Source organism: the organism of the source record quoted next, unplaced genomic scaffold (assembly GCF_019419815.1).
Source record: "Pyrus x bretschneideri cultivar Hongxiangsu unplaced genomic scaffold, Pyrus_bretschneideri_v1 Contig13, whole genome shotgun sequence".
In the NCBI taxonomy this organism is placed as follows: Eukaryota; Viridiplantae; Streptophyta; class Magnoliopsida; order Rosales; family Rosaceae; genus Pyrus; species Pyrus x bretschneideri.
This window is the reverse complement of record NW_025999424.1, coordinates 1,925,001-2,044,670: the sequence shown is the minus strand read 5'-3', so window position 1 is coordinate 2,044,670 and position 119,670 is coordinate 1,925,001. Positions and strand designations below refer to the sequence as shown.

The following is a 119,670-nucleotide window of genomic DNA, read 5'->3' as shown; positions in this document are numbered from 1 at the left end:
GTAGTACTCGAGGTGCCTGATGGGCGGGGCGGCACGAGTACCGCACATGTACGACCCATTTAAATAGGTAAATATGGTTTAAGTTCACTTAAATAGAGCACAATACGACACGATTCATGAGAAGTGGACAGGTTGAGCTTAAGATTTAGACCCAGTGGGCCTACCGTCCCACAACCTGTTGGGCCCATCATTGGTCGAGCACGGCCTGCGGCCCTGGCCCATTATGAATAAGCTCATTTATTCATTATTTTTCAATTATATATGTACATTTTAGGGAACTTCAACGAAAAGCTCCCGGTACTGTTTACTTTACCGAAAAACCACATTTTTACACTAAAACGTCAATCCTGATACTATTCACATTACCCTTTATTTTGTCCTTATCGTTAAAACTCAAAGTTTTCAAACCCTTTTCATTAGTTTTCCTTACATTTTAAGGTTAGTAAAACTTAGAATTAGTGATATTATAACTAAAGCTTGTTTTGCCATAGTCATCCAGTTTACTAGTTCAACCTAGCACAGCCCATGTCTTAATGGGCAAGGGTCATGGGTTGAGCTTAATGTTTTATTAAGTGGGTTGATTCAAGCACGATTCATTTATTAAGTGAGCCGGTACAAACACAACCCAAGCTCACATAGCCTAATTTTAAATAGGTCGGACCGAGCTGGGCCGAGCTGGACCGTTTGACACCTCTATGTAGTACTTATTTACAGAAGGTATAAACTACAGCACGCGTTAATGGCCTATCCTATATAAGATGAAATTTTCGAGTATGCTTCAAGATTTCCTATACAATCAAGTTTTTGGCTGTTAGAACACCCGTCAAGGATCCATATCAGAATTTTCCATACGAGATATATCATATATGATATATCAGCCAGCGGCAACATTCTTTGATACCGACATATACAGTAAATTAACATGTGCTGCAGATGTAACAAGCTAAACATATACAAAAGAGTATTAATACGAGTGTGCCCTGACCAAAAGACAACCATGGCCACACAAATTGATCAAGCAACTTCACCAGCTTCAGCATAATACGGGAAGACAAACACTCACAAGTGTGTCGATGGACGTGGAAATTATGGAAGGGTTACCACGGCAAACCCTAGAAGAATGTGAGTGTGTCCAGCTGTTTGGTCACTTTGGTGATATGTTCATATACATATTCACAAATCAATCATTATGAATATAATATATAGATGAATACGGTTCTACAAATAAACTTTTAATCCAACAGTCATATAATTTTATATATGAGTCATTTTTCGTATTTATTTAATCCACTTACTATCAATAAACCATGTGTTAGGTTCTCGTTTTGGGAGATCTTGGAACGTGCCCTGGTGTGAAATTGAATGCGGATACACTCTCATCATCTGATTCCCGAAATGCAAAACTGAAGAACGCACTGTTTGGGAGTAGGCATGACTCCTCTTCTTTCTTCAGACTATCGTTTTTAGACATGATCTTTAAGGGAATACTTAAAAGATAAATGGTTTGAATCCTTGAAGTACATTACAAAGTAGGCTCCACAAAAACGCGTATAAAAAATTGTGTAAGAAAAATAGTGTCACAATCCGCCCCGTGTATGTGTGTTATATGTATTAGATGTCCATATAACTGGCCTGTAGTGATTGATGAGCGGGAATCCTGGATCATGATCATAGTCAGATTTTGAAGTCGATTTTGTGAAATCTATTAGCAATCTCAGATTCTCATCATGATCAATAATTTAGGTTGAGGAACTAATTATAAGATGGACTTCAATAATAGAACCCTACTGATCATCAATCCTAAGGTTCTTTGCATATCTTCTGAGATTTCCAATTTTTAGGTTATGCTTGGCAACTTGACACTTCCATACAATTTTTTAACCAAAATCTCCCTAGGTCTTCTTTTTGTACTACATATTTAAGCATTATTGGTGTATGATATGATATGGCAAGTAATGCATACAACGAACATCTAACGAGAGAAACTCAGTCCCAGTTCTTTGGCCTCCGCATTTGATTCTCGCCATGGATTACACCGACAAGCGGAACAAGTGCCTGGTAAAGAAGGACAATCACTAGTTGAGGAGAATCAGCCTCGAGTTGATGTAGCCATGAAGAAAAAGCATGCGCTCTCAATGGAATCACTGCAAGCTTGTCACGCAACTTCTGCCTCATAAGCTCCACCGTGTCCGCCTGATTTTTCTACATGGTTGCATCAACACGAGGGTGATTCTCTCTCAACGTGATTGTCCCTCTTCAGGCACTTGCTCTGCTTGCCGGTGTAATCCACGACGAGAATTGAATGCGAAGGCTAAGGAACTAGGACTGGGAGAACGGAAGCTATAATAAAGGGACTTCTCCGCCAGGTAGCCAACATGTCGTTCATTCTCACCTCGGTCTCCACTGCATCGGTTGATGTCCAGCTCACGACCGGTTCTTGAACCACCTACTTCTTGGTAGTGTTGATTGAGTGTTGCCATCACTTGCACCACTTGATGGCTTGACGCATCTTTCTGCCTTCAGTGTTGGGCACGTCTCCTTCCTCAATTTCCTTGGCAACCTCCTCATGTTAGACATTGTTGAAAGAACTTTTTTTTTTAAGGGACATTTTGGATGCGGTTCCTAACTATCAATATTCTTTGATTGAAACCTTGTCTGTTTTTAGTTTTTTATCAAAGTTTCTGACATTAATGTAATAAGGTAAGTTACTATAGTTTTTAAATTAAAAATTACAAATTGAAATTTGTATTTGTTTATATTAATGAGATCTTAAATAAAACCCATAATTTGTGGGATTAAAAATAATAAAATATAAAGTATACTCTCTATTATATTGTGTGTGTATATATATATATACATATATATAGGTACATTCATCAAAATTAACAAAAAAATTATTGTACCAAAACAAAGCATGGGGACATTCTTCAAAACCACATGAAAAAAAAGAAAGATATTAGGCTTAATAACATTAGTAAATTTCTTCAATTAAACTTGACATGGATATATTCTCAAAATCTACGAAAAGTAATGTACCCATATAATTTTAAAAATGGATTAAAAAAAATTTGAATGGATTTTATATTGAAAAATTGGGTTCATTTTATATTAAAAAATGGTACATTTTACATATAACAAATTGGTACATTTAAGAATGGATACATTTAAAATTAAAAAAAAAAATTAAAAATTATATGAATGGGTACATTTAAGATTAAAAAATTGAGAATCTTTTTATAAAAAACTAATGGGTACAAACTTATTCTAATATATTTTTTTATTTTGGAAATGTTTGAATTGAAAATTAATTAGGAGTTTAATAGAGGTGTGAGTATTAAAACCCTAAATCAATTACTAATTTTTTTTAAATTATGTAATAAACATGTAAATTCATTATTACATTAATGTTAGAGACTTCAATCAAAATTTGAAAACTAATAAGGTCTCAGTCAATGAGCAATTGTAATTAGGGACCGGATACTAATTTTTCCTTTTTTAAATCTATGAATTAAGATGAGTATGGAGGATGGAGGTTGTTGGTGTAAGTAGATGTAGTTGATTGAAGGGTTTTTATGAAGAAATACAAGGAAAAAAATAGTAATAATGACACGTGTTTGTAACACGACATAAATAGTAAAAAAATTATCAAAATTTTGAGCAAACATTTTTAATGAATAATAATACATGACACGATGAGATTTGTTGAAAATCTCATCGAAAAACTAAAGTAACAATAACACATAGAAGATCAGACCAACAAAGCATGAGAAAAAATATAAAAAATAGGTGCCACCAATCTGTTATTTTTAAACCCCATTTCTCCTTCTTAATAAATTTCACACACACACATGGCCCTTTTTTCAGCAAAACAAGAAGAATGTACATGAAAATTTGTGCAAACATGAACCGGTGACCAAAATAAAGAAGACTTGGCCTTCCAAGAGGCCCATGATTCCAACCCTTTGCAAAAGATCTATCAATGATTTAAGCCCGCTTGAGATTTGCTTCTCATAAAACACTTTGTATCATAAGCAATTCTAGAAAAAGCGTCTAGCAGGTTCATCTCTGAAAACGCTTTTATGATCCCACTTTTATGTTTTCATGTCAAGAGCTTTTGCCATTACAAAAGCACTTCTAAACAAAGCTCTTACCATCTCATTAACAACAAACAAAAATAAAAAATATTTAGCTCCATATATGTAAAAAGTCGTTTAATTTTACAAGTAATTCATAGTTTAACAAGTGCATATAAATTTTCTTTTTCATTACTTTTTATGTATCACATGTCAGCCCCGGCCTTGAGGGTAGCCGAAGTAGGCAGGCTGCCTAAGGCCCCGAGTCTGAAAAGGCCCCTAATTTTATTTTATTTTAAAAACTACATATTAGTATTACAAATTTATGTTTGTTCAGATAAGAAGTTTACAAACTTTGAGTCTTTGTTTAAATATAATAGCCCATTGCACTGAACAGCTAAGTTCAACATTTGTAACATTTAATTGTGTATATAATTAATTGAATAAAAAACAACAAACATGTTTTGTATGTGAAAGGTGAAATGTCAAGCGACTCAAAGATTTACAGGTTTAATATTGAGTTGAATGTTGATTGTTAATGATATTTGATGTAAAAATAAATTTTTTATATAAAAAGATTAGGGGTCAAAGGACTCTAGGATCTTATTTCGAAGGTTCGCATAGGGCTCCCAAATTCTCAGAACCGAGCTCGTTAACGAAGAATGACTATGTAAGGAGTTGAACAACATTCTTTCTTAAGCAAATAAGCAAAGAAAGTAGTCATTGATCATGAAATATGAATCGTGATACTTGATCGTGAAGTATGAAACATCAAGCACAAAACCACAAAAGCAATGTCGTGCCTACCAAATTCAACAAATAGATGCCACCCAATCTACAAGGGATAAACTCTCTCTAAAAAGTCTCCCATTCTCTCTTTAAAATTCTCTCTGTGAAAGACTCCCTGCATCTTCACTGCCGGCCCTAGCCTTTGGCTTGGGTGCCAGAGGCATCCTCCCTTCTTCCCTTCCTCCTTTGCTTCATTTTTTTCTTATTTTCCTCCATCTTCTTTCTCGGGTTCTATTTCCTTTGCACTTTCTCTCATTTCCTTCCCCTCATCTCCTCTACTTCTTCCTCCTTCCTGTTTCCCTCCTCCTATTCCCTCATCTTTTTCAGTTTTCTCCATTCCTTTTTGATTCTCGATTCTCTCTTGAGTTTAATATCAGTTTTCCTTGAGTTGAGTCTCAACTATTTGGGGCTTGTACCCCTTATCCGGCTTTTTTTCGCCCTCTTTTACCGCTTTCTGTCTTTTATTTCCCTTCCTCCCTCCTCTCTATTTGTGATACTTCATCCCAATCCCACCATGTGCTTGGATCGGCGGGCTCTGATCAGAAATTGGATATCAGATCCACTTCTCTCCTTCACTTCCCCTCCTCCAACTAGCATGTCAGATCTCCCTCGAGGCCAAGTGTTGGGTATTTTACATAACCTCTTAGCCCCACCTTCTTCCCGTATGTTACTTTGTTTGTATATATTTTGCAGGGGTTCATGAAGGGGACTTAGATCTGGTGTTTACTTTCTCGATTCGAAGTTTGGCTTCCTCCGAAGATATGACGGCAATGTGGTATTTACTGTTGGAGATTAGGATTTTTTATTGTCTATTTTCTGTTGCCTTCAGGCCTATGCTTATGTGGGCCTCCCGTTGTATATTAGGTTGTTGCTCTCATTTTGTTTGGGCCTTTTACTTTTCCTGTAGTTGTTTACCCGGTCCTTTTTGGATCTTGTACTAATTTTTATTGTAATAAAAGTTGTCTCCATGATAAATAAAATATAAAATAAAAATGGCACCCAATCTGTCATTTTCGAACCCAATTTCTCCTCAATAAATTTCAAACACACTTCCCCCCTTTTTTGAACAACATAAGAAGAACAAAGTCATTCTTTCTTGTGCAAACATGAAACGTGTTGTGAAACTTGTCATTTGTGATGTGATTTGACCACGATATGCGTGTATTAGTAGGCCCTCTAATTAACATTAACAATGACATGTATGTTAATATATTCTGCGTTATGATTAGGGCCATGGTGTTACTTCTTAAGGAAAGTTAAATAATTACCATATTAAAGTTTCAACTTAATTATTTATGTCTCTCCATCGGTTGGTGAATGATTATGTATCGTTTTTTTTTTCTACCAGCATGATAGAAAGATGTGAGAAGAGAAAGAGACGTAAAGATAGAAAAGTGTGGATAGAAAGATAAAGAGAAATAAGTATATCATAATTGATTAAGTAAGTTTCTCTAATGCAACTTCGCATATCAGTATAGATTAGATTTTGTTTTGTCATTAATTCACCACACGATAAGTCTTTTTATTGAACATGTGGTTCCTATTTTGATTGCATACCAAATATTTATTGGCAAAATGACGCCACTGAAACATTAGGTAACCTAAAAGCAACTATTGGACCACATTCTAATACAAACTTTGTTTTTATCATGTCAATACCCATTCGAATGATGATTGACCGTTGAAGGAAGAGCAGCAAGTCCTGTTAAAATAAAAAAAGTATTCAATTAAAAATGGATACGTGACCAAACACTTAAGGAATTGAAAACTTAAACTAACATCACTCCAAACAAATGCACACGTGTTCATTTTTAATTGAATTTTCAGCAAAACTCTTCTTTCAACGGTCAAACATTATTCTATACGTTTTGCATGAATTTTGATTATTTACATTTGAAGCATTGAAAAATTACGATGACCTTGCTGCCAAGTGCCAACTATGAATCAAATCTTACTGGACCACAAATTCCTGAAAGAAATAAAACATTTCAAAGCCGGCCTCCAAAAATTAGAACATTTAAACATTTCGGCCTTGTCCTGTATATTTATGGGTTAGGACTTAGTTGTATGTAAGATGAACATCAACAGATTAAGAAAGTTAGGTATAAAGTAAAGTCTTAACACTAGGTTTGTAGGCCAACGACATTGTCAAGCCGGAAACAAATATCTGTATTTAGTATTTAAACTAGACGGCCTTAGGGTTACTCTAAAACCTCTAAAACATGCATGCAGCAGAGTGTTAGAGAAATGGGCAGATGAGATGAATCACCTCGATTGATTATGTTTCTCACAAGTCACAAGAATTGTAACAATTAAGTATGTAGCTGGTCAAATACTCTCACAAGATGTCTGACCTCGTGCACATGAGGTCGGACTATAATTCATAGGCGACCTACTCTTGTGTGAGAGTGGCCTTAGTAGTCACGAAATTAGATTGCTAATAAGATAGCTTAATCGCGCATCTAGTTATGCACATTCACAAAAAGTGACACCGTGTGCATAAGTGATTATACCTACATGGGGTGGATTGGCCGGATTGTACCAAAATACATGAAGACCTACTCTTTTGTGAGAGTAATTTTACTGATCACGTGATTAGACTATCATAACGAACAAGATGATATAAATGTGGCCAAATCCGTCTACATTTAACACACTTGATTGTTTCCTGAACTTAGTTGATTTGGGAGATTTGTGATTTAGATGGGTGGCAATCGCATTCAAAAACAGATAGGCCACATGTGGCCTAATCGGTCCCCAAGACCAAATGCTTGTTGTCCATTTCCAAAAATTATCCTTCTAACTTGAATCAAATTAATCAATCAACTACCATTCCAAAAACATATTTATTTCTTTTTCCCCACTTTGCAAAAGTTTGTTGAACTTTCAGCAAAATACAATCATTTTTCCCAGTCAAAATCAAATCAAATGTAATGTTTGGTTTGTTTTCCGAAACGTTGCTTTCAAAGATCCTTTTTTAAAACCCTTTTTGAAAAAATAAATCCGAGAAATACCAGAAAACAAATTAGTCGTTTTCTTTCACCATCAGAGCCAGAAGACGACTAATATATAGAGTATTATTGTTTACACACTTATTTTTACTTTTTAGATGTTTTTTGTTAATTTATGTCATTTGATCTTCTTCAATTCATCTAATTAGAAAGTCAGAAATTGTGATAAATAAAAAAGAGTGTGGTGTTAGCAAACCCCAAAATATATGGGAATTTTTTTAATTGGTTTGGAATTAGGGATTTGGATCCCATCCTGATCCAAATTGTAGGGATCATCACATCTTAGTCATTCATCGTGCATCGTGCGGTCATAAATTATTTGATTTTTTAATATTTAAAATCAAACACAAATAATACCTGACAAAAACTAACCGCACGATATACGATAAACGATTAGGATATCAAAATCTCTAGAATCCTCACAAAATAAATCCGGAGAGTATCATCTTCCTGGAATTTGGGTTTATGAAAACAGCTTAAGTACATGCAACAAGCAAACTCTAATCCGCATCACTGGATGGGGTTGAAAACGACAAGCCGTGTGGGGGGTGAACTCTGGTATGGTGTTATTCTTTGTAAAGTTTGGTTGAGGGTGACCCAACCAATCAAGGATAAGAAGTCTCAAAAGTAAGAGAGCTTTTATTGGATCTACGGCTTGGATTGCATGATGATCATGATTTGTGATGTCAATCACCATCTGCTGGGCTGTACAGGAACAAGTTGCATGTTTTGTCTTCCGCTTAACTTCTTGTGGGCATGTCACTCCTAGGGTTGGAAGATGGTGAATCATATTGTCAGACTCCATAAAAACTTCAATGCAAAAAGAACGTTACAATATCAAGTATTTTAAGTCGATCACACGTTGTTTATAAAGAGCGTCATGTTTTAGTAAATACATGTGTGAGACTTTAAAAGGCTCCATATTACTTTTTAACGTTATTTTTTTCTGAGTTGAAATGATAAGTAATGTCTGACCGATAATTAGTCAACATCTCTTTTTGCTCAAATGAAGCTTGGTCACTGTGTTAAATAATTATGTGTATATTCATAATTTAAATGAAATCTTGATGAACTTAGCATGGTCTAAAAGGCATGTATATAATTTCTCAAAAATTAATTAAGGACGTTGAATGACATCCTTCTTTCTTCCACTTCTCATTTCTCAATATAATCGATATTAAGAGGAAGATAACAGAATTTGGGACTTCAAGTGAACTTAATCAACTGAACTACAAACTCTTTATTTTCTCCCGTCCATTTTGTAAAGCAGAACCACAACTCTAGTTCCAAGTGCATAAGAAACTCAATATTCATTAATAGCATTAGTTAGAATGCCTCCCATTTGCCGACTATTTTACAATTGAGGGAAATATATTTAGTGTGCAGAAAACATGACCTGATACACAAAGTGTAATAATATATTTTTTGAAAACTTGAGATAAAAAAACTCAACTAATTGTATTATAACACTCAATGTACCTGATCAAAACATTGTTCAATTAAAAAAACAAACCTCGTAAAAGTGCACTTAAATCAAGGGATGTGCTATCCACACACATTTTTTTATTTCTCACACACCTCTTGTTAATTTATGTCCGTTGATCTTCTTCATTTCATCTGATCCGACGGCCAAAAATTAGAAGAGTATGTGAGAAGTAAAAAAAGGTGTGTAGATATCATACCCCTAAATTAAAGTAACTTGGTGTTCTTTTACGACACAATAAACTTAAGTTTTGTTACATTCCTTACATAATATTTTGTGCTTGTTGCTCTTTTTTCGGTCCCTAGTTTTATGTACTTACCTAGTATTTCACAAGGCATTGTGACAAGCTTATAATTATTTTTAGTAAAAATTAACTATTATTTTTTTATCTCATTTTACAAAATAACACGGGTTGAATAAAAAATTATTTTTTCTTTAACAAACGATATTATCTACACTAAGACCATCTCCAATGGTTGGGCTAAAAGTCAAATTTTTTAGCCCAAAAACAGCTTTTCTACTCCAACCGTTCTACCCTAAGATTTTAGTCCGGGATTATTAAAGAATGAACTTAGGCTATTTTTTTTTTGTTAAATTAAATTTTTAAAAAAAAATAAATATGTAGACTATCGTAAATTAATTTTATGAACATTTTAATCTAAAAAAATTTAAATTTCGATAAATATTGGGTAGAGTCCACCCCGATTTCTGGGCTAAATTTCGGGGGGAATTTGGCATTGGTTTAGCATTTAGCATTTAGCTCAAAATTTTCCCTTGGGTTGGAGTGGGTTTGGGGGGAAATTTTGGGGGGTAATTTGGCTTTTAGCCCACCATTGGAGTTGGTCTAAGGGGGAAGGGTTGGCTTAGCCTCACATTTGGCTAGTAATATGTGGTTCAAATTTGCCTTTGACGAGAATCGAACCTAAGACCTATCACTTATAAATAAAGAGGAATACCACTAAACCAAAAATAAATGGAGTGTGATTGTTTCATAGGGGGCTCTGGGTTGTGGGTGTAAAGATAACCACTAATCTTTGGGTATAAATATTGGTTGTAAAGCCACTTTGTTCTTCTGTCCAGTAATATTTCTCTTCACTTGTACATAAGAGGTTTTAAGTTTGATTCTCACTAAAGACGAATTTGAACTACATTATTATTAGTCCATTGTGATACTAAGTCCATCCCATTTAACGTAGAAAATATCGTTTATCAAAAAAAATATTGGTGGCAAACACAAATGTTGGTTTTCTGTTTTCATTTATATAAGGGTAATTTTGGAAGTTTGGTGAACAAATTGTGTTAGTTGGGTGATACATCATATGGGTTCAACAGAAGGCTCTGAATATAAAATGTTACTAATTCATATTTATGTACTTGATCAATACAATAAACTACTATTTATGAACTTCATTAATATAATAAAATAGTGCTAGAAACATTAAAAAGACATTATTCGAATTATCACATACCACAACAAGTGGCCTAGTGGTAAAAACGTGAATTCTGGCTTCCAAAATACACAAAACAGGGAGGTCTCGGGTTTGAGATTCTAACTTGATGAGTCTGCATGACTGTGGCTAGAGGAAGACTAAAATACCTTTGTGAGTCTTTCCAGCTCTCAAAATGAACGGTTAACCGTGGCTTGCCATCCATTATCATTTTTTAATAAAATTCCGGAAAAAAAAAAAAAACTTGTGCAAATCCCACAAACGACGTCGTCGTTCCTGTCTCCATCAAGCATTACCTTGGCAACACTGGCAATTTCTTAGCCCCAAACCATTTCCCCTTCTTTTCTCCTCACACCTGCTTCCTCCGTTTCGTCTTGCGCACCAACGTCCAAATCTCTCCCTCTCTCTCTCTCTCTCTCTCTCTCTCTCTCTCTCATCGCGAGCTCCTCGCCCGAAATCTCTCTCTGTATTTCGCCAATTGAATTACCTTCCTTCCTTCTCGATCCCAAATCCCCCAAATCTCTCTGACCCGACCCATGGTTGAATCCCCACCACCGAAGCCCTAGACTTCCCGAATCGTTTTGACCCTCATCCAATCGAAGATCCAGGGCTTGATCTAGGGTTTTGTCCCCCCGTTCGATTTTCGCGAATCTAGGGTTCCTGCTGTTGAATTCGACTCCGGATTGATGTTTCATCTCAAGGCGGACGATTGTGGGATCGATTGCTCGCGAATTGAAAACCGAGATGGAGGGCTATACATGGGTCGCCAGCTGAGAAGTCGAAACGGCGTCGGCACATGTGGCCTGTCCCTTATTCCAACGCCACGACTGTAGCTTCCGACCTCTCTACCGCATCCGATTCCTTCTGCAAAGTATATTTTTTTCACTTTCCCCGAGCGATTTTGTTTCGTTTTTGGTATTTTTTTGGTCAATTTCTGCTGGTTTTCGATTACCATGAGATTTTTATTGTGCTTTTGTTGCGGTGATTATGTAATTATCGTCGTTTTGGATTTTGTTATACCGTTCCTTTGGTGAAATTCCTCTTTCGGTTTCTTGAATTTTCGTGGGTGTTGATTTTACTGGGTTAATTTGCCCTCCAATTGGGTATTGGGTATTCATTTTCTTTTTGGTTTTCCATCTTTCGATTATCTGGTTCTTTTTTGATAGGAAGAAACAAACTTTTTTATACGGTTAAATTATACCATTTATATGTGTAGATGGTGAATTTCACGTATTCCTCTATCACAGGGACTTCATATGTCTGTCCTGTTCATCTCATAGTTGAATTTGTTGGGTTTGAATTTTGTTTACTACTTCCTGTCCGATTCCGTGTTCGTTTGTGCTTGCGTAGATTGAAATCTTGTTCTTGAACATGATACGCTTAATTGACAAAGAAAGCGTGATTTTTCTTTGTGGCTCTGTTTTTCTCTCTCTTTGATTCTCAAAGAATGTAATTGATTGTGAGCAAGTCTCTTGAGTATTTTGATTTGGAATTATATTTTCTCATGTAAGTTTCCTGTTAGTTTCAGATTGTCTGTTCTTTAGAATTAGCTTGGTTTCAGTTTGGTAAAAAAGCTTTATGGAAACTTAGTTATATTTTACCCGATTGGGAGTAATGATTTAAGCACCTTCCCTGTGTGGTGAAATTTATCGTTTGTTTGAGAGTCATCTATGTTTTTTGTTTGGAGACCTTCATTTCTATTAGTCCTGATGCTTCCATATTGCTGAATACATGTTTTCTAGTGCTATCTGCTGAATACATGTTCACCCTCTCTTGCCTATCCATAGTTCTGTACGATTTCTATTGTATCTAAATACAGTCAAACTTTACTTCATATTTCAACACCTTCCCTTTGTGTTAAAATTTATCATTGTTTGAGAGTTAGTTATATTTTTTGTTTGGAATTGACCTTCATTTCTATTAGTCCTGATGCTTCCATATTGCTGAATATATGTTTTCTAGTGCTGTTTGCTGAATACATGTTCACGCTCTCTTGCCTGTCCATAGTTCTGTATGATTTCTATTATATCTAAATACAGTCAAACTTTACTTCATATTTCTTAAGCTTGATGAAATCTTTCCCTTGTTGTATAGGATGGTCGCAAAATTTGTGTCGGTGACTGTGCACTTTTCAAGCCACCCCAGGATTCCCTACCTTTTATTGGAGTAATTCGTAGGCTAATATTAGACAAGGAGGAACGTCTATGTTTAGGTGTAAGTTGGCTTTATCGACCTGCTGATGTAAAGCTTTCCAAAGGGGTCTCGCTAGAAGCTGCCCCGAACGAGGTCTTTTACTCCTTTCACAAGGATGAGATACCTGCTGCATCGTTACTCCATCCATGTAAAGTTGCATTCCTTCGTAAAGGTGTTGAACTTCCTCCAGGGATATCCTCATTTGTGTGCAGACGAGTGTATGATACTGAGAACAATTGTTTATGGTGGTTAACTGACAAAGACTATATTAATGTGAGTTTTGACTATTTAAATTTATTCATTGTCTCACATTTGTATGCTCATGATTATTAGATTTGTAGTGATTATTCATTTTACCACAGGAACGACAGGAAGAAGTAGATCAGCTATTAGACAAGACAAAACTAGAAATGCATGGGGCAGTGCAGTCGGGAGGTCGTTCTCCGAAACCCTTGAATACTTCGTCATCAACACCACAGATAAAATCTGGTTCAGATAGTTTACAGAATAGCACATCCCCCTTTTCTTCACAGGTTAAAGGAAAAAAGAGGGAACGAGGAGATCAGGGCTCCGAACCTGCCAAACGAGAACGTTTAGTTAAAATAGAGGATGGAGAGTCTGGTCAGTCCAGACCTGAAAATATGCTAAAGTCTGAGCTTGAAAAAATAACGGACAAAGGAGGTCTACTAGACATAGACGGCGTTGAGAAGTTTGTCCAACTTATGGAAGCTGAAAGTGCTGACAAGAAAATAGATTTGGCTGGCCGAACAATGCTTGTTGATGTGATCGCAGTTACTGATAGGTTGGATTGCCTTGGGCAATTTATACAATGCAAGGGTTTGTGTGTATTGGATGAATGGCTCCAAGAAGTTCACAAGGGAAAACTTGGTGATGGTAGTAGCCCAAAAGAAAGTGATAAATCTGTTGATGAATTTCTTTTTGCTTTGCTTCGTGCACTGGAGAAGGTTCCTGTGAATCTTCATGCGCTGCAGTCTTGTTATGTCGGCAAGTCTGTGAATAATTTACGTAGTTACAGAAACTCTGAAATCCAGAAGAAAGCTAAGAGTTTAGTTGATATGTGGAAGAAACGTGTTGAAGCTGAGATGAATTTGAATGAGACAAAGACTGGATCTAGTCGTGGTGGTGTTTCGTGGCCTACGAAGCATGCATCTTCAGAAGTTTCTCAAGCTGGGAGCAGAAAGACTGGAAGTTCCTCTGAGGTTGGCTCAAAAAGCTCTACTATGCAACCTTCTGTGTCGAAAACTCCTCAGATTAAACTTGGCTCTGGAGAAACAGTTTCAAAATCTTCTGGTTCACCTGGGTCAACGAAATTGTTGAGTATATCATCTGGAAATCTCTCAAAGGATCAGAATTTTAGAACGTTAGGTGCTGGAACTTCAGATCTTCCATTGACACCAATTAAGGAGGAAAGGAGCAGCAGTTCTAGCCAGTCTCAGAACAACAGCCAGTCAAGTGATCATGCGAGGAATGTGGGTTCTTTATATAGGGAAGATGCAAGGAGCTCATCTGCCGGTTCAGTTAGTGCGAGCAAAATTTCTGCCAGTGGTTCTCGCCATCGGAAATCAAGCAATGGCGTTCATGGGTCTCCTGCCTCAGGAGTTAAGAAGGAAACAGGGCCAGGAAAAGCGTGTACCCTTAGTAGAAGTTTGACTTCTGAAAAGGCTTCAACAGTTGGAGTATCCTATGAGAAGCATCCTGAAGCGCCCATGATTGACCATGGAAATAACCGACTGATTGTCAGATTGCCAAACACTGGTCGCAGTCCTGCTCGAGGTGCCTCAGGATGTTCTTTTGAAGATCCTGTTAACACAGCGTCTCCTCCTGCAGAAAAGCATGACAACCATGACCAAAAATATAAGCACAGAAGCGATGCCTTGCATGGTAATAGAATATCAGATGTGAACTCAGATGCATTTCACAGCAAAGAGGGATTGTCGGGTTCTGAAGATGGCAATGTGCTACCTTTAGGCAGCGAACAAAATAGGGCTGGTGAAGATGGTGAAAAACGAACAGAAGCATCAAAGGCAACTGGTTCCTCGTCAAAACTCATTTCAAGGACAGGAAAATCGTATGAAGCATCGTTAAGCTCCATGAATGCTTTAATTGAAAGCTGTGTGAAGTTTTCTGAGGGTAGCGGTACTGCTTCACCTAGTGATGATGTTGGGATGAATTTGCTAGCTAGTGTGGCTGCTGGAGAAATGTCCAAATCTGAGAATGTGTCACCATCAGGTTCTCCTGGGAGGAATTCTCCTGTGCACGAGGAATCATTCTCAGAAAATGATGCTAAGTTGAAACCACTGGGCAAAGAAACTGCTGACATCCAATGTCAACCTAATGGAGGGGTCAATAGTGGTGCAACCAAGCTGGACAGTGCTCTTGACTCATTGCGATGTAAGAGTGAAGCAAGACACTCTCTTACCCACCTGCCAACTAATGGTTTTGATGTTATAGTTGCTTCATATGGGGGCAGGGATAAACCAGCAGAGTGTAATGCAAATTTGAATTGTTCCTCAAATAAGCAACAAAGTAGCGATGGTCAGTTCTTGAGGGCTGATGTCAATCCTGGTGAGTCATGTGATGCTTCAGCATCGGAGCCACCTTCATGTGCTAGAAAAGAGGGTCATTTGGAGGCTGAAGGATCTAACCAGTCTCATGAACAAGGAAAATTGAGGACTCCAAATGGTAACAGGCGCAACCTTTCTGACTCTAAAATAAAATTGTTGTCTTCCTTTTCTGACGAAGATTTGTCTGTTCTTTGTGCAGATGAAAGAACTGTCGGGAGCAGTACACCAGTTGTATCTGAAGCAGCCTCTGGGAGTGTAAAAGTTGAACAGGACATTGGAATATCTACTTGCTCATCCTCTCAAGTGGCTGGTGAGAACCATGATGTCAAAAAGGATTCAAATAGTGCTCTACTGACAGAGCAGAAACCATCCGTTGTAGCAGGAAATCACTCAGAGTCCAAAGAGGGGAAGAGTGAGGAAGCTGTTCTTTGTTCGGGCTCTGGAAACACTTTACATGTGGAGTCTAAGGGTGAACAGACAGATGACATTAAGGCTGCCGGTCACACTACACAAACAGGGAAAGAGACACGGGATATTTATGTGCCAGATCCGGAGGACAGCAGAGATTTTGCTCGGGATGCTACAGAAGGAAATGAGGCTTTTGTTGACTGTTCCGATCTACAGGTTTCCAAGGCAGAGTCACCGTCAATGCCTGTTAAAGAAAATGAGCAGCATGACAAGTCTAGTAAGTGTAAGCCAGAAGTTATTGAATCAGGGAAGACAGAGGAACGGCAAGTTTCATGTGTGAATTCCTTGGGGTCAGATACTGCTGTAAAGTTGGACTTTGATTTGAATGAGGGCTTTCCTGTTGATGATGGGAGCCAACCAGAGTTTGTTAAAGCAGGAGATCCTGGAACTTCGTCCTCTGTTCATTTTCCTTGCCCTTTACCTTTTCAAATGTCTTCTGTGTCAGGGAGCTTCCCTGCATCAATTACTGTAGTTGCGCCTGCCAAAGGTTCATTTGTACCTCCTGAAAACCTGATGCGGAGTACGGGTGAACTTGGATGGAAAGGATCTTCAACTACCAGCGCATTCCGACCTGCAGAACCCCGAAGGAATGTGGAAGCATCAGTCAATGCAACGGATGCACCTATTGTTGATACTGCTTCCAGCAAACAAGTCCGCCCTCCATTGGACTTTGACTTGAATGTGCCTGATCAGAGAGTTTATGAGGAAGTTGTCCAAAACTCTGCTCATGTAATGGGTTTCAAGTCAGATACTCATGATCGGGGCTCGGGAGGGCTAGATCTTGATTTGAATAGAGTGGATGAGAGTCCTGATGTTGGGCTGCTTGTAAGCAACAGTTGCAGGTTGGATATACCTCCCTTGCCAAGTAGGTCATCAGTATCTGGTGGACTATCTAATGGTGGGGTCAACGACTCTACAGACTTTGATTTAAACAATGGGCCAGGCCTTGATGAAGTGGGCACTGACACAGCTCCGTGCGCCCAGCATTTAAAAACTAGCATGCTGCTTAGTACTCCTGCTTCTAATTTAAGAATAAACAGTCCTGATTTTGGGAACTTATCGGCATGGTTTCCTCAAGGAAACTCATATTCTGCCATCACAGTCCCTCCCATGTTTCCTGGCAGAGGTGAGCAGAGTTATGGTGCTCCTGCTGGGTCTCAGAGAATTGTGTGTCCTCCCACTGGTAATGCCTCAACTGCAGTGCCATTTCCTCCTGCTACTACATTTCAATATCCAGGGTTTCCTTTTGAAACCAGTTTTTCTCTGTCATCGAGCTCCTTTTCTGGTTCTACTGCATATATAGATTCATCATCTGGCGGAGCACTTTGCTTCCCCAGCATGCCCTCCCAGATGGTGGGACCGGGTGGCGTAGTTTCATCCTCTTACCCTCGACCCTATATGATGAGCCTTCCTGGTGGTAGCAGTAATGTTGGCCTTGATGGTAGGAAATGGGGTAGTCATGGTCTTGACCTTAATGCTGGGCCTGGAGCTACAGAAACAGAACGGAGAGCTGAAAGGTTGCCTTCAGGAATGAGACAGCTTTCTGTTCCCAGTTCACAAGCCCCGGTAGAGGAACAGTTAAAGTTGTTTCAGGTGGGAGGTGCATTGAAGAGAAAGGAACCTGATAGTGGGTTGGATGCTGTTGAACGAATTGGCTATAAGCAGCCTTCATGGCAGTAGAATTATGGCACAATGCGGCAAACCTGTCAAGGTGTGGTGAGCTTTTGTAGCCTTTACAAATTATTGTATTCAGATTCTTTATTGCCTTAGACAAGTATGGAAACCCTTGGATTGCGTCACTGGTCACTACTGCAGTCATGAAATTGGATTGATGATATTCATCTCTAAGGATATCTTTCTCCATTTACCTATGATTACAATCAGTTAAATTAATGATTTGTTCTCAATTTCGAAGCTTTGGAGAATTGGAGTTGATCCTGCAAAAGTTTCTTTTAATATTTATTTTTCATGAATTGTTTCACTTTTTCGGTAAAACCCTTAATTTGTTTATTCGGAATTTCTCTATATGAAAAACTATAGTCTAATCCTGAATGACTAGCGGGGCATATGACCTTGTCTTCACCGCAACTTGTAATTTGCAAGCTGAGTTGCCATCATAATAAAAGGAAAATTGAAATTGAGTTTCCACCCGCTTTTGTTTGGGTTTTTGGTTTGTAATATGATTTCAAACAAAACTCTTCTGTGAAATTTCCTTGAACATTCTCTTCTTGATGAAGCTTTCTTGTTTCTTTCTTGCAGCACATGGGGGTGTTTTGCATTGGAAACTTACAGGAGTTGACAAGTTGTTCGCTTGAACAGTAAAAAATGCTAAAGGGCGGGTGCAGGCGTTCATCGCACGGAACACCAGTCCGTACCATCTCTAACTTTGGAAACCCCTGGGGTCCTGGAAGCAGTTCTTTTAACTGAATCTGCTCTGATGGCCACTGCAGACAAGTTTTTCTGTGTAGATATCTAACTCTTGAAAAGCATCCTCTATACGCTGCCTAAAGCTGTGACATTGGTGCTCAATGTTTGGACTTGTGCTCGTTCAGGTACACACTGCAATCCCGATCCTTACTCAGATTGTATTCTTTGGGGAGATTGGTTGTATGAACCTCCCAGGCCAGGCCAGGGTCGGCTTGTGTTCTGTCATTAATTTTTTTTCCTTCTCCAGTTGTTACATATATAGTTATTACCTAGTCAGGACTGCCGAATTTTGTTATATTGTCACATTCTGGTTATTGAAATTTGCACAGGTTGTCACCGTGTTGTGTTTTTTTTTTCTTTTTCCCGCGTTGTATTATAAGTTATAACCAGAGTCGTCGGGATCTTTTTGGCAAACCTAGAGATTGTTGGACAGAAACTTCACTTTTGCCGCATTTGATTCATTTATATTATGCCTTTTGACTTGGTTGTTAAATTTCGATGATGCCGCTGACAGGGTTTTCGTTTACTTGTTTTATCGTCTTTTACCTATACTGTGAATTGTAATCCTGGCAACTGTCGTACGACTTCAGTAGCTCTGGTTTCAGCTCTGGTTTCAGCGGAATCGTAAAGATTATGGGTAGACGGTGGAGGTGCAGTTGGCTCATTTTTTTATCTTGCACTGCATCGTTGGACATTCTAGTGATTATTTCCACCTACATTTTTGTAACAATGTTGGCCTTTTGTTTCTGAGTTGAACAATTCAATTCCGTTATGAGTATGCAGCGCTGAGCGCACCACATTTTCTGATATAATCGTAATTTTTCATCGTTTCTTTTTCTGTTCGCCGGAGAATCACTTGTTTGGAATTGGATCGTTTTGCTACTTGTACAAGTCATTATGCAGTCACGCCGTTTGCAGCCTCGCAGGGCTGTACAAGTCATTCAGATTCGTGATGAAATGTATCGACTTATTGCCTCTTCGGCACTTGTATGCCGGAAAATGTTTTCAAAGTTATTACATTGAGCACTGCTCTAAAAATCCTCACTTAGCACTGCCTAGGCTCTAGGCAGCTGATCAGCGTCTCGATTAATGCCTACGCATTTGAAAATTAAGAAAGGTTGTTCATACCTTCTGAGGCCCCGCCTAGACCGCCTAGGCATCTGCTCAGATCCGCCTAGGTTGCAACTCACTTAGATATAAAATAGATAACCTTTATTTTGAATTTTTTTTTTCAATAAATTGTAAAAGACTTGTTGAATACTTAAATGAACATATATTATAGGCTTCTTCCACATGTTTTTATTAGGTTTCAATACTTAATAATATATATATCATTCTATTTTATAGTTTATGATGAAATTATATATATTTTAAATATAAACAGACACTTATTTACATAAAATATATAGATTTACTTAAATTCGTCAAGATATTAAATTCCAGCCCGTCGTCCGAATAAAACTTTGATATTGTGCCATTCATTCATGCGTTGGATGGAGTCTCGGAGTACAGTAGAATTTTCGTCGTAAAAACACCCGAGGACATCAGAATTTTCGTAAAAAGTAAGGGAACCTTCAGTATCAGACGCATTTGTCGTAAAGTAGCTTTTAAGAACAAGTCTCTGAAGAACCAAGGAAGGTTTCATATGACAATGTCCGGGAGTGGGGTTACAAATTTAACAAAACACATGTCGCTTTTATTTAGTTGCACAAAAGAGCCACCTCTGTCTCGTCGTATGAACGGTTAAGGTTTCGGATGGACCACCACATGCGATTGAATCCAAGTGCCCAAAACAAGAGATTAGTAAAGTGGGCCAGGAGGGACTGTCAAGGGATAAATTTGTCTTTGCATGTAGCCTAGGGAAAAGGATCTATGAATCCTAGGAATTCCGTGATCTTACCCGTTCATTATATATCGTGTGATCAGAAATCATTTTAAAATTTAAAATTTAAAATTAAATATGTATAATACTTAATGAAAACTGATCGCACCATATATAATGAACGGATAAAATTATGAAATCCCTATAAAAATGACCAGACGATAATTATTTTCCGCCTTTCTAGGAGGGAGGAGGGACAATGCCAACTTTGGGATTCACTTGTAGAATGTCGGTGATATCATAGCCCAAAAATCCTAGGGTCAGACCGTTGACCAATTAGCTAATGTGCCAAATATTAAATGGTGGAATGAACCAGCTAATTATTCGGCATGATTTCAGGGCTCAACCTACGACTAAAACTTGTTTTCTTGCTTTATAGTTAGTCATTTATTAGGCCTTACATAATAATTTGTTTGTTACACTGGCATGTTTGTATTGCTTTCGTGTCAAATTTGTTGTTTTAATGAGTTTTAAATTTCAATCTCAAACTCACCAGTACTGTTTACTTAATTACGAACAATACAACTACAATTATTTTATTAAGCACTACAATTACATGATACATAAATTGAGAGAGAGATCGAGAAAGCTAGGACTTTAGTTTAACGGATTGAAACTTGCAACGGGTTATCTGCGTGTAAACTTGAATTAACTTATCATTTAACGGGTGCTTAAAGGGTTGACCGAATAAAATATCTGACTCGTTGAGTCTCCATCCAAAATCTACTTTCCATTTTACTTCATGTCGAATTAAAGTTTCATGTCATTTCCTTTTGGGTTATCGTGGATTGGCATCAAGGGTGTTTGCTACTATTTATAAAAAAAAAAAAAAAAATACAACGTCTTTATTTGTTGTCAACTTTGATGTTCACGTAAGAAGGATACTTCGTTGGAGCTTCTTACATGTCTTCAGATTGTGTTACATACCAATCCATCATGAATTTGAATATTCGGTTGGAGATGCTCTACAAATGCATATGGTGGATGCTCTGGAGGATAACACCTTCTCCAACTCTGCGAGTCTCAAGTTTAAACTCTTCAAATCGTCTTAATCGATCTAGATTAGAATAATGACATTGTTCATAAACAAAAAGTTAGGAATAAAAAATGATTCCGTTGATTAGATGTTACCTCATTGTATTCCATGCAATGCAACAACACCGGATGGATATAGACCCAGTCTTGAACCACAGCAATTTTCAAAACTTCCGACCGGCTGTTATGGAGGAGGATTATACGGAGGAGGGTCATATGGGACTCAGAAAGCTCAACTGGGTTTTTGCCACGTAGGGAACACTGATTCATCATTTTTCCGTCCGAAGAATCCGAGCCAGTCGATTAAATTCCGCCGAGTATACTGGTCAATTAGTAAATTCACATGCATGCATGCTCTCTCTCTCTCTCTCTCTCTCTCTCTCTCTCTCTCTCGTCATTTCAGTTACTCATTTGCATGGCTTGCCGCGTGTTTCAATGTCACATCTGCCATCTCTGATTTCTTAAATGCCCCTAATTACAAAGCACACCCTTATTATTTTTCGTTGGCTTTTTAGCGAGAATGGTTCTGAAATTGGTATAACTTTTTAGTTTGGTTATTGGTATGTGAAATCGATAGAAATAGTTACTGAGTTTGTCTATCATCAATCATTTTGATCATTCCGTAAAAAATTTTGTTAAATATGGACCAAAATAACAAAAATACTCTCAATTTAATAAACAACTGGTCAAGATGAATTAAGGGTAATTTTGTTATTTGGGTCCGTATTTAATTGAGACTTTTCACGGAATAACCAAAATGATTGATGGTAGACAAACTCAGAGATTATTTCTATCGATTTCAAATTTCAAGCAAAATGAAGAGTTATGTTAATCTTAGTGCACATTTTGGATAAAATTGTTTTGTACAAGTGACAACCTTTCAATTTCTTGATGTTACTACTTGAAGTGTTAACGTTAACAATTCAAGTAATTCTTTTATCTTATAGTCTAAGTGCTCATAAACTGGATACGTCGTACGTATGGAGCTCCCTCGTAAAATACAATCGGACTATATCGTGGACCAGTTATTTTCTTGCCTGGTTTTGGCTTAACACAAGAATAACTTGAATTGTGAAACTTTTAATACTTTAGGGCGCAATGTGTAAAAAACTGACGAAACAAACATTAAAACGTTGAGTGATTTTTGACATTGACCTAAACTTGAGGGTGTATTATATAACTAGCTCAAAAGAAAGGAAAGGAACGGAAAGTAGAGGCTCTCTCACGCAAGGCACCATCCCTTTACTCCCAATTATGGAGTTGCAGAATCTGCACTCTCTACCCCTTATAATTTCTTCTTTGTAGTCTCTCTCTCCCTCTCTCTCTCCCTCTCTCTCTCCCTCTCTCTCTCTCTCTCTCACTCACTCTCTCTCTCTCTCTCTCTCTCTCTACTTTATCTCTCTTCTGTCTGTTTGAGGCAGTCATGAGTCTTTGTACTTTTTTCCCAGAAAAATTCCACAACTATCCCAAAAGGGTGAGAGGCCATGATGGTCTGAGCAGATTGGCTCCTTTCTTTGTCACATTTCTAGCCACATGCACCATTTTCAGCTTCTTACTAGTCTATTCTCCAAACCCTTTTTTAATTTCTCCCAAACAGGCCCTTAACAATCTCAATTCTCTTCCAAACCAGGCATCCATTCATGCAGCACAAAAAGACCATCAAGCCCCTGATCACACTACCATCAAGCTCCTCCCCCCACCAAGTAACTCTTTCTTGTTACAAACAAAACAAACCCAATTCTTCTTCTTTCTTTTTTTTTCTTATAAATAATTTCTGGATCATTTTCTGAAAAGTTTGGTTTTTGTTTTTTGGATTTTGTAGAGAAGGGGGAGTGTGATTTGTTTAAGGGGCAGTGGATTTCGGATTCTAGAGGAGCAATGTACACGAATACGAGCTGCGCCACGATTCCGGAATCGAAAAATTGTTTCAGAAACGGGAGGAGGGACAGGGATTTTCTGAACTGGAGATGGAAACCGGACAAGTGCGAGCTTCCGCGGTTTGATCCGAAAACGTTTTTGGAAATCGTTCGGGGAAAGAGAATGGCGTTCGTCGGCGACTCGGTCGCGAGGAACCATGTAGAGTCTCTTCTCTGCCTCTTGTCACAGGTCAGTTCATTTTTTGATATTGGATTTGATATATGTTTTTTTACGTTGACTACTCTAATTTATACTTACGGGTCAAAACTTCTAACTCGGTGTATTGTCTTGGCCAGGCGGCCTAATCGACATCTTCGATTTCTGTATGATCCTTGTGTTTTATTTTTCAGTGTGCCAGTTTTGTGTGTCCTTGAAATCTTAAAACTTATGCAAGAAGAATTCGATAGAAATTTCACAACAAATTACTTTTACTAATTTTGTTTGCTTAGTTGTTATCGCTTGTAATGGTAATAAATTTGGCATTTAATTAGCGTAACATTTGATTTTATATCAATTTAATTAGCCTAATTGGCATAGGAGAATAATGCTAATTAAGGGCTTGATTGGATTCAATGTAACAGGAAAACAAAAGGTATGTAGCAGCAATTCAAATTTCCACTGATTATTGTTTTCCTGTGCAATTTTTTCTATAGTACGTAACATTGAATGGGTCTTAAAAATTAACGGTTTAGGTTTTGCATCAATGGCGAAGCCAGTAAGGGACCAGAATGGTTCCTGGCCCATTCTGCCTTTTTTTTTTTCTTGCTATTCTAACAGATGCTAATACTACTTATCAATTTAATACTCTTAAAATTCAAGTGTGTTCTCAATCCGAACTCTTTCCGTTCTAGGCTAGGCCTTTCTCTCAACCTCTCTCATTGCCATGCAGTCTTCACTTCCCCTCCTTATTCTATCAGCTTTCCATTGGTTTTAACTTGTATTTTAAGTCATTCAATACTATGATCTGGTGATATTTCTCTTCACTTGGAAGTGAGAGGTCTTAGGTTTGAATCTCATGGATGACGAATTCGATACCAAATTAGACTCCTCATTATGTGGCTTAGCCGAACTCCTCATCCCCTTAGTGTAAAAATATCAATGTACTAAAAAAAAAAACTTGTATTTTAAAAACTTTCTTACTTACTCTTTTACCTTATATTTGGATTTTTGGAATTGTGCAACGTTTTTAGTTCTCTCTATTGAATTTATGTTGTTTCAATTTTTATGCAAATTACTTTAGTCTCTCATGTTCTAAGTTCAAACTATTTATGTATGTGAAAAACTCTCTCACACGTGGAATCTTGACTCCGCCACTATTTTGCATATAAGGATTTAATGAATGTTGCATTGGTTCCTGCATAAAACTCGTACACTGAGTGACTTAGCATTGTAACCCTATTTATTTATTGTTTATAAATTATAAGTGGTTGGTGGTGACAATCTGACTGTTCTATGAGTAAAGTCAACCTGAAAAACGAGTAGAACACGCAGGGCGGTACACATGCACCAAAGTTTGTTTGGCTGATGAAAAATACCAGTGGAGAAACATTAAACAATATAAATTTGCAATGATGTTGTACACGTAAACCATTCATGACATAATAAATGACATGGATCGCGACACAAATTATTTTGCTCATTAAGTTATTCTTGAAGTCAAACCTTAAAATTTTCAATTATTGGATTCAGATTTGTAGATATAAAATGAGGGTATTATGTGACTTCCCAATTATTGGATTCAGATTTGTAGATATAAAATGAGGGTATTATGTGACTTCCCTGACATATTGTTTGTTTGGAATTGCTTTAAAATGATTGAAGACGTTTTGAGAGAAAATGTTTTTGGATTCTAAAAACATTTAACGTGTTTCATGCAAGCAATGGTTTTTTTCACTTACATTTTTACTAAGAATTGTTTCGAAATGTGTTTTCACCAAAAACGTTTTCAGCTATTTGAAAAGTATTTCCAAACAAGCTCATAATAGAAATAATAGTTTGCAGATGTGAATGAGGTCAGTTGATTAGAACAGTGTATTTGTTTCCCTTGTACTTGATTTTGAATTCCATCCCGCAAATTAAAGTGTTTAGGAACATTGTGACAACTTTACTAAGCTTGGTGCTTTATGCTTTAAAGCAATGTCACAGTACCACAGATGCCATATATGCATCTCATTACCTTTCGTGCTCGTCTCATTTTTGGAGTGATGACAAGCAATCGTAGTGGTTTAGAGTTTAGAGGGGATACTATCTTTGCAACAATGTCCGCTAATTCTTACGTTGGTAGTTTATAAGGTACTTAATTAGGTGTGCTTAACCGTCAAGAAACTAGGGATGATAACGAGGTGGGACAGAGCCATATAACCCATCAACGTTTCTGTAATGCCATGTAAATAGGACCCTTGCTATACAGTTCGAGTCATAGAAACGACTTCTTTACAAAACAAGGGTAAGACTGCATATGATAGACATTTCCTCTCCTCTTCCCGCCGACCCTCACAACATAGGTAGCCTTCTTGGCTTGGGGTTGGTTTTTTTAGTAGTGCCTTGCTATATTGACATGCCATATATGCAACAGTTCTTTATTCAAATACATAAATTACGCTTCAGGAGCATGTACAAGGATCTTCCAAACCCTAATATTAATCCTATTAATCTTGCAGGAGGAAAACCCCAAAGACATCTACAAGGATTCCGAAGACCGGTTCAGGACATGGTACTTTCCTCGGTACAACTTCACCCTCATGAAATTATGGTCCAAATATCTCATAGCTGCAGAAGAGAAGATGGTTAATGGTTCAGGATCCGGCGTTTTTGATTTGCAACTAGACAAGGTCGACGACGTATGGGCAGACCACCTCCCGGATTTAGACTACGCTATAATCTCAGGCGGACATTGGTTTTTTCGTCTAATGTACCTACACGAAGGTGACAAACTCACCGGATGTGTCTATTGTAACAAACCTAATGTCACCGAATACAACAACAGCCACGCCCTGCGCATGGCATTTCGAGCTACATTCAAGTACATACAGGAATGCAAAAACTGCAAGGGAGGCCTCTTGACCTTGTTGAGGACATTTGCGCCGGCACATTTTGAGGGCGGGGCTTGGAACACCGGGGGATACTGCAACAGAACGAGTCCTTTGAGCGAGGGGGAAGTTGATTTAAAACGTTTCGATTGGGAGCTGAGGAGCATTCAGGTTGAGGAGTTTGAAAGAGCAAGAAAAGAAGGGGAGATGGAGGGGAGGAAGTTTAGGGTTTTGGATATAACCCGAGCCATGCTTATGCGACCGGACGGGCATCCCGGAGATCACTGGGGAAACAAGTGGATGAAGGGTTACAACGACTGTGTGCACTGGTGCATGCCAGGCCCTGTTGATTATTGGAACCATTTTTTGATGGAGATTATCCGAAACGAGAGAGGATAGTTTCTTAGTTGAGTGTTTAGGGTTTAGTTAGAACAAAATCCATACAAATTCGTATCTTAATAGTTAATAATGCCCTAAGTTTTCTACTTTGTTTTTATTACAAGGGCGTATATTAATTTTAGTTCAGAGATATAGCTTGGGCTCGGATTTATGGTTGTGGTGGGTCGGATCCATATCCCACCGCTCGTTTTCCACGGTAGTTGTGCGCTACTCCGCTGACTATGACTAAGCCGTCTTACTTGACTTGATCTATGGCCGTTCCTCCTCCCATGGCTGCTATAGATCCTTCTAAAAGTGGTTTTGTCCTCACCACGAAGACTTGCTGATTGATGGTTCCATTCTCAGATTAGGTAGTTTTTCATTTTAGCTTAGCAGGTTGTGTTGTATTGCTTCGACAAGTCGTTTGTGGCCTTGTTCTTGCGATGACTTTTGTAGCCTCGTTCTTGCCATAGCTTTTGTGGCCTCAGTGCAAGGTCTGTTACTTCTGCCATCATTGTGGCAGATCTTTACCAATGGCTTATGGTTCGTGTTGTTGTGATGTGGTTGCCTAGTAGGGGTTTTCCTTATTTGTCAATTTGGATGGATTTATCTCCATATCAAAATATTTGGTCACTAGAGAAATGTACCCATCTAGCACCTCTTAGTTGTATGTATTTGTTCTGATAAATGAAATTCTTTACGTTTTATGTATGTATGTATGTATGTATGTACATAGCAAGTCGAGTCAAGTAAGTTGCAAAGTATCCAGAATCTGAGGTTTTTCACTACCAATTTACCAATGTAGACCTTTTATTTTAGCAAAAGTGTTTTCCGTGCTGGTTGTCATACAAATGTTAATAGAACTATCAGACCTTAGTGAATCTCCCTCTCCGAAGTTTATATTCAAATATCGCCTGAATAAAAATAAAAATTCTAGATGTTCTTGTTCAAAGTAATTTAAGAGCATCTTTAACCGATATGTCAAATTAATTTTCGTATAAAGCATGTACATGTGCTCGGAGTTTGGAAACAATTCATACTCTGTTAAGATGTAAGTAGGTTGCTGGTTGGTTATGTCCGAAATTCGGGTCTTGTGCTAATCTCTGTGTGTAGATTGAGTGAGGTTTTAACTCTCTCTCTCTCTCTCTTTCTCTCTCTCTCAGAGTCATTAGCTGGTTGGCTCCTTTTCTCACCTGTCTAGCCATAGCCACCATTTTCATCTTCTTCTAACTCCATTCTCCAAACCCTTTTCTAATTCTTCCCAAACAAGGCCTTGATCATGTTATTAAGCTCTAACCACCAACAAGTAAACATACAAAAAGAAAATAAAACCCAATTGTTCTTTTTTATTTTCATATTTGAATTATTTTAGAGTCTGTTTGGTAACCATTTGATTTTCAGTTTTCGTTTGTTGTGCTAGAGATGAAGCGAAAATATATGAGAAGAGTGAAGGGAGAAGAATGAAGGGAGGTGGTGGGAGAAAGGGAGGAGGAGGAGAAATGCAGGAGTTTATATGAACACAAAAACTTGAAAGTAAAATTTTTTGGATTTTATTTTCGTAATGTGTTTTATTCCTTTTCCATTTCTTCCACCATCCTTTCTTCACCCTTCTCCGTTCCTCCTTTTATAATATACATTTTCTTTAGCTAAAGAATGAAAAATAAAAACTAAAAACAAATTCGTTATCAAACGACTTGTTAGTTTCTTTGGGTAAGAGATTGCAATTTTTGGTTTTTGTAGAAGAAGAGAAGTGTGACCTTTTAAAGGGCCTCTGGATTCCAGATCTGAGAGGGCCAATCTACACCAATACAAGCTGTGTCACTCACTGTTCCTGAATCAAGGAATTGCTTCAAATATGGTAGGATGGACAAGGGTTTTCTGAACTGGAAATGGAAGCCGGACAACTGCAAGCTTCCGTGGTTCGATCCAAATACATTTTGGGAAATCATTTGAGGTAAGAAAATGGCCGTTATCAGATGTAAGGAAACAGACATATTACTCTGACCAATTGACCTAATTAACCCAGTTATGTATACTTTTATGTGCGGGTTCTTCAATGAACTATGATATTAACACTAATAACTTGCAGGAGGAATTCCCTATACAAGGATTCCGAAGACCACTTCAGGACATGGTACTTTGCTGACTTCACCCTTATGAATTTATGGTCCAAATTTCTTATAGCTGCATAAGAGAAGGGGAGATGGAGAAAAGGAAGTTTAGGGTTTTAGATGTAACCATGCCATGCTTATGAGACCGGACGTGTACCCTGAAGTTCACTGGAACAAGTGGATGGACGGTTATAACGATTGTGTGCGTTGGCGTAGTTTCTTAGGGCCAATTTGATATGTGATACTGTTGTAGCTTTTTAAAGACATACTTATGATGTGCTGTGAAAATAATCAGTTCTACGAATATAATCTCTCCCCCAGTACTCTATCCTATATACCATACTTACGTTCTATAACAACCTAGAGCTATTCCTCATAGTACTGTCACTGTAACTTCCCAGGTCCAATCAACAAGTAAGCCGGAGTCTTAGTGTTTTCCGACAAGTAACAAGTGACATGGACACCAAACTCCGGGAAGGTCAATCCTTGATGGAAGCATACATAACCCAGGACATAAATTTCAAATCCTTACATTCTATCTTTCATAATTAACATATGTTAAATCGAGTACCTCCAACATGTTTATAAACTTTCCCAAATATTCAGCAGATTTTGGGAAGCCAGGGTATCCTTTCACATCAGACATAAAACATGCACCTGAAATTTGGTAAATATGCGAAAAGAGATCCTACATAACAACGGAGATTCAGAGATGCTTTACACACACAGTCATGCACACAAACGGAAGGCCAATTTCAGCCAACAGTACAGCAAAGCCATAGAAGAACTCTTGGCTCAATCACACAGAGGGAAGAGTCTGAGAAGTACGATTACCACAAACCATAGCTAGATTGTTGAAGCAGATAGGTTTCAGAATTATCTGAAACAAAAATTGCAAACCGATACCAAGGATCGACAGTTAATTGATACAGGACCAGCCTTGTTTCATAACAGAGTGCACAATCAGAAATCGGAATTTTAAAACTATGCAATGAGTTTCAAATTATAAGAGTAGAAGCATTACAAATATGAGAGTAGTCTAACAAATATCTGCAGTGCACACATAGCGCGCGCACGCCTTCAGCAGATGAAAGCGATATTTTAAAGAGCTCAAAAAACCAAGGCTCTAGATAACTAGTAAAGCAAGGTCGATAACTAACCGGCTTGGGGCATAGGGTCCAAGTTATTCAAATATACATGATCTAATCAGTCTATGGAAGATATCCTTCAAAAGGCTGCATCAGTGAAAAAAACTTTAACGGCTGACACGTACGCCAGTAGAAATTGATAACCTAAACCTCTGGGAACCGGCACACTATTGATCAAATTTAGCATCTTTGATATGGTCTAAAGATTAAAGCCAACATAATAAGATGTTCACTAGTCGAATCACTACTCAAATGCAACGCAAGCTCGGATAATTTTAGAACAGTTTTAAGTATGTCAATCAACATGAACAAAACAAAGCATCAATCTGAAGGGAAGATAAAATGAAACTATCCAATTCGAAAAACATCAAATTCAAAATCTGTAACTGTAACTACACTAAGTAGCACAATAGGCAGTAATCTACACTAACATCAATAAGGTAACACATAGTCATTAGACAACAACTAAAACTTTAGATTAACACATAAGCATTGCTCTGAAATCTCATGCTTCCACTGTGTTACCTAGCACAAACGAGAACAGCTCGCGAACCGGCGAAAACTCCACCAATCCAATATCCATGGCATACCCTGCAACCGGCAACTTCAAGTCCCGCAACACGCAGAATGCCTCCGCCATTCGAGTCTTCGGCGCTTCCTGAGCGACAGCACAGTAAGGAACCCAGCAGTCAGTGCGATACTCCTCCCCAATTTCCACACCTTCTTTCTTCATTGCCTCACACAATTGGGACTGAAACTGCAGCAACGAAACCGACGGAGTTGGCGACAGAAACAGGACGTTGTTGTCATTTGGGAGGCTCCCGATCGAAGAGAAAGACAAGGCCAGAGGCTCTTGCTTGGAAGCGAAGGTTCTGATCACGTTTTCGAGCTTGGCGGGTTCAATAAAGGGACTTGAGAAGAGGGTGATGTGAGGTCGTGATTCGATTTCGATAAGCTGGGTACTAATCTGACGGCGGGCGAGCACGTTCCAAGCCTTCAAGACCTGGTTTTCGAGGGCTGGATCGAAGTAAAGCTCGATTGCATAGCCCTCTGACATTGCCTTGGGATTGAAATTCGAAAGAAAACAATCAAATTGGATCGAAATCACCACAACCCAGTTTCAGAAATTGAGATCTCAGATTGCCCAGAAACGAAAAGTGAAAGATAAGCTGAAATCGAAGTGACCCAGAATTGCAATAACCAAAATTTCCAAGAAAAAATTACAGATTCAAGAAAATATCAGAAAACAAGAACTACCCAAGAGAGACTGGGATCGGAAAAAGCCTGAGAATTGAAATAAAAAATGGGGAACAAAAAGTGAAAGAGATGAGATTTTTAAAACATGTGAAATGGTGGATTAAAGTTTCAATCAGAGAGAGACAGAGGGAATAAAGGCGCAATAAAAATTCGGAGGGAAAGCTCGAAAGGGGTTTCCGAAGAGGCTCCGTAGCAGCGAAGATACGATTTTTCTTTGTTCGCAGATTACAGTGATGGATAAGATAAAGTGGGAGAGAGAAGGGAGGAGGAGCCTTGCACCATCTGTTGAAGGAGGAGGAGGGAGTGTGCAAGGTCACCTGTTTTTGGGTGGTCAGCTTCTTCAAGTTTTTCAACACTTACAATTCTTTCAAAATTGGAGTCCCAAGGTCTCAAAGTAGAGAGATACATTGGTAAAATTGCTTAATTAGTACAAAGAAAAAGATTGATTGATTGTACACAACGAAAAAGACTTAATAAAGAATAGATACATGCATGAGCAGTGATAAATGACGTTAAAGTGTTAAAAGTAATCTCACGTTTTTAAGTGAGAGATGATTAGAATTTACGACAAGAGAGCATATGATACGTAGAAAAAAAGGTAGATGTAATATTGGCTGAAAAGCCCTTGATACTTGAGTTAGCAAATTGTCATAAAACTTTGGCTAAGTATGTTGCGATCATGAGAATAATCCCCTTCTAGAAAGGTGAAAATAGTGGAGCTTCCCTCATTTTCAACGTGAAGTAATTTGATACTGAGTACAGTAATGACACGTGTTCGTGAGCGTATGAGGTCTAAGTGGAGACAATAAAAAATTTGTATTAACTAATCACTTGCTACCATGTGTAGAGGTTCCTCAAAGAAATTATCAAGTTGTTAATTAGTTAGTATTGGTAAGTTAGTTATCTAATGACCAATATTCAGCAAGTGATTTGTCACATGATATCGGTTTATTCAGCAGTTGACACTTGTCCTACCACATGGTGTGGTGAGGCAACCTTATTTTCCTGAAGTGTTCTTGTCGACCGACAGGTTGATGGGATTCTCTGTCGGTCATCTTCTGGTCTGTCTGTACCGCTCTAATGATATTTTTTTCTCAAGTTTTACATCAAGCCCAACTTAAGTTAACCCACATCCACCAAGCCCACTTGAGCCCTAATTTAAGTAGTGGGCTTCAAATAAGCCTGAGGCCCAACTCTCACTTCTCCTTCCTCCTCCGTCATCTGCTACAGTATCTGGTTCAAAAAAGGAAGTCGTTGGTTCTGGAACCTCCGCCTGTGTATAAAAAAACCCTAATCGCAAAAGCTTCACCGCCCTCAGACCGCCGATCCCAACAAAACCCATTTCTCAATTTTCTTCAAAAAATTAAAAAAATGGGCGAAAATAAAAAAGGAAAAAGAGGTCGAAAAGCCAAAACCCCAGAAGCCGATGACACCAACATCACCACCATGGACATCCAATACACCAACCCCACCGCCGCGGATGACGCCGTCTCAGTTCCGGCGAGCGAATCCACCTCGGACCCCGGCAGCTCCCAGCCCGCCCGCCGCGGTAGAGGGCGTCCCAGAAAGACCGAGAACGCCAACATGGCGGGTTCGCCGGAACGGCGGAGCTCGAGACACATGGATCAGAACGGCGATGGTGGGCACGCCTTGGCGGTCGTTTCGGAGCCGCCGATGATGGTGCCGAGCCGGGAGAGCGTGGAGAAGGTGGTCCCCGCCATGGACGCCGTCGTGAAGGTGTTCTGTGTCCACACGGAGCCGAATTTCTCGCTGCCGTGGCAGCGGAAGCGCCAGTACAGTTCGAGCAGTAGTGGGTTTGTGATTAGGGGAAGGAGGGTGCTGACCAATGCGCATTCTGTGGAGCACTATACGCAGGTGAAGCTCAAGAAACGCGGCTCTGAGACGAAGTACTTGGCCACTGTGTTAGCCATAGGCACCGAGTGTGATATCGGTATGCGAAAATTCGGATTCTTTTATTTGATTCTACACTAATTTGTTGTCGAAATAGGTATACATGTTTGCTTTTTTGAGAAATGTGATCGTATTAAGAGTTACTGGATTGATATGGCAGCAGAAAGCAGTTAGTTTGTCATGACTCTGTTTTGTTAAGATGTTTGTGTGATCAATTAGAATTTAGCTAAGAAGCAGCTTCAAATTGCACATTACTTATTTCGTTTGACATCGAATATGATTAGGATCCAACTTATCGATTTTACGTTAATTTCTATGGCCTTGCTGTATCTGTGTTCTAGTTTTTGGAAATTTGCCTTGTCTCTGTTTATCATGTGTCCCGTGTCCGTATCTGTGCAACATAGCAATTATGCATCGTGTTTTTCATTTTTGTTTTCCAATCATTTGATGAATGCAAGATCAATTTTTTTCTTTTGTAAAGTTCGGTTTGATTTGGCATGCTTTGGAAAAGTTGATGAGAAAGTGATATCAGTGCATTAAATTCATGGGTTATTCTATTGAATAGTTCTTTTTCCATGATGCCTTTAGCGATGCTTACTGTGAGCGATGATGAGTTCTGGAAAGGAGTTTCACCTCTGGAGTTTGGAGAGTTACCTGCACTCCAAGATGCCGTGACAGTTGTCGGCTACCCTATTGGGGGTGACACGATCTCTGTGACAAGTGGTGTTGTGTCACGTATGGAGATACTGTCTTATGTTCATGGATCGACTGAGCTTCTAGGACTGCAGGTTATGTCTTTTGAGATTTTTCTTGTAAGACTATTCCTATGTACCATAACTACCTGATTATTGACCTGCTGTGGCTTCCCGATTTCCTTTCTACTTGTGATCCTTTTGCAGATAGACGCTGCAATAAACTCTGGCAACTCTGGTGGGCCTGCCTTTAATGATAAGGGAGAATGCGTGGGTATCGCGTTTCAGTCTCTTAAACATGAAGATGCGGAAAATATAGGCTATGTCATACCGACACCAGTTATTAAGCACTTCATCCAAGATTATGAGAAGAATGGGGCATATACAGGTTTGTTATGATTTGTACTTCTGACACTACCTTCCGGCAAATATCCCTGGCAGTCCAATGGGGACACATGAGCATTGGGTTATTAATAATCGTTTGCGTGATTGAAATTCTTCTAACAGGGTTCCCAGTTCTTGGAATCGAATGGCAGAAGATGGAAAATCCTGATCTGCGGATCTCAATGGGGATGAGACCTGATCAAAAGGGTGTGCGTGTTAGAAGAGTTGAACCTACAGCTCCACATTCTCATGTTCTGCAGCCATCTGATGTTATTCTTAGCTTCGATGGGGTTAATATTGCAAATGACGGCACAGGTATCTGTTATCTTGATAAAAGAAGTTGAACTTTAATGTGCATGAGCTTCTGAATACACGAGATTAAGTTATTAACATTCCTTTTGGTGTCATTTCTCTAGTTCCATTCAGGCATGGAGAGCGCATAGGTTTCAATTACCTTGTCTCTCAAAAATATACTGGCGATAGTGCTCTAGTAAAAGTTCTTCGTAACTCAGAGATACTTGAGTACAACATAAAACTTGGAACTCACAAGCGACTCATCCCAGCACACATTAAGGGTAAACCTCCTTCATATTACATCGTTGGTGGTTTTGTTTTTGCAGCTGTATCTGTTCCATATCTGCGTTCTGAGGTGCGACCTTCATTTCATACTCCCAATGCTCTCTCTCTCTCTCTCTCTCTCTCTCTCTCTCTCTCTCTCTCTCTCTCTCTCTCTCTCTCTCTCTTCTCTCTCTCCTCTCTCTCTCTCTCTCTCTCTCTCTCACTCTCATTAGTATGTTACCAACTCCTTAACCTCTGGGTTTTCATTTATTTCTAGTATGGAAAGGATTACGAATTTGATGCTCCAGTCAAGCTGCTGGACAAACATTTACATGCAATGGCGGAGTCTATCGATGAACAGCTAGTTGTTGTTTCTCAGGTTCCCCTCTCTCATCTATTTCTCATGCTTTTCAGTTTTAGACGAAGTATTTTTTGCTCTGCTTTCATGGCTATGATGCCTTGCATCTTTTTCAAAATTGTGGTAGGTGCTTGTTGCTGACATTAACATTGGATACGAGGACATTGTGAACACTCAGGTTAGAGATATGTTACACTACAATGATGTGATAAAATTTTTTAACTTCCACTTTAACATACTCATTCAAAGCATTTGGTTTCCGTGTAGGTTCTTGCTTTCAATGGTAGGCCTGTGAAAAATCTGAAGAGTCTGGTTAGCATGGTGGAGAATTGTGACGACAAGTACCTAAAGTTTGACCTAGAATACAATCAGGTTCGCTCTCTCTCTCTCTCTATCTCTCTCTCTCTCTCTCTGCGCACAGGCTTTGTACTTTTCGTTTGGTGGCTGAATTGCGTAGTTCTCTGTGCAGATGGTTGTACTAGAGACAAAAACCGCCATGGCGTCAACTCTAGATATCCTCCTTACACATTGCATACCTTCAGCTATGTCTGATGACCTTAAGTCTTAAGCCCTGAAAGGAGACCTATTCCCATAGATGAAGTTTAGAATGCTTGTAGAAGGAAGGGAAATATTTCATTCTCCTACGGAGAACAGAAGCCGGGAATTAATCCGCCATTTCTGTCATAACCAGCTTCTTGAAGTATCTGCAGACGTTCGACCGCGTTATAACGATGTCTTCCCTATGTTATTGTATTTATATTAGCCAGTTCTTGTTACAGAGCAGAAGAAAGCAGCGAGGAATTGAAGTTCGGTTTTTCCTAGGATTAGTTAGCATCATACGTTCTGAGTTTTGTCAATTTCAGTACCAGCTAAAAACATGTGAGATGTTCATCATGTAACATTTTAACCGGCTGATTTATTTGAGAATAATACAAGTTGGATGGATTGTACTATAAAATTCAGGGTTGTGTTGACGGAAAATTCTACCATACAACAATGTACGTTATATACGACTTCTTATTGTTTACTTAGGAAATGATTCCGATTTCCGACTTATCGGCTAGGGAGGTGCCAATCCCTATTAAAATTCGTCAAATTCTTGACTTCTCATGTGTTTACTCGGAAATTGATTCTGATTTCCGACCTGTTATGCTTTTACTAATACATTTGTGAGTTTTATGTACCAATTCGTATGGAATGCAAATGTTCCAATTCACAGCTTCTTGCGTCCCAAGTAAACATACTTCGAATGCGTTTTTCATTTCAACTAATCCACCCAAACTCAAAATCAACCCATTTTTCTTTAAGACATTATTTTACATTAATCTTGACATAAGTGAATTTTAACTCAAATGCATAGGAAGCACGTCCGCTCTGGGCAATGCGAAATCAACCCATCTTGGCTAGACTAATAATCAAGAAATGTTAATGGGACTTTATCAAAAATGGGCTCTTTATAAACTCTTTGTTACCTCATGTTTTAACGCCAATTCGCATGCCAACATGTAAAACATTATGCTAAAGGAGGCGGCAGATAGTCTATGAAGAGTCCCTTTAGCATTCCTCCTAATAATATTAGGAAAGTGCTATTCACACTCATTTTACCTCCAACACACTCTTGTTTATATTGAATTAATCATTCAATTTTCTTGATCCGACGATCAAAATTTAACATAAGTGTGAGAAAAGTAAAATGGGTGTGTGGATACAACTACTTAATATTTGGTTCGTTTGAAAGTACTTTTAAAATGACTAAAAATACTTTTAGTGAAATTGATTTTAAAAGAAACACCAGACATACGATTATTTCAACAAGCAGTTAAATACTTTTCAAGAATCCACTTGAATTTTATTGAGCATTGATTTCAAAAAATAAAATTTCAGTAAAAACGCTTTGATTGACTTTTAAAAGTAGTTTCAAACAAGTGCGGGTTGGAAGGTTTAGACCCAACTCACAACACGTCATAAGAATGCTTTCCACCATGTGAACGCGGGACACGTAAGTTAAATATCCCTCATCCTTCGTATTCATGTCTCCGCTACTGAATGTCGTCTACTCTGTTTACTTACCGCGAAGCTTCAACGAAGGCCGCCAATCCATTGACTCCCACCGGTGTCTCCTGTCGGCCCGAAGAAAACCCATTTTTTATGACGACCCACCGGCCCTTAACCACCCCCTTTCCACGCCTTATCCATTATATATTCAAAACTAAAAATCCCAAAACACAAAACCCACCATTTCTGCCACCACTATGTATATCCAACACATCAGTCCCACCAGTGCCACCACCGTCAACGACGCCCTTTCCCTCCCTCCCGTAACCCATCCCCTCAGCCCCGAGCTCATCAATATATCGGCTTCCGGATTGGCCGACCAAAACGGCGGTTGTGGGAACGATTCGTCGGTCGTTTCGGAGCCGCCGATGACAGTGCCGAGGCGGGGGAGGGTGGGGAGAGTTGTCCCGTCCATGGACGCGGTGGTGAAGGTGTTCTGCGTCCACACTGCGCCGAACTTCTCGCTGCCGTGGCAGAGGAAGAAGCAGCACAGCTCCAGCAGTAGCGGGTTTGTGATTGGGGGCAGGAGGATTTTGACCAATGCGCATTCGGTGGATCATCATACCCAGGTCAAGCTCAAGAAACGGGGCTCCGATACCAAGTACTTGGCCACTGTGTTGGCCATTGGAGCCGAATGCGATATCGGTATGCTACAATTTTACATTTGCCTTTTGCAATTGCATAGTAATTCTTGAGGTGAATGCAGTTTAAAGTTTGCGTCTTTTTGTCGATTTTAATTTCGGGTTTGATTTACTTGGCGATGATGTTTTGTGTGCAACAATTTTACATTTGCATGGTAATTCTTTGAGTTTGGTGCAATTTAAAGTTTGTTAGTTTTTATACTTTTGTGTTGCGATTTAAAGTTTGATGCTAAACTTTCAGCGATGCTTACGGTGAGTGATGATGAGTTCTGGGAAGGGATTTCACCTGTGGAGTTTGGAGATTTGCCTGCACTGCAAGATGCCGTGACAGTGGTTGGGTACCCGATTGGGGGTGACACAATCTCCGTGACGAGCGGAGTTGTGTCAAGGATGGAGATCCTGCCTTATGTTCATGGCTCCACCGAGCTTCTGGGAATGCAGGTGGGTACATTATATATAGTTTCTTAACATGAAAATGAAATTATGTACACCTAATTTCAGAGACTTGACGCGTGTTTTCGGGGTACTTCGGGTGCCTTTTTGCAGATAGATGCTGCAATCAACTCTGGAAACTCTGGTGGCCCTGCCTTTAATGATAAGGGAGAATGCGTGGGAATTGCATTTCAGTCCCTCAAACATGAAGCTGCGGAAAATATAGGCTATGTTATACCAGTACCAGTTATTATGCATTTCATTCGAGATTATGAGAAGAATGGCGCATATACAGGGTTCCCAATTCTCGGAATTGAGTGGCAAAAGATGGAGAATCCTGATCTTCGCATGTCAATGGGGATGAGACCTGATCAAAAGGGTATCCGTATTAGAAGGCTGGAACCTACAGCTCCAGAATCTCAACTGCTAAAGCCATCTGATGTTATTCTTAGTTTTGATGGGGTTAACATTGCTAATGATGGCACAGGTAAACTCTCTCTCTCTGTGAATTTCAAAGACTGCTGTTCTCTTTTCAAGTCGCTTTTGTGTTCCTGCGTGTGTTGGTAATTATTTTTTAGAAGAGTGGTATTTGAACATTCCCAGATGAAGTGTTCCATAAGCTTCTTGATATTCAGCAGTAACACTAATTTTTGTAATTTTTTTTAGTTCCATTCAAGCATGGAGAGCGCATAGGTTTCAGTTACCTTGTCTCTCAAAAATACTTAGGTGACAATGCTCTAATAAAAGTTCTTCGGAACTTTGAGACACTTGAGTTCAACATTAAACTTGCAAAACACAAGGAACTCATCCCATCACACATCGAGGGAAAACCTCCTTCCTTTTATATCATTGCTGGATTCATTTTCACAGCTGTATCCGTTCCATATCTGCGTTCTGAGGTGTGCCCTTGCTTTCAACATTAAACTATGCCTTTATTAATTTCTACAAAATGCATCCAGGTTTAATTGTTAAATGAACATTACAATGTTGCTAAATCTTGACCATGGTTTTTTTCTTATATCTAGTTTGGAAACATATTTGACGTTCCAATCAAACTGTTGGACAAGCATTTACATGCAATGGCACGTTCTATTGACGAACAGCTCATTGTTGTTTCTCAGGTTTATATCTCGCATTCTATCTTTCTCATGCTTTTGGATATTAGTATAGTTTCTTGTTACCCCTGGTTTTGTGGTTGACATTGTTCAAAATTGTTCTAGGTACTTGTTGCTGACATTAATATTGGATATGAGGACATCGTTAACAATCAGGTCAGTGACTAGGCTTTTCCATTTTTCCTTTCTTTATCTGATGCCCCAAATGATGGTCTAAGGAATCGGCGAAATAACATCTGATAGACTTGTGTAAATTATTCTGCTTTATGTGCAGGTTCTTACTTTCAATGGTACGCCTGTGAAGAATCTGAAGAACTTGGTCAGCATGGTCGAGAATTGTGATGACGAGTACCTTAAGTTCGGCCTCGAATGCAATCAGGTTCTTTTTATGTTTCTTAGTCTCAGGCACACACAAATACATGGATATATGCATGCATGCTATGCATTTTTCTTTGGTTGGCTGAATTGTGAATTGCATACTTCACGCGCAGATGGTTGTTCTGCAAACAAAAACTGCCAAGGCAGCGACGCTGGATATCCTCACGACACATTGCATATCATCGTCCATGTCTGATGATCTTAAGACTAAAGAGAATACTTTAGAGGAAGTACATTCTATGGCCGATGACCTTGATACGACCCTAGAGAAGGTAGAGGCTGTCTACTTGCCTTAAGACTCGATTCAAAAGTCAGGAGCAAACACAGAAGATCACTTCGCCTCTAGCTTTTAACACAGATGATTTTTAGGATCTTCTTATAGGAACCATGTATAAAACTTATCCCGAACAAATTTCCAAGAAGTGAGATTATGGGATGAGTTCTTTACTTTTAAGTCGGAAAATATGCGATACTAAGGGTAAAAGGAAACAATGTCACTTTTACAATAGCATATTTTGGATTGTAAAAAAAATCTTGTTCTTATGGAATAAAGATTACATTAGAAAGCTTTATACAACTTAAAGTATCCTCCCTCAAAGCATGTTATCCTTCCCAAGCTCTTCCTCAAGTCTCAAGTCTAGGATGACCTTGTAGAGTTTGACTTGGAGCTAGTTGTTACGTCCAATCCATCGAGATGAGGCGACTTCCAAGAATGAAAATCGCCGTTGAGTTCCATCCATAAACACATGTCGATTATTTAACTTAAGGGTCTCATTCCCCATCACTAATGTTGCATCATGCTTCTTACTTATAAGGAGCCAAGCAGTGTTCGATAAGGTGGGCTTTCCCTCATTGCATCTGTAACGTATGCTAATTCTCCAGCCACAAACAGTCATATGGAAGATTTCTAGTAGGCAAATAGACGTTCGATGATCGACTGGACGTCTTGTTTTTGACTTTCATACATATATACATCTGCAAATCTTTGATTTACTTTTCGTTTTTATAGTTTTGCAATAAAGGGGCCTTGTGGGTGGTAGATGGGGATTCCAGGCTAGTAGCTACAGGTTCTTCACCGACCTCTTCCTTTGTTTTCCCCCACAGTACAGCATAAAACCCAAAAGATATAATTGTTGCTCCAACTAGGCTGAAAAGAGGAAAAAATGGAGACATTTTACGCTGCACTCTCGCTAGCGGAAAAAGATAAAGGAGAGAGGAGTGCAAGATGACTATTTTAGAGTGTTAGTAACAACTCGTTGAAAGAAAAAAAAAAAGAAAAAAAAAAGAGGGATTAGTTATGCTAAACAAACCTTCCGAGATGAAGAGTGTCATGAAGGAACACAACGCCCAAGACCACAGCAATGGCCATGGACAAAGGCTTGAACATTGTCACATAGACAGGTCCCTTCAAGCGCAGCACCCATGTGTGAACAGCATTGTTCAAAAACGACCCAAATAGCCCCTAGATATACAGAAAAATTGATACGATTAAGATGTAAGTCACACTATATAGGCAATGTTTTTTTTGACCATACAATTAGTTACTTACTGAGCAGAGAATGGAAAGCAATGCAATATCAGGTCTCAACTTCCAAGCGCTTGAATTTGGTTCTGTAATCAAAGCAACAGCCGCAGAAACGGCGACCACGCAGACATTGTAGAAGAAGATGACGGTTAACTCATTCGGGTAATCTTTCATGATTTGTGCCTGCAAAAGTATTACTACTTTAGAATTAAGGCGGAACATGAAGGATTCATGGTTTAGGGTTTAGGGTTTAGGGTCGGAAACAGAAGAATTCCAAACTTTTAGTTTTGGTTTAACTTAATTACCTGAACAATGTACCAAAGTGGTACCAATATGTACTCAGCTGTTAGCAGAAGGCCACCAATTATCCAATTTGAGTTTGTTGGTGGTGGGGAGTTTAGGAGAGGTTGGTGAAGTGAAATAGATTGTGATTGATTAGCAAACACAATAGGAGGGCCCTTGTAGAGAGTCACCACAAATGCACCTGCAAGTGAAACTATTGTACCCAAGATTTTTGCTTGACTGCTTCTGCTTCTCAAAGCTGTACTTTCCAGCCTTTTGGTGGGTATAAAGGGGAGAGAGAGAGAGAGAGGGAAAGAGGTAGAAGTTAGTTGTTAATCATGCTCATGGTAAAAATTACAAGAATTCTTTAGTAGATCAATGTATTGCATACGTTGTTGAATTTATGGTTGTATGCGTGATAAATATTCTTAGGGATTTTAACGAGCGCAACTGAGCTACTTAAAATGCAATGTATATGTTGATATATACACAAATAGAACTCTAGCATCGTGGTGCCTTTTGTTAATATAACAATTTTAAGCATCGACTTACGCATGATGTTATATTATTTGTCTAGTTTCGAGCAGTACATGTAAGTTTTTCTCTAATAATAAATGACAAGTGACCGTCATATGTGTCCAAAGGAGAAATTTTTCAGCATGCGAGGAAACATAGTCTGGTACACCAAGTGTCATAATACAAGTGGTTGAAAAAGAAATTTCAAATATCCAACCCTTAATATTATAATATTTAGTATATTCTATACCAATGTTCTAAAAAAGGGCCTAGGCGCAGGGCAGTGGTGACCTGAGGCGTTTTCTTGCAAATCGGTTGGGCTCTAGGCGGCGCCTAGGCGGGCTAGGTGCTAGGCGGCCAAGAGATTTTTTTTTTTTTTTGAAATTAAAAAAAAAAAAAAAATCTTATCTACATTACCATATTTCCTTATTTTCCTCCTATTCTGCATTTTATGTGGTTTTAAATTGTGAACTTATTGTACATGTGTCATCCTAAAATACTCCTCACTATGGTTCTATGACATATATGCTTAATGTGTCCTTAAATTTTGGACTTATTAGATACTCTTTTTGCATTTTATTATTCTTTTATTTCCTTATCCATAGATTTCATACAAGTTTAATTTTTTGTAAGTATCAATGTGCATTTATTTACAAGATATACAAGAAATTTACCTAAATCCGCCTAGGCAGCCTAAACCCCGCCTAGCCATCTAGGCCCTTAGGCACCAACCCGCCACCTGACTAGCGTCTATTCTGTTTTTAGAACCTCGTTTTATACCGAATTGTGTTTATAGCACACTAAAAAAATCTCTCGTACCCATAGTTTTCCTATTTTACCCGAACAAGCTAGAAGTTCAAGTTCCAATTAACAATTATTTCTCTATGTTGGGTCTGCCCGCTTGGAGCAAGAAAACAAAGTGGGGAAAGAGGGATTTGGATCTCATTTAGATTCAAATTGCGAGAATCCTAGTGATTTTTATATTTTAATCATTTATCGTCCATCATGCGATCATAAATTATCTAATATTTTTTATTTAAAATTAAATATAAATAATACTGATGAAAATTGATCGTACAATATATGACGAACGATTAAGATAATCTTTGCAAAGTGTGCTGGACCCACGTTCCTCTGTTATCGTAATTTGAAAAAGCACCTTTTTCTGGTCTCTTCAACTATTTATAGAAAGCAACGGGACAAACTAAGGCCATTGGATTTTGGCTTTTTTGTTTATATACCCGTGCTTTAAAGAGTATTTCATTCCCCCCACCCATCAAAAATCTTGTGATCGTGTGACTTTGTCTCCTCTACCTTCATTCCCTGTCCCGTTCCGTCAAGTTAGTCAGGAAACGTGTTATCTTGTTTATTGCGGAACTGAAGCCTAAACGAAGAAAATACCGAGTTCCAAGCAAAACTTCAATTCCACATCAACCAAGTTAACGATTTTCTTAACCATTACGGAACACGAAACTAAAGCACATAAAGCAAAGCCACACAATCGACAGTCCGGGAAACAAGTGGAAATTTCGATATATTCGAAGGGCACACAAATAAATAAGCCTAGATATTTGTCAACGGAGGGTGTTGTGGTAACTGTGTGTGGGGAGAAAGAGGAGGTACCTGACAATGATGGCAAGGATAAAAGTGAAAGCTGGCACAAGGTTGCTGATGGCTGAAGCAAGTGTTGGAGAGCTGTAGTTGATTCCTGTGTACCCCATGATCTGTGATGAACTCCTGCTCATCCCAATAACACTAATTAGCATTAAATAGTTAAATACTTGGTCCTCAAAATTTTAGCGAGGCGATCATTTTTCTCTTTCTGCATGTCCTTATATATATATTTATTCGTTTGATTTATTCAATCCGAACTTCGGTGGCAGTAATAAACAAGGTGTGCATGTGAGAAAAAAAAGTGCGCTGAAATTGCTTCGCAAAATTTATGCGTTGATAGGATTGTACCCTATGAGTCCAAGAAGAAGAATTTTGGACATGATGGAGAAGTTGAGAGGAGGAAGCACCCTTGATCTGCAATTTAAGAAATTATAGATGCATGTTAGATAAAATGATGAAGAGTTTGTTAATTTTGATCAATTAAATTGTTTATAATAAGACGGTATTCTAAACTGTTCTAATTTATAGGACGAGAAAGAAGATTCGAACCTGCGGGAGACGAAAGGAGCTGGGATGAGAACAAAGGCAGCAACTGAGTAAGAGTAGACAACAAAGACATGGTAGCTCATTCCATTTAGAGTGGCAGCTTTGAAGAGAGTGTTTAGGCCGACGTTCATGCACTCCATCGTCACCATCGCCGTGAACGGCAGCACATCTCTGTAACAAGACCTCCCTGCTGCTGCCATGGATGCTCCTCTCTCTCTCTCTCTCTCTCTCTCTCTAAAACTCAGAAGGAAACAGAGGGGATGAGATGGTAAAGTCAAATGAGTAATGGGTGTGGTCTGAGATCACAAAGATCCTCCTCCTCCTTATGGGTGAAATATGGAAGATGATTGGCACATTAAGGTTCTTTCTTTGGTCACATGATGTGTGCAAATAATGGATATATAAAAATATGGAAAAGTTAGGTTCTAATTTCTGATGATGACATTTTCTTTGACATTTCCTTGACGAAATCTTGTGTATTTTAAACTTTTGATAAGTCTTTTGATTTATTTTCACATAAGCATTTTGTATTATTTTACCATGAATAAGAATTTAATTTAGAGTTTAACCTCTCTATTTCTGGCAATTAATTATCATCCTAAACTAAATCTTTTTTTACATAACTAATTTTTTTTAATTTTTTTAATCTACCCATACATAAGTGGGCACAATATTCTTTTGTGATGATGCTAGTCACAAATTCATTTTTATCTCTCATAAGCTCATTTTAATTTTCGGTCGTCAAATTAGATGAATTAAAAAAAAAATTAACAAAGGTGTGTAAGTGGTTAAAAAGAGTGTATAAATAACACCACCAATTTTCTATTCATATTCCGTACCGATGTTAATAAGTGGGTATAATATTCTATATTTGTATTATGTATCCATATTAGTTACACACACACACACAAACACACACATATATATATTAGTAATAGAATGTACTCATGTTTATAATATATAAGATTCAGATTGTTAAAATATATTACAGAATAAGTTCTAGAATAACGTGATCAAAAGTATGTAAAAAAGGTGATGACACAAATCTGCCCCTTATTTTGACATTTTATCAATATGCATGCTGAGTATTATTTTAAAACTATATTGTTGCATTGCTTTTTTGTTCATTTAATCAATCAAAAGTTTGGAAAAAAAATGATTCGTTTATTATAGCTCATTACATGAGGAATATAAATACCTCAAGCTTAATTGTTGACATAGAAATACATTAATTACCAAATATAGAGGTGTACAAAGTTAAAGCATCTTGATGAAAAATAAAAAAACTAAAAAGCTTTCAGTTAAAGAATACTAGTAGTTAAGGATCATATTTAAAGTCTCCCTAAATATTATTGAATGCCACATGGATTGACATTCTCCACTTTGTTGCCAAATTTAAAGTGAATGTCAAATTTTCTTGGTTTTATTTTAAAGAAAACTAATGAAAATGACTTGAAAACTTTGAGTTTTAACGATAAAGATAAAATAAAGGGTAAAGTGAATAGTATTAAGATTGATTTTTTAGTATAAAAATGTGATTTTTCGTTAAAATGAACAGTACCAGAAACTTTTCGTTAAAGTTTCATTTATTTTGATGTTGGGCCAACATATTTCTTTACTTTTATTCACTTATTGATTATTTTATTAATTATTAATTCTGGACCAACTTGATTTTATATATTAATAAAATGCATTTTAATTAGATATCTCCAATAGGAGACCCTATTGTAGGTTCTCCGCCTCCACCACCACCACTCTTTAGGAAATATTGGGGATCAATTATAGAATATTGTCTCTAATGAAGATAAGATACCGCCGGTTACCCAATCCCAATGATTAAAAAAATGTCAAAGTGCTGTGTGGGCCCGCTACTCAGCAAATGCTAGCAAGTAACGAAAGGCAATTCCATTCCTAAAAAATCCTGGGCAATAGGCAATTTAATCCTCTAAAGTGAATAGTAATTGTCTTAAGTGAACATTAACTGTCCAAGTAGATCTCCATTTTTAAACTGTTAAGATATTTCGTATTAAAATATTATTATTATTTTTTTTATAAAATAATAAAAGATAATTTTATTTTTAATTTCGGATGATAATAAAAGATTGGTTGAAAGTATTTGAAAATATTGAAATGTGATGTAAGGTGGAAGAACATGGTTAGGTATTTATAGAACTTTTTTTTTTTGTATTTTTAATTAATTTTTATGATTTTTTTAATAATTTTTAATTGTAGCTGACGTCAGCCTTCCATCACATGCCCTAAGGCTAGGCTAGTCAATTTTAGCCTGGGTCAGCAACTAAGCTCCCCTATAATAGAAACTAGAGCTGCGCTCCATTAGAAGCCACCAAGTCCTTAAACTTAACATATGGTGGGAGGAACAATTTTCAGAGCACCACTGAAGATGCTATATGTTGTTAAGTTTTAGAGAAGCAGGCAATTGCTCCATCACTAATTAATATCAATATTTTTCACAACTTAACTACACGGCATGTCGTTATATGTGAGATTTTATCAAAAGGATCTTGATGCCATTAATAATATAATCATTTACAATAACTTAGTGGCCGTTTATAATTATTTTGTTTTTAGTTTCATCTTTATGAAATCTTGTTTGGTAACTACTTTCATGAAAACTAAAATTTTTTTTTTGAGCAAAATTCAGCCTTGAGTTTTCACTTTCAGGTTTTCAGTTTTTATATTTTTGGAATCCAAAAATTGAAAACCAAATATTTATCAAACGACTCCTTAGTTAAATAAGACCTACACCTAACGTAAGAAGGGTTTTGATGACTAGTGTGGAAGGCATCTATTGTATGATTATTGTAGGATCTCAATTTTAAAACTAAACTATATAATATGGTAATGGTCCAATAATGTACGTTGTAAGATGCACTATTTTTCAATTGCATGCGATAATCGAAGTGGGACAATTGGCTTAGTTTTGTGCTGTTTTGAACTTTTAAGATACTTTAATTTTTTGGCTTGATAAAGTGAAGCTTACCAAGGCTTATGAGTCAACATCTTTGGCGTGCAACTGCCTAACTGGGGTCAATCTTAATATCTAGGCTGGTTGAATTGAAGTTCGGTTGTACTATTCACACACTTATTTATACTTCTTACACATTTTTAGTTTTCAACCATGAACGAGTAGAAGATTAATGACAAAAAATTAACAAAGGTGTGTGGGGATAAAAAAAAAGTGTGACAACACATTTTCTTATGTTTAGACCTAATTGACAAGTAAGTTTATCTTTTGTTAAGTCTTAAAAGTATTTAAGCTCGAAATGAATTTTATGATTGTATTTGGAAGATATTCGCAAAATTGATTAGGAACTGTGAATAATAATTCAGAGTTTTTATGAAAAATGTAATTGTTAACTTTTGAATAAGTCTGTTGGAAGTTGTTTTATCATTTATTGAGTTTCATACTTAAGGAACATATCGAAAATATAAGGAACAAATAGTGTTCGTCCAAGTATCAACAAGTCTCTTATAATATATTAAAAAAATTAATAAAATGAAAAATAAAAGTTGTGTATTTTTTTTTATCTAAGTGAGAGTTGCTACCTAGACGGATGCTTAAGCGGACGTTTAAGCAAGTCTATGCCCCCTTTCTTATTTTTAAATGCCTAATATTCAATCATGGTGGTGGTCAACCACCTAACGTTTAGGCTCGGCCTAAATAACCTTGGACAAGAACTTTCAGAACACTGGTTTTGTTTTGTTTTTGTTTTATGAAACAATAGTTGTGTGAAGGCAATTTGGAAATAAAAGTTCCATTGGTTTTGGATGTTGAGAGACAAATTTTGAGTACGACTAAAAACTCACTAAATTTGAGTGTGAAAGTCACTACCCTAATTATTATGTACATAAAATGTAAATTAATTTTGTTTTTTTAGAACAAACGATATTATTTACACTACGAGAAAGAGGTGGACTTAGCCTCATTATGAGCTAACAATAATGTGATTCAGATTTGCTTTGGGCAAGAATCGAACCTAAGATCTCTCACTTACAAGTGAAGAGGGAATACAACTAAACCATAGTATTAAGTGACAACATGTAAATTAATTTTGATAAATGTTAGAATACAAGTCCGAACTTGACATGCCTCACATTCATGCCAACACAATCTTGGCATTACCTATTACACATTCTTGTAACTTTCACTTTGGCCACTCCAATTTCCGGCCATTAGCCTCTTCATACTTCATTGCTGATACTGCTTGGCAACTGAGGAGTCATTTGGATTTGGGAAGACGGTTTTGATAGTTGGACACCCACATCATCCGCCGGTTTTGAAAGTTGAACTCCCTCATCATCCGCCGGTTTTGATAGTTGAACTCCCTCATCATCCGCCATCGCTTTCTCCTTCATTTTTGCGTATATCACGGTATAAAATCCCACCGAGATCACAATGCATCCAATCAAGCTGCACAAGAAATAAATCCATTGACAAACATGATAAAGAGCATGTGAATGCAAAAATTTGTTTGTGTGCCTGAGCATACCTGCCGAGATAAAAGGTGTCGCCAAGGAAAACAACCACCAGGACTGCCGCAATGGCGATTCCTAAGGGTGAAAACATGGCTACATAAACAGGCCCCTTCTTGTGCAAGCACCAGACATGAACACTGATGCGAAACACACTCACACAGATTGCCTATAAACGTAACGACATCATATTAGTTCCTTATTAAGCACTATGTTTAACAAATAGAAAGGTTTTCGTTCTTCTCACCGCGTACACAATGGCGATTATCTCAATGGGTAGCTCCAGTTTCCATGAATTCAGATTATTCCTTTCCACAATTAGAGAGATAACTGTGCATTGAATTGTAAGAAACATGGTGTAGAAGAAGACTATGGTCATTTCTTCCGGGTAATCCTTCACAGTGGCTGCCTGAAAGTGTAATTTCACGCCATTTTCGATACCATTAATCAGCACACACCTTAAATTTTCAAAGGGTCTTTTAACTTTAATCATTTAATAAGAAGATTAAAATTTAAAATAAACCTGGTATTAGATTACATATTGATTATAATTCCTTGATGTGTTCTTAATTCGAAATAACTAATGTGCATTTTATTTAATGTCTCCCATTAAATATTTAAATGTATTAATATACAAATTTTAATTTATTTTTTGACCAAAAAAGAGTTTTTTTTAACTTATTAATTTTATTTAACATTATTCAAACATGAAATACTCAATTAATGTACCTAAATGTATGTACCGAAATGTATTATATTGAACTAATGTATTTAAATGTTAGTACCGAAATATATGCACCGAAATGTATTATATTAAATTTATGTACCTAAATGTGTGCACCAAAATATATGTAACAAAAAGTATTATATTGAATTATTGTACCTAAATGTTTGTACCATTATTGTATATTAATGAATTTAATGTACTAAATGAAAAAAACAAAGTACATCGAAATATATTGTATAAAAAAAATTAACTTATCTAAATGTTTACAAAAATATATATTACGATAAATGAAATGAAAATGAAAATGAAAATTATAATGAAATAAAATTAATACATTAAAATTTAGGAAGAAAAAGAGAAATAATTAAAAAATCAAAATATAATGAATAAATAAGGTTATTAATGTATCAAGGGACTAAAATTATATTTTGATCTTACTCATGGTTTTAATCTAAAAGTCATCTTTATCAAGGATTAAAATGAAATTTTCTAATTTTCAAATTACATGGATTTAGAGCTATTTTAGCATCAATGCTTTTTCAGCACAAAATTATTAGAGATAAGTGCTAGGGAAAGCCTCCAAATTACATTACAAAAACCATGCCATTTCATTCCCATTTTCCAAGCCACCAAAGTATGAGGTGAGTTGTGGGAAGATATATTACCTGAGCGATGTTCCATCCCGAAGCTACGAGGCATTGGATTGCGAGTAGCAGACCTCCAAACATCCAGGTTGATGACTGTGAGACGGAAGATCTATGAGTCGAGTGACTCGAGCCGGAAGACGAGGAAGAGTTCAATAGGGCAGGGCCGTTGTAAAGGGTCACTACCAATGCCCCTCCCACTGATATAATGGCGCCCAAGGATTTGGCATAACTCGTTGCTTTTCTCAAGTCTAGCTTTTCCATCCTAAAGTTAAAGTCCTTATTAGCCAAATACATATAAACCGTCACAGAAATACACAATTTATGCAAAGTTATTCGTACCTGAAAATTAAGGCTAGCAAGAAAGTGAAAATTGGGGTGAGATTTCCCATTGCTGACGCAAGGAGAGCCGAACTGTTTTTGACACCGGCGAAAAACAGTATTTTCCCTGCGCTCCTGCAATTACAGTTTTCTTCATCATTTCTATGTCTATATCAATTATTTCAACAAGTATTTGATCAAGTGAAAGCAACTAGAATTACCCAATTAGGCCGAGGAGAAAGAATTGGCAGATGAGCCTGAAAGTCAAAGGAGCTCGCCTGTTTCTGCATGAAATATGACATTAATTATTGACCTAAACCAATCTCGATACCTTCGAAAGAAGCGGTCACGGTCACATCGGAGGATAATCACACCTTTGGAAGATGAAGATGGGGAGGAGCAAGAGGGTACCAATAGCATTGTAGTAGACAATGAAGACAAATTTGCTCATCCCCTTTGACATGGCTACTTTGCTCAACGTCGACACGCCAACTTCTGCACACTCAACGATTACCATGGCAGTGAAGGGCACGGCGCCCCATATGCGACTTTGCCAAACCATCTCTTACTCTCTTTCCGCTGTTACAGAGATCGAATGCTCCTTGTTCTTCTTGTTGTGAAGAAAAAGTTGCAGGGACAACAGCATGTGTTTAGATTGATCGTATAACGCCGCCACCACTCTCGGACAAATTAAGCTAATTTTGTAGTAGTTACATCTGTATACTGAAGATAATAAACACACTACAATCCAATGCAAGGAATCCGGATATTTGCCGGATCCTCTTTGTGAGGATCTCAGAAATCCGTGAATTATATCCAATTGTATATCGTACAGTCTGAAATTATTTTAAATATTTTTATTTAAAATTAAACACAAACAGTACTTGATAAAAACTGATCGCATAATGTACAATAAACAGACACAATTCACGGTTACTCACCAAAAGGATCCGAAGAGGATCCTGCTGGCAATGCAAGTTCATTATTTCACATGCCCACAATAGTCATCACCTGAGAATTTTTTTGAAATGTCTTATGAAATTATATCTTTTTCAATTAGCCATTTGGACTAAAATTTTAAACGATTTGACATACTAATTTTCTAAAATAATTATTTTATCATCTCATTCTAACTTCGTTAAGTTTTTTATTCAAAATAAATCATGTGCTTTGCACATGACTTGTGTTCAAAGTTATATCAGGCATTTTTAGATACAAATGATGGTTAGTCTATACTAAATCAATCTTATTCATGAGAAATAGACTTAACTATGAGTATTAAGAGATGCACATTACTCTAGTCAACTTGAAATCTGACCAAATAAGTGAATATTAACATGGACATTTCATACCCCAACTTGCCCTCATTTACCTTGAAGTTGCCTCTACTCAAAAAGATGCTTCAGGCCTTTTATATTTTAAATTTCTCAACTGGGGAAATGTCAGAGTGGCATGTTGAAACTGGCAGAAGAGCATTCGGTCAGGATTTCTTTCTTAGATTCTGGATTGAGTGATCTGAACTGTTAAAATTTGATCTAACAATTATAAATAGGAAGTCTCTTTAAAAGTTATAATAATTGTAAATGTTAAATCAAATTTCAACAATTCAAATCACTTAATTCTAAACCTTTGATGGAGAGATCCAAACCGAATCCTCTTCCGAAGTTGCAAGCCTACAGTATTTTCTACTGTGGCAACGCAACCAATTAACAAGAAGCCAAATTATTATTGTTGAGTCGGTGATGCAGCTTTTCCATTATCTATGAATGGTTTGCATCACCTAAGGACCTTAGCCAAATATATATCCTATCCTCCCCATTAATTACATTTCAAAAGAATTTTCCGAAACTCCTTTGACAGAATCTATGCAGACAATATTACATATCTCTTGGGGACTTTTTGAGGGGCTTCGATGGAATATTCAGGCAAATAATCGAATATTGTCTTCAATAAGAGGTTTTTATAGTATAATCATTAAATCTAGGACTAAAATATTAAAACATGATTGTTAATTTCATTATAGTACTGTGGCCGTTGATAGAAACAAGAGAAAAACCAAGAAGCTGTCCCTACCGTTGGTTTCCGAACGATTAAAAAAAAGGAAAACAAAAGAACCCAAATGCTAGATTGGGTAATGAGGAGGCAAAGGCGCTGAAGAGGGGAAAAGGGCACGGGCATAAATCTTAGATAGAGTTGAAGATAAACAGAGCATTTGTTATTAATTGAAACCTTGAAGTCTGTTGCAATAGAGGGAGAGAGAGAAAGATGTAGATTGCTAAGCAAAGACAAAGAGAGATTGACTGCAAGCCTCACATGTAGCTCAACGGCATAACTGCCACCGAGGTGTGGCTGGACTTGGGATGGCGGGTGAGTGGCAGATGGTGCATTGGGCTGGGGCAATATGGCTGGTATCATTTTTGCTTTTTTAAACTTTTAAAAAAAAATTTTTTGCCACGTTAGCGAATTTTGCCACATTAGCGAATTAACAGAAAATTTGACGGATTTAGACGGCAGGGATTACATTGATGTGTGATGGTCAAATTCAGGGACGAAATTGATTGATTTTGAAATTGAGGGACTACAGTGATAAGTTAAATCAATTTCAAGGACTATTTGCGATAAAAAAAACCCAACTGAAAATTATTTTTTTGTGTTTTCAAAATTTTAGCGGTTAGTTTTCAATTTTTATTTTTTATAGAATATGAAAATTGAAGACAAAATGATTATCAAACGACTTCTTAATTAGATAAAGCCTACCCCAAATGTAAGAAAGGTTTGATGACTAGTGTGAAAGGCATTTATTGTATGATTATTGTAGGATCTCAATTTTAAAACTAAGCTATATAATATGGTAATGGTCCAATAACGTATGTTGTAAGATGCACCATTTTTCAATTGCATGCGACAATCGGAGTCGGACAAGAGGCCTAGTTTCGTGCTGTTTTGAACTTTTAAAGGTACTTTATTTTGGCTTCTTGTTAAAGGAAGAGGATCCTGTCTGAATTTTACTTTATGAGGATTTTAGGAAACTTGACATCTCAGTCGTTCATCGTACATCATACTGTAAGTTTTTATTAAATACTATTTATGTTTAATTTTAAATAAAAAAATCAAATCATTTTTGACCGTACGATAATGGCTAAAATGTGGAGATCTCTAAGATCCCCACAAAGTGGATACGGATGAGATCCAATTCCCTTGTTAAAACCTAGTAAGGCCTCCGAGTCAACATCTTTGGCAACTTGTAACTGCCTAACTGGGTCTATCTTAATATCCAGGCTGGTTGAATTGATGTTCGGTAGTGCTATCCACACACTTATTTTTACTTCTCACATACTCTCTCAATTTTTTGCTGTCAGATTGAACGAACAGAAGAAGATCAATAACAAAAAATAAATAAGGGTGTGTAGGAGATAAAAATAAGAAAAAAGTGTATGAATAGCACTTTCCTTGATGTGTAAACCTAATTGACAAAGTAAGTTTATCTTTTGTTGAGTCTTAAAGGTATTGAAGCTCGAAATAGATTTTATGATTGTATTCTGCAGATATTTGCAAAATTGGTTAGGAACTGTGGTGGCCACCAGCCTAACATTTTGGGTCGGCCTTAACACCCCCAGGCGGGGACTTTAGAACACCGGTTTTGTTTTTGTTTTATGGATCGATTGTTGTTCTTTATTATATTTCATATGAAAGTAATTTGGAAATAAAAGTTCCATTGGCTTTGGACGTCGAGAGACAAAATTTGAGTATGACTAGAAACTCTCATTAAATTTGAGTGCGAAAATTACTACCCTAAATGTATACCTAACATGTAAATCAATTTTGAATAAATGTTACAATACAAGTCCGAGCTTGACATGCCTCACATTCATGCCAAAAAAATATTGGTATTACCTATTACACATTCTTGTTACTTTCACTATGGCCCCTCCAATTTCCGGGCATTAGCCTCTTCACAATTCGTTACTGATACTGCTTGGCAAGAGAGGAGCCATTTGGATTTGATCAGACGGTTTTAATGGTTGAACTGCCTCATTATCCGCCATCGCTTTCTCCTTCATTTTTGCGTATATCACGGTATAAAATCCCACCGAGATCACAATAGAACCAATCAAACTGCGCAAGAAAATGAATCCATCGATGAACACGATAAATAGCATTTGAATGCAAAAATTGGTTTGCGTGCCTGAGCATACCTGCCGAGATAAAAGGTTTCGCCAAGGAAAACAACCACCAGGACTGCCGCAATGGCGATTCCTAAGGGCTTAAACATGGCTACGTAAACAGGGCCCTTCTTGTGCAAGCACCAGACATGAACACTGATGCGAAACACACTCACACAGATTGCCTATAAACGTAACGACATCATATTAGTTCCTTGTTAAACACTATGTTTAACAAATAAAAAGTTTTTCATTCTTCTCACCGCGTACACAATGGCGATTATCTCAATGGGAAGCTCCAGTTTCCATGCACTCATACTATTCCTCTCCGCAATTAGAGAGATAACTGTGCATTGAATTGTCAGAAACATGGTGTAGAAGAAGACTATGGTCATTTCTTCAGGGTAATCCTTCACAGTGGCTGCCTGAAAGTGTAGTTTCACGCCATTTTCGATACCATTAATCAGCACACACCTTAAATTTTCAAATTACATGGATTTAGAGCTATTTTACCAATTTGAAGTTTTGCTATCAATGCTTTTTCAGCACAAGATAATTAGAGATAAGTGCCAAGGAAAACCTCCAAATTACATTACAAAAACCATCACATTTCATGAAAACTTTGCTCGAGTAACAAGGAAGACGGTAAACGAAAACATTCCCATTTTCTAAGCCACCAAAGTATGAGGTGAGTTGTGGGAAGATATATTACCTGAGCGATGTTCCATCCCGAAGCTACGAGGCATTGGATTGCGAGTAGCAGACCTCCAAAGATCCAGGTCGATGACCGTGAGACGAACGATCCATGAGTCGAGTGACTCGAGCCGGAAGACGAGGAAGAGTTCAATAGCGCAGGGCCGTCGTAGAGGGTCACTATCAATGCCCCTCCCACTGATATAATGGCGCCCAAGGATTTGGCATAACTCGTTGCTTTTCTCAAGTCTAGCTTTTCCATCCTAAAGTTGAAGTCCTTATTAGCCAAATACATATAAACCGTCACAGAAATACACGATCTATGAAAAGATACTCTTACCTGAAAATTAGGGCAAGCAAGAAAGTGAAGATTGGGGTGAGGTTCGCCATTGCTGACGCAAGAAGAGCCGAACTGTTTTTGACACCGGCGAAGAACAGTATTTTCCCTGAGCTCCTGCAGTCACAGTTTTCTTCATCATTTCTATGTCTATGTCAATTATTTCGGTAAGAATTTGATTAAGTGAAAGCAACTAGAATTACCCTATTAGGCCGAGGAGAAAGAATTGGCAGATGAGCCTGAAAGTCAAAGGAGCTCGCTTCTTTCTGCACGAATTATGAAATTATTTATTGACCTAAACCAATCTCGATACTGGTAAACAGAAGCAATCACAGTCGCATCGGAAGATAATCACACCTTCGGAAGATGAAGAAGGGGAGGAGCAAGAGGGTACCAAGAGCATTGTAGTAGACAATGAAGACAAAGTGGCTCATCCCTTTCGACATGGCTACTTTGCTTAACGCCGACACGCCAACTTCTGCACACTCAACGATTACCATGGCAGTGAAGGGCACGGCGCCCCATACGCGGCGTTGCCACACCATCTCTTACTCTCTCTTCGCTGTTACAGAAATCGAATGCTCCTGGTTCTTCTTCTTGTGAAGAAAAGTCGCAGGGACAACATCATTTGTCTAAATTGATGGATATATTACACCAACCAATTACCAGTCAACATCTGTATGCTGAAGATATATTTTTTTTTTCAGAAAGTACACTAAAGATATTAATACAATATAATACAATACAAGTTCATTATTTTATGTGCGACTAAAGTCGTTGCTTGGGAAATTTTTTAAAAAGTCATATGAAATTGTGTATATTTTTTAATTTATCATATGAATTAAAATTTTAAACGATTTGTCGTACTAATTTTTAGAAATCATTAATTTATTATCTTATTTTAACTCTGTTAAGTTTTTTATCTATAATAAATTGAATGAGAAGAATGTTCTTTTGAAACCTTTGGGTCCTCTAGTGAATGAAATGTTCTCTCTCTCAATGTATTCAACACTCCTACCTACCCACAAAGTAAAACAAGCATAGGAAGCAGGTATGTTTTGAGAAATGTTAAGGAAACTTTTAAAGTGAAACTTTCTACCTTCTTATGTTTCTACCTTCTTATGTTTTTGACATAAGAATTGTGCTAGAAACATGAAGTGGCGGAGAGTCCATAAAGAATCTCACTGTTGAGAAAGTGTCTATAACTTTTCTTACTTTCCAATGTCACCTTAATATATAATTAATTTGCCAATCATTCGTTAAATTGTCAATAATTATGATCAGAAAATTCTGAGTTCGTTGACATATTTTTCTTCCACTAGATTAAGCCCTCCCCAGGTCACACCACTTCAATATTAAATGTTTATTTGACACTTCATCACATGATGTGTGATCCATATTGCTTCTTTTCTCCAATCCGCACTTCTCATGTTCGTTTATTGTACGAAGATGTTACCTGCCTTCTATTTTACACTTCTCCACTTGCCTTTTCCATTCATTCGTTCCCACATGGCCTCTACCATTGTGTTTTTTTTTTTTAAACCATATTTTAAACTATTTTTATTTGCATAGAGCGAGTTCGAACTCAGATACGCTGACTAACTGGCCTAGTTCACGTTACCTCTCACGCGTAACTTACTAGTAAAGAAAGAGAAAACAAAAAGAGAAAGTTTGTGATGTATTACACATCCGATTTAAAACATAGACCGGAGTATCAGAAGCTAACAAGACCCAAAGAGAGGCCACAAAGGAGAAGGAGATTATGCATATAGATTTATGCAAGCCTCAGGTCTTCCTCCTTTTTTTCCTCAGGAAAGGCATTGCACATAGAGCTCCCCCGGATGGCTGCCGAGAATTATCCACGCTATTTTCTGGCAATGTCGTATTGACCTTCGTTTGATCATCGTTACTTGTAGCAGTCTCATGATTTATTTTCTGTTCCGTATCATAGGCTTCCGTCCTCTCACTACTTTGAAATCCGACTAATGGTCTTTTGTTGCCGATGCTGGATTGAGCTGAAATATGACCAATGTCAACCACGTTGACAATGCCAGAGAAATTGGGAAGATCAGAATTCTCTGAAGCTGTTGCTTTCGTTTGAACACGAATTCCATCTTGGTCATTACCAGTCTCACTTTCATCTCCGCAAAACCCCCCTCCTGTCTTAAGGTAGTCTTCAGAAACCTCAGCCTCGAAAGAAGGATCACCATGTTGGCTCAAACCTGGTTCACCAGTTTCATCTTCAATGGGGCAGAACCCACCTCCTGTTTCAAGATAATCTTCATGCAGACCCACATTGGGAGACAAATTCCCTTCATTCTGCTGTTTCTTTTCGCTGAGAGAAGAAGCACTTGCTTCGCATTTTCCTTCATCCCGAGATATAACTTGTTCCCCTGTCTCTGCATTGGAGCATTTTGCATTACCGTGATCTAGTGGCTCATCAAGATCATCAACGTCTAAGTCATCGACTGTGTAATTTACAGGCTTCCGCAGACGCCCAGACTGAAAACATGAACGCCAAAAGAACAAAGCTAGTTAAACTTACAGAAAGAAGAAATAGACATACATTAGATTCTTTAAAATGATACGGATTCTCAAACTTAAAAAATGTGAAGCTTACCCTGCGCATTTCTCCCAACCCTTCTATTGTATCGGTATGAAGGTCCATCCCATCATTATCGTCATCACCATTGCCAGAGCTGGTTTCAGATACTTCAAAATTGGGATTTACCTTTTCCTTTCCACTTCCTAATACCCTCCTGCCTCTTCCTATGTCGTTTCCATTTGCATGCAATTTTCTATTGGTTGATCGTCCAGCTTCAGCAGGCTTTGGTCGCTTAGATGGAGCAGGCTCTTCAGTGGTCCTCCTTTTCCTTGACTGCTTAGCTGTTGATTTTCCCTTAGAATCGCTCTGCTTCTTAAGAACACTTTTATCTGTTCCCTCTGACAGTTTCTCTGATTTGTTATTCCCAGCTTCATCAGTACTCGTGGTTCTCTTCTTTCTGCTTCTTGAACCTTTTTGTGTAGCATCATCCACCAACTCTGAAGATTGATTTCCTGCGATACCTTTTACAGCTTTCTTGATTCTCTTACTACGAATTTTTGCAAATCTTTCATTAAAAGTGTAAAAAGCTTCCAGCCGCAGTTGAGTCTTCACCACACAAATACAAAAAATGATATCACCATCTTCTTTCGTAAGAAAAAAGAAAAAAGTAAAAAAAAGTCTATGATAAAGGAGTAAAAAGTGAGAGGCCATAAATCAGATCTTGCTAAAATGTAATGGACATGCATGCATCCCTATTTGTGCTTGTGTCTGCACAGGTGTATTCCACACACCAGTGAGAGATTTAAGTAACCAACCTCACGTTTGTTGTACTCGTTCAGAACGGGTATTAGCAATTCATCTGCCTTCTGGCTAGCCCAGCCAAACTTTTCTGAACATAATCTACGTGCAAATAGAGCTGATCAGAAAGATAGACATTCTATGTATCTGTCGGTAGAAAGAAACTCTATGAAAGGTTCCAAGCTTAGATGCAGCCGAAAATCCCCAATTCGAGAGACCAACACATACATTAACTACATAAAATTGCAGTCTACATTCTGAACATAATCTAATACGCATCCTTGCACACACCGTGAAGAAAATAAGCAAAAGGGAACTATAACATTTTACAAGGAACATATTCATCTGTCTACAATTTTTCGATACCTACATATCTCCTGTTGACCTTCAATAGTATAGCTTATAGAGTTACTGTTTTTCCAACAAAACGTTTAACAGAACAATAGAATCATATCCTGTCAATAAACAAGCCCCTAGAACACACTATAGTCCTCCCGATCCTTTGCATTGAAAGTAAAGAATATGCCGTACAAACTATCATATTAAAAAACCAACCTCATGAAGATTGAATTTAAGTATTAGGTGAGAACTCACTTGCGAAGAAAAAAATGATCTGGCTTTCCCCATGTGAAGGGCTCAGTTGATTTGTCCACCTGTGGACAAATATAAGCAGAAGTCACTGCTTCACTTGGGAAAGTGGGGGGAATATGCCAATTTTTGCTCACCTTTCTCTGCACAAGACAAAATAAGAGCATCCAAAGATGAGGATGTTATTCTTTTACAAATTAAACATAAGAAAAAAAAGCCTAAAGCAGAAAATATGGCAATCTAATTACATGCTTATCCATGAAAGTTTGCTTTGTTTCTTCAATAAGATCAGCTGACTGCTGGTGCTCTTGTTTTTGCTCAGACACTTCTTCCATACTGCTCTTCATATTGATATCCTTATCCCCAAATTTAGAGCCCCTTTTCTTTGCACTAGATCCTATTTCTCCATCAAACGTCCCTAGAATGGTAGGATCTGGTGATTCAATCCAATCCCGGAATTTATGGAGGCCATCCTCCTCGGGAAATGCATTTACAACTTCCATAGCATTGACAATGCCGATCCCACTACAAAAGACAAACCAATAGATTCTAATTCACTACTAACAGATTGTATGAATTGTAAATAAGTAGGTTCACTTAACAACACAAATCTGTATTGACTAACTAAAAATATTGAAAGTTAAATTCACGAGGATGCGGCACCACTACCAACATATTTCATAAGGACTAAAAACTTAAAAATGAAATGGTTTACCTAACTCCTTCAGTATAATCACTTCCAAGAAGAAGTGCCATACGAATTAATTTCTCTCTGCTTAGGCCAAGCTCATTCTCAACATCCTACAGAAGAAAATTGTATGAACATACATACATAAGCAATGAGCATTGCATCTTTAAGTCAAAACTTAAAGAAGAAAAACAAATGAAAGAGGAAAAATTGGGAAATATATGAAGGGCCCCAAGTAACAGAAATCAGATTTCTGACTAACTGAGTTTATAAATTGGGAAAACAAAAGAAGTTGTGTGTCTCACTAGACCCTGACCTTCATGAAATATGTCTCAACATATTTCCGATCATCGAATATATTTTTGTAAACACTTCGTGCCCCAAACAAGAACACATCAGAGTCATCAGTTACCACACCATCAACAAGGTTGGCAAGTTCCATATACGCACACTGGGCTTCTGCTTCCATTGGTGCAATAATGTATGGTATACCAAAAATTTGCAGTAGCTCCTAAAACCCGAGATATATTAAAATTCTAAGCAATTCATTGTTTCCAAGAAAAGATGTAATTTGCCAATGGAAAAGCCAAACAGGTAATGACAAAAATGAAGACGCACCTGACATTCGGTGAACATTTCACTGCTGACAGATTCTACATTACGTTCAAGCCTTCTTCGCTCATCTCCCAGATCCATACATTCTTGGTCTAGAATTAGCAGTTCCTCCTCCAAATCAGCCTCTGTGGCTTCCATACGTGCATTCTCATCACCCTTGAGAGAAGATATGTCCCAACTGTGCTCACTTTCCTGAAAACAAATGTCATGACTCTTTTCCTTGCCCCATTTTTTGTCAGCATCACTGTCATTTGTTATCTTTTTTGTCAATGACTCAGAGTTAGCCATCTCAACTAAATGACAAGATGACTCAGCTTCAACTTCAGTCTTCTGATCATCAGCCCAACCAGTAGCATCACCTGACAAGGCATCAGAAGAATGAGCATTATTTTTTTCAATGTTCTCGGGAAAGGTGGATAAATCACCATCACCATGGAAAGTACCCAATACTTGTTCAGTAATCACATGGACCTCCTTTGTCGCTGACGGAGTAATAGATGTTGTGCATTGCACTCCTCCACAGAAATTTTCCTTTTCACTTACATTCTGCATTGCTTGTGCTGGAGGAGAACCCAAGTTCGTCTTTTTAACTCCATCACCAATGTCAAAGGATGATTCATTTTGTTGAGTACCAATGTTCCCCAACAAAAATGGCTCAACTATCTTAATTTCTCTATCAATACATTCAGCACCTTTATGAGACTCTCGTCCAAAACATTGCAACTTTTCATCAGCAGGTGATCCATAATTACACTTGTCACTCCCCATATCCTCAAGACTTCTCCGTATTGCCTCCTGCAAACTAGCCTCTTCTTCGAAATAACCTTTAGAATTTGCTTTTCCATGCTCACCAGGAACAGATGAGGTATTTTCAGCACTACCACAAACTCCTTCCTCCCATTCCACTTCACTGTCATCATTAATATCGCCGGGCACCTTACTTTTAACTTCAGAATCATTAGGAAAACTGCTACCTTTTGCTTCAACAATCCCTTCCTCCCAGTCGCAGTCTGAGTCAGACCCAGAAGAATGCTTTTTTAATATATCATTAGCATCAATAGTTACAGGATTTCCTGCTACTAATGAAGCAAAAAAATCATGATCACCATCAAAAGACTTGCTCTCGCCATTGTCTTCAATGGATATTTCTATAGGAGTTTCAAGTTTTAACATAGAGTGATTATTTCTGTCATTTGAGTTATTATCACCAAGTGAGGAGTCAACCTTGTTTTGACCAGGATGCCTTCTCACCCCTCCAGTATCAACAGAATCACCATTATCACCTTTTGGTATTTCTGTGACTGTTCTATATCTACGTGAACTTTTCAAAATGTCAATGTTATTTTCGTTGAGCATATCCCTAGTGTCAGTCGTCTTGTTTGCAATTGTTTTCTCCCGTTCAATCTCCTTCATCAAATCCAAGTTCCTCTGTAAATCACGGGTCATACGCATCCCCATAGCTCTCACTCTACTGACTCGAAGATGGCCCCTCTCATCCAAATATGTCTCAATGTTGTCATCAAAAACACTTGTGGATTCATCTGGAGCTGATCCAATCACATTACTGGTAGACGAAGCACTGTTCCTGAAATTTGAAGGACACTCTTTGGGTGCTTGTTGCTTTTCTCCATTTCTATCAGCTCTTGCAGATGCAATTACTCTGGCACATTTAAGCATCAAACCTCACTAAGTGATTCCCCAGAATAATAAAACTGTCAAATGATAACACACGCAACAAAATTTGCAACTGTACTATATAATATATTTTTGTCATAAGAGCGCAAAATTGTGACTACTCACTGTTTATCACCAGTAAATGATGAAGAAAAGATAAATTCTCTGTGGGCTTCGGATGCTATTCGTGAACTCTGCACACCACTAACCCCTCTCCCAGAGGCAGCTTTCTGTACTTGATCTATCTCGCGACGAAAAGCTACAGTTTTAAGATAGGATTGTATTTGCAGCTCAGAGAACTTTTCAGGGTCCTAAATGTGCACGAGAAGAACCAATTAAAAGACATCCATGAATTCAAAAAGTAGAACATTATTTAAGTAAAGCAACTTATCCTCAATAGGAGCTCTCTAATTAAATGTATATATTATAAGACCCTATTAATATAAATAGATGCCAAAGTCATATACAGAAATGCTTGATGCAAAACTTCTTAAATTCACAAGACATGTCTTTGCAACTTACAAATTTGCTTTATTCTTTTTAAATCAGTCTTGCTTCTCAGCAAATGAATCCTATAAACTTAGTTATGACAAACAAGAAAATTCTTACAAGAGCATTTTAGCTGATGTTTATCCTTCTTTACATCTTAAATCCTAAAAGCATGAGCAACTATAGAAGTTCTCCTTTATATACGCTGTTATTAAAGTCATTTCAAATTGACTGTAAAGGTCACACATGTGTCAATTTTCTTTCAGTACATTCTAGGAAGCATGATAGATCACTGTCCCACTATACCAGTAGAGCACTGTCCCACTTTACCATCAGAGCACTCTATTCTCAATATTTCCAAGAAGTCATGCTACCAAATTCCAGTACCGATAAGGCAGGATTCATCACCCATCAAAACACTTCAGATATTATTGCTAATAGAAGACACTGAGTAGTGCATCTAATAAGTCACACCATGTTTGCAATCCAGGACTCACAATAACATGGGGTCATAATCAGATATGAAGGCTTTCACAGGAACCAACCTTTTTGACTTTCTGATACTTCTGTCTGTTTTCTGCCATCAACCTCTCTCTTATCTATTTTTGGGGGGGAGGAATCAATGACTGACATCAGAATTTGTGAAGATTGAAAGCTAATACCCATGACCTAACAAGGGGGCGAAACCCGCATAAATGAAATCTTACTTGAACAAGAAGATTGAGTTGCATTGATGGGGGCAATGCAGCTAATACAGCTGGATCAACTTCACCATGCAGTGGAGGCTGCAAGATAGTATTTAAAATTATCTCGACCGAACCTTAATTAGACAGAGTAAGAAATCCCATGATTAATGAATACAACTTAATTAAACAGTAAGGGTATACGCACACAAGTGTTACTGGCAAGGGATACTAACTCTGATATCTATCTATTAACTTACCAATATCATCTCTTCATCGGCATCGCCATCTTCATATATATCGTCCCCCACAAGAATAGAAGCAGTTGATGTTGACGCATTATTAGTTACACCAGCATCCTTCTCTGCCGCAATAGATGCAGCAATCCTAAATTAACATCAAAGAATCAATAAACTCATGTAATTGCATGATTAAGTACTCCTGAATGTTATATACAATTACATTTCATCTATCATTTCTTGATTGCAACTCCTTGAGACTGCGTCGAAGTTTTCTGAATTGATACCCACCATCTCAGTTTCATCTGACAAAATCTTCTTACCCTTAGCATCATTTTCCTCCTTATTTTTCTGGTCACAAAGCCGTTCATCAGCTCTCAACTACATTTTCTGAAACCACAAACAACATATATGTATACTTACCTGCAAAAGAAGTCTGTGTTGCATTGATGGAGGCAAACTAGCTAATACAGCTGGATCAACTTCCCCATCCATCTCTGGCTGCAATACAAATTACAAGCAGCAACCACATTACATTTCCAAATGCCCAAAAATGTTGTAGACCTAAAAACAAATAAAAAAAGACAACCAGAACATCCAAACTCTGTAATTTTCATTACACTGGTGGCTGCTCTAGGTTGCTCTCAAATGATATACAATAATTTTCATCAAGTCTGGAAGAACTTACTAGTATCATCTCTTCATCATCTTCTTCACCACCCTCAGCAGCGGTAGATTGTGATGCATTCTTTATAAAACCCCCTTCTTCCTCGGCCTGGATGGATGCTGCCAACCTAATTTAACGAACAAAAGAATCAAAATCACTAATCAAACCAGATTTATACACTACTCCCGCAACTGTGTTCTCAGCTTACATTTCATCCAGCTTTTCCTGGTTGCTACTCAGCAAGCCCAAGTTGTCTTCTTCTAAACTATTATCTGCCATCCTACCAGTCTGATCTGTTAGACCTTCTTTACTCTCGGCATCATTCTTCTGCCTCTGGTTCTTGATATCCGCAGTCAAGTCTTTCAGCCTCATCGCCTTAAGCTATTAACAAGAACAAAACATAGATAAATCAACTGGAAGCAAAACATACCGTTGATTTCACGCATCACATAACAAGAATATATGGTATTTATTCGAAAAAGCACAATAATTTTTGTAAAGAAATTCAAATTCACATGATTCAAATCCTAAGTCACACAAAAAGGCTGGAAATTTCACTCCACAACTCCGATCGCCAATGTTGCACGCAACCCTAATTCCAACCCAAATTTTCAACACCACATTCTACATTCCTACAAAGAAATTAAAAAAAATGAAAAGCAATTGCATATACTACATACATGATTAAGAAGCAATTTCTCGGCGGTCTTGCGAAGCTTGGACTGGGCGTTCTCCCGCTGTCTTCTCCGAGCGATCACAGTCCGGCGCTTGAGGGCCGGGGTTCCGCCGTCAAACACAAACACCGGCTTGGTCCGCAGGTACAACAGCTTGCAAATTCGGCGGAAGAAGCCGAGCAAATGCGCGTTGCGGACCATCTCTCCCTTCTCGTCTCGCATTGCCTTCATGAACTGTATCATCCATATGCTAGCATCTGTCCAGTCAAACAAATTAGTAACTTGATTTTATCAAATCGAATTAGTAATTCGATTTTCTGAAAATAAATTAGGGCTTAGAGGACGCGTGGGTGTACCGATTGCTAGTCTTCTTCCGGCTAGAGTCTCGACAGAGACGCGGCGGCCGACGGGGGCCAGTAGTTCCCAGAGACCGTGGACTCCCATTGTCTGGATTGCTTGCTGAGAACGCTTCTGCAATCAGGTTTCAGTTTTGTCATGGCCGCCAGTCGGCGGGAGGAAAACGAAGGAAACGACGTCGTAAGCAAGCAGTACACTGTGCACATGTATGTTTTTTTGTTTTTTTTTTTTTTTACTTTAAAAAAAAAAAAAACATTTATCTACGTCAAGAATACTCACACAGCCATTTCAGCTTTATTCTTACCACAGTCAAGCAGACTTATTAGCTTGGAGTTTCGAACTCAAAACCCCTTTGTTTTTTTATACTTGGAGCATGACTTTTTTTTTTTTTTTTTTTATTAAATTTTAAAATCCAGAATCTACACCCTTACTATTAGGCGACTTGACATGGTTGTACACATGTTGAAATAAAACAAATTTCGTGCTGAATTGTAAATATAGTTGGGGGGAATGTGAGAATACAAAGAATATGTAAAGCCAGTCTTATAACCAAGGGTGTTTTGGACTTTCCAGCTTTTTAGCGTCAATGGCTGCGTTTTTTTTTCAGTTCCAAACCTCTCAGGCTATCACAAGTCACAACCTCATTCAGTCCCAAGTCACAGAGAACTCGAGACCACCATGGCCGGTGGCCACTTCCGCCGCCACCGCCACCACAACCACCATCTTCCTTCTCGTGATCCTAAACCACCAGCACAACAGCCCCAATATTTGGCCTTGACACATTCCCGCCTCGACCTTCAAGCCAGCAGGGCATGTTTGGTGCGTGCTCCATCTAATTCCTTCAAGTTGGACAAAGTTATAAAGTCTCATTTACATCAACTTACGTTGAATATAGTGAGTTATCTAATTCAGTTTAATCGATAGACCCAATTATTCTTTTAAGGAAATTGTTTAGAGTGCTTAATCATCATGTACTCCTCTTTCCTTTATTTTTCATTTTAAATGAGCAGCTTCCCCTTTTGTCATGAAATATGAATTTGATACTGAATTCTGCATGCTATTTAGGGCCTGTTTGGTTGGGATGCACCCTTATTGTTAGCCCTAAGAGCTTTGCCAAAAATACTTTTTAAGTTTCTTTTACTAAAAGCTGTCAAAAACGCGTGTCGTTGTTAGAAAACGCTTTAAATTCCTTCAGAAGCAATTACAAACAGGCTCGATTTGGTTTAATTTTTTGTTAGTGTTTATTTTGGATCGGCATAGGCATTTTATGAAGGAATTGTATGGAATATACCTATATGGAGCTGCGCCAGAGGCTGATGAGAGGTAAGTTGTAAAAACCACATCTGTCAGTTACCTTTTTATATGTCACTATGTGTTTTTAGGAGTCTGGACAACTGACCTTCCAGCAGTATGCATGTTTGCAAAGGGACAAAGCAAAGAGTACGTTCCTGACCTTTTCCTTTTACCTTGCTGATATTTCTAGGCGAATGTTCGAATCCTTGTGTTCTGTTACGAAATCTGTCAATGTTCTTCACCTAGGCGTTTTAAGTAGATGGGGAAAGCGTTTTTAATTTGCAAATTTTGGTTTTGTATGCTTGGATGTCATCAATCCAACAATCTTGGAGAGTATAATATTTGGTAGCTATATAAACTTCCACGTACAAAATGTTTTATTGTATTTGAATTTGATACAAAGACTTCTGCAGATATTGCATTGTCCTAGAAACATGCTGAAAAACTGTTCAAGGGGCTGATGTGGTTATGAATTTGTGTCTAAGTTAATTATGTGCAAGCAACCTGGATCATATCTAGCTGCTGCGACTATTCCAAGAGGATCAATGATATCTAAGCGCAGCCTAAGGAAAGCCATTCTAATTAAGGCCTTAATCAACGCTTGTATGTGCAATACCGAAAACTCGAGATGGGGAAGATAACCTTCGAACTGAGGCTAACAACGCGTTTATAGATAGATGCAAGCTCTTAAGTTATCGACAGCAGTATGAACAGATATTGCAAGGTTAGGTCTGCTGCTACTTCTTGCAGCCTGGACTTAGTTTTAACTCTTTCAAATCATATTATCTTGTTTTGGTGTTGTAGTTCATTAGTGGTATTGGCTTGAGGAAACTTTTTTGGTCCCATGCATTTTTCTTTTACGGAGTGATATTCTAATCTAAACCCTATAGAGTTCGGACTTGAGTGTGTAAGGAGGCACACTATCTTAGCCAACTCGGTCTTATGTACTATTACAATCAATTATAGCTGAAATTTGTTTCATGTAAAACTAAACGTATGGGATGAATGATACCTTAACTTTATTTGATGCAGGATTTGATGGACGGACTGCTTCAAGTGGTGATGATAACACATGCATCTCCCCATAATATGCTGTTTATGTATGCTGGTAAATTGGATCATAGAAAAAAAAAGTACGATAGTGAGTTAGTATAAAATGATTCTGTCATACAGTTTCTCTTTATTATTAAGTAAAGGATCTGTAAAAACTCGAAATTTGGAGTTACCAAGAAAATTGTGTGCTTTACTTGGGTGTAAATACAAGTCATACCATACGTATTTATTGTCTCTCACCTCTCTTCACGTCACGTGATGAGAAACAGTAAAATGCGAGTAAATACACCTGGTAACAGGTAGAAATGTGATAGCTTGTGTAAAAGTTTGGCATCATCATTAAATTATCCATTTTCAATTTGAGCCCACTGAGATGCCGTAAGCAGAATGATTCGAATCTATTTCAGAAATATCGACTTCTAGCATCAGCTCATCTTAATTTGTCTTATGCTTTGAGTTTTGTGAACTTTAATACTCCCCCACGCCAAAGTTGCAGTCGATACTATGAGTAATTTAATTAAGAAAAATATGCAGGAAAGCTAAAGAAGAATTTATTAATGTTATAAAATTAAGAAGAAGTCTTAAATCATTGTTGGTTAAACAAGTGCAGTACTGTATGATAATGACCTAATTTGCATTGTTTTTGTACAGTTGTATTGCATGGCAGCTCCTAGGCCAATCTTGATGAATACATCTCAGCCGTTGAATCATAAAATCTTCAAGGATTGCAAGGTGACTTTTTGACAAAATCAACCTCACGAATGGCTTTAGACGGGGAGAGGAGCTTCCCTCTGTGCGACTATAGTTCATATTAATCAAGCATCGACTTATCTTTTCAACTTCTCACGTGGCAACACTAGATTAACTTGAAATACTGTTAATTACAATTGTATTTTCGTTACAGGTAAGTTTTTCTTGTTCCAAGAGCAATTGTTATTATACCAACATTAACATGGTTGATAAGAAAATCTTTCTAAAAGTGATTTTCAAACTTATTATTTGTTTTCTATTATCTTTTAGATTGAATAAATCAAAGAAAATCAAGTGAGATAGACAACGAGAAAGAGTGCAAAAGGAGTAAGTGGGAGAGTGAAAATTACTGCACTTTTTTCTCTAAAGTTTGGTTCTTTTAAATATTTCTCATTTACATTAACAGTTATCTAAAGATTACACTAAGTAAGGATTAAATAAATAATTAGAGAAAAAATATGACTTTGTCACAGCCAAAATCATTGTTCCAAAAGGGCTGACAGAACATTTCCACCCGTCACTAGGCTGCCGGCGCCATATATTTTTCAAATAACTAAACCTTAGCTAGCCAATGTCTTTATCTCCCTACTCTCTAGCATCAAGGTAAACAATAAGAATCCAAGCTCTCATTCTATAGAGTCGGCAACCCACATCAACTTTGAGAGTTTCTTCTCCTATCTATCCCGTATATTGCAAACCCTACTTACACCAACGCTAGATCTTCGAAAAAGAATGAACAAAATCTTCGTCTTGGTAATCTTCTTTTCGTTCTCCCTCGTCCTCCACAAAACGCATTCTGTGGACGTTGAGGTCAAGAACTCACTCATCATCTTCCTCGCCAAGCTTTCTAATGGTGTCCAACCCGGCCTCTCATGGGGTTGGATCCCTTCCTCTGATCCCTGCAAGGCGCACTGGCAGAATGTTGCCTGTGATTCTCTCAACACCACTGTCACAGAACTCTTTCTCAATGGCCAAAACCTCACTGGCACGCTTGATGTTGCTTCGCTTTGCAACACGAAACCTCTGGCTGCCTCTCTTACCACCCTTGCCCTTGACGACAACAACATTGCTGGACAAATTTCAGGTGAGATTGGACACTGCAATCAGCTCACTCAATTCACTGTCAGCAACAACCGCCTTTCGGGTACCCTCCCTGAGTCCCTTGCTGCACTGGAAAACCTCAAAACGCTCGATTTTTCGAACAATCAGCTTACAGGGCTGATTCCGAATTTTGACTTCTCCAAATTCGACAAGTTCAATGTCTCCAACAACAAGTTCCAAGGACCAATCCCTAACACGAACGGCTTTGTCCAATCAAACAGCTTCTTGGGAAACTCCGAATTGTGTGGAGATCCGTTGCCAAACAAGTGTCCGTCGTCATCTGTGACAGCGGATGAGAAGTCGAATAATTCGAACGGCGTCTCAAAAAATAAAGTGATTATATACATAGGATATGCTATTTTGGCATCGGTTTTTGTTGCGCTAGTAATTTTCAAAATATGTACAAAGAACAAAAAGGAAGATAAAAAGGTAGATGCCGTGAACAAAGTTTCGGCAGTCGATGAAAGCATGAGCAAAATTAGTGCAGCATCAAGTGAGTTCAAAGGAGGATTGAGCAAGTCGAATTATTCTGTCACATTTTCAGCTGATGATGAGAGCCAGAGCAATAATATGGTTTCGTCTTCACTTGTCGTCCTCAAGAGCCCCGTGGTGAACGGACTGAAGTTTGAGGACTTGCTCAAGGCCCCCGCCGAGTTGCTTGGGAGAGGCAAGTATGGCAGCCTCTACAAGGTCATCTTAGAAGACGGAATGGTACTAGTAGTGAAAAGGATAAAAGATTGGGCAATTTCAGGTAGCGATTTTAAGCAGAGGATGGAGAGGTTGTACCAGGCCAAGCACCAGAGTGTGCTGCCGGCTCTTGCCTTTTACTTTTCGAAACAAGAGAAGCTTCTGGTGTATGAGTATCAACAGAATGGAAGCCTCTTCAGACTCAACCATGGTACTAAATCTAAATCCTTTTGCATATTTTCATAAAATATAGTTTTTTTATGACATTATTTGGGAAACACTATTTTTTTATTTGCACATTACCTTTAAATTGAATAAATTAAAAGAGAGCGAACAAAATAACGCAAAAATCAGATTCTATATTCTTTCGTTTTACTAAATTCATGATTAGCATACTAGGGTCACCAAAAAATTTCCTAAATGTTTAGTTAGCAATTACAAGAACAATAAAGTTTTATCCCATTAAGTGAGGTCAGCTGTATAAATCATAGAACGTCATAGTGCTCAATTTTGTGTCAAGTCTTTCCTTTAGCTCCAAATATTATATGTCGTTTCTTAAAATCTCCTTCAGAATCTTCTTAGGTCTTACGCTGCTAGTCCCAAACCCGAATAAAAGAGAAGGGACATGGTATGAGGTAGTCCACAACTGGCACTTGTTTTCACATCAAATCTCTATGATGATGCTTTAGTTAGCAATGATGTGGTTTTGAGCTGGGTTTTCTGATTTCTTTATGTAGAATGATTCTAACATATAGTAACAACTGTATGGTTCAGGAAGCCATAGGGGCCAAGCATTTGACTGGAACAGCAGGCTCTCCGTTGCTGCTCGCATAGCAGAAGCATTAGCTTTCATGCATGAGGAGCTTCGCACGGAGGGGATTGCGCACGGCAACTTAAAATCCTCCAACATCTTACTCAACAAGAAAATGGAGCCCTGCATAAGCGAATACGGCCTCATGGAAATCAACGATCAAGATAACCAACCGCCGCTCAAGGCTTCTAAGGCCGGCAGTACCTCAAGCGCCTTCAAGGGGGACGTTTATGGGTTTGGTGTGATCCTTCTTGAGCTGCTCACAGGCAAACTTGTGCAGCACAACGGCGTGGATCTGACGGTTTGGGTTCACTCGGTGGTTCGAGAGGAATGGACAGCAGAAGTGTTTGACAAAACCCTAATGTCGGAATGCGCGAGCGAGGAGAGGATGGTGAACTTGCTGCAGGTGGCTATAAAGTGTGTGAACCGTTCTGCGGAGGCTAGGCCGAGCATGAACCAAGTTGCCCTAATGATCAACACCATTGTAGAGGAAGAAGAAAGATCCACCGACTTTGATCCACAATCATCCCAATTAAATTAGTACTTTAAGCCCATATTTATCTATATTTCCATGTAGCAATTAAGTCAATATATAGCATACACCATTTTCGAACAAATGTTTGTATTTTGAACCAATAAGACTATAATATGTAGCCACTATCTCATGTTCTGATCAAGATCTGAGTTTTGCTGTGATATTTTATTTTTTTACTCTTTTAATCGTGCAGCTAAATTGCTAGCTAGAATTAATCCTTAGTCACACGTACTATTTATCAATGGACTTCGCCTTAGAACACCTTGTTAAGTGTTAGATCTTTTTGGGATGCTATATCTTGAAATCTTTGGAAAAAAAAACCACATGGATCATAATGACTTAAGATTTAAAGAAAACTTTTTTATGATTGAAGAACGCAGGCAGGAGCTGAACAAAGTTGGCTAAAGTGGTGTCCTTCTTCATCTGTACTCAAGTTTGAATTTTCATTTCCATAATTTAGATTAGATTACAAAGCTAAGCAGTTTGAGGCACAAGAGTAGTGTGCTCTAGCTTTTGCTTGTTATTGGTAGAGAAAGCAAACCTTCTTCCAATTGTTAGAAACTGCTTGAGTAACTGGCTTGTGAGAGGCATATATTATAAGGAATTTTAACGAAAAACTTACGGTACTGTTTACTTTAATAAAAAATCACATTTTTATATTAAAAAGTTAGCCTTAATTTTGACAAAAAACCACTTTAATGAAAAGCTTAGGTGGTTGAAAAACTTGTTAACGAATAGTGTTTTGATGAAATTGCCCTGCCCATCCATGCAGTTTTTTGGTTTTGCACAATGAATTTATGATGTCAGCCTTGGTTTACACCTGTTGGTCATCGTGCAAAGTGAATCACTTCTATTCCTTGGCTTGTCAAGCATCTTTTGGGCCTCCTCACTCACTCACTCCCATTTACGAGAATTAAACGACGACCTTGGCTTGAGACCAAGACCTCCTAACAACTCGCTATTCCTCAAAATAGAGGTTCCTCCTCTATCCCTTCAACCTTAACTGGCTACGGTAGTTCTAAAAATGCATAATATGAAATCATGGAATTTATGAGGAGAGAGGATCATCGCCGAATGTTCTTTATGAAGATTCTGGAGATCCTCCAATCACATTCGTTCATCGTATATCGTACAGTTAGTTTTCGTTAGATACTGTTTATATTCAATTTTAAATAAAAAAAAATTACAATTATTCCTAACCTCACAGTATATAATAAACAAATGTAATTTAAGGATCCAGCGAGAGTTCTCATTCTTTTACTAGAACCACCAATTGCCATTTGAAGTAGTGATGTGCTAGTGACAGACAGAATCATGAATTGCAGCACAAATTTGGTCATCCTGTACGAACCAAAAACGATGCTAGTCAAGCAAAAAATGATGAAGTTTAATAATGCCAAAATGGAGTATCCTTTATGTATTCTGAAAGGACCCGTCACCCAACAGCCACTGATTGTCTACTCAACATCGGATGCAACGGCTTGAGTTCACACATAATGCGTCCATGGCGGTGATTTTCACACTCGTTATCTCATTCTGTATTATTTTTCTTGTATTTTTTTATTACTTTTCGTTTGATTTATTTAACTTCAAAGCTGAAAAAACAAAGTGCAAAAAGAAAGAAAAGAGTGAGAAAATCATCTCCCCTGCCAAAAGATCCAAGCTTAATGCGTATAATTAATTTGTAGATATTCATTCTTGAAGGCTATGATACTCATTACTTATGTTGACACCAAATTAGTACGTTTGTAATTGACATATTATAGACACGTTAATTAATATTATATCGATCATCCATTATTTTTTTTATTTTTATTCTAGCAATATTCACTTTAAACTAATCTAAAATGTATATAGAAGAAAATTTAAACTTGAGTACATTGTGAGAAGGACATTTGTTCAACCACTGTGATTATGTACACGTTTGGATTGATGTTCTTTTCTTTAATATATAATGGACTATTAACTATAGGTCCGAAATGCAAAGATTAATGTTCTACTATGAATATAACAACTGGCAACAGGAAGTTGTTAACTCTATGTAAAGCAACAATTTTAAATCATTACTCTTCAAACTGTTTACCACCTGCCTTGGCAGTCAGTAGAAACAACATTTAATAAAACCTACGAAGAAGTTGGGGTTCATCATAAAATCAATTGGCAATATAGGAAGTAGCTCAACTACTTATAAGTACATACTGATGCAAGTCCTTCCTTTCCTCGATGTGGGGTTGATGCTCTCAACACACACCCTCATGTGTGGTGAATCCACATGAGGTAAATTTTGAAGCCTAACATGTGAACAATATAAATTGGATGACGCGGAGCATATGTGGATGTTAGGGGGAACAACCTGGTCAGATACCGTGAAGAAGTTGGGTTTTATCGTATAACAATTGGCAATATGGAGAGTAACCCAACTACTTATAAGCACATGCAAGGTTCTTGCTTTTCCCGATGTGGGATTGATGCTCTCAACATAGTGAAGAACATTGAGGTTCCACTATAAAATCAATTGACTTTATGGTGAAGCCCAACTTTTTTTATAATATCTGTGCAGGTTGTCCCATATGTGACCAATGGCCACACTTGTTCCACGTCACTCGATTTGTATTGTCCATATGCTAAGCTTGAAAATTCACCACTTGTGAGGGGGCATGTTGAAATAATCAATCTCGCATCAGAGAAAAAAAAGACCTTACATGTACTTATGAGTAATTTGACTACTTTTTATATTGTCAATTCTCATATTACCAATTAGTATTATGGTGAATCTAACTTTGTTCAACCTAAACATCACCAGATAGTTTGCGTGGCAAATTAAACATCATCAAATGGCAATCATATATGTTTAATTAACAGATGGAGAGATTGATTAGGGAGAGAAAAAGAAACATCTGGCCAGACTAGCCTTCCTGTGACTTGTGAAGATGGATTATGTACCTAACTGCAAGCAAAGACTTCCTAATTATTTTGTCATCTTTCTTATCATTTTCCAAGTAAATTGTGATTGCAATCCAAAACCCTCACCTAATTGCCTTTAAACTCAAGATAAAGTATTCTCAATTTCATACTTTAAAGGCACACTCAATTAACCATCAAACACGTAATATCTTTAACCTAAAATGTTAAAAAATTGCAACAGATTAGCTGAATTAATTCATATAGAAGAGAAACTTGAGTAGTTACACAACTAATAATATATAAAAGTAAATTATTTGTTGGTCTATGTTAACATTCCACTTGTTTTATGAGTAATCGATTATGTGAAAAATTTATGCTAAATAATTTGCATCACAGTGATGAAAATTTGCACTCATAACTTACACTTCACTTTTTTTTTTCTTTTTTTATCAACATGGAGAGAAGAATCACACTTCCAAACTCTTCTTTCCAATACTCGCACATTTCGGATGTTGAGACTCGACTCCTGAACCTCAAGGGAGAAGGTGATATACCCAACCAACGGGTGTATAAGGGCCGATTAGACTAATAGTTGAAAAAAAAAATATTACTAAACTAGGAGTTGGTTGATAATTACATTTTATTTAGAAACTCGTTATAAATATGAGTCTTTAAACAAAATAATTTGAATGTAACTATGAGACTATAGAGAATTAGATTTTATTTCTAAAGCGGTATTTAAAAAAAAAATACGAAAAGCTACGAGTGTAGTTGCATTGGTTAGAGAGAATATACGTCTAGCTATATTCGAGTTTGAATCTTTATTTCTACAATTTAGAGTAATTTAAAGCATAATATTATTTGTATAAAATAAAAAAAGAAAAATTACGAGTCATCGTATAATAACAATTATGTGTTCATAACATATCAATAACAAAACGTACCTTTAAAAAACGAACGAAATTATCTTGACTAACTGGCCCACTTGCATCGAATTGTTAATCCATCACCAGAATTGGCTCATAACCCAGTTCACATTTTCAAACAAATTAGGTTCAAAATGGAGTAGGGTGTCACATCTCCAATACTACCAAAATATTTCTTTTACCAAACTATTTGATTTTACAAAACTGCCACTTGGATGTGTCCTAGAAAAAAAAATTAAAAAAAAAAACTTTAACGAAAAACTTCCGGTGTTTACTTTAACGAAAAATCATATTTTTATACTAAAAAGTCAATCATGATACTATTCATTTTACCCTTTATTTTATCTTTATTGTTAAAATTCAAAATTTTCAAATTATTTTCATTAATTTTTTTAAAAAAAAGTCATCTACCTGGATCACCTAGATGGCTGGTTCGTTATCCTACAACCTAATCCACCGGAACACAGACGATCCTTTTCTAATCAACCCGGGCCCACCTCGAAGCCCTGTTTCCGGGGTTAAGCACGTTGTCGCTTACAGTTGACCATACGACCCCTAGGCGCTCCCTTAAGCGCGTGGGAGCCAGACGTTAGTTTTCTTTTTGGCACTTTTGGAGCTCTCGCCACTGTCACCCTTCTGCCCCCCCTCTCTCTCTCTCTCTCTCTGCTTCCATCAATCAAGAACTCCAGAGAGAGAAAGAGAAACCCAACTTCACTTTCCTCTTCTTTTGTCGGTACAATTTGCGGGCTGAATTCTTCCCTTCTGCAACTTGGAAGGCGGCAAAGAGCATCGTTTTGTTGCAGAGCTTTTGAAAATGACATGAAAAATGGTGGATTCCTCAGAAGAATCAAGTTAGGTATGCTCCATTTTTTTTTATTCTGTAATATTATTGTCAGATTCTGTCAAGTTATCAGTCGATTTGGTGTGAAAATTGAAGGCATACAAACCCACAATAGTAGTTAGATAAAAATACTGGTATGTATCTGCAAAAAAAAAAAAAAAGTTGTGCGGTACGGATATCTGGTGATGAAGGAAGAAAAAGTGATTTAATTTAGCTTAATTCCATGAAATATGAATTGGGTTTGTGTTTGATTGGTCTCTGAGTAGAGAGAAGAGCATGGTATTTGGTTGTAAGATATGTATGAACATGCAAAGGGCTCGTAGCTCGGTTGGTTAACAGCATTCGTCCTTGCACCGGAGCTCCGGAGTTTGATTTCACCCTCCCCCAATATTGCTTGTAGCAGAAAGCGATATGATATCTCGAATGGCAGAGGGGAAAGATCTTAGATGGTTTTCAGGGCACACCCATTTGAAGATGTCTCGGGTTGAGCATCAAATCCAGATTAAAGATGGTTATTTGAGCTACCCTCCTCCTTTTTCTCTTCACTCTTCACCCCCATATGCTGGAACTTTTCGTAGTGAATCGAACTCGAATCCATCGCCACCATCATCATCCGGCACAAAAATAAGTCCTGCTGTTCTTTTTATAATAGTGATTCTGGCTGTGCTGTTTTTCATCTCCGGTTTGCTTCACCTGCTCGTTCGATTTCTTACCAAGCACCCGTCTTCCTCAGCGGATTCTCAGTCTAATAGGTACCCAGAAATGTCTACTGCTGATGCTCTTCAGAGACAGCTGCAGCAACTCTTCCACCTTCATGATTCTGGTCTAGATCAAGCTTTTATCGACGCTCTTCCTGTTTTCCAGTATCGGGACATTGTGGGTTTGAAGGAGCCGTTTGATTGTTCCGTTTGCCTTTGTGAGTTTACTGAGAAGGACAAGCTCCGATTGCTCCCTACGTGTAGCCATGCTTTCCATATCAACTGTATAGATACTTGGCTGCTGTCAAATTCAACATGTCCTCTTTGTAGGAGTACCCTCTTTAATCCCGAGTATTCAGTTGAAAACCCAATGTTTGATTTTGATGACTATAGAGAAGAAGAAGGGTATCCTGGTAATGGAGAAAACAGGTTCGCTTCAAGGCAAAAAACCGTGGACATTGAGGAAATTGTTGTCGATAATGGGATTTTGCCGGTGAGACTGGGAAAATTTAGAAAGGTAGATGCTGAGGTAGGGGAGCCAGGAGGAGGAGAGAGTAGTAGCAGTAGATTGGATGCAAGAAGATGTTTTTCAATGGGTTCGTATCAGTATGTGCTTAACGATTCCGACCTTCTGGTTCCCTTATCAAATGATCAACAAGGCCACAATGTAAAGCCAACAAGAGGGATAGAAAACAATGGTAATCTTTCAATTGATAGTGACATGGAGGGAAAGAAGATCAGCAGTGTGACTAAGGGTGAAAGCTATTCTGTTTCCAAGATCTGGCTCTGGTCGAAGAAGGGCAAGTTTTCAAGCTCGATAGATACACAGATGGGTATGCCTTCCTCTCTTAATACAGACTTGCCATGGATGAAAAGAACGCAACCAGAATGAGAGGTATATTCTTTATTGTTTACGTGGTTGCTTATTAATTCAAAGCGTGTTATACCTAGTTTTGCCCTTCCAAATTTTTTTGTAATGCTAATTCTGTACTTGTGATGATTGATTGTGTACCGTGTCGTGTACTTTCTTAAAACCGGATATAATGTCTTGTGAAGAAGGGGTTTTCTAATGTTAGGGAATGACAATACTGGCAGCTGAGATATGGGCTATGCCATTCTTGTTGTGGGAAACTTGTGTTAATCTTGTCAGATGGATTGCCCTTTCGCGCAGTTTGTTTAAAGTAATTTCAAAGTAGCGGAAGTTATCTAGGCCGGAAAATCCAAATGTTGTTGTAGTTCGTTGGTTATGGGATCCATGGAATTAGGTCTAAAATATATGCAGTTAGAACTTCATGGTGCCCTCTATCTTCTCCATAAGGTTTTCTCCAAGATCCTTATTTGGCAAAGATAATTCGAGACAAGCAATCCAATCAATCCTATTGAAGGTTTTGACCTTTCCCTTTAAAGGTCTCAATTGACAATTTTCTTCTTGTACATTTCCATTTGTATGTTCATGAGCCAATCTATGGCCAGGGGTCAAGTCAAGTGCATTTTCTCTTTTATTGCCTTTTGATTGGTCAGGTAGCGATTTTCGCACTCAGTTTTTTTTCATGCAAGTTCTTCATTTTTCTAATTTTCGGATTGAATGAGGGAAAGTTAGGAAAAGTAAGGGACATAGAAGTTGAAGAGTGCATAAAGAGAAAACGAGTGCGTGAAAATCGCTAACTATTTTTTAACACAATCTATAGGAACTAAGTAGTGATCTATTTTGGGGTGGGCAGTTGGACAGGGTGGGGATCCATGAAAGCTGTGTGACATAATCTTTTGCTTCTTGTGAAACGGGACCCTTTTATTCAAAAATTGGCTGTAGTGGGGTCACTTTTTGGCCCTTCCCATGTGGCCAAGTTGAAATCAAAATTCCCCTCATAATTTCAAATATTTGTGCTCAATAATCAAGCAAAAAAGTTGAGGTTTCCACATTGTATTTGTATTAACTCAAATAAGATAATATCAAGGTAATAAATAAGGATCGGATCCGTGATATCATTCTAATATTATTGTAGGAATCACTCCGTTCAATGAGTTGAACTATTGATTTTTTAGAATATTGTTCATAGATTATTTTTGCAAAAATTTGAATAAATCCAAAATCATTAAAACATTCATTTGTTGGAAAGAAAACGAATGAATATTGTTTTACAAATAAACCCTAAGCCTTAATTTAGGGTTATATGATTTTAGATTTTGATGATTTAGGATATACATGATCTTTAAGGGAATATCTAAAAGATAGACGGTTCAAATCGTTAAAGTACATTACAAAGTGGGTCTCACAAAAATGTGTCAATAGTTGTGTAAAAAAAATAGTATCACGAATCTATCCCGTTAAACAAAATAAATACTAATTAATATTTTTAGCTTTAACCCGTGATTTTGTTTTGGGAGAAGAGTTGTCAACCGAACTGGCTACTAACTACTAAAAATATTGCAAGAAAAAAATCAGAACAAAAAAAATAAAGACGTTGTACCAAGAAACAGATTTGAATGGTACTACTTTATGTGTTATTTTGGGATTCGATTGGACTATGCAGATTTTTTTTGTGCGTCAAAAGGATTGGAATGTGTGTGTGTGTGTGTGTGTGTGTGTGTGTATTCACGGTGAATGATCGTGTTTTTGGTAATAGAAAAATGTATCACACGGTCACCAATGCACCAACAAATAAGTAAGTGTGAAGAGGCCTTTTTAAGTATTTGCGGGGTCCACATATTCTCGTTGATGAAAAATTTCAGTGTGCTCATAATAAGAGATGTCGAATCACATATTATTATATAATTGTAGAAAAAAATTATTTTTCAAATATCTCTTCACTTATATAATGATGTGTGATATAACAATCTATGTTCTAGACACAATGAAATATCTCTCGTTGATAAGTACATTAGGGATGTCCACGCAACTAAAATAACAGAATAAGATAGATTAGGGATTTGTCCCTTGTACATAGGCTATGTAGATAAGGTTGTGTGTTGAAACTCGAGATACATCTGTGATTTGCTCCCCTTGTACAATTGTATGGTAGAAGTTAATTAGGGCTCATCTGACACTGTTTTAGAAAAGCTAAAAGCATTTAGTAGATAATTAAAAAGTGCTTTTAAAATAATTAATTAAGAACTGTTTTCTAAATGATCAAATTTGCAAGCTTGATAACCAATAGCGTTCCGGTGCCCTATTGAGTACATGTTTGTAAAAATGTCAAGCTAAGGAGATTTGTCAGTATCTTGATCATCTGATCGAGAAGTATCACATAGATAACTAAAAGTTTATGGAATTGTTTGGCAGAAAATTTAAAGTTACTTTTGGATTATAAAAGCACTTCTAGCCAAAAATCAAGAAAATGATTTCGGCGCAATGGATATGCATGTTAGTTTCTCACATTTGAATTTCCTCTTGAATAAAAAAAGATGAATAGAAGAAAAAGAGTAGCTTGCGTAAATCATGTGATGAACATTATAAGAAGAATTCATTCTTTCCAAACGGGTCCTAAATCGCATGATACGTAGGTATGCGAGGCCCAACCCAGTAGATGGAGGGAATGGAATCTGGATGAAGAAGGTAAAAGCTTGTGGACGGTTGGTCTGTGGCAACTAAATAAGGGGACATGGATGCAAAAACTCCCTACCAGAATCTTGGATATCACCGAGAACATATTCTCGTCATCCTATAATACTCATCACATAACTTTGAATAAATGATCAGAAGAGATAAAGATGCAAGAGTTTGGCTATCATTGAGCGCCGATATATCTTCATCTAACTATATATAATACTCATCACATGACTTCGAATGAATATTTACAAAAAGATAATAATCGACAAAAGATATTAAAAAAAAAAAAGTGGTAATGTGGAGAAAAGGATGACTTGCAAACAATGGCGGATCTAGAAAATATTATTGAGGGAGTTGATAAGAATAGCACGTGCAAAATAGCATGCAAATTTCCATTTCATAGAGTCCTAGTAGGCTTGAGATCATTTGCCGAGTATTACACACCTGTCAACATATGCCAACAACTTGTGAGCGAGCATGTTAGTCAATAGCTTTTAGGCGAGCATGCTGACAAATGTTAACGTCTGCCGAGTGAACTTATTGAAATATGCCCATAGCAACGCATACAAAGGTATGAGGTTAGCAGCTACCCTGTCTAGTGTCTATAAAGACAATTCGTTGAGTAGTTAGATGACAACTTGAGCATCTCATGCTTTCAAAGGGCAGCTCCCAATTTTTCTGTAGAGAATTTCTACGAATGGGGGGAGGAGGGGTCGGCTGCCCCAACTTTCCCAAGGTGAATCCGCCCCTACTTGCAGAAAGAAGAGAGAAAATGCATTCATGAGGGCAGTTTTCATCGTGTCTGCTACCTAACCATGATATGCAGATGAGTGCGTACTGCGTAGGGCCTTAATAATTAAGTCACGTTGGATTTTTACATGTACGAGGAACTTATAGCAACTTGCCCATGGGCCATGGCTTGTAGCTTTGTGGGTGTCTTCCTTGTCAAACACCACACAAGCACAAAGTAAATGATCTTGAGTATAAGGATTTCCATCACTAGTAAAAATCTAAAACTCTCATTTGGTTGCTCGGATTACATTAGAATGGATAATCGAACATATTTGAGGGGAAAAAATAAAACAATTATGTCCAACTTAAATGTAAAAGATAACTTATCGGGGACATTACCTATTATAGCTTTTACTTTCAATATACTTAAATTATACCAGTTATCGATTTCAATTCGACCCTAGAGACCAAACGAGGTCTAAAGGCAACAAACCAGTCATTAACAAGAGAATAACTTACATGCAACTGAATTGTTAAGACAATGCGCGACATCTAAATTCAATTGCGCGATGTCATGTAAAATGAATATAATACACAATACATACGATATCACAACGTGTTAGTCGCATGCAAAGATCTCTCCGGTGACGGAACCAGGATCCAAAACAGAGGGCCACAAGGGATGAAATTGTACCACAAAACATAAGAGTTTTTAAGAAATATGGAGGCTAAGGCCATATTTCCTCCGCCGTCAACTCTCCCGCGAAAGGCAAAACCCTGCGCGCATCCCAGAACACCCCCCATCAATTCCCTCCGTTTTCTTTCACTTTCTCTACATCCCCCCCTCATCACGTGACTCTCACGTGAAGGAGGGCGAGTCGCTGCTCAAATCCATCGACGACTTCGCTGACACCGGAATCGACGCGTACCGGCACGAGAAATCCCTGTACAAATAATCATCAATCAAATTACCGTTCTGCCCCGGGCCTTCGTCGAAGTTGAGGGAGTAACTCGTGGGGTCGTATTGAAATTTCCCGGACCGCCTGGGGTTGTTTTTGTTGAACCGCCGGATGAAGGTCTTCCACTTGGGACCCGCGAGGAGTTCGGACCACTCCCGGATCTTCTTCCAGCCGCGGTACAGCCACGGATCCTCGTATTCGCCGGCGGACCGGATCCGCTCCCACGACCGGTCGGGAGAGGAGGGTTCGGGTCCGAAGCAAGGGATCCAGAAACAGCACCCGCTTCTTCTCGCGAGCATCAACTCCTCCCCGTCATCGGATTCCGCGGCGGAGTCGGTCTTCGGATTTGGAACGGCGTCGTACTCGGTTTTCGACGACATTTTAAAACCGAAAATTCGGAAATTTTGGAGAAAATTAAGGCTTGGAAATCAGAGGGAAAATTGGGCAGAGAAAGAGAAAGATTTGAGGAATTTCGATTTGGGTAAAATCCCTAAATCCATAAATCTTTCTCTTTCTGCAAACCCTAAAGCCCTCTCTCGATCGATTGCTCTCTGGATTTCCCGATCCGGGAGCGAGGATTTGGAGGGAGACAAATATAGGTCGATTTGTAAAGGCATTCTCGCTGGAGGTCAAACTTATTTTACCGGGAAATTCTGGTTGCCAGCAGTTAATCGGAGAACCAGCTCAGAATTCAATGGAAGTGACATGGTAAGTCAGGCATCTGCGATGAGGGTATGTTCGTAATTTAGTAGTTAATTAGTTCTATCTGTCACTGGCGGGAACTGACTGTTTCTGATTAATCATATTTTTAATTTCGTATTATTAATTCCAGGTTAATTATGGGGAATTTATATATTTATCATTTGTTTAATTAAACAGATTGGCTTGTTTTAACTTAAGAAAATGAATCAGCAACATTGTTAGATCCGGTCAAGACTTATTGCATCGTTGCTATTCATAGGGAACAGCTATTTTTTATTTTTTTAGTCGAACGCCACAAGTATCAAATTTTTAGTATTGATTATAATGGGAATTTCTTGAGTGCTACGTAATATTGAATAATTACGCTCATAATGACTATGAATGAAGATAAAAGATCTAAATAGTTGTGGAAATCAATTCTAATGACTAATTGTAGTTAACGCAGGGCCATTTTTGACTCCCAAAATACTACAGGTTGAGAGAAAAAGACCGAGAAAGGCCTGATAAAATTCAAGGCTAAGTGGAATTGGAGAGGGGCATTTTTGAGCACTGCAGCCGACCGCTCATTAGTCTGGTTTGAGCAAGCAACATAAACAAACATAAATACTTTTGTACCTTCAAGGACACGTGGGAAGACTACAACTTTATGGCACAAGGCTTTAGGGGTAGGCCTACTCAGATGCTAATCAACCGCATGTCGGTCACCAATCAAAAGCAGAAGTTTATGACAATATATAAAGGCAGTCAGGTGACTACTCGGAAGAGATATCATTGACTAGTCAAGGCAACGTGGGAAGACTACAACTTAAACATGAGTACTTTTTGACCTTCATTAGTCTAGTTTGAGTAAGCAACATAAACATAAGTACTTTTCGATCTCCAAGGACATGTGGGAAGACTGCAACTTTATGGCACAAGGCTTTAGGAGTAGGCCTACTCAGATACCAATTAGGCTGCGTTCGGTCACCAATCAAAAGCAAAAGTATAGGACAAGATGTAAAGGTAGCCGAGCGACTACTCGGAAGAGATATCATTGACTAGTCAAGGCCGAGCAGGTCGCTCGACACGTATCGACCTAGAAGAACGTGCATTCCAACAGAGTGATTGTCGCTTCACCGTCGAATAACGGCTTATGGGCGAAAAGGTTGTTAGCACACCATTCTACACGTAGCTAGCACATAAAATACTAGAAAAGAGAAAGTATTTAAGCATAAGGCTTTCTGGGTTCACTAAGGCCTATAAAAAAGGGTGGGAACCTCTTGTAAGGGGATCAGACAATTGAGAAGAAAGAGAATCCTACTCTATAGCCGAGCGCTACTCGTAACTTTCAATTTAATATATTACGAGCAACACTGTAAATCTAGCCCAATTTTGAAAGGTGAACCAATTAAATCCTGGGTCTATTTATTTCATAGCTTTGATCCCAGCCACCAAGAGCTTATTGTTCTAGTTTGTTAACCTGTAAATTTGAGTGGTACCAATTGTATATGTGCATTGAATTCACACCCGATTACAACATGAAACTTCTTTCTTTTCTGATTTCTGGGTGTTAACGTGAAAATTGAAATGTCCTCGTTTTTTTATTTCCTTCATCTTTTCCTCATTTTTGTCAAGGGAAGTAGGCTAGCCATGTTTGACTGAAGCAACCTAATTGACATGAATTAAGCAGATTTAGTGTGTGATTTTTTCCTTGAACATCAAGTAAGCACCTCTTCTTCTTCCTTTTTTTTCTGCCTTGAACATTAAGCAAATTGTTGACTTGTAGGATCAACGTGGCTTTCTATATTAATGTTCTTCATTTCAGAGAGAAAAAAAAAAAACAAAAATCATTTTTTGAATTAATGTATTAACATATATAGATAAATAATTTTCAAATTATTTTATTTATGCATGGTTGGTCAAGTAAATCATCGATATATTCTTTAAAATTTTGTGCGTGTGTAGGAAGTTGCAGATTTTAAATTACGACTGGAACAAGTCGAATCAAACTTGACCTACTGGTAGGGAAATATCCAAAGCTGTTGAGTCGTTTGCATAAAAGTCAATGAGGTCAGTCTAATCTAATGCAAAAGCGATCAAACGTTGCCGCCTCATATATCCGATTCTACAAAGAAACTTTAGAGCTTAATTTAAAGGTCATATGATTTTAAATTTTGATGGTTTTTTTGTACGTATAATCTTTGAAAGAAAACCTAAAAGATAGACAATTCGAATTATTGAAATATATTATGAAGTGAGTCTTATAAAAGCGTGTCAAAAGTTGTGTAAAAAATGGTGTCACAGATCAGTTCCAATATATATATAAAGTATTATTGACACTTCAAAAATCTAATTGTGCATTTTTCATAAAGGTATTTTTCTTTTAAAATATAAAATTAAAATTTTGAAGTATCAATAACAATTCTAAAAAAAAAATACATAAATTACTTCTTTATGTTTGCATTCTCTTGCTGAATCGGTCAACTGCTATATGATAAACAGTTTTAACTATTTATTTGTTTATTTGTATATAATATAAACAATTATATAAAACATGGTTGAATGAGAACAATTATGTAATACATGTTTGAATGAGCTGCAAGTCACATATATACATCAAAGAAACCCTAGTAATCAAACAACGTATTGGAGCACTTAACTAGCTCCTTAATTAACTAGAACTAATACTTGAAGTTAACTAGCCAGAGTTGTATCTGTGACAAGTCAAAATACTTAATGCATGTATGACATTTCAAGCATGTATATATATATATATGGAGACGGATTTGCGTGTTACTACTTTTTTTACACAATTTTGGACACACGTTTTTGTGAAACTCACTTTGTAATGTATTTTAACGATCAGAATCGTCTATCTTTTAGGTTTTTCCTCAAATATCATGCCAACCAAAAATCACCAAAATCTAAAACCATATTGACCATTGGATTAAGGGTTTATGTTTTTTTGTATAATTGTATTCGTTCATTTTTTTCACTATAAATAAATGTCTTAATGATTTTAGATTTATATAATTGTTTATAGGATTATTTGATATTCTAAATTATAGACGTTTTGGATCATTAAAATTGGAGTCAACTCTACAGAAATTGTGACAAAATTTGTGAAAAAAAAAAGTGATCGATATAGGGGCATGATGATGGCTATTGGTCAAACCGAGAAAAAATTGGACGACTGATTGAATAGGTCACTGGGTACAAATTATTCAAATTATACTATTACCCAGCTAGAAAGTCAGTCCTATTTTTCCATTTAATTTCCTCTTCAAGACTTTGAATCTTTCTCCGTTGGGTTTTCAGTTTCATCCATGTTTCCTCACATGAAACCACTTCTCATACGCGTTTGTATGGGCACTAAAATTCAAACTAATATTTTCCTCCATTTTTTAGTCAAACAAAACAAGCTTACCATATTTCTCTTATAAATACCAAACCCTCCTTCACAAATTTTTATAACTTCAAAACAAAACCATTCGACTCATTAGAACTAGTGACTCAAATATTCTCCAGAAATCATGGCCAGAGAAATCATTAGCCGCCACCGTTTCGTTGTTGCCCTACTTGTGGTGAGCTTCATTTTGCTCTCTGCCGCAGTCGAAGCCCGTCCTCTTGACGTGCATGGTTCTCCCGTTCATCACCAGATTCATCATCACAGTCACAGCCACCCGGTGCACCACAATCCAAGGAAGGCCGCCGGTCAGAGCGGAGGCGGCGTGGGTAATTACTTTGCCGATGTTCTTTCCCTCTGGGGAATCAAGAATTCTGGTCCAAGCCCCGGCGCAGGCCATTAATATTCCATGCAAAACAAATGAAGGTGTGCTAGCTCCTAGTCCTAGCTAGCTACTCTAGTCTTCAGGGTTCAAATGCAGCAGAGCTAGCTGATAGTGTTATACGATATTGTGGTAGTGATCAGAAAATAAGAAACTGTTTGAATTCATAGTTCACGTGATCATGATCTAGGAGGAACAAGGAAGTCAATTATACTTGTGTAAAAATGTTACATTCTTTAATTTATTCATCGTTCTAGTAGAGAGTTACATGTCTTTGAATTTACATACTACGAGCATCTCCAATAAAAAATATAAATTGTCTTGAAATAGTCAATTTAAAACCTATGAACCAATTTTCACCTCCAGTGGGCTGGAATTTGGGAATGATAAATATCCAACCCGACGGAAAATGGAAAAAAAAAAAAAAAAAAAAACCGCCGATATTTGCCTCTCTTTTTTTCAATCTCGTTAACTGAACCTAGCTTGACAAAAAATTTAAATGGTTTATCAAACAGATGCTTCATATTTAAATTTTATTTTTGTGTTGATAAGTTGAGGCTAGTACGGTGTAGTAGTATTCTTTTTTACTGGTAAATGAGAGATCTTAGGTTTGATTTTCGACACATGCAAATTTGAACTATATTATTGCTAGTCTATTAAGAGGCTAAGTCCATTCCCCTCTCTTTAGTATAGATAATATCGATTGTTAAAAAAAAAATAAATGTTGGAACACAAATTTATTATTTTTCATTTAAAAAGAGAGCTTTGTTAAGAAATCTTAATATAAGCTGGCCCATATGGTATAAGCTAAGAATTATATTTTATGGGCCTGTTTGTCAACAAGATTTCGTGATCCATGGCTGAAAACCACAACCGAACAAGCCACTGCGGTTTAGGTCTGCAAATCAAAACCACTTTGATTCTTTGGATCTCTAGACAGAGAAAAATACACACCTAATCAGAGCTATAAAACTTGCACATTTCCTTGATGACAACTCTGGGAAAGCAAACATTTCCTTGAGAAAATAAGAAATACAACATAAGGGATGATATTCTTGTGTTTTTTGATGGGATAATCAGTAACCAGAGGAATTATAACCCACATAATTGAAACGCTGTCGAATGTTGTGGTGGTTATACCTAGAATCTCCATAGTCTACTGACTTTATCACCACAGCTTCACGCCGTCCATCCTGTTCTTGAACCGCCCCAAACACAATCTCATTTGTCTCGCTGCTCTTCTCGTAGTATGTATTTGGGTTTGTTGAGTAATGCCTGTGATGCTGCTGCTGTTGCTGATGCTGCTGCATCTGCATTTGCATCTGCATATGGTGTCGTTGCTGCTGCTGCAGCTGCAGCTGAATCTGAAGTTGTTGCTGTTGTTGTTGTTGTTGTTGTTGTTGTTGTTGTTGTTTGTGTTGATGTTGCTGATATTCGCCCTCCCATGAATTATAGTAGGCTTGACTTTGCTTCGAACGGCGAGGCTTCTCTAGGTCTTTGGTCATGTATGGATAGGTTTTATTCGGGGTTGGGGATCTGGTTTCTATTGATGGAGGCTCGTCTTCGTCTGGAATAACATAGCTGTCTTGCATGGGCCAAGCATTTGAATGTTCATTAGTTTGATGATACTGCTGCTGTATGTGATATTGTCGGGGCTTACTTCTAAAGCCCGTAAATACTCCCCCAAAGATTTCAGCCACAGACGAGCCGGTGTTGAGAACGATCTTTCCTAGTGAACCAAAGAAGCCGTCATCTAGTTTCTCGGGTTCATCTTCATTTGGAATTAAAGGGGGCCTGACGGATTTTGGAGGCATCTGATATGGTGCTACTGTTGCAGCCCTATGTATAGGAGTTCTTTGGTCCTGTAAATAACTTGCATCATTTGACGAAAACATTGCTTGCACCCTACGCTGCAGCAATGCCAGCATGTAACCAAAGAATGCAGCTGCCATCAGCATTGCTATTCCTGCAATGATGGAGAACAGATTTTAAAGATCAGCATCACCTAAAAGCAAATTACAGTGTTGAAAGTCCAAACTGTTTTAGTTACATACCTAAACCGAAAGTTCCATCGTAGCGGTCATTACAGTCATCATAGTGGAGTTGGATCTCCCGAATCGCCTGGTTTCCTCTGTCTACAACCAAAAGAGAGCAGCTGCTGCCTACGTATACCACATCAAAATCAGTAGAAAACTTTGCGTCTTCACTTGGACCATCAACATGACCACCTCCTCTGCTCCATTGTCCACCAGCAATAGTCGTAACCCCTATACAAAGGTGAAATAAGTGTTTTGTGCCGTTACATTTGACACAACAATTACAGAAGAAAGTGGTGATTCCTTAACCACTATGATGTCTTAAACATCCAAAGACTTACCGGCATCACTTATCTTCCTGATAGCCATATTCATTGTGTCTGCGATATAAATATTTCCTCTATCATCCACAGTCAGCCCTTTTGGGTGGTTCATTCTTGCTTCTCTTGGCCTCCCGTCCACATGCCCAGAGTACCCCTCAGGTGATCCAGAAATCAGCTTGGGTCGGCTATCTGCAAACCATCATTCATTCAGCATATGAAAGAATGATAGGTTCTACCAAAATAAATAAAACAGATAGCAAGCAAGCATTAAACCAGGAACTGTACTGAAACTACTTCTATAACGAAAGAGATAGTTTGAAGACTATATTTGCATATTTCATTGATAATAAATAAAGTAAATCTCAAAGTTTATCTTCTCTTTCTTTAGATGGTTTTGATGATTGATTATACTCGAATGCAAATAAAGCTGAAATTATGAAAGAAAAAAGTGAAATTGCGAATCATTAACTGATAAACAACAAAGATTTTATTTTGAAGGAGCTTAAAGGTATAACATGAAGTATAACAAACCCAAGTTTCCCACGTTAAAGTACACAAAGTAGTTAAATCTAGCTTAGGTTAAAAAAAGAAGTTTAAGATGAGTAAACAAGAAGTTAAACTGGTCATTAGAGAATCCTGGTCTCAAACCAAAAGAAAAAGAAAGTAAATCTCCAAAAAGATGGCACTTGATTATCCAGAAAGTAGAGTCTTCCACTAAACAAAAGCACATAAAAGCAGCAACAGTACTTTTTATAAATGAATGGAATTTGGCAAGAGTAGAAGAAAAGAAAGGAATCAGAAAGACAATGTTAATGTCTTGCGCATCAACCCGAATACAAAGTTTTAACTGTTAGGGTGAACTGACGTGGGCGAAGCCACATTGCCTAGTATGCACCCGAGTTTGAATCTCCCTCCCGCAGTTTAGATTAGTTTAGGGTGAACTAGAATTGAGTCCCTGGATATATGTTAATAAAACAAGCAACAAGAGCAGTGATATGATGGTATAATTCGAGAAATAAGGCAGCGAAAGCGGCTTACATCGAGACAGTGGCATTGAGATCTTGTAGATGTTACTATTTTCGGAGTCCAAAACCAGAAGCTCTCCACTTGGGGACACTTCAACCGAGTGTGGTTCAATTCCGAGCTTACTTCCATCAAACACCGTATCCACGGTGTATCCACCCTCAAATTTCATCATCGAACGGCTGGAAACAGCTGAAAAATTGAACCCCATCAACCTCATAAACCTCACCATTTCAAAGAACACTCTCTAATTACCAAAATAACAACCAAAGAAGCACTCTCTCATTACCACATCAACAACCATAAAAATACGAAAAATTGGTAAATCTGAGTTGGGAAAAATACCTGAACTGGTTTTTGTGGTGGATTTCAGTGACCAGAGCCATTTGACAAGAGCAGAAATCACATTGGTGACAATCCCAGTTACAATTTCTGCATATACATACACATATACATATATGCGAAATTACAAGATTACCAATTGAAGCAAAGCCAAATTTGAAGCAGAATGGGGGATAAAGATGGAAACTTCACTCACTTGCAGGAGGTGAGGCAGCTACTCCTGATGAGAAATCCCCAGAGAGAAGAAGAAAAATCAGAAGCAATGCAACCCAATTCCTCACCATTGATGTTGGTTTTGTTGATCAGAGCTCTAAGAGCAGAAGAATACTCACTCACTCGCTCACAAGCTCTGAGCTTGTAGTAACACCACTTAAGTAGGAGACCCCACAGACAGTGTTCTGCCACTTTTTCTACAAATTACTCAGTGAGAATGATTCTTTCTAGAGAGAGAGAGAGGAGAGAGAAAGAAGGTAAAAGAGACAAAGTGGGTATGGTGAATTTGGAAGGTTTGGTGATACTGAATTTTGAACACAATGGAGTTCAGTGTTAAGGAAAGGAAAAGGTAAAGGCAAAGGGGAGAGAGAGAGAGAGAGAGAGAGAGAGAGAGGGGAATCACTGCTAGTGCAATAAAAGCAAGAGGAGGGAATCATATCCTCTGTCTTTACTTTTTTCAGTCTTAAAATTGTGCTAACCAATCCGTTGTTAATTAATTACAGTGGATGCTCACTTCTTTAGGAGGGCAACTTATTCTCTTTGACGGCATCTCTAGTCAATAACGTATTATTATATCATTGAGTTATTTTACATGACATTGCGTGATTGGATTAGAGTACCCCTATTCTAGCCTTCAGGGGTAATAATGTCATTTCGTCGTGAGGGTGTGGTTGTTCATGGGATCATCAGCTGATATTGTGCAGTGTTGGAGCATCCACAGAAATTGGAGTGACGATCTTGTACAAGAAAACAACTTACAACTCTCCAACTTCAATTATTTGTTCTTCATTTGATGCTTTTGTTTAATGCTGTCTTTTTGTTTCTTCACCCTCATCTCACATGTGCTTAGATCTCATGTGTCATATGCTAACAAACCAAAGTGGTCGTGACAATATTTTTTAACCTTCTTTGAATCTTTGTTTTTCTTTCATTGGTCAACAAAATCATATTTTTTCTTTCTTCCGTCTCTTAAGAGAAACAAAATGTCATTGTAGCAGTTATCGAAACTCAATCACGTACTATCGTGCTAGTAAGTTAAAACACATAACATAACTGATTTTAAATATCCTCCTGACATCTTAGTGTAAATAAGCCTCTCTCATGTCCTTCTGAGGTTTCTTTTGGAGTAGGGCTTCAACATTCATAATTGTGGTCCATCTGAATTAGCAAAGACTCCCATTCCATCATTATCACATTTATTTTTGCAAGGTCAGTGTTATTTACGCACTTAGTTTTACCTCTCACACCCTTGTCAAGTTTTAGCATAGATCTTCAAATCCGATTGAATGACCAGAGATTGAAAGATGTGTGTAAAAATGAATGGATAACACTACCCTGTTTGCAATTTGATCTTTCTAGTATCTAATGATGAAAGTAGTTTACCACTTTAGATGAAACAATGAATTGCAAACATGGACGTCGAAAAATTAGTTAGAGCAATGCACTCTCCTCTCTATGCTTGCGAATCCTCTACAGCTTTAGATTAGAATATCGCTCGAAAAAAAATACTGAATTTGATCTAGAACAATGTGCCAAAACCTTTACAAACTGAACCCAACTAAAAAGCCCAAAACCCAACTCTCTTATTGATGTTGGCACATATGTACTGCTGAGAAAAGCATGCTCAGAAGTCAGTACCAGCAGAAGCACTTTGCATTATTGCCTAAGAGCTATACAAGTTTTTACAGTGCAAAGGGCAGCATCAAATATGACTGCAACAGCAAAAATATGAAGAAAAATAAAACAAACCCAAAGAAATACATTTGATTACAAAGTTGTACGGTATACGCAGAATTATACGTGGTAGACCATCCCAACCTCTAGAGTAGATACATGAGGAATGCTCAAAGCATAACTCGGCCCTCGAAAATTCCTCCTCAAGAAATCGTACCCAAAATTGATCACTATTTTCTTCATAAAACTTGATCCTCTCTTCGCCTTCACGTAAGAGTGGCCTAATATAAATGCCATTCCTGCCTCCCTTGCTTCCATCAGTTCCTGCAGCTCCCCTACTGCTTCCCTGTCGATTCGTGGGGTTTCTGGAACAACGAACCTCACTCTCTTCTTTGCCTTTTCGGTAGGCCCTATCTCCTGCAACTCTGAGGTGCTTGCTATTTCAGAGGAATCCGGTTCATCTACAGACATTCTTATGCCGTCTAAATTTGATGATGACGTCCCAACAACTGTCATTTTCTCATCATCTTCCAATTTTACTGGACTCAGATTGCATTCTGGTCTCTCTGACCGAATGAACTCTGCAATACTACAAATCAGATCTCTTTCAAATTCCATGTCATCCTTGTGAACATCACGGTAACCATAGCGTGCTATGCATCTATATAGCCGGTATTCCTTTGGACCAACTCTTCCCACTAAGAATCTTTCCTCGGGTCTGACATGTGGGACTGGGACGGATTTGATGCAGAGGAAAACTACAACCTGATGGAAAGCAGGGAGGTTGGTAACAAAGTGAGAGAAAATAGCCGGGATCCCAGAGACGAGCTCAGTGTGTATAAGGCCAATCCCCCGGACTCGAACAATCCCTAGAGTAGGACCTAAACTGAGGAGCCAGTTGATGGAGACTTTATTTTGGACGTCAAACTCATATTTCTTGAAGGTGCCGTAGTGCCAAACATACATAACCATTAAGAAGATAAATGAAAGAGCAATCGGGACCCAAGCCCCTTCACGAAACTTCATGAGCGATGCTGAGAAGTAGAGTGCCTCAAGGGAGCCGAAGAATAATATAAAGCAAATTGCCCAGAAGAGGCTTTTGTGCCAGCACAAGACTATGACTAGAGACATAAGGCAGGTAGTTACCAGCATGACGGTTATAACAGCCAAACCTATATGAAGGTAAGACATAAATACATTATACAAAAGCTAACACACACACACGAGCCAAAATATTAGGTTGAAGTGGACGGTACCTGATGCATTTCCCATGGCCTTTGTGTCTCTAAAACCAATGGTAACAGCCAAGCATAGAAACATCAAAGTCCAGTTAATCTCGGGGATGTAAATTTGACCGTGTATTTTCGAAGACGTGTGGACAATTTTGACCCTCGGAAAGCAACCCAAGGCAGAACATTGTTTGATTATCGAGAAAGTTCCAGTTATGATTGCTTGACTTCCCACCACCGCAGCAAGTATGGCTATTGCCAAGACAGGCCATCTTAATTTCTCTGAGACAAGGAGAGAATCCTAATTAGCTTAATCTCAAATTTTACAGTCACAACTACTACAGGTGTGGCTAGACACCTACCAGGAACTGATTCATAAAATCCAATTCGATAATCACTTTCTATGATATGATGCTTAGAAAGGTATGCAGCTTGTCCCATGTATGCTAGAATCAAGGACGGGTAAACTACAAACGTGAAAGCAATCTGCAAGGTGAATGTGACAGATTACTTAGTAGAGATGAAAATCTCCATTCGACAAATATAGCTTTATTCAGTTTGGATACCTTGATTGACGTCTGCGAAAAGTGTCCAAGATCAGCAAACATAGCTTCCGAGCCTTCAAAAGATAAACAAGATAATGTCAGAGAAGGTAAAAATAAGCATCCATGAAAAGATGATTCACTAACAAACTCTTGTACCTGTCATGCACAACAGTATACCGCCCAAGGACATCCAACCTCCTTTTCGAGTCTTCTTAAAAAATTTGTACATGTAGTATGGAGAGAGTGCCTGATAAACATGGGGATTCCAGTAAATGATGTTGTATACACCAATGGAACTGATGCACAAAAGCCATGTGATCACAACTGGTGCAAACAAGAACCCCACTCGGTGAGTCCCGTAATGTTGAAGGGCAAACAGAAATATGAGGATGACACAAGCAACAGGGACTTCAACATCTGCAGAAGCAAGATATAATAAGGAATTACAATAAGCTGATAAATGATAATCAATATGTAGGTAAACTATCTGGTTGCTAATCAAGATGGTAGGAATGTGCATAAAGCAGCATGAAGATATGAGGCAGGAAAAAGAAGGAGAATAGTAAATATTTATTGTATTATGTCTTAACATGCATATGCTAAAAGGGAGATGCAACATCAGCTTTGAGCTTTGAATTGCTGTTTCAAGCATCACAAGCTAAGGCTACACTATTTGATTAAATGGTTGCTCAAAGTCCAATTGACAATTTTCTGTTAGCAAGCACAAGAGAATTAAAGTTGGCAGGATCACTGACAAAAGAGGTTAAACAATGCTAATTGTTAGAAAAAACACACAAATGTACAGTGTGACTGGTATAAGGTGATAATATAACTAGAACAGTAGAGGCACTTGAAAATATAATGATAAGATGGTGACTTCATTCTGGTTAATCAAATGTTTTAGCCAGCAAGTGGGTCAAGGCTCGATAACAAAGTCGTACTTATGCATGCCTGATCAGAGGACTCAGGTCATAATTTATAATCTAATCGAAAAGTCATCCTAAATTAATCACCCTTCTTCTTCATCTTATAGCTACATTACATCTTTTAACTTTATAAAAGACAAGACTTTTTACTCTCATGAAAATTAAACTTTGTCTCCTACAAACAAATTTAACCAAATGTTGACTGAAAAAAAGAACAGACAAAACTAACCGGGTGTTGCACTAATCATTCAAATTATTTTTTATTAGCTTGATGGTGATCTGACTTTACTTAAAGCAGGCTAATTTGTCTTAATTTTTGTAGGGGTCCCCTCGATAATGTTTTCATTTTTCTAAAATTTGGTATTGCCTGCTTGTCACTAACTTCGCGTCTACGCAATAGAAACCAAGAAAAAGCTTCTGAAATCTAGAGCAACCGCTATTTTGGATTCGCATCTGCTAAAAGTTAGATTTAGATTCCAAACCATGATTTGCATATGTTAAAAGTCTCTTTGCAGATATATTCAGTACAGATGCAAAGAAATTCTGTGAACCAATGAGCCAAAACATCTTATCACTAAGCAGCTTCACTTTTTAGAATTCTCTTAGCCGTGTTAGCGGTCCTAATCCTGATTAACTACTCAACAATATCATTTTCTAAGTTATTCTGCATCGATCATGAAGTTATGTTTCCGCTGTGCATATTTTAATATCCAACATTTCTATTAGCTGCTCCTAAATTAGAATTTGAAAGTTATATTCTATCCGGATAAAGAAGAATGCAGAGAACATCAACCACATAACCAAAATCCCTTAAATTCAATCTTCTCCTAAAACAATGTAAATGATTTGCAGGATCAAATTAAAAGCTTCAGCGACGAATAACTTACAACGATGCTGCTCTTTCGACATGGAGAGCTCCAACCCCGAAACCGCGGAAAACACTGCACCCACAAGAAGCAAATTCTCATCATTCAAATCCCAATTTCCATAACTTTAAAACCCAAAAACTAATATCATCATATATATAACCTCAAAAGTACCAGAAATTGCTGGTGTGAGCACCCCATCACCAATAACCATACAAGTTCCAATCAAAGCCAGAACAAGCAGCACCTTTTGCAGCGCCTTATGCTTCTCCAATGTCGATTTCAAACTCGACCCGAAAGTGCTGTTCGCTGCCGGAACAACCCCATCTTTTGTGTACTCCGACAGCTCCTCATCCGCCAGCTGGCAATTGGGCAAGGAGCTCACCCGGGCGTGCCGGGAAAGCAGAGAATACAGAGCAAAAGTCCCACCTTCGCCATTGTCGTCGGCTCTAAGCACAATAAACACATATTTCACTAATGGAATCAGCGTCAGCGTCCAGAACACAAACGAGAGAACCCCAAAAATCTCCTCATTGGTTTCTGAGTGGTGAATGTCTTCTGCAAAAGTGCTTTTGTAGACATAGAGAGGAGAAGTGCTTAAATCTCCATAAACTACTCCCAGGCTCTGGTAAGCCAGAGTTAACACCGTCTTCCATGAATCTTTCTGCAACAATTAAGCAAAAGCAGAAGCACAAGAAGCGATTATCAGAAAAGCTGAGAATTTGAATTCGGGTAGTGAAATACTCACACTGCCTACACTCTGCCAAACGTGTTACCTTGATTGGATGGCTGCGGATCACACCCTCCAGATCCATGACTGGCACTCAACTCTAGAAATTATACAAAACCCATTCTTTCAAGGAAAATAAAGAAACCCCAGGTGGATTAACACCCTCCCCACTTCAACCAAGTAGAGAGTATAAAGAAATTTGACAGAAAAAACAGTAAAGATTGGATTTTTATCTGTTTTCTTGTAGAACTAGTAGTAGTTTAAAACCAATGCAAACAAATAAAGAAAAAACAAACAACAAAATACCAGAAAAAATAATATAGAGAATGGTAGGGTGGTTGGGAACAAGGAATTGGAGCTGCAGAATAGAATACGGAGGTGGGAGGTTTTAGAGAGAGAAAGAGAGGAGGAGAGAGAGAAAATGGCTCCTAATTTCCTTATATTTTGTGAAAACAAATGGTAGGTTTGAGTTTGGTTTTCTCTTTCAGCCAAAAAGCTCTTTTGTTCTAGAAAATGCAGAGGTGGAACTTTCTGAGGAGGTCATCGTCTCCACTTGGCTGTATCTGAGAGAGAAGAAAATACTGGGGGTGGGGGAAAAGTAGTGATCTGTAAACAAGCATGCACTCGCTGAAAAATTCTTTTACACTTGACACTCATCTCTGAACCAATTTATAGTCTGACACAGCAATTAAACTGCAACCCATCAACTGTGACACTGCAAGCTCCTCACTTGTCAGTGAATCATTGGTGTTTGCCTGGAACCCAAATAGGAGTATGATTTTTTTTTTTTTTTTTTCTCTCTCTTTTTATTTCCTTTTATTTAAACTTAAATCACGTTAATATTTTATGTTAATTTTTTATTTAAAAAAAATAAAGATAAAATAAAGAATATGAGAAGAGAAGATGGAAAGATGAAGGAAGAAATCTTTTTGATGGGGGAAAGTGTAATTTAAAGAATTGAATAACTTAAGAACTAAAAGGGCAAAATCTTTTTGTTTTGTTGTTCTAGTGTCCACAGGATTTTGCAGAAATATAATACAGTGAATGGGGTGTGTTTTGCGTGTTAATATTATATTTTGGTGTTATTAGAGGAAAATGGTGGTCATTTATTTTGGAAATTGACAAACTAATTAAACAATAAATTGTTTTGTTTTTGGTAACTCATGTTTGCTCTCTAATTAGAATAGTAGCCTACCACCACCTACTTGGAGGATTCTAAACCCTAGCACACGAGCAAAATACATCTCCTATATTTCTTTAGGATAAAAATATAATGCAGATATATTTATTCATCTCGTCACCTCTGTGATCCAAACTTATAACCTTGTCCCTCTAACCTGCTCTTGGTTATGTCATTACCAATCACGAGTAAATCTTGAGCCGGCCGCCAAACCCTTTCTGTTTACAAAGAAATAAAGGGAAAGAATTGAGTTACTAATAGCGCATTTTTATAGATGCTAAATAATTTGCGTGATGAGAAATATAAGAATAAAAAATACTGTTACATTATCAGATATGAAAGAAGAATAAATATCCTTGGGATAGCCAAGAATCTCTCCACCTACTCTTTATAAATAAGTTGAGAAGTGTGTTTAAAGAAAGCTAGCTTTTCTTTATGCCTCAATCCATAATCTTTGAAGGAATAAATTCAAACGGTGTGCTGTTGAAAGACAATGAAGTTCGACTCACCATTTGCATGGAGAAAATTTTGAATGCAACCCGATTATTTCAGGTTAGTTGCTGAAGATATTATCGTTATGCGTAAGATCTGCCTACCATACACAATTTTCTCTTCAAGGGGACGATTGCATAGGTCTTGGTTTTCCTAGCCAAAATTCTGATCTTTCACTAGCGAAAGTGAAGTCGCTTTAAGATACCAGAGATGAGTGGTAGACCAGAGAAAAATATCCTTAGCAGCCCTAAAAGATTAGCAGTATCTAGAACTAAATATGTGCTTTTATTACTATAAACTATAAAGCAAGTCACACATTCTGTCTAAGCAATCCTGCAAGAAAAAGATACTTCCTTTGCTGAGTTTCTAATACAACTTCTTGTAATGCAAGGAACAGACAGAGAGAAGATGAGAGAGAAAGGATTTAGAATTTGAGTTCTGCAAGTAAATTTAACTCCAACCAATTAAATCATATTTGAGTGAGCTACTATTTCACACAAAAATTGTGACAAAGAAAAACGTCCTCAGAGTTCAAATCCGAGTTGAGATCCTTTATGGATTTCTGTATTCGGTGCAGTTGAGCTCAAAAATCTGAATCGTTCAATTTAAATCATGTAGTCCTGATTAGTCCACCTCACAAAAACCGAAGTCTTCGAACGATTCAGATCTATCTCTTGAACAACCCAAGTTTCTGAATCTAGCTACCTTAAACACAGCAATTTAGAGAGAATCTCAATGCTTCGAATCCTACCAGAAAATTTGGTGAAAGTGCAGCACTCATACGCATGATGCATGGATGGACCCCACTCCCCCAATGCCCTAAATGCGTTGTTCTTGCTTACATGAAACTGAAAGTGCTCAAATTAGGTCGAGGACCCCATGGAATCCTTTATAGTGCTTACATACATATACATGCAGACAAACCTTGACCTACCTATAATTTTAAACAAGTCATTAATCATCCACAACATATATAGAAAATGGCCAACTAACTCCCAGCGTGCATGTACGGATGCAGCCAAATTAGTTAAGCCGGTGTGTTTATATCTCAACTTAACTTCGAATCTCTCTTATCATAATTTAGAATAAATTAAATTATCACTTGAATTAAAAAACAAAAAGAAACTTGGCAAATGATCGAAAATTAAATGTCAATTGTTGAATGAATCATAATCCATGACATACTAAAAATATGGATCCTTTGAGTAATTGAGATTTGAAGAATATCATTTCGGTCAATTTTTCAAAGCAAAAAACAAAACCCTAACTAGCTTAACCAGAGCTAATCAAATTATAAAAAAAATAAAAAACTATTAATTGATTGTTCCAATATCCTGAGTTGGAACAACCGAATTTGACTAAATGGAAATGATGACTGAATGAATCACAGAAAAAGATTATAATAATTAAGAGAGGACGATCCAAGATTAATTAGATAAGAAGATATGAGATAAAGTTGTATGATTGGGAAGGAAGGCATTCACATCAAGCTAGCTGAATGTGGAGAGGATGAAGACAACCGTGCACGTATGATTGAAGCAGTACGTAGTAGATGCCAAGGAGGAAAGAAGGGCTAGCAAAAGCATGCAAATCCAATTTGGTGTCACATTAATATTAACTTTCTTTTTCGAGTGGTCACCACAACTTTTTCTTTCCTGTTGCTTCAACTTTTGGATTTTCGAATCTAAATGGGGATATTTGACATCAATTAGTTGGATCCCATTACCTTTGAGTGATCGATCAATTCATTCATTTATCACTTGAGCTGCCCCAAAATAATATCCAACTGTTGTTCTCCCATTTGCTATTAAACTGCAGACAAGAGACATTTATGCTTGTGAAAATAATATTCTCTTTAAGGTAGTGCTAATCATGCGCTTATTTTTGAATAAGATGAATGGATGAAGATCAGTGATAACAAATTAACAAGGATGTATAAGAGGTAAAAATGGATGGATGAATATCACTTTCCTTTCTTTATATGGAACAACTAACAGATCAAATTATAAATGACATATGCATGAGTAAAGAAAAAAATGGTAGTGTTATCCACATACTCCTTTAGAGCAACTCCAGCGTTGGAGCCCTCCCCCCTGGCAATTCACTATTCAATCCACCTAATGAACAGTAATTGCCCTTAATGAACAGTAAGTAGCCCTGGCAATAGATTTTGCATCTTCACCGTTACACTTCTATAGCCCTGGCAATAGGCAATAAAATATTAGTATTTTTTTTATTTATAAAATTAATACAAAATAATTTTAAATGTAATATCGGATAAGATTTTTAATCGTTGTCGGTGCGCCACGTGTCATTATCCTAAGTATTATTAAATAATACAAAATAAATAATTATAATATGGATTTCTGATAAGATTATTAACCAATCACGTCGCGCCACGTGTCATAATCGGTTCACAATCTTTGAGGATAGATTTCCATCAGATTTTAAACGAATGACGACATGCCACGTGTCATAATCTGTTAACAATCTTGGATGATAGATTTCCATCAGATTTTTAACGAATGACGGCATGCCACGTGGCATTATGCAGAACCTAATCCTTTCTGAATCCTCTATATAATCCACCATCCATCTTCACAAATCTCACACCAAAATTCTCAAGATCTCTATCATTGATCTCAAAATTTCTGCTTCCTTATTCACAAAAATCAGTTTCAATATTCATAGTTTCTGTTTCTTTCTTTCAATGTCTTCTTCTTCTTCCTCAAGGATGATGTGGGAATTGAATCAGGAAGAGGAAGACTTGTTTAACCAATCAGAATCAATGTTCAATCAGCAGGGGGTAAGAAATGAGAGGGAAGAAGATGAGGAGCGTCAAATGAGAGATGACGACTTAAGAAGGGGCAGAGCCTCACATTCCCGTCGAGTCATCCAAGCTGCGGCTCAGATCTGCAGGCCCAGGCGTTCCGGAAACATTGATAGAAGCAGGCAACGACGAGGTATGGAACTCTTGGATGATTATTTTGTTTCTAATAGTGCATTCCCTGATACGTACTTTAGACGTCGTTTTAGAATGGAACGACATTTGTTCAACAAAATCATGATTGCTGTTTGCAACCATGATTCTTATTTTGTGCAAAAAAAAGATGCTTTTGGTGCTATGGGTCTACTGCCGGAGCAAAAAATTACTGCTGCCTTGCGGATGCTTGCATATGGAGCATCTGCAGACCAAGTGGATGAGATAACGAGGATGGGGCAATCAACCATTCTTGAGTCCCTGATGAGGTTTTGCGGAGCAATCGAATCTATCTACACCGCTGAGTACCTCCGCAAACCCACACACATGGACTTGGAGCGGCTGTTGAAGAAGACGGAGATGCGTGGCTTTCCTGGGATGATTGGAAGCATTGATTGTATGCACTGGACGTGGAAAAACTGTCCAAGTGCATGGCAAGGCGCTTACGGGGACAGAAAAGGGGCAAAAAGTATCATTCTGGAGGCGGTGGCATCTTTTGATACATGGATTTGGCACGCCTTTTTCGGGGTCCCGGGAGCTCAAAATGACATCAACGTCCTTGCCCAATCCCCAGTGTTCAACGATGTCCTGCAAGGAAAGGCACCAAAAGTTACATATGAGGTCAACGGACGTATGTACGACGGGCCATACTACCTAGCTGACGGCATCTACCCGCGCTGGTCAACATTTGTCAAAACCGTGCCACGTCCGCGGAGTGCGAAGGAAAAACACTTTGCAAGCTGTCAAGAGGGGTGCAGGAAGGATGTGGAGCGTTGTTTTGGTATCCTCCAAGCTAGCTGGGCGATCGTCAGGGGTGCGGCCAGATTGTTTGATGTAGAGTCGCTTCGATCCATCATGATGACGTGCATCATTCTTCACAACATGATTGTGGAAGATGAGTACGATTATGAAGCTGTTGATGAATATGAGCCAGACCCGATGAACAATTCAAGAACACGTATATATTGTGCTCATGACGCCACCGATGACCCCGTGCAACATGAGCCATTACAAAGGGATGGACGTTACAATGAAAGGCTCATTCAACGATATACTGCATTTCAAATGCCAGACATGCACAATGCCCGACAAATTGACTTGATAGAGCACCAGTGGGCATTGAAACAAGCTGAGGATAATTAAGTTCATTTTAGTGTGTTATTTTGAATTTGGTATGTTTATGTTATTTTATTTGGTGTGTTTTATTATTTGGTATGTTTATGTAATTTTTTTATGTTTATGTTTATGTAATTCTTAGTATATGTTTATGTTTATGTTTATGTAATTTTTTTATGTTTATGTTTATGTAATTTTTTTATGTAATTTTTTTATGTTTATGTTTATGTAATTCTTAGTATGTTTATGTTTATGTTTATGTAATTTTGTTATGTTTATGTTTATGTAATTCTTAGTATGTTTATGTTTATGTTTAATGGACTTTTAACAACATAAATAACTTACCAAATTAAATAACTTACCAAATTAATTCTTAATATAAATAACTTACCAAATTAATTTGAATAAATATTCATGAACATGGAAACAACATAAATAATACAAACAATAAATAATAAATTACAACCCAAAGTGATTGGAAAATTATGGGCTCCGATTACAAAAAGTACTCTATTCATCATCACTTAACCAATTTGTGCTGCTAGGATGATCTTCTCTTGCGGTGCTAGAACCACCTTGGCTTGCTATTGTTTCTCTTGCACGCCTCCTTCGCACCACGTCCGCTTTCTCTGACTTCCAAAAAAATTTAGAATTTGGAGACTTCCCTTCTAAAGACATGTTCATAATCTCACGATCTTGTTGAGCTCGTCTTTCTTCTCTAACATGTTCCCTTTCTTGCCTAAGTAGCTCTCTTTCTCTCTCATTAGCATAAAATTCTCTCTCAACAGCTGCTGCTTTTGATGCCTTATCAGCCTTATCAGCCTCATCTTTCGCCAGTTCCCTCGCCAAAGTCAATTCACCTTGGCGAGTAAGTTCTTCCATGAACTTTGCATAATCGTTCTTGGAAGCACTTCCTTTTCTCTTTGTAGCCTTCTTACCTTGAGGCCTAATTGGAAAACGGGTCGAACCCGACGCTTGTTCAGGGAGGGGCGTTTCGGGCACTTCTTCTGCATCATCTTCATGAACATGATCGGGTGTAGAGTTTAGAGGGGTGCTGTTCATGTGCACTTCTGGACCAACTGGCACAACTCTAAATTTAGGACAATCTTTGACAATATTCCAACATTCCCACCGGTTGAATGATTTATTTTTGCCTTTGGTTTTGGCAGCATACCAAGCTTGTGCTTGAAGTTCCTACACAATAAAAATAAGTAACAAATAAATAATACAAATAAATAATTATAATGAAAATAAGTAACTAGCAAATATATACATATATATATATATATATATATATAAGTAACAAAGATAATGAAAATAAGTAACAAAGCAAATAAGAAGGCTTCAAGTTTAGTAAATAATGAAAATAATTAACAAATATATATATATATATACATTAATTTTAATGAAAATAAGTAACAAATAAATAATACAAACAACATAATTATAATGTAACAAACAACATAATTATAATGTAACAAATAAGTAACAATAAATAATAAATTTTGTACGTAACAAATAAAGAATACAAACAATAAATAATAATATCTTGTTACCATATCCGAGTAATTTTCCCCACTTCGAATATTATTACTAGCTTGTGCCAAAACGTCTCTCCACGTACTAAACGATTGGCTAAGTAATTTCCAACGACTGGACATCGATTCTTTGGTTCTTTTCCCACCAATTTTCTCAAGATAATTGGTATGAATAAGACTCCACATTTCTCGCAACTGCATCTCATTACCCGTAAGCGAACTATGAGTAACTTCAACCCAGCTAGTACACAACGCAACATCTTCAATAAGCGACCAATTCGTACCTGCACCAGTGGTCATTTTGTTGAAAAAAAATGGATTCAAACTTTGAGACAAACAAAGGAATGTGATTGAAAGTGGTTGAGAAAATATGAAATTGTTGTGAAGGTAGATGATAATGAGAAGGTATTTATAGAAAAGTAAAAACAATTTTTTTTACAATTTTTTTCAGATTTTTTTTGAATTTTTTTGAATTTTTTACATTTTTTTTTGAATTTTTTTGAATTTTTTACATTTTTTTTTGAATTTTTATTCAATTAATTAATCTCTGCCGTTGGATATAAAAAAATTTGAATTCCAACGCTCCAGATTGTGCCACGTGTCACAACGGTAACTTTTCAGATTTTTTAAACTATTTTTTCATTTATTTTTTAATTTATAAAGCATTTTAATATCCACCGTTGATCTCAGATCGAACGGTGGATATTAAATCTGACAGTTTTAAAATTTTTTACCGTTGAGATCTAACGGTCCACATTAAGTGACCGTTAAGATCTAACGTACCGTGGGAAGCCACGTGGCTTCCCAACGGTAACAGACAAAAGTTTTTTTTTTTTCTGATTAAACTGTCAGGACGCACCCCCACGCGCGGGTGGGGTGCACGCGCCTGACACAAAAAAAATAAAATAATACGCTGACGCCACCCTGGCGTCAGCATGACGTCACTCCCACCCCGGGCTCAAGGCCTGTCGATTCCTCACGGGCCTGGCCCTCGGGCCTCCCCCGTCCCCCGGCCTGCGTCACGCTGGACGCCTTCCACCGGCCCTCGGGCCTTTGTTCTGGAGCCGGTCCCCCGAGCAAATTGCAACGGTGGGAGTGCTCTTATACCTTCCACACACACCACTTAATTTTCGGCTGATCAAATGAATTGAAGAGAATCAAATGACAGAAATTAACAGACGGTCTGTGGAAGTAAAAATAGGTGTGTAAATAGCACCACCCAAAAAATGAGGTTTTGAGGATTTTGAAGTTAGGGCCAAGTGTTGATGACAGAGGACAGAATTGGAGATATTTCATATGCGAGAAATTTAAAACAATGAAGCGTCATTTAATTTAGAAAATTAATTGGAGAATTGGTAATTCACGGGTTAAAATATTATTTGATGCTATCATATTGAAAAGTAGATGTTTTGAACTTTTCAAGTTGTTCGATTAACATTACTTAAGTTTGACATATCAATTCTAGACCTGATGTGTTTAATTCATGTTTACTGTTTTACGGTCTTTTTGTTATTTGTTTAATATATTTCCTATTCGGAGATAGGGTTTGTTAAGACTACTTAAACAACATTTAGGATTGTACTTTATCATCTTAACATATTATTCAGTTAAAAATTGAGAGTCTTTCAAATTTCTGGAGTTTCAAAATTCTTCAAGATGACCGTTCATGATCCTTTTAACCTAATTATTTCTACCGTGTCAAACTTAAATTCATATTACACCTTTCGAAGAGAATGGCCAAACGACTAAGATTTTGCACTGATGCCTTTTCGCCAAATAGTTGCATGTCTATTTACACCAGAAGAGATTGTACTCGTACCAGGATCTCATATTATAAAATAAAATTTTAGACTTTTTTTTCACTGTTCCTGTTTTTAAAGCTTAAACGGTCTTACTATCTTTATTATTTTCACCCCTTTAATTTTCAACATAAATTCTCACATTTCGTCATTTTCGTATCCATATGCTATTAAAATTGAATATTTAAAAAATAATGATACTAAGAATACTAAGCTTTTAAATTAAATTTACAAATCAAATTATGTGTCATCAATAAGAAATAAGTACGCTAATCAACATTTAAGTGATAATATAATTATCAATAACCACATTATTTGGTTTACCAAATTAGATTTAAAAATTTGACTTTCCTAGTATTACCATTACCCTTTTTAAAATTTTATGCGCTCATATGTGTATACACATTAAGCACTAATAGATAATCTGGATCTTTTACTTAAAGCTGATAGAGAAAGCATCGAATTACCAATGTCAAACAAAGAGAGACGTAAAAACGCAGGAGAATCTCCGCAAAAGGATTTCCAAATAGTGCAGAAGTGCAGGTCATTGTCATAGCTAGTAAAATAATTTTTTATTTTATTTTATTATGAAAGATTCATGCAATATATATACAGGTTCTTTAGAGGAAGCGATTTTCAATTTTTTTTTTGTAAATGGGGACTGGTGATGAGACTCTTTCCATATCAAATTTCAACGATCCAAATCATATATTTTATAAGTCTCGATTTATAGATCATTCTTGTAAAAATTCAATTCAATCCGAAATCATTTGCCTATTTAATTGTGATGATGAAATTTCAATATTTTCTTAGCACATAGTGTTCATCAATTTTTTTGAACTCAATTAGATGCCTCAAATATTTCTGATTTGGCTACTATTTTGTAAGGATGATCTATTCGGTACAACTTTAGAAATAAACGGTTTGGATCGTTGAAATTTGATATGGTGTGAGCCTCATAACTAATTCTCATTTTATAGGTAAGTACAAACCACCACCCAAGGCCATAAAACTTGAACATAGATCTTCTATGGATCTCACCGTCTAGAGCCTCAATTAAATCCGACAGTTCCCATTAACTCATTTCACTAGCCCATGTCACACAAACTTAGGGCTCTGATCTCTCTTTCACACAAACTAAAAGCCTAAATTTCTTGGTCCTTAGGATCCAAACACTAATATCATCTCCAACCCATGGGATAAAACTTAAAATATAATCTTTAAACCCCCCAAACCATCTCCAACCATTGGACTAAAATAAGTCTTGGGGAGAAAATATATCTTTGGGATAGATTCCCCTCATAAATTAAGTTTGACTTAAATTATTCTGGACCCACCAAACTGTCATATTTCAAAGTTTTTTTTATTCTTTTACTTATAATTCAGTTGTAATCAAATGAGATCAAATTTAACGGAAATATATATATATATATATATATATATATATATTTGATGGCTCAAAATTAAATCTAACTTCTAAAATAATTAAAAAAAATTATTTAAATCAAATCATTTAAAACTTTATAAATACTTATGTATTTGTATGATTTTTAATTATTTATCGAAATTTAAATATTTTTAAGTTAAAATATTTATAAAAATGAATTAAGATGATCTACATAAATTTTATTTTTAAAAAGTTACCTCATAAAAAAATTAGACTAAAATTATTATTTAATAATTTAAGGCTAAAATTTTAAATCATCATCGTTACAGAAAAAATAATTTCTGAATTATAATTTAAAATTTTCAAGCTCAAGTTTTTAAACTTTATTTCCAATGATTAGAGGTACACTCGGAGAAGATCAAAATTCATAATTTACGAGTTTTATGCCGCTCCTACATCTTATAGGTCAGCTCCGAGCTCAGCGAGCTGAAGATTGCATCACCAAATCCAAATTATTATTGTTTGACAACAACAAAAATCCAAATTATTACTTTGACCAAAAACAAAACCCAATTATGCGTGTATTATTTTTTTTTCAATTTCCAACATTATAAGGGATTTATAATTTTCGCGAGGTTGCTGCATAATTTATGGAACAACATGGATGCGATCCAATGATTCAATTAGATTTCTTCTTCTTTGATTTATTTTTCTAAATTTTTGTTTAATTTTTATTATTCACAAACTAGGAAAATGAGTATACGGATATCCACAAATCAGAGAGGAAAAAAATCCATTTAATAGTCTCCACACAATTATAGTTGATGGACATGATCGGAAATGTCTAGACATTATACATGCGCCCAGGTGTTCAAAATGTTAATGATCCAAGAGATGACAAATCAACGTATTGAGTTGTTACTGGATACATATTAAGACCTTAGTTTGATTTTTTTTTTTGGTCAAACTATTTAGTTTGATTTCAACTTATATCATTATCATCATTATCAGTCTCACTTCTATATTATGATATCAAATTAAACGGATCTTAACGGATAGCCATTACAACCCAATGGGTTGATTTCCCACATCTAATTGTTCCTCGTATCTAAGATTCATTTGCAAATGCTTCTTGTTTTCTAGGAAAAATGAAAAAGAATAAATTAAATTTTACACCCTTAGGTTTGTGTGCAGTTGCAACCTCATTAACATCTTTAAAATATTTCAATCTCATACATTAGTTATTATTTAACTATTAAAAAATCTGTTAAGTTAGCTGTTAAGTGATGATAACACACCCCGACAAAAATCAAGGCGTGCTGGCCGTCACATGCACGCCCTGATTTAGGTCGAGGTGTGTCAAATGACGTGGTAATAGTAGATTCTACAATTTTGCTGACGTGGTTGCCAACTTGTGCCACATGGCAAAACAATTAATAAAAACATTTAATTAATAAAATATCAATTTTTTGTTAAAAAAATGATAAAACTAATTTCGGAACTCCATCCTCGATTACAGCGTCGCCTACTTCGCCATTCTCTCCGAACTCGACCGTATTCGGTGTTCGCAACACCTAATTCCGAAACTCCGTCCTCGATTACAACATCGCTTACTCCCTTCACCAGTCTTCTACACTACCTCGTCTTCTTCTCTAGCGACATCTTCTTGATCCTCGCCGAGAACCACTTCACCACACTCTTCATCTTCCTCACCTGCCGCTAAGTCGCCTTGCACGGCGCATTTGCCACTCTCCCTCCTGATCCTCGCCGAGGTCGCTAGCCTTTACCAGAACGTCACCAACAAATTGATTCTGTGGTGGGTTTGCCTAACTTCCTATTAAATTTTTTATTTTATTTTATGAAAGGGTGTTGTGCTCCATGAATAAATTTTGTTTCTAAAAACTTGTATTTACTCTTTGAATCTTTTTTGCTTGTTTGGACTGTTGGGATGTGTCCTTGTCACTCATTTTCATATGATAGCAACCAATCCAAATAGTTTTATGCATTAGTGGATCTAGGAAAAATTATTTGGAGGATCATATGTAAAAGTTTACAAAAAAATTCCTTAAATATATAGTAACTTTAAAAATTAAACTACAGTTCCATCATTCATAATTTTGCAGAACAAATTACAATATAAGTTATAATTGTTCACAACGCGTTTCCATATTTTGAAAATGCTGCATTATAGCTTAATTATCAATAGAAGGAAAAACATTGCTTTTAGTATAAACCACCATAGTATCACTCAACCATTGCTCTCTATTCGGTTATGCAATGGACTTTGAACAATATTCATAGCAGAAAAGGCTCTCTTCATTGAAACAGTAACAACCGGTAGAATCATAACCAATATAACTAGCAATGGGAACTGTTATTAGCACTCCAAAAATCTCATTCTACACTCCTCACAAGTGTATTCTTCTTTCTAATAAGATTTTTAGAGTGCTAATAACAATTCCCTTAGCAAATACACATAATTAGATACTATGTTCCTCCTGTCTCCACCATTCTTTTTTTACAAGACTACCAATTTCTTTCAAATGAGAAAATTCACTACTTGAACACAATATAATGCCCAAGTTGATATTTAAAAAATAATAAAATAACGACAACTCCTTTTTGAGGCATTTTATTAAGCAATTCAAGAACTTATGTAAAAAACAACTCCGACCTTCAAAAAGACAATGTTCAAGTCATCTATGTAGATTCACTGAAATTTAGGGTCAGTTGGCACCTTGCCCCTTAATGGGTTTTGTGGCAGACAGTCCAGTCCCTACTGTTTGAAGCTTATTATTTTATTTTATTTATAAGTTTACAGAATTAATTTGTTTGACAAGAAAGAAACAAAACATTGGAGAATACCCTAGAAAGTTGTGCGTCTCTTTCTCTGTCTCTGTCTCTAGGGTTTAGGCAAGCCGGTGAAAGAATTGCCCACCAATAATGTTTGCACGCGATGCAAATGTGGTCAACTAAAGATGCCCGTTTTCTCAAGTAATTGTTGATTGTTTTTCGTCAAGGTTCTAAAAAATGCTAAGCGATAGTCGGGTGGCGGGTTGGCCCCTAGCACCTAGGCGGCTAGGCGGGGTTTAGGTGGCCTAGGCGGATTTAGGTAAATTTATTGTATGTCTTGTAAATAAGTGCGTATTGACACTTACAAAAAATTAAACTTGTATGAAATCCATGGATAAGATAATAAAAGAATAATAAAATGCAAAAAGAGTATCCAACAAGTCCAAAATTTAAAAACACATTAAGCATATATGCCATAGAACCATAGTGACGAGTATTGTAGGATGACACATCTACAATAAGTTCACAATTTAAAACCACATAAAATGCAAAATAGGAGGAAAATAAGGAAATATAGTAATGTAGATAGGATTTTTTTTTTAATTTTAAAAAAAAAAAACCTCCTAGCCGCCTAGCCCGCCTAGCATTGCCTAGAGCCCAACCGATTTTTCTAACCAATTGGCGAGAAAACACCTCGGGTCACTACTGCCTAGCGCCTAGGCGGCCGCCTAGACCCTTTTTTAGAACATTGTTTTTCATAGAGCTTCTAAATCTGTGCAACTACAAATTTGGTTCACACACTAGTACTAGTTCCTAATTTTTATTTTGTTCTCTCCAAAATTTCCAGTACTAGTGAGTGTAAGTGAGATGACGTTGTGATGGGTAGGAGTAGGTTTGGGATTCAGCATTCGAAATTCTCATTTGTTTAAAATTAAGCTAAAAAAGTTATAAGTCACGATCCAACGAGAGCTCATTAAAAATAATCTAAACCCAAATGTGTTAAATACTCAATTATAAAAATTGAAGCAAGTTGTTATTGACACTCTAAATGGTTATTCTACACTCTTTATAAGTTTATAACTATTCTCTTTGATCATATTTGTCGTTCATAGTTTAGTATGTGTTTTACAGTTGGGAAAAATGGGAAGGAACAAACATTTACTACTCACTCTTTGTAGCAGCAGTAATAATACAGACAATATAAGTGTTATATGAGAAAGCATTTGTAATGTGACTACACCAAAAGTTAGTTGGCGTCGATTACCTTATATTTGTTTGTTAATCAAGTCTATAGCCTAAGAATTCACTTTAATTGTGTGTGTGCTGCTAATACAACCCCTAATTAATCCCAACATCGATATAAACTATAAATTTTGCCGCGAAAATCTCATTGCAAAGAGAAGGAGAGCAAACAGAAACCCCAGCTTAAGCTATTTGAATTGAATTTGAAACAGTGGACGTAGATGTTAAAGCGAAGTCCACGCTTTTTCTCCCGTTTCCCGCGAAAATCTCAACGGTCCAAAAATAACGAAACCCTTTCTCCCCACTCTCTCTCACCTCCCATGCCATTGTACGGATTTCCTCCATGTCAGTCTCTCTCTCTCTCTCTCTCTCTCTCTAAACACTCCAACAAATCACATCATCCATTGATCAACGTCATGAAATTTGAATTTTTAAAAATTCATTCTCTTAGTTTTTCAATTTCGATCTTCGTGTGCGTGTGGGCGTGGAGATCAGTACCACGAGGTTCCACATGGAATCCGAGTTAACCCCGGAATCCGCCATGGAAGATGAATAGGATAATCGCCATGCCGGCCGCTAAATTCCGCCCCCGCTACACCAACCCTAACCCTGCCGTGCTGGACGAACAGCACCCGCTCACAATCCTATGGAACCACCAAATTCTCGACCCCGACAGCGATCCTCGTCATCTGCATTTTGGCCCTCTTCATCGACCCTCTCTACTTTTACCTCCCCTGGGTTGGGACACAGCTTGCTTGACCACCGACAACCAGCTCGCCGTCGTCGTCACCGTCTTCCGCACCATCACCGACCTCTTCTACCTCCTCCATATGATCATCAAGTTCCGTACTGCCTATGTCAATCCCAGTACTAGGGTTTTTGGCCGCGGTGACCTTGTCATGGACCCCCACCAGATTGCCATCCGCTGCTTGAAGTCCGACTTTGTTGTTGATCTTGCCGCCACGATTCCGGTCCCTCAGGCATGGCATTCAAACTGTGATTTGATTAAGTAATTTCTAACACGTTTATGTCCAGAATTGGATTGAATTGAATAACTCGTCAGAGTATTTTGAAGGAAGAAATGGACACAAGCTTCCCAATTTTGTTTAAGTTGAAGTTGAGGATGAATTGGTCAAGAAGGAAATGGATAATTGGACAAAATATGGAAGTTGACTTCATTTCTTTACTTCGACATGCCTTCAATCTAGTGATTCATCTAATCTAATCGAATTCTAGCCAAATTTCGGATATTAGGGCTCATTTAGGGGTGATTCTTGGGCCATAAGGTTTTCTCCATAAAGATTAGATGAGCCCTAATATCCGAAATTTGGCTAGAATTCGATTAGATTAGATGAATCACTAGATTGAAGGCATGTCGAAGTAAAGAAATGAGCCCTACTATTCCCACCAATGGAGGACATGGGGTGGTTGCTTTATCCAAGCCGCTTCGAGAAGGTTTAGGAAACGAAAGATGGCAAGGGGCTTGGCTATGCAGGAGAGCTCCTACTATATGCAACATCCAGGCCAGTAGGAAGATGGTTACTACTACTATGACGAAGAACAAGCAGGTGGAAATTTTGAGGGTGATGCGAGTGGTGAGAGATCAGGGGAGAATGCAAGCAATTCGGGCCAAGGCCTACATCTTGGGGCCACATTTCTCGCTTCCAAGTTTGCTGCAAATACAAAACGAGGAATTGCACAGAAAGCTCAGGCGGTTGAAGCAGCTTCTCCCAGTTTGGACATGCCTCGGTTGTCAAAGCCAGATGAACCTGATTTCTCTGTAGATTGAGACAATATACGGTTAGTTCAAGATGAATAATCAGGGAACAGGAAAACGAACTAACGAAAGAATAGTTAGGAACAAATTTTTTGTGACAATGATGTAAATTTATACTGCAGGTAGATTAGCAATAACCATCAGTTTTCTAGTTCTATAGTGTTAAATTATTCGCTCTTATATATCGGTATCATGACTTGTAACAGATGAATATATTAACTACTATTCTCCAAGATTCTAGCCTTTGGTATTTCAATTTAGTAGCTAAGATTTCGTTTCCATCAAAAGCATGAAACAAGCATGCTGTGACACTCTTGCCTTGTGGCCATTCATTCGGAAATCCATCAAGGTTGTAATACATTATGCAGAAGGTGCAGGTTAACCACAATGGGATCCTTCATGCTCGAAAGTGCAAAGCATTTGGATTTTTACGAGCGCACAGGATGAGCACGCACAAGAAGACTGGGAATTTACAACTTCAGTAACTATTTGCAGGTGGAGGATGCTGCCTGCTACTCCTGAAAGAAACCAGTAAGTTCGATCGTAATTTTCTTAGTACCTCTGAATTTCCATGTCCACATTGCACACTTGAGCATGGAACTACATGTATATCTGTAAGTTCTATGAATTTTTACTATTTCATAATTTCAAAATTTGTCATTTTAGTTTACCAACCCCTGCATTTAGAAAGCTGGTTTAAAAAACTCACAGCACACGTCTGCACGCGAATTTGATGCAGATTCACAAATGCATTTGTATTCTGTGTGTTACCAAACGGTATTGACGTATTGTTACAAAAGTAAAATTGGACTTTGAACACTAAAAATAGTACTCATAATTTAAATAGTTAATAGTTTCTGTTTCTGTTTTGTGGATTTAAACTTTCAATACGAGAAGCTTGCTTCTGGTGAGTCTTCAGGAGTAGAGGCCTTTGCCCGTGTTGATATGTCAAGCGCCTCTTGTAATCTCACAACAATTTGCTGCATTGACGGTCTTTGTTGTTTGAGTGCTGTGCACGACAATGCCAGCTGAAGCGTTAGATCAAACGCTTCTTCTGAGTATTCCCTGTCAAGTTTAGGATCAGCGAATTCATTAATGCTGCCACCTCGGTTGAGGACCTTTGCCTAGCAAGTAGAAAGAACAAATTGAATCAATGCCGGAAAATTTATGTAATCAATTTGAAGAAAGATTGTGGGAGGAAAGGGTTATTTTCTGACCTGTTTATTTAATGGCATTGGTGTGTTCAGATTCATGTTGATAACTTTCTTCCCCGATAGGATCTGCAGAAGTACGATTCCAAAGCTGTAGACATCTCCTGATGAATTTACGTGGTTGTTGATCCGATAGTCTGGGTCAACGTACCCGAAAGTTCCTCTCACTTCTGAACTGACATAGGTTTCTCCCAGCTCAATAATCTTGGAGAGTCCAAAGTCTGATAGCTTTGCTTCGAAATTCTCCCCGAGGAGAATGTTTGTTGGCTGCAATAGGAATAAAAGCATAATCTTAGAGAGTCCAAAATTTTCATTCATTTATGGTGACATTGTTCAGTTAGTACTACAGACCTTGATATCGCGATGGACAATGCAACCTTCTGGATACGTGTGGAGGAACGATAGACCTCGAGCGCTATCAATTGCAATCTCAAGCCTGTGGATCCAGGACAGGTTCCTATCTTTCCCTGTTGTTTAGTTACCACATACATTTACTAATCTATACAAAACCTATAGTTTAAAGAGCTAAAACTTTTTGTCAAGGCAAAAGAATACCAAAAATCCATTCTGAGAGGTTGCCGTTGGGACAAAGCTCATAGACAAGGAAGCACTCGTCTTCATTTACACAATAACCTAGCAACATAACAAGGTTCGGGTGTCTGATGTGCGATAAGCTCATAACTTCTCTGGCAAATGTCTCCACATTTCCGTCATTGATAATGTGCTTAACCGCTACACGCTGATTGTTTGATAGTATGCCCTTATACACCTTTCCTTTTATATTATGAACAAAATATAAAATTATATATAATCAGATTATAGAATATCTAAACTCTTGTTGCTTCATCTGGTATTTAGATTCTCACCAGCAGTTCCTTCACCGATGAAATTTGTTGGGTTTAGATTGTCTGTAGCAGAATACACTTCCTTGATAGGAATTTTTGGACAGCCTGATTCCTTGAAAATCACATCTTTAAACGCTGCTGTTTACGTACAAATCAGGCTTAATTAGTATGCACCATATGCTAATTGCAGCTTAAATTTGGTGTTGCTGTACTGTGAATGAATATTGGCAGGCATACCGTCTTTTTTTGGGGGTGGCGGAGTTGATTTGGTACGTTTCTTTGACAAAATGCAGGCGGCTAGTACTACAAAAACAAAGACACCCACGACTCCTCCTCCGATCATAATCCATAAACCTAGTTCCATCAAAGTGTCGTAATTGTTAATGAAAGAACCGGATTTTCAGTTTTGAAAGTGCAAATATTGATTCAGTGATGGAAGAAGCCTTACCTTTACTGAGTTTCCTATGACCCTTTGGTGGTTGATTATCTGCCAAGGAGAAAAACATCATTTACAAACAAATTTTAGTGAATCAATACACGCACGCGCACACGCATTGTGAGAAGTTTCATCAGGCTACGTACACTTGAAGCCTTCTTGTGATCCAAGGCAACTATAAACTGCACTAAGATGTGCTTTATCTTCAAGTTTTATGCTTGTATACGACACCAGCACCGCGAACCTGCAAACATTAGTTTCAACCTCGAAAGATTCTGCATCCGTGGATGACGAATGCCATGGTCCTATGTCTTGCCAACTATTCGCACAAGAACCGCACAGCTGCCCATTTTTTCCATCAGAAAGCCGGAATCCACAGTTCACCTCTAAGCTTTTCAACTTGTCTCCCAATCTATTTGTAACGTCAGCAACAGTGAAGTCAGAACAGCCACCGGCGCCACTTGTCAGCTTCTCAATCCCACAGTCTAAAACATCCTTCTGCAGATTCTTCAAGGAAGCCAAGCAAACCCCCTGCTCGGCAGAGTTGAGGTATATCAGTCCTATTTGATTCGCATGCTGCCCCAACGCGTAAAGGTAGACATTGAACGCCGATGTGCAGCAGTCTTTGCGGAGAAACCCTCCCCAATTTCCTGCTTCGCAAGTTGAATTTGGAGACGGCGATGATCCCAAATCAAAATGAAGGCTGCAGTTGGACACAGAAGGCTGAGCAGCTGCAAAGCCGGCGGAGGTGATCAGGATGAGAACTGTGGTATAAGAAAAAACTTCCTTCGCCATTTTCAAACAAGAGAGAAACGATGAGAGAGAGAGAGAGAGAGAGAGAGAGAGATGAGATTTATTGTGAAGACAGTTGAAAGGGTTTGGATGTATCGCTCATATGAATCAAAAGGAGGAATATTCGGAACTTGTGCTGCCGGCCTAAATCCATTGCAAACAAAGCTGAATCGAACTCGAGATGTTTGGCGGGCAGTTTAACGATCGAAAACGTCGCTGTTTGATTCATTCTATGTTTTTGGCTCTCTCTGCGTTGATGAAGTCTTCTGAAGCGTACAAGGCAGACGGAAACTGACGGCCGTTGTGACAGTGATAGTTACTGGTTGTGGAAAAAAAAACGCAAGGGAAAAAGCCTTTTTTGCACACCCTGTCAACGTGATTAGCTGCTTATGGTTGGATTTTAAGTCCATCTTTCTCAAATCTAAAGTTTTCTCCTCGTCTATGGGGAACAGCCAACCCCGCCAACAAGTAGCATTGTGGCGGATCTTAAAAGAGAATATACTAGTTGGAAGCACGTCGAGGGCACACACTGGCATACCCGATATAATCGCCTTGTGAATTATGGTGCAGGTACATACCTTGAGAATTAGATGATGTGTAGATATTAGATAGATGGATGTGGAATTTTTGTTTTCGTACATGGCCTTTGGCAGATAAATGTGCATTTCTTGCTTGCGCACGCACGTTATTATAGCTACTTGTATCCAAAATGTTTTGCGGCAACGATATGCCAGAAGCTGTGTGAGGAGGATCCATTGTCATTAGCTACAGGAAGTGCTTTAAGACTGAAGTGGGGGAGCGAAAGAAGCAGCTGATTTGTTAAATGGTCTTGTAGGAGGAGAAGGAGGAGATGATGGGATTATTGTAAGGGATTGTGATGGAGGAGGAAACTTTCCTAATACTACTTGTCTTTGTACTGAAATGAACACATTAAGGAACCAGTTGATGAATGTTGTATAAAAATGGAGAGATTTTATGGACGTAAAGGATTGATTGATGAAATGACAATGTTTCATCGGTTGAATGATTGTATAACATTTAGTAGCATTTAGAAAGTTTATGAGTGCTATAAAGAGTAACATAGCATTGGAGAAATGTTATGAAACACTTTCTATATAGCATTTTTGGGTTGTTATAGAAAGTGGTTTGTGGTGTAGTGAATGATCGACAACCGCGACCACTGTCTTGCCTCTTGCGTGCGGAGAGAGCAAATTTGCTGAGTACTCAAGTAGCAAGGGTGGGGAGGACGAAGCTGCCTTCTTGTATGACCGAGTTTCTGTCAAGTCCCTTTTGTATTTGTTTGACTTATAACATATTGTTTTCCGGCTGGCAAAGTGTCCGGGGATTTTCTCATTAGTGGATTTTGCTTTGTTAAATCCTACGTGGCTGCGTACTGTGTTTTGCTGTGAATTTATATTCCGTCGCTTCTAATATGATTGCAAATATATTTGAATCTTACTATCTGATATAAATGGATGGACCATATCTCTTGTCCAAGGAGTTCAAATCCAAACCCCAAACATGCGTCCAGAGTCTAGACACCAAAATTAAAAGCAAATTAATCAATCCAAGGGGGATCCGATCCAAAGGCAAATCAGATCATGCAAGTGCCTCAGAATGAACAATTCTTAAGATCATGCAAGTGCCTCAGAATGAACAATTCTTTTTTCTTTGGTTCGTTTTGAGAAGCATGCCAAGGCCAAGGGGTTATATTTTAAATGGTATTAGCATTATTATTATTATTATTATTGTATTATTACTGTTATTCTATTTCTTTTTTTATTGAACATAATTCAATGAAATAAAGAAAGCGAATGAACTAGCACTGCAATTAAAAACATATATATTAAAAGAATAAATTAGGTTCCCATTCCTTATTTCTACTTCTCATTATTGAAACCTTATTACTTTTTTATCAAAGTTCCTTGACTTTTCTTCATGTGATTATTTGAATATTAAATTATTTACAAGTCATTATATGTCAATTTAAATTTAAAATATGGCTACAAATTAAAATTCAAAATTATGAGTACAAATTAAAACTAAAAAGAATATTGGTATAAATAAAAAAATGGGTTATTTTGGTTCCAGTCTCTAATCAACCTAGTTATTAGAATAAAATCTAATTTGTTTAAATAATTTGATCAAGGTCCCTAGAATCATTTAAGGGATTTAACTAATGCATTTATACATTCAATATCCCACAAATTATGAAATTTAAACAAATCCAAATAATATTGTTACAAGTATAACAATTACTTAAAAATCAATAATAGAGTAATTTGTTTTTCACATAGTTCTAGCAAAAAGAAAAAGTACCCACGTAATTGTTAATGTAGTCAAGAAATAACTATTGATATATTTTAAAACATAAAATAAACACATATAGAGAACCTAATTTATTCTTAAAATAAATACACCAAGTATCTCTTTGGAGACTCACTTTCCGATCCATTGGAGATTCATTTTGACCATATATTTGTTTTATACTTCTATATAATAGTTGTCTCTATTTAGAGACTCCACTGAAGATGCTCTCAGAGAAAGTAATATATTTATATCCATATGCATGGCGCCAATATAAAAGTGAATTAGGCATGGTTTGAAGAGTTTTGCATGGCACCAATATAAAATCATATGAATATCAAACCTTCTAATTAAGAAAAAACAAAACTACGAAAGTTATTAAACCAGATACAAAATTAACCATGAGAATGACTAAGTTTAGCGGACATTATTAAATTGGATTAATGTGGAGATGTGACTAGTTTGGTGATCGATTAATAAGGAGAGATGAGAACTAAGCCTCATCGGCCTATATATGTGAAGTGTTCGGATGACTCTTTAAGTCTTGATCCCTAAGACTCAAACATTTCCTCCCAAAACAAATCGACCGTGCCTTCTCTCCCTGTGTTACTCAACCAGTTCCTTCCAACAGCAAGCAATCATGCTGAAATTTGCCATTTCACTGATGAGAAAAATTGTCCCTGCAGCTGAAGCCAATGTCCTTCAGCTGAGATTATGGCAAAGCTGCAATTTGGCAACAATGTCCTGAGAAACAACAGCTGCAAATTGGAGAAGCACCTGGAAGCCAGAGTGAAAATTTTGGAAGCCATAAACAACTTACATGATCATCAGGACAGGGCTACATCACTTCTATTCAACATGCAAAGCTATTGGATCGACTCCGAATGGGTGATAAGTTGACAAACAAAGGAAAGGGCCTGCTGAA

General features: G+C 37.6%; 15 protein-coding genes and 2 long non-coding RNA genes across 24 annotated transcripts; 8 read left to right on the top strand and 9 right to left on the bottom strand.

The window, feature by feature from the left end:
• Window positions 1-11,140: 11,140 nt before the first annotated feature.
• Window positions 11,141-18,469, top strand: LOC103941401. 2 transcript variants are annotated; one of them, XM_048578908.1, is made up of 5 exons: window positions 11,141-11,675; window positions 12,899-13,270; window positions 13,360-15,700; window positions 15,782-17,761; window positions 18,310-18,469. In XM_048578908.1, exons 1-4 carry the CDS (start codon window positions 11,601-11,603, stop codon window positions 17,728-17,730), a joined length of 4,737 nt encoding a protein of 1,578 aa, XP_048434865.1. In that variant the 5' UTR covers window positions 11,141-11,600; the 3' UTR covers window positions 17,731-17,761; window positions 18,310-18,469. The 2 variants fall into 2 exon arrangements, with proteins under 2 accessions (XP_048434865.1, XP_009349867.1); XM_009351592.3 differs by having other exon boundaries at window positions 15,782-17,766.
• LOC125474818 lies at window positions 18,464-19,315 on the top strand. Its single transcript, XR_007256220.1, has 2 exons — window positions 18,464-18,602; window positions 19,068-19,315. It is a non-coding gene; the product is annotated as an uncharacterized LOC125474818 (long non-coding RNA).
• A 3,246-nt stretch (window positions 19,316-22,561) lies between these two features.
• Window positions 22,562-27,429, top strand: LOC103939645 (xyloglucan O-acetyltransferase 3-like). The gene is made up of 3 exons (XM_009349752.3): window positions 22,562-23,097; window positions 23,217-23,500; window positions 25,972-27,429. Exons 1-3 carry the CDS (start codon window positions 22,818-22,820, stop codon window positions 26,737-26,739), a joined length of 1,332 nt encoding a protein of 443 aa, XP_009348027.2. The 5' UTR covers window positions 22,562-22,817; the 3' UTR covers window positions 26,740-27,429.
• Window positions 27,430-29,343: 1,914 nt separating this feature from the next.
• On the bottom strand, window positions 29,344-31,568 carry LOC103939647. Of its 2 annotated transcripts, XM_048578906.1 has the most exons (2): window positions 30,503-31,568; window positions 29,344-29,709 (listed from the first exon to the last, which is right to left on the bottom strand). In XM_048578906.1, exons 1-2 carry the CDS (start codon window positions 31,032-31,034, stop codon window positions 29,660-29,662), a joined length of 582 nt encoding a protein of 193 aa, XP_048434863.1. In that variant the 5' UTR covers window positions 31,035-31,568; the 3' UTR covers window positions 29,344-29,659. The 2 variants fall into 2 exon arrangements, with proteins under 2 accessions (XP_048434863.1, XP_048434864.1); XM_048578907.1 differs by lacking the exon at window positions 29,344-29,709 and having other exon boundaries at window positions 30,248-31,567.
• An 857-nt stretch (window positions 31,569-32,425) lies between these two features.
• LOC103941397 (protease Do-like 9) lies at window positions 32,426-36,095 on the top strand. Its single transcript, XM_009351586.3, has 9 exons — window positions 32,426-33,185; window positions 33,734-33,933; window positions 34,045-34,225; window positions 34,345-34,536; window positions 34,638-34,870; window positions 35,057-35,158; window positions 35,265-35,315; window positions 35,405-35,509; window positions 35,607-36,095. Exons 1-9 carry the CDS (start codon window positions 32,606-32,608, stop codon window positions 35,703-35,705), a joined length of 1,743 nt encoding a protein of 580 aa, XP_009349861.1. The 5' UTR covers window positions 32,426-32,605; the 3' UTR covers window positions 35,706-36,095.
• Window positions 36,096-37,175: 1,080 nt separating this feature from the next.
• LOC103941398 (protease Do-like 9) lies at window positions 37,176-40,335 on the top strand. Its single transcript, XM_009351587.3, has 8 exons — window positions 37,176-37,837; window positions 38,075-38,274; window positions 38,380-38,752; window positions 38,932-39,164; window positions 39,291-39,386; window positions 39,486-39,536; window positions 39,655-39,759; window positions 39,872-40,335. The coding sequence occupies exons 1-8, from the start codon at window positions 37,390-37,392 to the stop codon at window positions 40,052-40,054; spliced, it is 1,689 nt and encodes a 562-aa protein (XP_009349862.1). The 5' UTR covers window positions 37,176-37,389; the 3' UTR covers window positions 40,055-40,335.
• LOC103941395 (WAT1-related protein At3g28050-like) lies at window positions 40,272-44,624 on the bottom strand. Its single transcript, XM_009351585.3, has 7 exons — window positions 44,245-44,624; window positions 44,044-44,109; window positions 43,705-43,818; window positions 41,589-41,838; window positions 41,308-41,466; window positions 41,069-41,220; window positions 40,272-40,905 (listed from the first exon to the last, which is right to left on the bottom strand). The coding sequence occupies exons 1-7, from the start codon at window positions 44,439-44,441 to the stop codon at window positions 40,749-40,751; spliced, it is 1,095 nt and encodes a 364-aa protein (XP_009349860.1). The 5' UTR covers window positions 44,442-44,624; the 3' UTR covers window positions 40,272-40,748.
• Window positions 44,625-48,284: 3,660 nt separating this feature from the next.
• Window positions 48,285-51,108, bottom strand: LOC103941394 (WAT1-related protein At5g40240-like). 3 transcript variants are annotated; one of them, XM_048578901.1, is made up of 7 exons: window positions 50,802-51,105; window positions 50,649-50,705; window positions 50,449-50,562; window positions 50,128-50,371; window positions 48,983-49,144; window positions 48,753-48,904; window positions 48,285-48,673 (listed from the first exon to the last, which is right to left on the bottom strand). In XM_048578901.1, the coding sequence occupies exons 1-7, from the start codon at window positions 50,987-50,989 to the stop codon at window positions 48,445-48,447; spliced, it is 1,146 nt and encodes a 381-aa protein (XP_048434858.1). In that variant the 5' UTR covers window positions 50,990-51,105; the 3' UTR covers window positions 48,285-48,444. The 3 variants fall into 3 exon arrangements, with proteins under 3 accessions (XP_048434858.1, XP_009349859.1, XP_048434859.1); XM_009351584.3 differs by having other exon boundaries at window positions 50,649-50,711; window positions 50,802-51,103; XM_048578902.1 differs by lacking the exon at window positions 48,983-49,144 and having other exon boundaries at window positions 50,649-50,711; window positions 50,802-51,108.
• Window positions 51,109-54,161: 3,053 nt separating this feature from the next.
• On the bottom strand, window positions 54,162-56,245 carry LOC125474817 (WAT1-related protein At5g40240-like). Of its 2 annotated transcripts, XM_048578903.1 has the most exons (7): window positions 55,978-56,243; window positions 55,824-55,886; window positions 55,624-55,737; window positions 55,303-55,546; window positions 54,854-55,015; window positions 54,624-54,775; window positions 54,162-54,543 (listed from the first exon to the last, which is right to left on the bottom strand). In XM_048578903.1, the coding sequence occupies exons 1-7, from the start codon at window positions 56,163-56,165 to the stop codon at window positions 54,381-54,383; spliced, it is 1,086 nt and encodes a 361-aa protein (XP_048434860.1). In that variant the 5' UTR covers window positions 56,166-56,243; the 3' UTR covers window positions 54,162-54,380. The 2 variants fall into 2 exon arrangements, with proteins under 2 accessions (XP_048434860.1, XP_048434861.1); XM_048578904.1 differs by lacking the exon at window positions 54,854-55,015 and having other exon boundaries at window positions 55,978-56,245.
• A 1,036-nt stretch (window positions 56,246-57,281) lies between these two features.
• On the bottom strand, window positions 57,282-65,797 carry LOC125474814 (DNA repair protein UVH3). 2 transcript variants are annotated; one of them, XM_048578899.1, is made up of 18 exons: window positions 65,637-65,797; window positions 65,287-65,537; window positions 64,815-64,987; window positions 64,628-64,733; window positions 64,363-64,440; window positions 64,163-64,290; window positions 63,961-64,087; window positions 63,725-63,802; window positions 63,563-63,616; window positions 62,655-62,839; window positions 60,858-62,514; window positions 60,556-60,750; window positions 60,267-60,352; window positions 59,800-60,076; window positions 59,558-59,694; window positions 58,981-59,065; window positions 58,241-58,771; window positions 57,282-58,122 (listed from the first exon to the last, which is right to left on the bottom strand). In XM_048578899.1, exons 1-18 carry the CDS (start codon window positions 65,722-65,724, stop codon window positions 57,406-57,408), a joined length of 4,953 nt encoding a protein of 1,650 aa, XP_048434856.1. In that variant the 5' UTR covers window positions 65,725-65,797; the 3' UTR covers window positions 57,282-57,405. The 2 variants fall into 2 exon arrangements, with proteins under 2 accessions (XP_048434856.1, XP_048434857.1); XM_048578900.1 differs by lacking the exons at window positions 64,163-64,290; window positions 64,628-64,733; window positions 64,815-64,987; window positions 65,287-65,537; window positions 65,637-65,797.
• A 105-nt stretch (window positions 65,798-65,902) lies between these two features.
• Window positions 65,903-68,307, top strand: LOC125474815. 2 transcript variants are annotated; one of them, XR_007256219.1, is made up of 4 exons: window positions 65,903-66,531; window positions 66,898-67,077; window positions 67,344-67,654; window positions 67,963-68,307. It is a non-coding gene; the product is annotated as an uncharacterized LOC125474815 (long non-coding RNA). The 2 variants fall into 2 exon arrangements; XR_007256218.1 differs by having other exon boundaries at window positions 65,903-67,077.
• A 1,056-nt stretch (window positions 68,308-69,363) lies between these two features.
• Window positions 69,364-71,873, top strand: LOC125475016 (probable inactive receptor kinase At2g26730). Its single transcript, XM_048579346.1, has 2 exons — window positions 69,364-70,732; window positions 71,296-71,873. Exons 1-2 carry the CDS (start codon window positions 69,466-69,468, stop codon window positions 71,871-71,873), a joined length of 1,845 nt encoding a protein of 614 aa, XP_048435303.1. The 5' UTR covers window positions 69,364-69,465.
• Window positions 71,874-76,307: 4,434 nt separating this feature from the next.
• Window positions 76,308-78,367, top strand: LOC125474813 (RING-H2 finger protein ATL46-like). Its single transcript, XM_048578898.1, has one exon. The coding sequence runs from the start codon at window positions 76,950-76,952 to the stop codon at window positions 78,126-78,128; it is 1,179 nt and encodes a 392-aa protein (XP_048434855.1). The 5' UTR covers window positions 76,308-76,949; the 3' UTR covers window positions 78,129-78,367.
• A 3,644-nt stretch (window positions 78,368-82,011) lies between these two features.
• On the bottom strand, window positions 82,012-83,466 carry LOC103963933. Its single transcript, XM_009376809.3, has one exon. The coding sequence runs from the start codon at window positions 82,852-82,854 to the stop codon at window positions 82,375-82,377; it is 480 nt and encodes a 159-aa protein (XP_009375084.1). The 5' UTR covers window positions 82,855-83,466; the 3' UTR covers window positions 82,012-82,374.
• Window positions 83,467-87,842: 4,376 nt separating this feature from the next.
• LOC103963934 lies at window positions 87,843-91,294 on the bottom strand. Its single transcript, XM_048578896.1, has 6 exons — window positions 90,864-91,294; window positions 90,671-90,757; window positions 90,341-90,517; window positions 89,321-89,491; window positions 88,998-89,210; window positions 87,843-88,909 (listed from the first exon to the last, which is right to left on the bottom strand). Exons 1-6 carry the CDS (start codon window positions 90,949-90,951, stop codon window positions 88,020-88,022), a joined length of 1,626 nt encoding a protein of 541 aa, XP_048434853.1. The 5' UTR covers window positions 90,952-91,294; the 3' UTR covers window positions 87,843-88,019.
• Window positions 91,295-92,515: 1,221 nt separating this feature from the next.
• On the bottom strand, window positions 92,516-97,384 carry LOC125474812 (potassium transporter 8-like). Its single transcript, XM_048578895.1, has 8 exons — window positions 96,897-97,384; window positions 96,295-96,784; window positions 96,142-96,195; window positions 94,485-94,745; window positions 94,350-94,402; window positions 94,146-94,269; window positions 93,811-94,065; window positions 92,516-93,726 (listed from the first exon to the last, which is right to left on the bottom strand). Exons 1-8 carry the CDS (start codon window positions 96,933-96,935, stop codon window positions 92,675-92,677), a joined length of 2,328 nt encoding a protein of 775 aa, XP_048434852.1. The 5' UTR covers window positions 96,936-97,384; the 3' UTR covers window positions 92,516-92,674.
• A 16,653-nt stretch (window positions 97,385-114,037) lies between these two features.
• Window positions 114,038-116,441, bottom strand: LOC103963936 (probable LRR receptor-like serine/threonine-protein kinase At2g28960). Its single transcript, XM_018651581.2, has 8 exons — window positions 115,793-116,441; window positions 115,659-115,697; window positions 115,448-115,564; window positions 115,232-115,348; window positions 114,921-115,139; window positions 114,717-114,832; window positions 114,372-114,632; window positions 114,038-114,278 (listed from the first exon to the last, which is right to left on the bottom strand). Exons 1-8 carry the CDS (start codon window positions 116,439-116,441, stop codon window positions 114,039-114,041), a joined length of 1,758 nt encoding a protein of 585 aa, XP_018507097.2. The 3' UTR covers window position 114,038.
• Window positions 116,442-119,670: the final 3,229 nt, after the last annotated feature.

What these genes read in the sequence shown, in the direction of transcription:
- LOC125474817 (XM_048578903.1), bottom strand. Translation starts at nt 56,165, where the DNA reads ATGGTGTGGCAACGCCGCGTATGGGGCGCCGTGCCCTTCACTGCCATG. An exon ending in CGGGATGGAACATCGCTCAG is followed by an intron (nt 55,016 to 55,302) that starts GTAATATATCTT and finishes CTACACTTTCAG; the next exon opens with GCAGCCACTGTGAAGGATTA. An exon ending in TAATCGCCATTGTGTACGCG is followed by an intron (nt 54,776 to 54,853) that starts GTGAGAAGAATG and finishes TTACGTTTATAG; the next exon opens with GCAATCTGTGTGAGTGTGTT.
- LOC103941397 (XM_009351586.3), top strand. Translation starts at nt 32,606, where the DNA reads ATGGGCGAAAATAAAAAAGGAAAAAGAGGTCGAAAAGCCAAAACCCCA. An exon ending in TTCCATATCTGCGTTCTGAG is followed by an intron (nt 34,871 to 35,056) that starts GTGCGACCTTCA and finishes ATTTATTTCTAG; the next exon opens with TATGGAAAGGATTACGAATT. An exon ending in AGGACATTGTGAACACTCAG is followed by an intron (nt 35,316 to 35,404) that starts GTTAGAGATATG and finishes GTTTCCGTGTAG; the next exon opens with GTTCTTGCTTTCAATGGTAG.
- LOC103939647 (XM_048578906.1), bottom strand. Translation starts at nt 31,034, where the DNA reads ATGTCAGAGGGCTATGCAATCGAGCTTTACTTCGATCCAGCCCTCGAA. An exon ending in GCTGTTCTCGTTTGTGCTAG is followed by an intron (nt 29,710 to 30,502) that starts GTAACACAGTGG and finishes TTTTTGTTTCAG; the next exon opens with ATAATTCTGAAACCTATCTG.
- LOC103941401 (XM_048578908.1), top strand. Translation starts at nt 11,601, where the DNA reads ATGTGGCCTGTCCCTTATTCCAACGCCACGACTGTAGCTTCCGACCTC. An exon ending in CTGACAAAGACTATATTAAT is followed by an intron (nt 13,271 to 13,359) that starts GTGAGTTTTGAC and finishes ATTTTACCACAG; the next exon opens with GAACGACAGGAAGAAGTAGA. An exon ending in AAAATTGAGGACTCCAAATG is followed by an intron (nt 15,701 to 15,781) that starts GTAACAGGCGCA and finishes TTCTTTGTGCAG; the next exon opens with ATGAAAGAACTGTCGGGAGC.
- LOC103941395 (XM_009351585.3), bottom strand. Translation starts at nt 44,441, where the DNA reads ATGGCAGCAGCAGGGAGGTCTTGTTACAGAGATGTGCTGCCGTTCACG. An exon ending in GCTCCTTTCGTCTCCCGCAG is followed by an intron (nt 44,110 to 44,244) that starts GTTCGAATCTTC and finishes CTTAAATTGCAG; the next exon opens with ATCAAGGGTGCTTCCTCCTC. An exon ending in GACACTCTTCATCTCGGAAG is followed by an intron (nt 40,906 to 41,068) that starts GTTTGTTTAGCA and finishes TCCTCTTTTCAG; the next exon opens with CCTAGTTGGAGCAACAATTA.
- LOC103963936 (XM_018651581.2), bottom strand. Translation starts at nt 116,441, where the DNA reads ATGGCGAAGGAAGTTTTTTCTTATACCACAGTTCTCATCCTGATCACC. An exon ending in TCATAGGAAACTCAGTAAAG is followed by an intron (nt 115,565 to 115,658) that starts GTAAGGCTTCTT and finishes TGATGGAACTAG; the next exon opens with GTTTATGGATTATGATCGGA. An exon ending in CCTCTCAGAATGGATTTTTG is followed by an intron (nt 114,833 to 114,920) that starts GTATTCTTTTGC and finishes ACTAAACAACAG; the next exon opens with GGAAAGATAGGAACCTGTCC.
- LOC125474814 (XM_048578899.1), bottom strand. Translation starts at nt 65,724, where the DNA reads ATGGGAGTCCACGGTCTCTGGGAACTACTGGCCCCCGTCGGCCGCCGC. An exon ending in ACGAGTACAACAAACGTGAG is followed by an intron (nt 58,772 to 58,980) that starts GTTGGTTACTTA and finishes TGTGTGGTGAAG; the next exon opens with ACTCAACTGCGGCTGGAAGC. An exon ending in GGTTGGGAGAAATGCGCAGG is followed by an intron (nt 58,123 to 58,240) that starts GTAAGCTTCACA and finishes TCATGTTTTCAG; the next exon opens with TCTGGGCGTCTGCGGAAGCC.
- LOC125474813 (XM_048578898.1), top strand. Translation starts at nt 76,950, where the DNA reads ATGATATCTCGAATGGCAGAGGGGAAAGATCTTAGATGGTTTTCAGGG.
- LOC125474812 (XM_048578895.1), bottom strand. Translation starts at nt 96,935, where the DNA reads ATGGATCTGGAGGGTGTGATCCGCAGCCATCCAATCAAG. An exon ending in TCCGCAGCCATCCAATCAAG is followed by an intron (nt 96,785 to 96,896) that starts GTAACACGTTTG and finishes TAATTGTTGCAG; the next exon opens with AAAGATTCATGGAAGACGGT. An exon ending in ATTTTATGAATCAGTTCCTG is followed by an intron (nt 94,066 to 94,145) that starts GTAGGTGTCTAG and finishes TCCTTGTCTCAG; the next exon opens with AGAAATTAAGATGGCCTGTC.
- LOC103963933 (XM_009376809.3), bottom strand. Translation starts at nt 82,854, where the DNA reads ATGTCGTCGAAAACCGAGTACGACGCCGTTCCAAATCCGAAGACCGAC.
- LOC103939645 (XM_009349752.3), top strand. Translation starts at nt 22,818, where the DNA reads ATGAGTCTTTGTACTTTTTTCCCAGAAAAATTCCACAACTATCCCAAA. An exon ending in CAAGCTCCTCCCCCCACCAA is followed by an intron (nt 23,098 to 23,216) that starts GTAACTCTTTCT and finishes TGGATTTTGTAG; the next exon opens with AGAAGGGGGAGTGTGATTTG. An exon ending in TTCTCTGCCTCTTGTCACAG is followed by an intron (nt 23,501 to 25,971) that starts GTCAGTTCATTT and finishes TTAATCTTGCAG; the next exon opens with GAGGAAAACCCCAAAGACAT.
- LOC125475016 (XM_048579346.1), top strand. Translation starts at nt 69,466, where the DNA reads ATGAACAAAATCTTCGTCTTGGTAATCTTCTTTTCGTTCTCCCTCGTC. An exon ending in CCTCTTCAGACTCAACCATG is followed by an intron (nt 70,733 to 71,295) that starts GTACTAAATCTA and finishes TGTATGGTTCAG; the next exon opens with GAAGCCATAGGGGCCAAGCA.
- LOC103941398 (XM_009351587.3), top strand. Translation starts at nt 37,390, where the DNA reads ATGTATATCCAACACATCAGTCCCACCAGTGCCACCACCGTCAACGAC. An exon ending in TTCCATATCTGCGTTCTGAG is followed by an intron (nt 39,165 to 39,290) that starts GTGTGCCCTTGC and finishes TCTTATATCTAG; the next exon opens with TTTGGAAACATATTTGACGT. An exon ending in AGGACATCGTTAACAATCAG is followed by an intron (nt 39,537 to 39,654) that starts GTCAGTGACTAG and finishes CTTTATGTGCAG; the next exon opens with GTTCTTACTTTCAATGGTAC.
- LOC103963934 (XM_048578896.1), bottom strand. Translation starts at nt 90,951, where the DNA reads ATGGTGAGGAATTGGGTTGCATTGCTTCTGATTTTTCTTCTTCTCTCT. An exon ending in CACCACAAAAACCAGTTCAG is followed by an intron (nt 90,518 to 90,670) that starts GTATTTTTCCCA and finishes TCAATTTTTCAG; the next exon opens with CTGTTTCCAGCCGTTCGATG. An exon ending in CTCAATGCCACTGTCTCGAT is followed by an intron (nt 89,492 to 90,340) that starts GTAAGCCGCTTT and finishes GATGGTTTGCAG; the next exon opens with ATAGCCGACCCAAGCTGATT.
- LOC103941394 (XM_009351584.3), bottom strand. Translation starts at nt 50,989, where the DNA reads ATGGTTTGGCAAAGTCGCATATGGGGCGCCGTGCCCTTCACTGCCATG. An exon ending in CCCATCTTCATCTTCCAAAG is followed by an intron (nt 50,712 to 50,801) that starts GTGTGATTATCC and finishes TATTTCATGCAG; the next exon opens with AAACAGGCGAGCTCCTTTGA. An exon ending in TTGCTAGCCTTAATTTTCAG is followed by an intron (nt 50,372 to 50,448) that starts GTACGAATAACT and finishes CTTTAACTTTAG; the next exon opens with GATGGAAAAGCTAGACTTGA.